The sequence below is a fragment of the Gymnogyps californianus genome, chromosome 3, assembly GCF_018139145.2.
Source record: "Gymnogyps californianus isolate 813 chromosome 3, ASM1813914v2, whole genome shotgun sequence".
NCBI classification, from domain to species: domain Eukaryota; kingdom Metazoa; phylum Chordata; class Aves; order Accipitriformes; family Cathartidae; genus Gymnogyps; species Gymnogyps californianus.
In genome coordinates, this window is record NC_059473.1 from 61,266,090 (window position 1) to 61,410,268 (window position 144,179).

Below are 144,179 nucleotides of genomic sequence, written 5' to 3' on the forward strand. Positions count from 1 at the left end.
TAGAAGCTTACAGTATTGAAAGAAGAAATTAGCATACATGTCCCCCCAAGCCTCCACTGCAATAAAGATGTAGGCAGTTTAATTTTCAACATTTGTTTTATTTTAGAATCTGGGTTCATTTTTCCTTTTCCTATTTTCTATAGCACTTCTGTGTGGGAATTTTTGTGTGACATGTGCTTTCCAAATAAAGTCTTTTTACTGAGCACTGCCCAGAGCACAGCTGGAAAGAAGGATAAATATGAATGTCCACCCTAAATTTTCTATTATTTTATATTTTGCATGTGCACTAACTTTATAATTTACATTGCATCTTCATCAACAATATCTGCTATGGTCATTTTAGTGATGAAAAGGTGTCTTAAAAATTTGTATGAAAGAGATTAGTTACCTATAACTAATTCCCTCTAGTATGCATTACCTACAGATAAGCAGCGTTAGCTAGCGAATTTCTGTTTTCAGCCATCTCCATCCACTCCTTTACAATGGCACATTTGCAGCAGCATCTGCCCCACTTTCATCCATGGTTCTATCTCTTCCCATGTTACCTCGTCACAGTCTACTGAGAGGACCTCCGCACCAAAACTGCCAATTGCTTGTAGACACAGACAAGAAGACAATCTGAATGAACTTCTATGAACAGAAAAAGATGAAGCCAATACAGCATTCACCTAGCCTCAGTTCTTTGAATAGGCTTAAGGATGAGGACAATGGCTTCAAGAGAAACTCTGATACCCATCTTCAGGAAAAACTTATGGTGAATCCTCAAAGTAACCTCAACTCCTCAAAGGTTGTAAAACATCAAGTTTGTACCCTAGAAACCGACTCTTTCCTACTGTCCTGGTTTCGGCTGGGACAGAGTTAACTCTCTTCTTAGTAGCTGGTACAGTGCTGTGTTTTGGATTTAGTGTGAGAATAATGTTGATAACACTCTGATGTTTTAGTTGTTGCTAAGTAGTGCTTATCTTAAGCCAAGGACTTTCCAGTTTCCCATGCTCTGCCAGCAAGCAGGTGTGCAAGAAGCTGGGAGGGAGCATAGCCGGGCCAGCTGCAGGTGCAGATCTTGGTGGTAGTAGCAAATATTCAAACGAGAGCTTTGAATGACTAGCCAAAGGGATATTCCATACCATGGAACATCATGCCCAGTATATAAACAGGGGGGAGTTGGCCGGGAGGTGCGGATCGCAGCTCTGGCATCGGTCAGGGGGTGGTGAGCAACTGCATTGTGCATCACTGTTTTTTTCCCTCCCCCCCCCCCTCCTTTTTTTTGTTATATTCTTTTTCATTACTATTATTATTGTATTTCATTATTATTATTGTTAATATTATATTTTACTTTAGTTATTAAACTGTTCTTATCTGAACCCACGAGTTCCGCCTTCTTTCCTGATTCTCTTCCCCATCCCACCGGGAGCAGGGGGGTATAGGGGGACGGGACGGGGGACGGGGAGTGAGGGAGCTGACTGGGGTTAAACCATGACACCTACTCTCCTGACCAGATGGATAGCTAGTGGAAAAAGCGTTTTTTGACAGGAGAGAGTATAGCCCTTGGTCAAAAAGGCAGGTAAGTAAAAAAAATACAAAGACAAGATTAAGTCACAGTAAGGATCCTGCCTTTCAAAAAAAGAAGCAGCCATCACCAAATGTTTCAAACACAGTTGGCAAGCACATTCAGAAACCTGCAGCTACAATCACCAGTTGCACCTCAGCTTCTGTATTCAATGCTTGAGGCACTTGATCCATTGACTGACTCCCAGGAAAGTGAAGAGGACTGCTCCCTGGTACTACGAAGAGGACTCTAATCTGGAATGGTCCTGATCAGGTCTGATTTCATTGAGTAATCTGAACCACTGAAGATGACATCTGTGATATTCTTCACTTAAACTCAAAAATGTATTCATGTTTTTAAGGTTTAAGACTGGCCAATGATACATTCATTTTTGATGACAAGAAATAATTTAAATTCCCTTTCTCCTAGGCATATTCTGAGCCTGATTCTGTTAGCAAGTCTAACAAGGTAATGGGAGTCTCATGGGAGGAGTTCCAGAAGAGAATCAAAAGAACAAGAGTTCAAATGTAGTGAAGACAAACTGTTTCATAATTTTGAACATGTCTGAGGTTACCAGCTGTCAAACAGTGGAGATAAATGGCATCTAAAATGACATTAGGTCAAAGAGGCCAGTCATAGTACACAGAAGAGGAACAACTTGGATTGCATTCCACAAAAAGATCTCCAAACAATTCCTTTATAACTACAATTTGTAACATCAGAGTTCGTATTGGTACCTCCGTGGAGGTTCCTACATGAAGTCTGCAGGAAGGTGCCTGTGTGGGATTTGGGAGACTGAAGGCAAGAGAGCATAGTGTATACAATAGATTTACTATTTTTTAGAGTGGAGGGAGGTCCCCCAGAGACAAAAAAGTATCAAATAGCTATCCTTATCAAAATTACCACCTCACTGTACAGGTGCTAAACATGGTTTCCTTCAAAGGATTATTTCTCATTGCAGGATAAGTTTTCTTCAGGAATCAAGAGACACACAGCAGACATTAATGCATGTGCTCTGGTAACCTCCTGGGAGGCCCAAGGAGTCACATGACAATAGCTTTGTGCTACTAACACATCCAAATCCCAGAAGAAATTATTTAGCAAGTCTTCAGATGTTATCAAATTGTCAAGTGGTTGACAGTGTTCTACTGTAAACAAAGCTACACAGTTCTTGTTTGTTCACTCTTTTTAAAGGCTGCAGCAGACTTGGTGGCTACTGCGTTTGGTCACGTGAACAAAACAAGCCTCTTCTGCAGTCTTTTGTACTTTTTGTCAAAGTTCCTAGATATTTGAGTATAATGTCAAGTATTTTGAACTTAGCCACCCAGTGAGCGCCAGTCAGCAAGACCTTTGTTTTGGAGTGATGATGGAGGAACCCACCAAGATGTAGACTGATTCAACATACTATCCTTGCAAAGTACTTCTGCCAGTTGCTTGCCAAAATCTCAAGAAACTACTTTAAATCAAAGTCTTAATAGACAAAGAGTTTCAGAAAAATGGCTGACACTCTCAGGTCTTCTCTAGAGTGCCCTACAAAGAGAAAGCCTCTTCAGTCCCTAAAAACATCATGTCTGGAAAACTCAAGGTTCCCACCCTGTCTTTTGCATTTCCCTTTTCTAAAGGCTTGAATGTGAAAGTGCTTTTAAGTTGGGAGGCATAAACAGATGTTTTCTCTTGGGAGCTCTTGAGTCCTTACATTTTGCATAGCTGACGACTAAAAAGACAAGGAAGTTGACTGAAGATCAAGAAATTTCTAGACAGGAGACTAACAGAACAATAGTCATTGAGAGCGAATTCTTGTAGAAAGTCATCTTTATTTTTCATCTAAGACTGGAGCTGTGTGAACCAAGGGAAAAAAAGAAGTGGGCTGTTCTGAGGCTTGTCCTGAAGATCTGCACAGTGTACAGATGTTTGTGGCAGCATCTGTGTCTACAGTGACTGGAAAGACTGATCAAAGCAGTCAAAAGAGGCAACACGATCTCTGAAAAGATGAACTGTGACAGAGGAAGAAGTTGTGGAATTAGGACTTCGATGTCAGTAAACTTGATAGGTATTTCCATTGTCAGAAACCTAAGAAACTGCAGGTGCTAGAAATGCAATAGCAGGGCGTTCAGCATACTCCAATGTGCTTAGGTTCAAAGAGCTTAGTGATTTGACCAGATACACATGGATCTGTAAACCTGACATATAGAGGTAGAAACATTTACAAACAGATTACTTCGCAGAAAGCTGACTGAACAGTACCAACAAATATTACACAGTTAGTATGAAAAGTGGCTGTAGAAAGACACTTGCACATTCTACACTTTGTATCTCACTTGAGCTTCAGCAGGGACAACTGCTGAGTACTCCAAAGAGTCTGTGGGAGAAATATATCGTCTAAAGCTGTGTGGTAATGGGAAGAAAGCTTCAACAGTGTTCACAATGGTCTCTTTGAAAGAGCGCTGAATGTTCTGATTTAGGTAGGTGGTCGAGAGTGAACAAGAATACAAGTTGCCCTCCATGACCACCTGCAGTATAGACGGCAGGGCCTGTACTGTGGGGCTGGTGCACGTTCCTGCAGGTGTTGCTGAGAATAAAAATTTCTTAGCTAATAGGAACTGTGTTTAGATATATCTATACCATAAAATATACTGATAGAGCCTTCAAAGGAGTACTGTCCTTTTCTGCATCTCTAACGCAATTAGGTTCAATAAGAGTTATCATTATTATTTTGTATAAAGTACAAATAAAACCTCAGCATTTCCCAACAGAGAACATAAATGGAAAAAAGTCAAGACTTCTGTCTCAAAATCTGTCAGCATAAAGATTATGATATTAGAACCCCCACACTGGAGAACTAGCAGCATACCAACTTGGATCCATTAAAGCCATTGCCATTGTTCTAGCTATATTTTACTGAACAAGCAAAGCTTTCTACCCAAACACAGCAAACACTTATGTACACGAGTACTCTTATTGCCTCAATAGGACCATTCACATGGGTGAAGTTACTCAGGCAAGTAAGTGTAGGATAAAGGCCAGATGTGTTTAAAGCTTCTATTATCAAAGGGCTGCTGAGCTGAAGTGCAGCGGTCATGAGTACCTGCATGCCTGTTTTACAAATACAGATTTAATACCTACACTGAATAAAGTATTTTTCCCAAGACTGTGCTGATACACTTGATTACCTTCAGCACAAAAGAAATATTTGCTGTTTTTTACAACAGCTTACAGGGATTTCAGTATGGGCTAGCTCCTGCAAAGCTGTATTCACACCAAGAGATACGGCCTCTATTTTGAGCAGTGCCATATCTTGACAATATGCTATACATCTAAATCTTTGATAAGCTTTTCATATTGCAAGTTTAAAAGGTGTCTGCATTCAGAAACATGCAGACTGTGGATATTCTTCCACACAGTCACAAGTAAACATACACTAGGTATTGATTTCATACAACGCATAAAAATCTCTTCATTCTGCCCCACACTCACTATTATTCACAAAATGCTTACGATGCATCATAACAAACATTAGACCTAATAAAGACAAAATGATGTGTCACTGGAAGCCACTGGGAGAAATCAGGTCATCACAATGTCTCAGGTCCTGCAACACCTTTTTTCACAGTAACATTTCGAGGTATTTTGGGAGATGGACCATTACTGAAAGTTGAGCAGAAGCCAGAAAAACACTCCCAAAACCTCACTGACTGACAAACTGAAATTTTAACTCTAGAACCACTTCAATCTTGCAATCCAATCCATAAATTTACCAAGATGTCTTAAAATAAATTAATGCTTTATCCCTAATGCCTTAAGAAAGCCATTCTGTAACTAGACTTAATCTTTTTTCAATAGATATGATTTTCATCTCAGTAGCCCTTCTTCACATCTCTTACTAGTAAATAACTTTCATCAACAATGATCAGAATCAAACCCAGTATTGTAACCAGATAGTGTACTTACTCTCTGTACTGAAACGATCTCATCCAATGCATCCTAAATTTGCATTAGCCTGCCGAACTAGGTGAGGCTGATCAGAATTACTTCAGCTTCCAGTATCCTAATTTTTATTAAAAAATATTCTTGTTAGAACCCAAGTGAGTGACTTTGTATTTTGTCCTTTCAGTTTCACTCCATTCTAGTCCTTCAGCCAAAGTCACAGAATTTTTCCCAGTTCTCTGCAGTACTTGCAATACCTCCCAACTTCATCTCATCCACAAATTACATGACTTAGATGGTGACCTCAACCTAAGTCACTGATATATGAAACAGGGTGTGTCCCTAGGCTGATCTCTCTCCATGTCCATCCTGAAAATAATTTAGAATTTACTGCAATCTCTTTTTCCACCAGCTTTAATCCATCTTTCAACTCTCATGTTAATCTAGTTCCACCTACCTATTTTTAGAGCCTTATGTCAAGCATTACTTCATTTTAAGTAAATTAAATTCATCGCATTCATTTTCTAAAAACTTAGTGTCCCAAACCACCCAGGGCAAGAGGCAGAATGAAAGGGCTAGGAGAAAACATACTATATACTATCATACTCATGTTTGAACTTCAAGTCTTTTGTTCACAATCTGAAGTAAGCTTTTGCTTAACCTTGTGGTTAAACTAACAGGTCTGAAGTTGATCACAACTTTTTTTTTTTTTTTTAATACAATTGCTTTATTTGCTGTTCTTCTGCTGTAAAATACTAACTCTGAACTTACAGAACCATTAAAAGTTCTTATTACTGGATTTATACTTATTTCAGTATTGTAGAATGGAGGTTATGTTGGTCCTCTGATAAATCCAACATTTTAAGATTTGCATTAGATATTACTACTCTATATAAATTGCTGCCCACGACTCAGAACTATACTGTCTCCGTATCTCAGATCTCCTCATTCCTGCTCATTGTCCCTTAAATTACCCTATCAAGTTTTTTTCCATTTCTTCCATTCTCATTATACATCTTCTCATTATGTATTAATGCCTTCTCTGCCTCTCCAAAAACCTCTATTTTGGGAACATGTTACCATAATCAACCCTTGTCTTGCCATTACTTGTCAAGATTACAAAAATCCTGACTATATTAAGAAGTGTTAAACCTAAAGAAACCCATTTTACAGATGGGTTAATTGAGGCAAGGAAAAGTTGACAATTTCACCAACTGCTTAGCTGGAGGTTTCCAAACTCCTAGAGATCAGTTTGTTGGGCTCTGATTGGGAGCATGGCTCTGAGCAGAGTTAATTTCCACATATCCTTCTTTAAACATTTATAGTCATACTGCTGCCAAAGAGCCTGTGAAGCTCAGGAGGGAAGTACAATCGCTACGTTTTTCTCCATAGCACATACTAGGTAAAATCCAGACCTGTTAATCTTCCCAAATTACCCGAGAATGTCTAAACATGTGGGCTATCACTCATACTTGGCATTGTATTCAACCACAACAACCTCCCCTCTAGCTATGGGAACATCACAGAATAAAGAGAGACAGTGAAAAAGGGGAGGCAAATCAAAACAGGAAGGAAAGCACAAAATCAGCAGATAGCATTTTAAGGACAAACATGGATCTCTGTACTTCTCTGCAGATACCATGCAGTTATTTACAGTCTCTCAAGTTTTCCAAAAGGGCCACATCAAATCAATTTTAATTATTTAATAAATATGACATATTTAATGAGCGCAAAGGTTCCAAGGTTGAAAAGATCTGTTCCTCTCCATTTTCAGAATGCTGTCAACTTGTATTTTTCTTCTTCCCTTTTAGAGCTAGACTTAGTCTCGGCTATCATTTCCTCAACTAGGTTAACTTTCTCCTGTGCTGTAACTTACATTTTTCCCAGTCGACAGTAAAAAAAAAAGTGGGTTTTTTTGTCATTCTAGTGCTCCTCCCCACCTCTCCTATCTTCCTGTAATCTTTTGCCTTAAGCTCAAGCTTCTTTCTCATCATTTCAAGGTTCTAAAGAAATCAACCAGCAACTCTAACCTCATTCCAGTCACTGCCCTGCTCCAATCCCATGTGGGATTGTAAGTATTTCTTCTACAATCATTTCTGTGCTCCCTCCCATTCTGTGGAGAGTGTGATTTCTTTTTCTCCCTGGCATATGTCTCTGCTCTCTTTCAAGTTTGTTTTCAATGCTTTTATTTACAAAGTTCCTATTCTGAGATCATTTAGGGCATTATATTCAGAACGATCTCTATGATCAGACTGTTCCAATACTCTTGTAAGCCAAAGAGAGCTCTGCTGGCAACATAATATTCTTTTCTTGCCGATAGTCAAATATCTAATGCAAATTCATGTTTTCTCCAGTTCTCTTGTTACTACAGCTGTGCAATGAAAAGTGGTGACACAATAAGAAAAAAGCATTGCTCCTTTTCCCAACAAACTTGGTTAAAATTCCAACATTTAAAAATAGGTACTCTGAGGTGATTGTGAAGAACAGTTGCTGTCAGTATCAGGATGTGCTGGTGGTTTAGAAACTTAGCATCAAACTCTAGGTTCTCCTAATCCAGATATCCAGGCTCATGCTCTAATTCCATAAACGGCACAACAAAGGACATTTTAGAAGAAAGCCAGAATTATACTTTATAAGTAAGGGCACTTTCCAATCGCAATCAGAACATTACCACAAAGAGTTTACAATAACAGAAACTATCTTTGATCTTTTGTAAATCTAACTTCCTCTAAATTTGTATTCTCATTCTTTTTGTACCACGCTCCTGTTTTACTGTTGACATGAAAAAGGAGAAAATCAAAGAACATTAATTTGGAATACGGCACAGCTTTTGGCACTATACTAGTACATTTACAGTTTAGCATTAAGAACAACATTTGTCAGCAGTATCTATATATTTGTATCTGACAGTTTCCCATACTTGTAAACAAGGTACTAATTACGTTTTTTGGAAGGCACTCTTATAGTCCACCATTGACTTTACATGCATTATATTATAAATGCACAGACACATGTGTCTGCATCTCCCCCCCCAATTCTACTTCAGCCAGTAAGTTTCTCTGTTGTTAATTTCTTGTAGGTAAGTATTATATAGCATCAAATACAACCACATTCTGGAATACGATCATACTTAAGTCTGTGCTTCTGAAACTTCACTTGCAAAGGACATCGTTAAAAATTCCACCTGAAATGACTGCAACAATCTGAAAAGAACACCTCCAGTATTAGTAAATCCAATTAGTGCACCTTCGAAAAAGTCTCCACCATTTCATAAACAATGACCTGCTCCGCAAGACACTTTTGAAAGACTTTTGTAGGAATCCTGAAGTATAATATGGAACTTTCCCTGCAGAAAGGTGAAAGTATAAAGAACTGCAAAAATGTTAAGTAATACCAAAAGCCTTTTAAGTAACAAACATTGAACAGATTTACTAAAATTCTAGCTTACATAAGTAGCAAAACTGAACATGGAATATCTGACAGAAAACACTTCTTTCTCCTTTCTTAAGCAAGATTGAGAAGATTCAGAACTCACAATCCAAAGGAGAAAGACCAGCAAGCATGTAGGTGGCAATCATACTGAAGAAGAAAGCTGTCGACTGTAGCACGCAACAAAAATGGCATTCTCCTTTATTTAATGCTGTACTCGTACGTGTTGGGAATTGGTTTAAGAGGAGCTATGGGTTGATACTTTATCATTCAGAGTAGCTGTAAAATGAATCAGTCAACACTTAAAGCTCACACAATATTTAACAATGGGGCCATAAATTCCAGTGCCTACCACAAATTCCAGTTTGGAATAATTACAGGGTATCTACCCACATTCTCCTGACATTTTCAAATATGTACACTTTTTGAACTGTTCTGCAACATTGGTTTCTACTTTTGGGCTATTTGCCACATTTAAAGCTGTCCCAGAGGCTACCCTTAATGGAATGGAAACATTTTGCTATAATTTACTCTAGGTATCAGTTTGGATGATAAATACTCAGTCTGTTGCATCAAATGTTAGCAGCTTGAAGATGTGGCTTCAAACATGGTTTGATGGGCTGTTACAAAACTTCTCAATTAAAAAATAAATGATCAGAGGAAAATAATTTTATGCAAAATAAAACTAAATATGCTAATTCAGGTATTGTGGTCTGAAGGCTGGTATTGGGATATGTTTAATTTTACAGAATTCATGAGAATTTTATATGATAAATCTTCCAAACACTAATTTATTTTCAAAAAGAATGTCCTGATAGCTTCTCTAAGAAATTCTTAAACTTTTGTATTAGCATTTTCATCTCCATTCCCCTCAGAGACACTTATTTTAATTTCTTTCTAGGCAGAAGAAGGTTACACATTTCTAAATGATCACTCAAAAAAATTGCTTATGGCTTTTTCATTGCTTATTGCTTTTTCACTGATGATTCCCTGGTTTCCTAGAGGAACCTCGAGGTTCAACATAATCACGGCCAACAGACAATCTTTTATACACTTTAGGAAATACTTAAATTTTTGTTTGCAACCTTCTTAGTTATGTACTTCCATTTCATATCATTCAATCACCAAAAAAATAATACCACCAATTTTAATCGAAAAGCCTCAAATTAACACAGTATTCTATCATAGCTTGCTTATTTTTCCATGTAACACAAAAGCCCCGAAGTTCTTTTAATTATTTTATAAACAGGAAAACTGACTTTCCTCCTCCAAGCGCTAGGGACTGAGGCTGGTATTAGTAAGTAGTGGTATGATCCCCAAACGAAAGCAACTTCTGACTTTTTTATAGCAATGCAATATATATATTTCTACATGGACCAAAGTTCTGCCTCCTCCTTTCAACTGAAAAGCAGCTTTTCCAATCACAGTGTAACACCACAATAATATACATGGAATAATTTACAGTAATTCAGTTTGATACTGAAGTGAGGGATCTACCTTGCATGAAGCACTGTACAAAACACAGGCTTATTGCCCAGGTCTGTACAGCATTACTGTCAAAAAAGTTTCAGACTGATTTATTCTAAGTTTCCCAAAACAATTAAAATCTAATCCAAATCACTGTCCAGAGTAGCATGCTATCCCATATCAGAAAGCAACACAAACAATACCAGATATTTTATCTATTAAATCTCAGTCAACTAAAATGCTTAAGCATACATTTACAATTTTCATACTACCCTTTTCAAACCTGCTGTCAAAAACTCTACGCTCTTAAAAGGACACGACCAGCTAAACTTTAATGCATGTTTATGTTTGATTTTCTTTTCCTCATCTTTTTGCTTTGAATATTAGACTTATTTCAGTCACTGCAAAACAGTGCAGCTATACAGAATACGTGGATTTGATCTGGCAGCCTGGAAAAACAGACAGATCAGATAACATGTCATTAAAATTATTACATAAATCAGACATGCTTTATGGTGTACTCAATTATTATGTCACACCAGTTAAAAGACTACTTATTCTTTCTTTTAAACAGCATGGATAGATTTTTAACAATCAAAAGCTCTATAATTGCACGGGCAGATCTCATAAAGACTCAAAATTCAGTTTCCAAGATATTTTAATTAAATCCCAAGTCCAAAAAGTCTCCACAACAAAGCAGACAGGAGAATATTAGCTGGAAATACGAAGCTCTATGACACTAATACCAGAGATGAACCTATACTGCTTTAATGGCTGAAGAACAGGCCTTTTTTTCCCAGCCTCTTAAAAGATGGAACAGCTACGAAGTAAATCTCCCTAAAAGTTCATGTTGTTTAGAATCTCTGCCTCCAGTTTCAGGATCATCTCTGATAAATATTAGTACTTTCTCTTAATTACCCATACATACACAAAATTGTAAGTGTTCACACAAAAGGAGCAAGAACCAATAATCAAGAATACATGTAGCACTCCATACAGTTGTGGGGGATTGGGCTGGAACACCATCAAAATTGCTCTCTCTGAAGTATGAAGAGATGTTTTTCCCAGCATGTTTTAAAATGAAATACAAATGTCCTCAAGTCTCCCTCAACTCTGACTTATGTCTCAGATAATACCCAAATAATTTATGTATAGAAAAAAGTCCTTCCCATTGTGGATGGGAGGGCAGCCTTCTCGCGTGCTATCTCATTTCAGGAGGAAAGCGCTGATCTTAGTTACCATTTTAAAGCTATTATACTTATTAAATAATTGTTTGAAGTAATAAAATCAGAGTAAGAATTTTAACAGAACATTCTTATGCTCAAGTTTTTTTACAGATTCAGCATTCTCCCATTCCAATAATCTAAATATTGCAAGACGAATTCTAACTCTTGAGCAGTGTTCACAGTGCTTTCTTCAGTACTTTGCTTACATCAAGCCACTGCATTCATATGTTTCTAGCTCCGTTGTTTGTTAAAATGAAAACAGAGATTCCTACTGTACCATTAATTGCTAATCTGACACTGAAACAGTGATTTCATTGTCATGGGTGATGGGATTGAGAACTTCTGTATAACTCCACTCCCCTAACAGGTACAGTAATAAGCTGTTAGTTCTTTAGGCAAAAGACATGAATCTGTTGGATAAAGGCTTCATTCTCTGCCCGTAATCAGTAACTTGAGGGCCTTCTGTAGATTCTGCACAGCAGTGCTCACATCTTCATATTGCAAAGCACTGCCAGCATATTTGCAATATTTTTGAGCTCTGGCAAAGTCCTCTGGAGTCAAACGGACTTCCCCTGCAAAAACATAAATATTACAAAGTTACTATAAAAGAAATCTGACTGAGGCTTCCTTTCAGATTATTTCTGTGTTTTACTTATATTTGCAGAAATATTATGAAAACCAGGCTAATATTTGTGGTAATATTACAAAGACCAAGCTACGGTGTTTCTTCTGTTCACTTTTCTTTCCATTCATATAATGCTTAACTTCTTTGCTGCTGGCATTTGAAAAATATAGGAGGACCTTTCTAAACACTGGTATTTGTATGACCCAGTGCCTTTCAAAAGTAAGTCAATACCTTTGAGAAAGATCTGCTCTTCATCTAAGGCAGCAAAGGAGAGCTTTTTAACGACAATAAGTTAGCTGTAATCATATTACAACCTGCAAGAAACAAGGACAGTGTTTTTTGTGTTTACAGTATAATTACTTTGCTCTCTTCTTTAGGAATAATATATAGTTAGAAACTGTTCCTTCTCAACTGGAATAACTTTTCAAAATGTAGAAGTATTTCTCACTGGCATGTTTTTGCACATTTTATATTTCTGTTTTATCCAAGTAACATTTATGCTTCCAATTATATGTAAGATGACTGAAAACAAGATTGATCCCATTAAATGTGCCCATTTTTGTAATACTGGAGAACACAAGCAAAAAATATTCTTATAATATAGTGTAAAAAATTAACTTATTGATTAATCAGAATATTTTCTTGACATAAAACATCGGGAATTCTGTAATGCTCAAACACATGCATTCAGTCTTCTAGAAAGCATAGTAGCCACTTATGCCCTAACTGGCAGAAGATTTAATATGTGAATAGCATCACTGATGTGAGCATAAAATAAAGCACAGTTATATTACTGTCCCTCCTTCCACCCAGAAATTCACTGGGAGTTTTAAGGCTAATCCCATGCCACTCCAATAACCTATGGATAAATTATAGAAAACCTTTACTCGTGTTCTTTCAGAACAACTTAATTTGTAAAAGACTGATTTTTATGGACATGGATAAATACTTATACGCAATACTAAAGAATTATGTATTTATTTAATAGGTTTCCCACACAGTATTTTATAAGCAATGAACAGACTTCACAGATTAAGAAAAAATGCATTTTAAAATGCACCATAGATTTTATATAAAAATCGGTTAAACAAAGATTTAGCTCTCTAAGTAGAGCTTTCTAATTTTAAGCAAGGACATGAATATAATTAAATCCATTTTTTTACGGTACAATTTCAGTTAGCTGGATTCCCTTTCTTTCAAAATAAAACTGTTAGCAATACTGCGAGAATGTTTACTAAAGAATCTCAGTTCTTATCAGAAAATGTCTATTATATTTGCTTTTCCTTTTCCCAATCTTATTATTTAAGAACAGCTTTTGAACAAATAAAACGGAAAACCTGGGAATATTAAAAACTAGACTGGTCTGCTGGTTTTCAAAACAACCCTACCCCAATAAAAAGCAGAAGGGTAAGTGCTCTTAAGATTAATTTTATCAATTTTTAAAATATACTCTAGAAGTCTACTTATTTTCCCTTCAATAAATAAATATAACCACAAAACAACTGTTGAATATTGAGGCACATGACAACTTGGTGGGCTCAGTATCATTGCAATGTATATTAGCTTACTGCTGAATAAGTGAAGCCGCATTAAATCTCTTAAAATACATATACATGTGAGTAAATACGCTTGAGGGAGTGCATAAACACAGGCACACACTTAGGTTATTTTGTAACCTAAATAAAGTCACAGACTAAAATCAGCTGGGGTCAATCTGCGACCACATTACTGAACAACTTTAAGAAATTAAAAAGACCAAGTTCCCCTCAAAGTGGCTTTATGCTATGATGCCAAAAGAAACTACAAAATCGTTCTTTAAAAACTGGCCAAGGCATCAGTCCAGTATTCAACTAATTTATTGGAAGGAAGCCTAAATTCACTAGTCTAATCTTATTTTTACAGTATGAGCTCTATTAATGTTTTGCTGGCATAAAGCCTTATTTATTATGAAAACTACTTCACATGCTATTATGACATAACTTGAGGGGAAAAAAGTTAACAATTTTAAATTTATAAACCAAAGTTTACACAGTAAGTGTTGATCTTTTGATGTGCTCAGTGGCCTCAGCTCCTATTGAAGTCAGCACCTCACAATGGACAAGCAGAATAGAAATAAAATAGCTCTGTGTTCTTAAGTTTTCAAAATAACGTGAAACTTAACTATAATGTCTGTACTTACATCAACGGTATAAACATGAAATTTAGTAACTGTCTGCAATTTACATATTCTAAGGGTTAAGCAGCTTTGGAGAAAAGGAAAGCAACTTTGCAAAAAAGGACCTGGGGGTCCTGGCAGACACCAATTTGTCCATGCACCAACAATGTGCCCTTGTGGCAAAGAGGGCTAATGGCATCCTGGGCTGCATTAGGAGGAGTGTTGCTAGTAGGTGGAGGGAGGCGATCCTTCCCCTTTATTCAGCGCTAGTGAGGCCACACCTGGAGTATTGTGTCCAGTTCCGGGTTCCTCAGTATAAGAGAGAGACTGACATCATGGAGAGAGTCCAGCAAAGAGCCACAAAGATGATTAAGGGACTGAAGCACCTCTCATAGGAGGAGAGGCTGAGAGAGCTGGGACTGTTCAGCCTGGAGAAGAGAAGGCTCAGGGGGATCTCATCAATGTGTACAAATACCTGAAGGGAGGGTGCATAGAGGATGGAGTCAGGCTCTTTTCAGTGGTGCCCAGTGACAGGACCAGAGGTGGTGGGCACAAACTGAAATGCAGGAGGGTCCTGTCTGAACATCAAGAAACGCTTTCCCACTGTGAGGGTGACCAAGCACTGGCACAGGTTGCCCAGAGAGGTTGTGGAGTCTCCATCCTTGGAGAGATTCAAAAGCTGTCTTCTGAATTAACAATGACATTTTTTCTCAAACTTCTTCCTTCAGTGCTGCAAATTAAACCATGGGGAGTGTGCACGGACAGGGGGAGACACAAAGGACATGGTCCTGAGCAATCCATTTTACAGGACCCTTGCTTGAGCAGAGGGCTTGGATCAGATGACCTCCAGAGGTCCCTTCCAACCTCAACCATCCTGTGATTCTGAGCTCTAAAAAAGCCCAACAAGATTGAGATGGGAAAAGTATACTATAGTTACCCTGAAACAAACCTGCTTCTGTGTTAATCTGAAACTATTAGCATAGTAGTTATACTTATTACTGAAACGTGACAGACATATGGAATCCATAACAACAAGCATGATTCTTTTAGTTTAAGAGTAACACAAAGTGAAAACCAAAAGGCGATTTGACTAGAGATGCTGAAAATCAGGTTGGGGAAAAAAGCAGTTTTAGAATTAAAATAATGCGTATTTTACACGAGGTATCTGCTTCTCCCTGGTATCCTTTTCTATGCATCAGATGTTTTTCCTTTTTATGAAGTTGCCCAAATACAAGGCAGCTGATTTAAGAACATTTTAATAATGCAACTTGATGTATAAAAACAGTGATGGCAAAGGTAACTGAAATGATTTTTTGAAACAAGATGCTCTTTTTTCCCACTAAAGCACTTAAGATATTTGAAATATAAATCCTCAAAGATCCTTCTTAAGATCATGAAAACATGTAAAATGTCAAATTATTATTTCTACTTTGTGTGTAGAAAATCAAACATTATTATACACACAACTAGACTGGACAAATAGTTTCTCTATACTATGCCACCCGTGGAAGGGAGCATATGGTAATATAAGAAGATTTTATAAAAACTCTGTGTAGCACAACCATGAATGCATTTAGTGTTAGCAAAATCCAGGGGTAATAAATTTTTTAAGCAAATTACGCCAGAGAAGTGCATGCACACATTATACAAAGTTGCTGTGTAGCTCTACATTCTGTTATCAGAGACATTAATCAATGCTTAATTGCATAAGCTTTGACACTTTCAAAAGTCCATGTTAAACTCTGAAACCTGTTCCCACAGAATAGGACAATTATTGAAGGATTCACGCTGACTAAAATCGAAGGAATACTGTTACTTTAACTTAATTTTCTTTCGATAAAATATTCCACTCGTCTCCACCAAAAGCTTCTCTCCCATCATAGCATTAATCAAATTGCTTCCCTCATGTTATGGGAAAGAAAGAAAATATATAATTTATTTTAAAAGTATACATTTGATCTTACTACCAGAAAGAGTCTTGCAGGAATATGTGGAATATTCTGTTTGGCTATGCCTATACTAGTACATTCAACAGGGCCAGGGAATGCGTCTCAGCACTCAAACTTGACTGACTACACTGTCAAACTGCTGGAACAGACTCCAGTATGGTTTTGGCCCATGCAAACTAGCACTTTCCCAAACAATTCCTGGGCATGACTTGTGGTTAGAGCAGGCTAGAGACCATTCAATATTGGCAGCCTTCACAAACTACCTTGTTTAGAAAGTTTAAAAGCTTAATAGTATGAATGTGACTGGTTCTGTGCCAGCTGTTCTCAGTGTCAAATATTTACAGGCATGTTTAATTTATTAGTATAGACACAGACATCGTGTCTAAATCATGGAGCAAGTGTACTTTGCACTGTGCTAGCTCTGTGGATCTACTGGAGGGCAACATTGATCCCTCCTTCCCGTCCAAAGGAAACTTCAGTTCCATAGGAATGGTGCATACCAAAGTCTAACCTCAATACACAGCCAGGATCTAGCCCAAATATATATATCGCAACTCAGGAACTGGGGAGGGCTCCTGGTTCCCACAGTTTAGTAAGTCTGTTGTGAGATACAGGCATTTCTAAATCTACTTACAGGTCAGGGAACAAGGCTACTGCGGAACAGAGTACTGTTGGCATAAAAAGGACTCCTCAGCAGCATGAGAAGAATGATACCTGCCGTTACTCTTACACGTATAGCTGAAGGGAGGATGCTTTGAGTAATGATCAGGCATGCATGACAGGATGGTGACAGGAAAGGACAAACACTTTCCATTGCTCTCAAGCTTCTTAATTCTATGCATGCAAATGAAACTGTTACTGTATCTCTGCTGACTGACATATCCCTTATGCCCTCTCAAACTCCTGCATAACTGACAGCGTACTTTCTAAGCTTTCAGAACAGAGGATCTGTATGAGCTGTATCACCTTTTTGGGTGAACTTCTGCAAAACTCCCTCCTAAGAATGTAACACTTTCAGCTGTTACAAGACCCAAACTTGTAGTGACACAACAGATGTGCGGAGGAGGAATGCAGGCATGCGAATACTCAGGTCAGATCAACTTAAGAGATTCATCACTGAGCACAGTGATGGTCTTAATTAGCAAGGGTCTTAATTTCTTAATTACACGACAGTAGTTACTATGAATTCTCATAAACACAGGGTATCTTAATTCACTCAATTCCTTTATATTTATGTACTTATTAAATCAGGTTATCACGACTAAGTGGCTAGAGGGAGCAATGCACTGATATTATCCACATATCGAATAATAGAACTTCTAATACGTAATGAAGAATTAAAGTTTAAATCAAGATTATGACATTTTTGATAACTAGAATTAAACATTCAAACCAAGAAACAATGATGACTAAAATTTTCAGAGTAGTTATCCAAAAACCTATCAGAATGACTGTCTAGAGGATTATGATAAGCTGGTTAAATATGAAAGCTTTGCTGCCAAACACCACAAAATTTGCTTTCCAACTAGCAGTTACTACGGTAAAGCTTAAGTAAAGCCTTCAGTTGTTTTGGTTAAGGACCTACCGAAACCCTTGCAACAGCCCCCAAAACTCAAAAACTATCACCAAGTTTAAATGGTTCAGCTACAGGTCTGAGGTATTGTTTTCAATAAAATGAGTTAACTGTCACATGAGACATTACAGTAATATGCCAGACAAACAATAGGATGTGCCTTTTGTTATTCAAGAGAATACTAAAGGTTAATTGTGTCTCTATCAAAGATAAATTTTGTTATTTCTATTTTTTTAAGACATCTTCTAAAGAAATGGCTTCCTAATATATTAAGACAGACATATCCTTAAGCATTCTTATGACAGCAGACTAAAATCAAGCTAAACATTGAATTCCTATTATAGCATTCCATTGAATCAAAAATGCTTCTTCAGTAAAGCTGGTATTTTAACATAAGACACTCTCTTCAACAACATAATAAACTAAAATATCTAACTAAATATTTGTAAGTTACAATATACAAGAACATGACTGCTTAGTTTTGATAGGTATAACAGGCAACATTTGACTGTATCTAGTACTGGAACCTAAAACATCAATTACGGATGCTATCAGCTGTCCCTGGTGAGGATAAACTGTTAGGCAGAATGTGAACACATTTCACATCAGGACTTTTGGACCTCCTCCTCACTCAACATCCACGATATATTGCCAACTACAATCTGATTATTACAAACAGATGTAACTTATCTTTTTATTATCTCTATTCCACGGACAGAAAAATTCCTAGAAAACAGTTAATAATTTGTCCAAATGCACATCAGTGTTCAAATCAGAACCTAGGATGATTCCAGCTTTATTATCAGTCGCTACTCTTTCACAGGCCATGGTTTCCCTAAGGTTAGCATCTGTGTGCACTTCAAAGCATGATATATGCAAGCAGACATAAAATAAACGTAATATAGGTTATCAGTGATTTTAACATCAAAGACAGAAGGCATTTTAAAAGATAAAAGCCTTGATTAAATGGTACATCAAAATGACATCACTAGCAGTACCTTATAATTTATTTAATTTAATACAGGTACTACTTACAATCAACAAGCACACATAACAATTATGCTGCAACAAAAAACACCACTGGAATGTCGTGATTATTTAATGAAGTGAATAAATAACTTACGTACTGATCCTGTAGAAGAAATTTTAAATAAAGGGAATGTCTATTAATTACCAAAAATATAATTTAGCATGGCCATCAGGAATATAGGCTTTGCTAAGTATATCAGAACCTCACCTGAGAAGCAACAACGTAAATGATAAAAAGCCCAACACAATGCTAGCTCATTGGTTCGAGAAAGTCAGATAGACAACACTTATCATACACTGTAGCAAAGCTTTCGGAAACTATTAAACTCTTAGCAACACAATGTTTAGATGATGTCCATTCTTTCTAAAATTTCTGAATTAGCATTCAGATAACAATGACATTATTTCTCAAACTTCTCCTTCAGTGCAGGGGAGACACACAGGACACAGCACGTCCATGTAGACAATACAAATGCCACCACCTTACCTGCAGACTGAGCACTGTAAAGGGAAGGATCGACTAGAGGAATATTCTGAGGAGCAGGCTGAATGGTGTTACTTGTCACTCCTGCAAATCAATGCAAAAAATTGGACTTGGGTTATTTTTATTTATGGACTTTAAAAGTAAGCAGATAAAATAAGAAAACAGAACAGGTAAACCTGATGATTTAATGATTTTTAAGTTAAGTAGCTGAGAGCTTCCCAATTGTGAAAGTTCGTAACGAATAATTTTAAAACCCTCACTTCAGAATAGGAGTGTTTTATAAAATAATACAGAAGAATTTACAGGCTGTCATTCATTTTATCAGTACAATATTTCACAGAAATTTAATTTCAAGCATTAAAAAAAAAAAAAAAAAAAGAAAATACTAGTCCAAAAGACACTAGTTACCCTAGAGTATTGAGGAAAACCTGCTAAAGAAGAGTAGGAGTAAACTTTTATATTTGAAGTTTAAATTCTGCCTTTTAATATCAGAGTCTTCATTACTGTATTTTTAAAGCCCCATGCCTGCCATCTCACACTTGCAAACTATCTCTTTCCTAATTCCTTCAAAAACAATTGGTGAGAATAAAAAAGCTACCTAGATTTAAAAGGGAAATGATGATGCTAGAAGAAGAAACAGCACTTTACGCTGTGAAGCATTCTTGTATCTGCGTTCACATTTTAGACACTCTCATTTGCATTGATCCAAAACTATATTTTTGCAGTATGTCCAGAACACACCACACTAACATAAAGTTATTTCTACAACATCTGCTATGTAGGAAGATGGTATAATCACTTTTCTAAATTATCTGTTATTTCATGGAATGACTGATGTCGTTAAAACTGTGTAATGCAAAGAATTCCTGTATTCCAACAAGGCACATAATTTTCAGATCTGGTAAAAACAAGGAGCTAAACATTTACCTAGGCTGAATGTAAAAAACAACACTCTCCCCCTCCCAGACCCAAAAAACCCCACCTAACTGAAGGATTTCCCTTTGATAAAGCTGAAAAAAAGAGCATCCTGAACTTTTCATAGGGTGAAGCATTTCTAAAATGAGAAAGCAAAAGAAAAGGAGGGGCTGTGTGACAAAAACATCTCATACGTTCTGTAATATAAAAATGTATCTGAACAATCAAATGATCATCAGGATTGAAATCAAGAGCTTTTAATTTTTTAGTCTTATTAAACATCATTATAAAAAGGTTACATGAGGTGAAAAAGTTGTATTCACAAATCATTTAATACAACTTTTTTTTTTTTTTTTTTTTTTTTTTTTTAAATACAGCAACTGGGAAGAACTTTGGATTTTTAAGAACTTGGTTTTGGTCCAAAAATGACACAGAACAAGAAGGATGTAGGAACCAATGTGTTTAGCAGTAGGGACAAAATTTCCATTAATAATATTGTTTGAGGTCAATCACACTGAAGTAGTTGCATGGGAAAAGGAGCATAAACCAAACAGAAGAAAAGTATGAATAGTATATCAGGCATGATTGTTATAGTGTTGTTGTAATAGTTTCAACGCTATGTTGGATAAAGAATATAAAGAACAGCAGTCTATCTGCACAGGGAAAGCTAAATATGAAATGAAGTAATATAATTTCATCTATCAAGCGAAAGATTCAAATAGTGCTTTACAGTGTAGATGTTGCAATGCATGATTCTAGAGAAGAAAAAACCATTCTGTCTGCAGAAACACTCACTCTTTCAGTCCATATATCTCTTCTGGCAAAGTGCTTCAAAATATGAATTACGTATTTTAGAAACCATAAAAGCATAAAAAATATTTCTGATGGCATTTTTAAGATGTTAATTTATGAAGTTGCTTCTGCCATAGAATACCTATATTATTTTACTTTATATGTAATGGAAAGAGGGCTAGAATTCGCCTCTCAATAAAGGCATGAATTTTTTGGGTGTGATTTGGACATACCTGTGTTATGAGGTACTTCAGCTGGAGTGTTGGCTGGTGCATGGGCACCTGGTGGTATATGTATGCCAGTGTAATTACTAGTTGGTATGTTGTTAGCTTCATATGTAGATGATGATGTTGGTTGAGTTGTTCCACTATGGAGAGAAGATGATCCTGCTTCTTCCCTTTCAACATCTGCTAAGATGACACAAAATAGGAATTACTGCAACTCTTCTGAACAAACACTTGACAACTTAGGCTTTCTTTTAAAGCCTCCTTTCAAATTTTTGTTAGTAGAAAAATTGCCACCACAGTGAGACATAAAACATTTATCAACCCAAACCACCGACGATCGATTTGACAAAATAAAAAAGCAACATACCATAGGATAAAGACCTAGAAATTCACATACTTTAAAAGATCTCTTCTGTTTAAATTGAAGGATCATCTCATTACTGATCTGAATATAAGTAATTTGTCTCATTAGTACAATCCCTTAAACCCCCATGTACTGCATCCACAGTAGTTGAACAAGATACTACAAATATGCAGTGATCTATATTTTAATATATACATGAACCAGAATATGGAAAACTGTATTTGCCTTACAAACTCTTCACAAAAAGAAAGATAGTGCCAATCCTTCCACCCCACATCAATTACACCAAACACAAATAAATAACAAAAAAGGGGAACTTTGGGAAAGTAATACCAAACAAGAAAACAAAATGCAGCTTAGCCAAGTCATAACTGTATCTACAACAGTTAGAGTACATAATGCACTCTAAGAATAATGAGGTTCAATATATCCCATGGCACGTACAAAGAACATATATACTATTTTTAAATCTAGTCATGTTCTTAAGGTTCTGGTCTAGTTTATTCAATGTTGCTTTGAAGGCTAATGGTCCAATTTTATTATGCTAATGACCCAGTTAATTTAGAATATGGTTGATCTCTGCTCCTTAATTTGAATTCAGTTCAATTTTAAAAAGCTAATTTTCTTTTACTGTATATGTGTTCATCTGTATCAATAATGTCAGGTGGAACGAGCACAGTTTTGGGAATGGCTTTGTTAACAGCCAGTTCTTGAAAGGGAGCAAAACGAATATGGGAGCACAAAACTGGTATGTGTCCAGAGCTGGCAAAAGAGATGTTCTTTATGAAATCCACACTGATCTTCAACTATACAAGATTATGTGTTACGCAAACACCTCCACTGCTTAATAATTAAACAGTCTACTATTACAAATATTGCTACTACAAATATCAGAATTTTTTCCCATGTAAGGCCCTCTTCCTCCCAGAAGTAGTTCAGGTACTACCTTTTCTAAAAATGACTAAACACCTTCTAATTCACAACACTATTTACTACAATAAAAGGCTACAATGCGGAGTAAAATCAACAGTATTGTCATTAGGACATTTTTACTGGACTTTAATAAATACACAGTTAAAGAATATATTTTTGGTTTATATTGCAAAGTTGTAGTACTTTACTTTCATTCAGAACATCCAAGTACTAATAAACAAATTCACAAATCCCCCAAATCCACAGTCTAATACCAAGAATCTTTATTTAAAAGTATTAAAAAGCAAAGAAACCTAGAAGCAAAGTTCTGTCAAGCATGTCAAGCACTGCTAGCAAAATTTAATATAAAAACACAGAACATGGTAAAATTTTTGTATGTTACTCTTGCAAAAATCACTTTCACTTGCTGCAACCAGTAATTCAGGCTGTGGTTTTATGAAGCTATTTCTGACATAGGCAAACAAACATCTGGCAGATTTCTGGAAGGCAAAGGATATCTTAAGGTGCCAGATTTTTCCTTTGCTGTATTTTTTTACTAGTAACTCATACTGCAATATCATGTGGCCAACATGCATGAAAGTAAAATTAAATGTGTTAAAACTGGCAAAAAAAGGTGATACTCTAAACACCGGATATGCTACCTTTTAAATAATAACATAATGATAGGAATAAGCCATTGGTTGAATGCTGTATTTTTCAGTGTTTTTCGTGTTAACTAAAAAAGCTATTTTAAAACAGTTTCAGAAAATAAAATTTAGTTTAACAAAATCCCAGAGATTTATTATACTTAAGATTAATGAAATAGTTACGCACAACACTCATGCTGTCTGAAGGTAAGGCTGCCCAAGTCCACTTGTAACACTGTTATCAATTATTTAAAGCTTGGTCAAATTGTAGCCATAAAGTTGGATTTTCTATGTTGGGTGTCTGCCTGAAGCTAGTATTTTGGAAAAGCTGTTGTAAAAATCATTAAGCCACTTTTGACAATGAGGGAGCGGGAGAAAACATGCTTTCATTGTACTTAGTATCTCAGCTAAGAGAAATTACCTGTAAGTTCTTGCCCAGACTTAAACCCTTAATGCATTTATTCCTTTATTCTGCCCCCTGCAGCTTCCTGTTGCCCTTATCTGGCTCTTCAGTCCCATTCTGACTTCTCTCTCTCTGCACCAGGACTTCATATCCCATATCTGCAACCCCTTGCCCCATACTTGTGTCTGTCTTGCACTACACCTCCCAGTCTTCTCTCCAAGACATTAAGACATTCCCAGTTTCTGCTTCAAACTTCCTCACTGCATAGTTCACCGTCTCTAGTCACTCCTGTAAAAGTGCAATGCTGTAGGCAACACTGGCCATGGAAGATACGAACTCTAATATCTGGCAATGTTATAAACAAAAGTTAAGGTCTGGCAATGTTATAAACAAAAAAACCAACCAAAAAAAAAGTGTTAGAAGTGCTGACCACCCTTAATAAGAGTGCCTGTAAGAGGCAAATTCACAAAAGGGCGATATACTTTTTAATCAGGTATATGTATCAAAAGATCAAGCTCAACTGTTTGATTCACTCATTATGCAATTGGCAAATGTTAAACTGTATTAAACATAAAAGTAGCTTTGTTTAAATTAACTCTTCTTAGGTGTTTAAAGTGCCCAAATGTCATCAAAGCATTGTAACTACTCTTTCTGCAAAGTAAATATTTAAAATATTCTTTATCAAAGATTAAAGTATTAGAACCATTTTGAGATATGCGCTTGCAGTATTTGTGAAGAGTTTTAACAGTAGTGCTAAATAAAAGGATTTCAGGCTGCTGGAAAAGAACATTTCAGTCAACAAGCTGTTTTTAAATTTTATGGTTAGAACATCCATAACATTATTGAAAAACAAATCTTTTCCAGGGAACGGGAATGAATGCTAGAAAAATTAGAGAATTAATTTCTCATAAAGCAGTAATAACCTAGAATTTAAAGTTCCTTGCAACCTGCTTAAGGATGCTGAAATACCAGGCTGTGAAACAGTGACACAATTGTTTCACATTCAGTTTCAGCTCCAGCTGAGTTTCTTGTCTTGGAACCTCATCAGCCTTTGTGCTTGGATCCCAGCATAATGAATCCATGCGCTCTTTAGATTTTCCTCAGAGCTACAGTATACCAAGACTATCTGTTTGATTGGTTTTTTAAATTATTATTTATTTACTGAAGGCAAGACTTTGTGGAATAAAGCTGATACCCCCGGCCCCATAAACAACTGTCCAAAGATACTTTCATATAAATAGAGGATTCTCAAGGCTTAATGGCATTCCATTGTCTAGTGTAAGGAAGTACCGATTATGACTTAACTTCAGCAGCCCAGAGCACTAAATTTAAAACTAGCAGAATTTTTAAAGAGTCCAGACTCCTCCAATTCTCTGGACTCCTATTTTTAAGGAGTCCAGCGAATTAAAAAGGTAATCTATTAATTTTAATTTAAAAACATTTTCTTTTCTCATTCTGCTGCACTGTTTCTCTTTAGCTTGAGATGTTGCTAAAAGATGCACAACGTAAGATTCTACTGGAACACTGCTTTTTTAGAACATACACATATACATATTTTTTTTCCACAACATTGAGAAATGGACTCAAAAATACACTTTTCTTACTACTAGTTGGGACTATAAAGGTTTCCTGGAATTCTGTTATATAAATGCAGAATACATACTATATATTGCAACGAAAGTGGTGACATTTAATGTATTTTACATACCATGACCATTTAGGAACTTCTTCATATTTGAAATTACATTTTTAATTTTTTTCCACTAGTATAAAATCTTGTTGGATGACTTAGGGCTACTGCTAAGTGACCTTTATGTGTACTCTAGGACTCGTATTCCAACTGCATTAATAAATCAAGCATGTCATTTTAAGGTTTCCATGGTGGCATCCTGACAAAAGCATCCATAAATCCAACAGCAGAACTGCATAAAGCATGCCTATGTTACTGTAAAAACATCTCCAAGAGTTACAGTATGGTTTTCAAGAATCACAAAGAAAATAACACTTTGGAAAAAAATGGTAATTTGTCAAGCTACAGAGACCTAGTTTCACTCTGTTTAAACAGACTTTTTCCACTTGCAAGGGGAGGAAGAAAATGAGCAAGCAGAAAGGAATGGGGAAGGTCCAGTCATACATTCAAACAATGCTGCTTTTCTTCTTATGATGCACAAAGCAAGAATTGACACCATTTTTTACTGATTCTTCTAATAAAAATTAATTTGCATACAATTTTTGTCTTGGTTGTGTAAAGCATTATGGACACCTACACTATGGAGTTAATTTCCAAAAATAAATGTCAAAAAGTATTTTTCATTTCATTGCTTGGAAAATAAAAAAGTGGGAGAAATTCTCTTACTACATTAAATACAATTCCACAAATAAAAAGATATTGCCAAATTATAGATATTGCAGGCTCCCTATCAATAAGGATGTTAAAAATTTTGGCTCACTCAGCATTTGCATCCCTTTTAAGTTGCATGTAGACATAACTTGGTAATGAAAGCAACAGTCTTCACCAATTCACACTACTGCTTGTAATGACGTGCAATGAATAGTAAGGATTTGAGTAAAGTCTGAATTCTACTTCCCCTCCTACAACAGTTTCTTTTGCAGCCTTGAGCAAGTCAGTTACCTTTGCCTCCACATTAATAAAATGAAGAAAGAGCCTATTGCTGCTGAGGAACAATTATCGTTTCTACACAAGCTGCATACACAGATTTTTAGCAAAAGCTCTGTAATCTTTGCTCAGAAATTCTATTTTTGCAATTGTTTAGAATTCATAATTCATTTCACATAATCAGGTGAGCTTTGTAAACATTACCACACTATGAGCCAGACCATTAAAGAGCACTCATTTAAAGCTAGAAATATTTAATTGGGCTATTCATTACGTTCACTACAACAAAAGATTTTTTCCCACATGTTGTCTTCTCCATTAAATTATCAAACTGGTCTAATTTGACTCACAAAGATGTGGCGATGTTTGCAGCTGGAGTCGCATCGTAAGTCTCTCTCGCTACAGCTGCACCAGCAGTTAAGAAAACTGCCTTGAAAAAGATTGTACGTTGAAGAAGAAATTAGTTTGCCAATGTTTCACTTCAAATATAGCTGTGCCTAGATTGGAGCATATTTCAGTGGATAAGACAGCCATTCCAGTGTTTAAGTCTGTAGGGCATCTTTAGGTAAGGAAAGCATAATAACAAGAATAAAACAGTAGCTTGGAAATCAAATTGTATCATAATCATTATTTGTTCACAAATATTTGAATTTACTTATGTTGCAGTGTTTCTAGAGTATTAATACCCAAACAGTATTTTATCCAGGAAACTGCAAAGAAATTATAATTGGCACCCAGGCTTTTAGACACTTTTGTTTACTTTTAACAAAATAAAGGCTAAACAGGGATAGAAGTTTGGTACACATTCTCATTAAAAAAATGGTGACAATGTATTTTATAATTTTTAATTTTTTTTTTTTTAAATGTAATGGTGGCCAGGACATATAAATGAGAAGAGATTACACTGTGGAGAGCCACTTTTCAGACTTTTTTGGCTAAATCTGAACCTCAGAAGCACTCTTATTTGACCTTCTCCCCTTTCAACCCATTGATTCTCTTTTCCATATGCAACTGAACGATTTTCTCAAGAATCATAAAAAGGCTGAAGGATCCCTTGCAGGTTACCTGATCCAATTCCTCACTCATAGCAGTGCTAACACAGATCATGCTGCTCCGGGCACAGAATGGCTGAGGTTGGCAGGGACCTCTTGAGATTATCTAGTCCAACCCCCCATTCAAGTAGGATCAGCTAGAGCCAGTTGCCCAGGACTGTGTCCAGTCCAGTTTTGAATATTTCCAAGGATGGAGATTCCATAACCTCTCCTGGACTCTCTTTTCAATATCTGACCACATTCATGATGGAAATTATTTTCCTAATAATTAATTCACATTTTGCTCATTGCAACCAGTGTCCATTGCCTGTTGTCCTATCACTATGCACGTCCAAGAAGAGTCTGGCTTAGATCTTCTCTACACTCTCCCATTAGGTATAGTTTAAGACAGCAACAAGAACTCTCCTTAGACCCACTTAACTTCACCTTACATGCCATGTTCTCCAGTTCACATTTGGAAGACAATAGAAAACTCTCATACTTCAAGCAATATACTACTTTCTAACAAAGGTGGGCTTGGAAGGAGTAAGACTGCCTATCTTGTACTTCCTTATACTTTGCTCACTGTCTGACAAAGGTGGTAATCTAGACAGTTTTTATTCATGCTACTTTGTAACTTTTTATCTCCTGCTGCACATTTGTCTTCTGCTAAAGAATCAGCTAGTGGCTGCAAGTGGAATGGGATGCTATACCTTACTGGAAGGACCACCAGTTTAATCTTTCTATAAGTAGTAGGTCATGTCCATCCCCCTGTTTCTTCACAAATAAACAGGAAAGAAGCTTCAAAATATGAGAATGCATGGTGAAAAGATTAAGAACCAGAAGAGAAATCAGTTTTCTAATGTTTTGACATGTTTAAAATAAAACCAATGTGCAGAAAATTACAAGCCTATTCATAACGTATTTGAAATTACAGGTTCAGACTTCAAAATCCACTGAAGACCCAGGTATAGACCCCAAACATAAATGAATGGAAACAAACAAACACTTTTGTGTATATATATATGTGTGTGTGTGTGCACGCAAGTGTAAATATATGGATCATATGTATTAATACATATGTTCATAAAACTTTATGTAGCCACCTCTACAAGGTGGCTCTACAAGTTAGATACAAGCCACAATCTACAAGTTACTTTATCTCTTTTGCATTGTAGATTTGTTTATTGATCCTTTTTATTAGAAAAATTTGTATTACTAAATTCAAGCTTAAGTTAAGAGATAAATGAACATCAACTTAAGTGACATTTATTCAAGCCACAAAGTCTCGTATACTAGCTCAGAAGAAAATTTCAAATCATTTAATGTTCTTAGTTGTTTCATTAGGTATGTGAAGAATTATACAGAGGTTATTGTCATTGTGCAGAATTAGTCTGTTTTAATTTGCATAACGAAAATATCCATTCCAAAGGCATGCTATTTCCATAAGAGATTCACATTTAAAATTTGTATTTCAAGCTTCTGCACTGACAAGGGAGGAAAATGAAGAGACCCCTTATTAATGAAACTGATCACTATCAAAAGCAACTGGTGAAATGAAAAAAGAATTAAACATGCATAAAGCATTAAGCATAGAAAAACTGCAAACAATGGAAAAGTAAATGGGTGAAAATATTCTGAAAGTTAATTTAACAATTACATACAGTATCTATTTTGATATATTTCAGAAATGAATAATTTTTGCATATATTCTGCTTTTATCAATAACTGAAAAACATGATCAGTTTATACACAGAACAGTAATACTATTATCTGTTTCAGCAGTTTAACAAAAAAAGTTTTGTACATGATTTCATTTGACTTCGCAAAAACTCACACCTATCTGTGAAGTCTGTGGATCTATACTTTAGAAATAGGGTAACATTTATAAAGTTTAGAAATAATATGGCAGCTCTGGTTTGATTGTTTAATTTTTAGTAAAAATACCCATAACGAAATAAGAGAATGGAGCTGTCTTTCTCAGAATAGGTTAGGATGTGATCTATGTGCTCTTGTAAGAGAGTCTGCTTAGTATGTGTTCTGTTACTTCATGGCGAGGCTAGCTTGTGTTGCTCACAGTGGTGGTGTCTGTTTTAAAAAGCTCTAAATGAGAAAGGTTTGGACGCCCTTAACGTTTCTTACTGAAGAGCCAGGACTTTTAAATTAGCAGCAGGGTTTAGACAGGTCTGAGTACATTAAATAGAAGACAGTAAAAGTTACAATTTGGGAGGTTTAAAACAACCTGTTCTGATAAACATTCATTTTGGTAAGTGAGTGTCCTTGGAAATCACCACCTTTTACCTAACAGTTAAGGAGGTAACTTCAAGGAATCCTGTAGAGGAAAGTCAGGTAGCCAGAAGAATACAGGGAGTAACCAAAAACACGAGGAAAAGGGGGATGAGTGAGAAAGCGGCAGGAAATCCAATCTAAAAAGAGTAGGCCATAAACCTATTTTGAAAGCCACATTATTATACAGGGAGGAAGGGGTTGTCCAACAGCCAGGTGTTTGCTTTGAAGTTGAATTCATTTACGATCAATCCATTTTTGACTCCTATTTAACCTCTGAGAGAGGACAAACTGGCAAACAGATCAGAACTTTACAGAAAAGATCTAAAAGAAGGACTGTGGGTAGCGTTAAAGAAATGCATGGTTCTGGCCCAAAGGTGACAATGCCTTCTTAGAGAGTAGCTGTATTCAAAATAATAATCTCCACTACAGAGGAAAGAAAAAAAAATATTTTATTTAATAAGTCAAGCAAATAGAAAGGTCCAATTAAAACAACAGTAGGAGAAGTAGGGGGAAAAAAAAAAAAAGGCAGAAGGTGTGCCATCGTGAATGGAACATTACTCAGGGAAGCTGTGCTCCCTGAAGAACTGTGCATACTACCATTTCGGTCTTGGCCCAGCCCTCTGCTCTTTTAAAAAGAAAAGGGAAACACATACCGAAGCTCTCTCCTTCCATTCCAATAGGCCCAGGCTGAGGAGTCTCTCCATTCTTCAAGCAGTTATGAATGTATGCTGCCTTCCACCTGGCGTACTTCCTGTGCTGGGCATTCTGGGGAAAGGAAAAAGCCAGCCATTTTACCCACTCACTTCTGCGAATTAATGCATTCACAACAGAAATATAAGCAGGTTTTCAACCCTGAGATTATAAAACTAAAGTGGTTTCTCTGCTATCATTTGACACCCCTTTAAAGATAAACAACACATGTGAACTTAATTGCTGAAGTAAAAAAATTATAAAAAGAACACCTCTAACAGGATCTCAGCATGAAAGGAAAATGTGGAGATCTTCAATTAGTGCAGCTTGTCAGGAAAAGAAAATAAATTATACCAGGACCATCTAGTGTGAAAGACAGAACACTGTGTAGTAATTACTGATGTGAAATAATAAAGAAAATTTCCTGTCTCCATAAACTTAGATGATTATTTAGTTTAGATTTAAATATCTGAAACTTAAAATGCTAATCCTGCTGATCAATAATATAAAATCTTTTCTAATTACATTATTTTAAATTTTAAAAATGTATAAAAGCATGAATACAGAGAGGGTGCTGTAGTTGCAGATTAATATAGTGTGTGAGATATTCTACGACATACAATATTTTGATTTAATATCTTCACAACATAGCTAAAAATCAGAAGGACTTTAGCAATACATAAACTACCTGCAGAGCAAGGGGTTATGATAATAACAACTTTAAATAAACTGCTAATGACAAGTTTAATAGTTCATTTATTAGAAAAAATACTAATACTTCTCAAAAAAATTAATTACTATATTGACAGTCAATATAATTTTTTGCCAATTCTCATCTTCTGAAATGGTGTCAGTATGAAGCAATAGCCGTGAGAAGCGAATCTGCTGCTTGCCTTTCTGATTCCATTTCCACGGTAACAGTTTGAAATTGAAAAAATGTGGTAGTAACTTACAGTATTTAAAGAAAATCAATATGACTTTTCACTATTTTCAGTTTCTGGGAAAAAGGAATTGAGGAAAAGCATTTCACCTGAGTTTTCGTAAATTATTCTTTTCACAAAACATGAATGTCTGAAATAAATGTCAGAATCTCAACTACTTTGAGATTTTCCACTTAATTTTTTAAAATATACTTTACTGTTCTTAGGTATAACTTTAATATGTCAAAACATGAAATGAAGATTGGCCATTTTATATCTCCTGGGACTGTTACAATAGTGGTTTTTTTAATCCAGAAAGAGTCCTCAACTGATAAACTGATTATGCAAATCAACTACATTGTCAAAAGTTGTAAGAGAAATAACCAGTTCTGACAGTTATGAGGTAATATACTTCAAGGAACAAGGCTGAATATAAACAGAGATGAGAAATGTGGAAGGATGTGGTGGATTGACCCTGGCTGGATGCCAGGTGCCCACCAAAGCCACTCTATCACTCCCTTCCTAAGCTGGACAGGGGAGAGAAAATATAACAAAAGGCTCATGGGTCGAGAAAAGGACAGGAGAGATCACTCACCAATTACCATCACAGGCAAAACAGACTTGACTTGGGGAAATTAGTTTAATTTATTACCAGTCAAATCAGAGTAGGATAATGAGAAATAAAACCAAATCTTAAAAACACCTTCCCCCCAGCCCTCCCTTCTTCCCGGGCTTAACTTTACTCCCAGGTTCTCTACCTCCTTCCCACAAGCAGCACAGGGGAAAGGGGAATGGGGGTTTGGGTCAGGTCACCACATGTTATTTCTGCTGCTCCTTCCTCCTCACGGGGAGGAGGACTCACACTCTTCCCCTGCTCCAGCTTGGGGTCCCTCCCACGGGAGACAATCCTTCATGAACTTCTCCAACATGAGTCCTTCCCACGGGCTGCAGTTCTTCATGAACTGCTCCAGCATGGGTCCCATCCACGAGGTGCAGTCCTTCAGGAGCAGACTGCTCCAGCGTGGGTCCCCCACAGAGTCACAAGTCCTGCCAGCAAACCTGCTTCAGCATGGGCTCCTCTCTCCACGGGGCCATGGGTCCACAGGTCCTGCCAGGAGCCTGCTCCAGCGCGGGCTTCCCACGGGGTCACAGCCTCCTTCGGGCATCCGCCTGCTCCGGCGTGGGGTCATCCATGGGCTGCAGGTGGATATCTGCTCCACCGTGGACCTCCATGGGCTGCAGGGGGACAGCCTGCCTCACCATGGTCTTCACCACGGGCTGCAGGGGAATCTCTGCTCTGGCGCCCGGAGCACCTCCTCCCCCTCCTCCTTCACTGACCTTGGTGTCTGCGGAGTTGTTTCTCTTACATGTTCTCACTCCTCTCTTCTCTGGCTACAGTTGCCGTTGTGCAGCAACTTTTCCCCCTTCTTAAATACATTATCACAGAGGCGCTACCACCATCGCTGATTGGCTCGGCCTTGGCCAGCAGCAAGTCCATCTTGGAGCCAGCTGGCATTGACTCTATTGGACACAGGGGAAGCTTCTAGCAGCTTCTCACAGAAGCCACCCCTGTAGCCCCCCCGCTACCAAAACCTTGCCACACAAACCGAATACAAAGGATGAGTGGAATAATTTGGCCAAGTGAACAATGCAGGTTGATAGCGTGTTTCACATCAACATCACCTGCAAGGTACTGGTGAACTCAAATTTCCACAGTAACAATTACAGGTAAAGTGGTTTGGAAACTCAGGTAGACAGAATAATCTCTCTTTAAAAGTCCTGACTGAAATTACATCCAAAGTTTTTGAGAATTAATAAAATGAAATTCAAAATTGTACTTCACAAAGTCTATTGCACTGTCATCTACAACAGAGTAGAGAGTGACACTGTAATTGATAGCTCCAGCAAACTCCCTTGCTCCTATTTGATACATTGCTATCCACCAGGATGCTCATGCAGCCCAGGAGAAAGATACGGTCTTCATTTTCACAAATAAAATGTTCTCCAGAAAAAAGCCTATCCTGATGACAGATTTATTAAAATGCATTCACTATACCTCAGAAAGGAGAAGTACAACTGGAAAACATGGCTTTCTGTTAAACACTTTCTTTTAATAATCATTCCTGGCCAAGTAGTGTTACAGATGAAATTCTTTTATCATTCACAAATACACTAGAAGCCACAAAATGCAGAAATACACATCCAGAGTATGGTACTTTTAGAAAAGAACATTACGCAAGATTTAACAGCCTGTACATCTCCCCTCTGTTCTAATACTGCAATTATTTCTTAATAAAGTGTGAAGATGCTGTTGTATTGGCTGCCCGTGCCCAGGTGGTGGCAACAGGGGGCAGCAGGGGTGGTGTCTGTGAGGAGAGGCCAGGTCTGCCCAGTGCCAGACACGGCCAGCTCCAGAACACCCATGACAGGACACAGCTGAGCCCCTCAGCCAGGCTGGTGGTGCCTCCGGGAAAGCATATGTAAGAATGGGCTAAAAAAACCCCCACCAAAACGCTGGACGGAGAGAGGAGAAGGGAAAAAAGTGTTTGATGTGTGTCATTATGCATCCCAGCTGCAAAGCTTATCATTCCAGAACTGAGAACCTAAATTTTGTTGCTTTTAGTTTGTTTTTAACATACACTGCTGTCCCTTTTTGGAAGGCTGCCCTACTGTACGAACGTTACTACTGAGGTAAATGAAAACAACACTACTATCACACAGCTTCTTACTGATCTGACGTAAGCTGTGTCTTGTAAAACATGTCTTCCAGCAAATCCTTTTACCTACTTCTAATATTGAGTTACAGAACATCCGCTGTTTCCTGTGACACAATCCATTCATACTACCCAATAATCAACCACTTGCCAATTAAAAATATACATATTATTTACAATACCCATTTTCTGATTTTAGGTGTCAAGTATCTGCTTTCTATGCCTTCTGCTGTTGATTTAAAAGCCTTTTAATAGTTGATATTCCATACATATGAAGGCAATTACATACTGAAAGACACAGAGGTGGTCTGAATACAGATGTCATACTACATAACCAGGTGTCAGGCTGAGCTTACTTCAGGCTAACAAAAGCTTCTGCAAAAGTCTAAGACAGTCACATGTCATACTTGCCCCATCATTCCTTCATGTGACACTGGATAAGGAAACTGTTGAAATGTAATGATGCTAGCCAGAAGTGCAAACTTTTTACTGTATTTCTTGTACACTCTCTTTTAACATCATCTTCACTGATTAAAAATGAGATAATTCTGCTTCTTTCCAATTACAAAGTGCTTCTGTCCTTTCAGCATCAACAACAACAACAAAAATCCCACATTCAGTAGTAAACATACCACTGCTAGCATTCCACATTTGTAACAATTTTTTCCATCTACAAGGATTGCTTCAGGACCTCTTAGGAGTCACCAAATCAGTGCACTGTCCTGTGCACTGGATTCCTACAGTCTAAGACGATTGTCTTCAATGTGCATTCACACTCTGGCTCTAGTAACTGTTATTATTTGATATCGTAAAGGATGTCAGGGCCCATAGCAGCCAGTTTTAAGACAACACACGAAAGAGCAATCTTACTTGTGCCTCTTGAGAGATGAAAATTGTATATTGGTATAGTCTCCGGCTATGGAAGATGTAGAATCTTGCAACAACACTTGGCCAAGTGCTCTTCTTGGGCAAGACCTATCTTTAATATCTACACTTACATTCCCATACGTCATAGTATACAAGAAGTGCACCACTATCAAAACCATTCTTTTACCTTCCTTCCAATATTTACAAATGAAAGCAGCCATGGCAACTGCATTTTAAACTGGGCAAGTATGTCTGCATGTTAGGCATACTTACCGGATCAGAGATCTACATACAGGATGTCAAGTCTGTGAATTCCAAGCAGGGCATAGAATAGTTTGGGACCAACACAACCACAGGCTTGTTATGGGCCTGCAAAGCAGCAGAACTTTTCGTTTCTAAGGCACTTTTACTAGTGTAAGCGTGGAAGCCTATAACACTCAAGCATGTGAGAAAAAAAAATTTGTAGATTACCTGTGTGGATTTAGGTGTCCTGAGACATAATCAGCACTTACGTGATCAGCACGTGCTGATTTTGTCTCAAATTGTTTAGCGTCATTGGTGTTTCTTATTTATTTTTCCAGGTATTTCAACCTTCCTTTAACAAGATTTGAAACTTGTCTTCATGAATCAGTAGCAGCTTTCTCTATTTTTTTTCTTCTTTGCCAGAAGTTATCAACTATACTATTACATTTTCAAACTGAGCTTCTCATTCAGTTAATTTAGCAAGGAAACCTCACTTTTGATTTTCAGAACAAGGAATACCTTATTAAGAGTACCTGCTCCTCTGTATTGGAGATTAATTCTTTTGTGGGGCATGAATAACAGAGTAGCTGACCATGCACCTAACAGAAAAGTTTGTTTTAAAATAGACCAAGACATTATTCTGGTGTGCCTTAATAAATGTAATCATGATCTTGTTCAGCCAATTCTGGAATACTTGTTTGATTAGAAGATTACATGCCATAAAGAGCACTCTGTTAGTTACTCTAGTAGATAATTTTTTGAATTAAAACATTCATGTCCTAATGGCCAGATAGCAAGCCATTTTTTTATGAAGTAAATTCACATTCTTCCAAGTTAACATACCACCTTTTAAAAGTGGGGTTTGTTGCAAAACCAAAAATATCTACTCTAACTAAAACTAGACAATTCCACTGCAATTACTAGCACTAAAGTTCTTCCTTGCAGGGTGAAAACAGTGAAGGCGGAAAAAGCCAGGAACCTTGCATCATTTTTCCCTATAATCATTCCTACTTGCTCAATGTAATGCAATGTAATGCTCAATGTCCTACAGTAATAATCAGACTTCGAATTTCTAACTGATACTTACGTCATGAAGCTTCTTCTAACAGATAACAGTTGCCTAATATTTCACATATAATTTATTTGAAATACTTTGCACAACTCCTTATGAGTTACTAACATGTATTTGACTACACAATTAGAACCTATGTTCTTTGAAGTTTATATTCACAAAGTATAAAAACAACTTTACAGAACTAAAACAGTAATTTGCACCTGTGCTAGAAAAAGCGATCAGATAATATACTGATATCCCTAACACTTACCTCTTCAGAGAGCTCCCCAAATACCGTTAGAACATCTATCAGGAGACTTGCAGTATAAAAGGACTTTATCATGTTTCTGTAAAAAATAAAACATTTCACTAACTTGGTAATGTCAGTCTCTCAGGATCACATTTTAGAAGTTGGCATTTTAGATCATACTGGCTTATTTCAGGCCAATCATCACTTTTTTTTTTCTTTTAATCTGATGTTACAGAACGTACTTCACAATGTTTAAATTTAGCAATATATTGACCAGTCTCCTGACTACTATGCAGAAAGTTTTCAGTATTTTTTAAAGCTGGTCATGTGTTCTGCACTTAGTTTCTAGTTTGGAATGTTCAATATAGGACATAGGACATCCTATATTATCTTAGAAAAAGCCATCAACATGCTGTAGTAATTGCTGTAAATCAAACCACATAATGTATCACCACAACTATTTTAATACCACTGGACAGTAGAAACTATAACACGCTTGATGTCAAGCTCAGTATTAGCCTGGGGTTTTAGAAGGCTTGCCAGTAGGTGAGCAACCTCTTAAAGAACGCAAGAAGGAGGATACCAGTTAATGTGTGAAGTTAGAGACATACAAGTAGTAACAAATCAAGTTTTCTGAAAGAGAAATTAATGCATTAAAGCCCAATTCCTGTTTCCAGGCAAATTAAAGAGTTTGGATATTCAAATTTCCTGACCAGTATCTTAATTCAGATAACAAAACCAAAGATTTTCACCTACTTATGAAATTGCCCAGCTCTGTCTTCATTGTCTGCATACAAAAACATTTTCAAAGCATAATTCTCCACATGAGCAGAACCAACAATTTCCTGAGTAATTGCTTCATTATCACCAAATTGCTTTTTCATCTGAAAAAAGTTGAAAAAAATACATTACCTTATTAGACCCTAGCAATTCTGCAATCTAGTTCAAACACAAGAAGCTGCTGATTTAGACAAAGCCAAGTACAATTTAAAAAAGAAACAACATATACTTTAATTATTTTACAAATCTTCAGCTTCTAACATAACAAATGCTAAAAGCAGCATGCTAAAAAGAGAAAGCACATTCTTTTGGAGGGAGAAATATTATGAATAAGTAGCTCTGAATACCATCTTCAATCACAAAATAGTTTAAAAAAACCCAAACCAAACAAAAAAACCATTACAAATAAACACAACTACAACATTGTGAAGGAAGATATTTTTCCCCTTACTATCCGAAAGACCAAGCACTCTGAAGCCTGTGTCAGGATTCAACACAGTTCAACTAATAAAGTAATGCATGCCTTATAAAGGTACTGTAGGTCAGACTGATCATGTATCTTCTCTCTTGTAAGGTTATTTCACTGCAGTTCATTACATCTTTCAAAGCGTCTGAGCCCTACCTTGACCGGTCTAGTGACCTATGGATTTACTGGAATTTTCAGTGTAAGCAGTGTACTGCAATTCAAAGACCTCTTTTCAAAGACGTTGGAGTACAAGAATCCTCAGGTTTCCTAATAAAAATCAGTAAAGCAAATAACCCTCTAACAGTTACAACAGGTGGATTTACAGCTTCTGAATAGGCTTACTGTTCGCACAGAAGGAAATCTCAGGTTATCCTTACAGAACAAAAACAGGAACACTGCATGATACTAACCTGCAGCCTTTATTTTGCCAAAAGATTTAAAAACAATCTCTGAATGGCAGTTATTTTTCACTGTGCGTGTAAAGAAAATTTATTCATGCAGGATGCATTTACATATTTTTTAGATTGCTGCCAACTTTTTAATGCATAGAATGTTGCCAGAAACTTTACTTGATTTCAGTAGTGAAATATAAACTTTCCAAATAGAACTTTAAATTTGAAGACTTCTGTCAAACTTATACTCTACATAGTTTTCAAAAAGTATTTGTTTTACAAAGTGTAATAGTTTTTCTTGTGAGTGTACCACGATTTGTAAGTTGCAAGATATGTAACTGAAATGAAACACTGAAGCTAATTGAGGAAAAAAATTATTTGTTTATATATTTCACCAGCCTATATATACACCTTACACTCAGAAAATAACTTATTACTATACTTGATCTGATGTTCAATGGAGATGATTTCAAATGCACAAATGACACTCAGTTACATATGCTTCTAAAAATACTAAAAGTTAACCAAGTAGTTTACTTTTGAAATTACCCTTCACACAATCTGTGTTTCAGTACAGCAGTACTGATGTTTTAAATGATGATTCATAATTTGAACCTGAAATCAAGCATATTTGGTTTAATTTTACCAAAGACATTTACATGAAACAGTTACCTATTGGAAAAGCAAAACAACACAATCATATGTAAAAATATTACTGACAGAAACATGCATTTTGGATACAAAATCACTGTATTTAATTAATTCACATATTTGGAATATTATGAAGTTTCTTGCAAAGAACACATCAGGTAATTTCCAGATATATCTACACTGTTTTATTCTTTGCTACTATAAAGTTCAAGATTGTTTGTAGGCTTCTGTCCTAACCTCTAAAATAATCAATTGTGGTAACACACAGAAAGCTGTGAGAAACATTTAGCACAGACCTGCAGCACCCCTTTGTGCCCCCTGCTGGTTAAGGGCAGACTGAAAACGGCTGCTATTAAATTACTGCAGAGGTCCAACTTCTCAATATACCCAAGCTTCCTAGCCCCAAAAATGCTGTATTAGATCTGCCTAGAAGTGTTCTCTCCATCCTTTCACCACTTGGCTACGTAGAAAGAACTTCAATACCTGAGCATCAGTTGTCACCCAATCTTACCAGCAACTGAAAGATGAAACTGTGGTTTTTTGCTCCTTTTCTAGGCTTTCCAAATTTGAAACAAAAGGGGTAACTGAACACTGCAGACAGATTAGTTACTGCAGTAGCACAAGGGATCAAACGAATTCTAACAATCCTTAGGAAACAAAGAGCAAAATCTTTCGGACTTTTAATCTCATCTCTCCTGCCACCTCTCTCCCCTTTTGAACATGAAACCCAGACCCATTAAAGATGTCAAAATTTGATGAAATAACACACCAAGAAGTCACTCTACACTGGATTTTCCATTGCTAAAAGTCAGAGATAAAACATAGCAAGAAGCACAAGGTATGAAAAAAAGACAACTGGTTCATGTTTCTTTTTTTTTCTGAAGAATTGAACGTTGTTGCACTAGTTTCACACAAACTCTTCAGGCATTGCTATGGCTAGATTTTGGATGGAATCATTAATACTGAACACAAAAAGAACTGCTGCTTCATTTTTCAACGTTACTTTCTGCTTCCAAATGAGCACTTAAACCTTAAAATACACACACTACTTCCTTCGAAACTATTGAAAACTACAGTATATGAACATAAACAGCTCCTGGAACTTAAACTGACCATCTGTACAATGACTTTACATTTCTTTGTTCAACTCTGTTCTATTTAAGGTTGTTTGCTTTTTAATACTATCAGGTCAACTCAAAAGAGTGTGGCGTAGCTATCTCTTACCCACACAGATAAGACTGTACTTACAAAAATTCATAGTATAAGATCCCCAATCTCTAACAGAGGATACGATCAAAAGTATCTTTATCTTTTAGAGAATGTTTTAAAAACTCCTGGGGTACAACAGTTTAGGGCAAAAATTTCAAAAGCACCCAAGGACTAGGCTAGGCAGTCCTACAGCAGTGAAAAGAACTCTCATAGACTTCAAGGAATCAAAGACAAATCAATAAAAAAATGCATTCTAGAACTCCTGTATTTATTTCGTAATGAATTATGATTTCTCACGAGAATATGTATGAGTAAAGTATCGTAATTCATGTTGTCGAAACAAAATCTTATGCCAAATGTCTGCTGTATAAAATTTCAGTTATGTTTGTGCATGCATACATATAAACATACATATACACATATAGCTTTATCTCCTTTCAATCCTTCTGCCAATTTATTACATACAATTTAAATTCATACAGTATGCCTGCATACCGAATAGTTGCATCAGTGACTGATGACAGAGAAAAGACAGTATTTGCAGAAGCTTAAATAAAAATTAAAGTAACGTCATGAATCATTTTAGAGGAGAGCAATAAATTCTACTTACAGCTTCCAATTGATCCATAAGTTTGGATAAAAATTTACGGCATTCTGGGGTTTTACTATCAATCTTCATCCCCGTTTGCATTGCATACAAACGACCTTTAAAGGAGACAAAACACACCAAAAAACCAGAAGTGATTGTCTAAAGCAAAACTCATAAGCAAACAAAGCAATGCCCCCCCCAACACATCTGAAAGACAAACTCATCTTGTGTTTTAACAATGTACTACTGCAGTACTAGCAAGCAATGACAGTGAAATCTAGCTATGTTCAGTCTTGCAGAGATACTAGGAGATATTTTTCTACGATTTATGCTTTATTTTTCTCAATGAGTATTCCTGCTGATTTCAGATTGATGCTTGTATCACTATTATGCAATACTAAGTGCTTTCGTAAATAATCACAACCCTTGTTTGCAACTCTCTCAAATAGGAACTTCAAGTCAATTTTTATCCCTAATTATACATGAATAATTTTCATATGCCTTACATATATGTAAAGTGTATGCATATATTTCAAAAATGGAACTTCATGTAGCAGGAACCAGTTAGCTTTAAAGTCCACTTTAACAAATGGAATTAAGCATGTATTATCTCCATGTATATGCCTACATAGCATCACAAGACACAAACCTGATCTTTAAATCAGACAAGACAGACTTCCCCGCAAGTAAAGTTACCAGCTTTTCATATGATCTTGAAAATGAATAATTAATGTCTTCTGATTAAAAATTATCTTTTTACTACCAAAAATCTATGAATTTTAGATATGCACATGGCAGAACTTTATATGCTTCAGGAAATTGTGGGTAAAATCAAACAACTATTATTTATTAGGATTAACACACACAGAGAAGGGAAAATGGACAGAAACATTCAGTAACCAAATGCAGAACATTTTTCACAAAAAAGCCCCATTCCACTAACTCTCACTCCTGACCCTCAAAGGAGTCCTACAAAACACTTTCAAAGGCAGAGCTTAAGAACTAGAAGCTGTAACTCTACCAAATACTATCACGAGCTAGTTATTATGGCATACCCCAATGTCCTTCTTCCTGCAGGACACAGCATTCTGCAAGTGATCCTTACTTGCTTCACAGCTTTACCATCTCTCTCCTTCCAAGCATCTCCTCATACACTAGAGATAGCCTTTTCCCTTCAAATTATCTCAGTAAACACGAATATAACAGTTGTTTTCAAACTGCACTTATCCTGATGTTTGCTGCAGAAGAAAGCTCAAAAGCTTGTCTGCCTTTTCCATCTATTATCAGTTAGTCTGGAAAATTGGATCTCTCTCTACAAAACTTACCTAGGTTCTGCTGGTAAGCATCATAATTTAACTCATTTTTCTGGATTTTAAAAGTAGCATTTCACGTTTCATACACAATTGATTATCAAACCAGACAAAGTGTACATTCCTTATTTGGGACTGCAAAGCTGACAAATTTTTGAATGTTAAAGCTGTTGGGTTGCCCAACCATTTAAAGACCCCCCCAAAATAATAAATAAAATACTTGTGCCCTCCAATGCCTCTCTACTTCTGCATTTACAATTCATAAAACAACCTAGCACCTTCATATTCAAGTTTTTAGTAAAGAACAATCAAGTAGAAGTCTACTCTGAGCAAAACTTCAGGAATGAATAAAGGCTATGAACAACTACAACAATTGACCATGACAAACAAATTTTAACAATTCATTTTTAACAATAATTGCTATGTAGGTTCTATGCTATGTAGGTTTCATCAAGTGACAACGCTAATATTAAGAGTACATACCAGTAATTAGCTTAAGCTGACCTTATTTATCTTCAGGATGCTGACATGTTAATATTAAAAATTATGAAACCAGCACATGTAAAATTGAAATTACATTTCAAAGAAATCCAAACACAGAAAGATACAGAGCCTTGTATCTAAGGCACTCAAATTAATTTAAGTTTACTGCCGATTAAAATACCATAATCACATGATGAGGAGTTAATGCTTACAGTCTTCAATTAAACTGATTTTTAAGTACATACTTGATTGTAAGCTTCCCTGAACACATTTCATGGTATGATTTAATAATTTAAAACTTAGGAATTAACATAATGGATGCTAGACCTATGGGCCATCTAGATCAGTTATTTCTTTTTGACAGATGCAAATATCACATATTTTCAAAGGAAAGTAAAATTAATTTTAGACTGATATGAGTTAGGACGACATAAATTCAGAATACCCTTGGTCATTACTAGATATAGATTTACCTTACTTGCTGAAGTATGCATCTTTATATCTCTTCCATAATTCATTTACATAAAAAGAACTCTGTTCCATATAAATGGAAATCTTGCAAATGTCTTTAATCTTGAGGATCAGTTTAATCATTAAAACATCTGCTTATTTATAACTGTTACTCTTCTGTTACCTATATGTGGCTTTTTTTCATATTCATTGCAAATACATCCATTTAAATAGTAAAAGCAAGATAATTTTTTTCCTCAATAATATCCCAAGGGGTGTATTTACAGGACTGTGACATCTGTATGTTTTGCAGGCAGCCCTAAAAAGCCAACCCTTTCCCCTCTCAGGATTTCAGAGACTGAGAAAACTCAAAGACTCCTTCAGGCACTCCAATGAACAAATGCAGAAGAGTGAGTCTTGAACACACAGAGAACACAGGTCAAAGAACAATAGTTACAGATAAAAAACATGTTTTTCTTGTCTATATATAGATTTACACTGTGGGTGACATCAAGCAATGTTCCATACCAACACCAATTTCCTGCTAACAAAAGACTCTGGGACCAAGGTGCCCAAGAGTCCTCAGGTCATTCAAGATCTAAGGACTATTATCCAAAGTGTACATAGGCTGTCAAGAAAACATGAAGGTGCTCTACCAGCAGCAGCTCTACAGATATTAAGAACAGAGACATCCTACAGACAATTAATGTCACCTGAGCTAAGATTAAATGTGTTCCACCTGTCACAGTAATTACATCTCTGTACCACACAATTGACTATATGAGACAGTTACCACATCTAGCCATCAAACCCTGATTTGTATCAACGTCTATATAAATTGGAAAGGAGATCTCCTGCAAGATCTTATTAACTAGCAAAAGGTCAAAGCACACTTAAGCTACCCTAACAAGAGAGTCTACTGCAATCTTTAAGAACTTTCAAAGTTCAGAATTTTTGCATACTCACTTCTTCACCTACAGTAATATGTTCGAAAGGAGTACTGCATAACAAAACCAGCCCAGAGATAGGCCTCTGATGAGGCAATCATTGAGGTAAGGGCAAAAGCTATTCCTTCTTTCTCAAGTAAGTGGTGATCAAGAAAGAGTATGACGTTTGTGAAAACTACTATTGACAGAGCATCACTGCTAGTAGCATTCAGTACTGAAACGGAGTCTTGATGCAAATACCACTGATAAAACCACCTGATTGTAACGAAGTACGAGGCAACCTGCAGGTGAGAAAATGCAAACTGTACCCTACCAGTCAAAATCTCCTGGAACATCAGTTTCGACTGATGAACTGAAGATACAGAAGGAAAGTATACTCTCCACAGTTTGAAACTCACCAGTGACAAACAAAATGTTAAGTATGTTTAGGCACACTTACTGCTTTACTCAGTGCTGCTCTAGTCAAAAGTGGGGCTTGGGGGTTGAAAATCTCTATCAACAATCATTAAACTTATCAAGCAGACAGCAAGTCAAATAGTTGAAAAACTGAAAGAACTAGGGATTTCTCTGACACAAACAGAATAGGAAGAACAGGAAATAATTTTTTCAGACACTACTGAAATAAAAATAATATTCTTTTAATGTTTTGAAATTTTGCTTTTGAAGTTATCTGTATGAAGAACAACGTGAGTGAATCTGAAAGCAGTAATCCCTTACCTTATTACAGACAACAGAAAAAAGTGTCTACTAGTTCTACTCTTTGCATTTTTGTGTATTATTATTACATCTTATTCCTAAGGCAAAGAATCTTCATTTATTTCCAAACACAAGTTTTTCCATGTCTGCATCTTTTGTCATCCTTCTCTCTGCTCTACTTTTGAAATGTCCCAAGTATTCTACATGAAGGCTATCTGTAAGACCATGTTTGTTTGTGTTGTTTTTGATACTACTACCTTTGCCAATTAAGGTGTCAGAAGTCTCTTACATATCTTTTACTTTTGTGTGTAGTTTATCACACAAATATTACTTATGGTAAGGATATGTGATAGTAACTGAAAGATATGCTTTGATCTAGTAAAGGAAATCTATTATGTCCTTTTCCTGTCTAACTTGCAGCAAATGGGCAAACTCACTTCATTACTGAATTTTCAGGAGCAATGAGAAAAACATAATTTTCCTGTATTAATATCATCAGTGAAATTTTAAACTGGCAATTAATGGTCAAAGAACTGTCCTCCATGTTTATGTTGACAGGTAACCTCAGTAGCAAAGAACTCATAAGCAAGAGGCCAAAAGTTTACCGCCTCCAACATCTCTGCCAAGAAAGCCAAATGTAACATGAGTTCAGTTCCCCCCCCGTATCTGAAAGAAAACAGAGTAATTATTTACATTCCTTTAAATACAGCTGTTCTAGTTTCTATAATATTGCACAAGCAGCAGAATGTATTATTACTATGCTTGCTAAGTCACAAAAATTTTGCTTTAATGCAAGTGGTTCAACTTCTAATAACTAGAAGTTAATCTCCTGAATGGTACGGACACCACAGAAAGAAATCCTCTTAGTGTTCTGTATTACAATTGCACTATTTCACCTTTTAAAAATACCGCACTTGGGATGCCATTTTAGATCAAAATTATTTCAGAGTTTTCTCTTCAGAACTTTTCTATACGTTGAAAAATGTTTAAAGTGCGTGTCCCACAGTAATATACTGTAAAACTGAACAACTAGACTTACAGGAGCCATTTGCTTGGTAACTTTTGATAAAAAATTTCCTCTGTGAAAAGCCAAGCTGCTGAAAATTCTGATATAAAAAGACAACTAAAACCATACATTGTAGCTGCAAAAGCTTTCAAGTCTTTAAAGCCTAAATGAAGTATCTGAAGAATGTAGACAATCTTGGAAATAAGTGACCTGTAATTCTCATCTCTCTTCACTGTGATGAAGATCTGGAATACCTGGAAACAAATAAATGAACGCAATTATTGGTTCTTTTCAAGCCTGTTTTATGCACTTGGCTTCATAACAAATACAACCTATATTTTTTTGCCCCCTTTATCCAAATCAAGTAGCAAAAAAGATTTTTGTGTGGCCAACAACAGTAGTATATGCATAAAGTAAAGCACTAAAGAGGTAAAGGAGGCTACATAAAGCTAATGTCTAAATATTAATTAATATTATAAGTAGAGCTAAAGTCACTTGTAATCTTTTATGCACAAAGACAGAACTGTTTTGCCAATTATTAACTACAAGAGGGTTTGCTCTCAGTTTGCAGACAGGACATTTATCTTCAAATTCATAAAGACTTGGCAAGTAATCATTCTCAGAAAAATGTTTTGCCAAGACAACTACAAAATTTATGTCTTGATTTGCTGCCCTTAATCTTTGTTCAGCAAATACTAAGTGTGGGTGTGCTGGATGGAATTATACAGTGAGCTTTACAGAACCTTCTCTGCTTTTATTTATGTCATGTAATACCACGTTATTTTTCCTTTGCTAATACACAGCACAATTTCAGAGCGAGTATTTTGTCTTTAGTACGTGCCAAGCATTCATTCCTAATACACAGTAAATTATTCCAGATTTATGTTTGGATAACAACTGAAACTCCCCTCACTCCCATTTTAAACTAACTCTGTGCCAAGTAAAAATACTGGAGAACAAAAGTTCCAGCCAGCAAGCATGCACAATAGGTTGATTCTATCTTCTAAATTCTGTCCTACTATCCATCTTTCTTTTTCCTGGTCTAACAGGATCAAAAGATTACAGTTCTTTTTCCCCACACATATTTAATTTTCTAGTATAGAAAAAAATTATTAAGAACTGGAATATTTTTGACATTTGATAGTAACAAATGGACATGAAATAGTAACAAAAAACATTGCCATAAACTTTAGCCGTATTTTGATTCTGATTAAGAGATGACAGCTTTTTCAGGCTGTAAGTTATTACTCATTCATATTCTACACCTTCCTCTTCCCTTTGTCAAATCACTGACAGAAAAATATTTGTTAACCGCTTGGTAGAAGAAGACAACAGCTAGAATACTATGTGGGAAGCAAGGGACACAAAAACATTAAATTGGATTGTACTCAAACTACTGCAAACATATTTTCATAACGAATGCATTTGCAAAGAAAAACAAAAATGAATTATTCTTGCTTTCATGAACATTAACGTATCATACTTCATTGACGTAATTTCTGCATGCAGATCATAAACATATGGTATATCTGCATGGTGAAGTCCAAGTTGTCTGAATTCAAAGACTTTTAAAAATAGATTTAATAGCATTGACAAACTTCGAAGGGCCTTATAACTCCTCTTCATTATATGATGCTGAAGGAAAATGGCAAAAGACAAGGTAACTATTAGGCTGGCAGCATCAATTCAAAATCTGAAGCACTCCAAAGAAAACAAATTACTTTTAAATATTTAAGTAAAATTAGTTTAAGGAGAAGTGCAAGAAAAAAAAAATTCTGAGGCAAAAGTGGGGGGAAGGAAGACTACACACAAATTTAATTAAGAAACTCAAAACAAAATGGATAGTATCATGACCCCCTCTTCCCCTCATATTCTTTTATAGTATTCTAAATCCTACAGAGGAAAATGGATTGATAACAGTATATTTCAAGGTTATGGTACATGCTAGACAAACTCTGTCAAGTCAAAACTATCTCAAGTAAAATGTCTCTTACTTAAAATCACTGAAAGTTATAGTAAATTGCATTAGAATTCACTGTTATTTGAAGACTAGCAACTTGTAAACAAACTAAATAGGTGAATCAAAATTTGCAATTATGAACAAGAGCAGTAATTATTAAGGTTAGATGACAAAACAAGCAATCTAGTATCGCCATCATTGGAGATATTCAAAACCTGCCTGGACACAGTTCTGACCAGCCTGCACTACTGATCATGCTTTGAGCAGGGGATTGGACTAGGTGATGTACAAAGTTCCCTTCAACCTCAATGATTCTGTGATTCTGCAAATTAGAATGCTGATATCGATGCATCCCTTCTTCAGAAGCAGCAGCAAACCTCAGGCAGGAAAAGACAGTTCTTAATTCTACTTCCAGAGGTTCAAGTTGAATAAAGATCCACCAAAAAACTGAATTATATGGTGGAAAAATGCACGTTAGTATATTTACACCGTACAACTGAACTTCAGGAGTTTTATACAAATATGCATACCTCAGAAATAAAGTTTCAATCTCTGAAGTACATTTGTTCTATTTTATGTTCTCATTCCTATCTCTGTCAGAGCAATTATTTTTAAATATTACCTACATAATCAAAGCAAGTGCCAAAAATACTACACAATAGTTAACATCATCTTTAATTTTTGTTTCCACCCACAGTTTGCCTTGAGTACTGTGGGGTTTATGTATTTATCTTTTTTATTCCAATCACTTCTCACTGTTTTTCTGTCTCCACAGACAAACCAGAGTTTTAAGAGCACAGCAAATAAAAGTTACTTTTATTTCCATTAATACTTCTGAATTACATGCATCTTCTAAATTAGTCATTCGAAATGCATCAAGATACAACAAAAAGTTGAGTAAATTAAAAGCTCTATTAAAATATTTGTCTGTTATTAGTCCTCTGCTTGAGGAAGGATCAGTAAAAAATTAACAGTATTTCAGTTGTAAAATTACACAGTAATTATATTTCCCAAGTTCTGAGTCGGGCCATGAATTTTATTTTTTGTCTCTTTTTTTAATTAAAAAAAAGTCTTATCATCGGTATGCAGTGAGAAGCTTGTTTCATGGGTGTCTGACTAAACTTGAAAGTAAAAAGCCAGTCACATTTAACAGATGGGTATTTCTGTTAAAAGCTGAATGACTTGATTCAAGAGGTTGTCAACTAGTTGTGGAAAAAAATTGTCTCTTGGTTTTCTCTCCTGCTTGATCCCACAAAAACAGAAATGTCAACACAATAGTAAGATCGTTCGAAAGGATTTCTCTGGTGCTTTTCTATCTCAAGAATTTGAGAATTGTAGATTTTCTTCACACCTTTTTTAAGCAGATCAAGCCTACTGATCTCACATGAATGTTTTCTGATGTTTAGCAGACTGTAAAGCACAAACCATCACAGCCCTGCTTTTTGGAAGGTATAAGAATCATAAATTTTCATGTTGCATTCACTGGATATCCAAACACTGTTGTGTGTTAGGATGTTATATATCACGAAACATCAATGCTTTTCTGGCTACTCACTGGCATTCTCTCAATACTTTTGAATTAGAACATCAATGGCCAGTAAGTACAGAAGCATAAAATAAACTACCAATCATCTTTGGAAAGAGCTTAACAACACTACTGAAAGGCTGAAAAAACAGTTATTGAGGAAAATCTTGCTTTAAACACTAAAACAGAAGTTTTCAGAAGACAGAACTACCTCTCAAACCTTGCAATTTGTCAAAAAATAACTTCTGAGTCAAACTGCCTATGGTACAGGGATATAATTTCTTTAGTTATTACACAGGCCAGAGATTTTTTTATCAAAGTGTTTGCCTCCTTGTGTTTGCAGAGTAACATCTCAAAGTAGTCAAACAGTCAGACTCATGTAAGTTTTTAATATAAGAAAGTTATTTTATTGCCCACCAATCACTTATTTTCCTTTTGCTAGGCAATCAATGTAGCATCCTTTACTGGTATTCCCTTATACCTATTCAATCAGCTGATCTTTACTGAACCTGAAATAGCTACATACTTAATGACAATGATTAACAAAATAATATGAAATGTGAGAAAAAGTATCATATGAGGAGGTAAGCATTTTAAAAGAAGGTGGTAGATTACCACAGGGCTGAACACTTATATTAGCCATAAAGTCTCTAATCTCTTCAAAAGGAGAATTATTTTGTGAGATCATGTCCTGTACAATTTAAAAAAATAAACTTGGTTTCTTTATTTCTGTACAGTCTATGTTCTAAGTAGAACAAATTTTGCAACCAAGTAAACCGACAGCGCATACTGTCAGGAAGCAAATATATTTTTATTGCTTCAATCACTTATGTCCATCTACTAACAGTGGCTAGGGCTAAAAAAAGTAACTGTTTACAGTCAACATATAAAGCTACTGATCATATGCTGCTTTGAATCTGAATACCTAAAAATGGAGTTAGGCATGAAGGCTTTGTAAGGAAAACAGAGGACTACCAGAAATAAAATATTTTTTAAATTTTTGCAGTGTTCCTAGCAAGTACCACAACAAAAAGCATCTGTGATGTGTCATGGTGCACAAGAGCATCAATGTTGTTCTTCAACGTTTTATTTTTCATGTGGAAAATTATGTGGCAGTTGAAAAATACAAATCATCCCTGCTGTAGCTATCCATACTGTGTAAAACAGAGATTAATGTTCATCAAATTACAGTTTCTTTAAATCAACATATGCCAGCAATATCAAAAAAGCAAGAGTCCTGTCTTCACCCCAAGCCACTGTGTCTTGTTCCTTGTCTTTGTCTGTGTGGGAGCACAGCTGTTTAAGCAGTAGTGAATTGGCCTGGCTGAAAAATAGCTTACTGTTGGTCTTCATCATACAATTACATCAATGTTTTCTTCTGAAGCATGTTAGGGTTGGGAACGAGAGGCCAGAGAAGGACTACAGTATCTTCTTTAGGTGGCAGTGCTGGTTTATGCTAGTTTAATGCTTCAAATGAACTACACCCAAAAAACATAAGAGAAAAAAAATTTAAAATGGTGTATGCAAATAAAATGTGTAACTGCCATTCAAATTCCTAGCTTTGAGAGCACACCTATAGCACCAGTGGATGCTGATGAGACACAAAAATATTAACATGAGCAGTAAGCAGTTCCTCCTGACAATTTTATTGCTAAGCTATAGAAAGTAATATTTTAGGTTGCAAACACGTCTTACCAGAGTTCGCTTGCTTCCGATATTCAAATTAGTTTGTGTCGCAGCTCTTATTATCACAAATATACAAGTGGAATTGAACTAAAACGCACATAAATCAAAACCTAGCAAACATATGTCCATACTGAAAACTGCTGTGCCGTGGAAACATTAATATTAGGACCAAAGCTTTTTTCTAGGGATGAACCACTTCCAGCAACATTCCAAAGCTATAAACACCTGATTCTTTCCTTCGAACTGACAGTTACAGCCATCATATGACCAAAATTCAGATGTTCCCCCTCACACAGTGGCTGTGCAAGCAGCCTTGCGATGGAACACGTAGCACTGTCCCATCACAAGACCTTTCACCGCAGGGTCCCCTCGGCTGGCTGCTGTGCCACACCACCCTCCTGGTCCCATGACATGCGCGGTGCCAGGCACACATCTGCAGATGAGGCTGGCGGAGGAGCACCAGCACAGAGAACACCACAAGTTCCAGCACACACCAAGCTTTCTTCACACTATTCCTTCCACACAATACGTTATAGCAAATGTATAGAGCTCCTCTGAAACACATTTCAAAGACTCAATAGAGAGATGTTCACTTTTTTCAGTGAAGCATCTAATGAGAAATGTTGCTTTAACTCCACATAAAATCTGTGTTGCTTTCAAAACATTATCTGAAAAGTATCCTGAAAATTTTTTGTATCCTCAGACTTACACTTTAAAAAAACCTACCTTTTAAGGAAAGCTTTTATTATTCATAGCATGCTAGTAGTATATAAAGTACATTTTTTTGACAGTAGCAACATTAATAATTAATACTTTGGGATTCCACATAATTGTTCCAAACCCACAATGTTCAAAATTAATGGTTCATAAACCTTATTTTTGCTTCAAAGTCAGAATTAAAATAAATTTTAAAAAATCCTATGAAACAGGAATTCTGCATTTTAGGCAATCCAGAGAAACTCATCCACCACGGGGGAAATAAGTGTCATCAGTGGAACACTGGTGAAAATTAATTCTTCTCCTTTGTGTATTTAAAAGAACAAAGGATCCAAGCAAGACCTGTCTTGAGAAAGAGGGGTCACTGCTTTTTACTTTATGTAATAATGTAATGAGAAAGATATCTCTAGAACATAGTCTTCACTATAGTCAGTAATGAATCAGATGTGCTAAAGTACTCAAATGAAAAAATAAGATATGCAAATTTTCAGGCTACTTAGGACAGAGAATGCAAAAGACTTTACAGAAAATGTTAATTATTCAACACAGTTTGGTTTTTTTTTTTCCTGTACACTAAGACTTACATTAAGTTTCAGAATGGAAAAGACATTAAGAAAAATAGAGATCAGCCACCAAAACACTTCTGGTTTAAAATAAAAATAGACTTGCATTTTGTTACCTACACTAAACGCTAGTATTTTTATTGTATAGCCAGACAGGGTGTTACATCTGATAAAAAACCCCTAAGAAATAAAGAAAAAAACAAAAAAACCCAATGCAACTTGACCTAGCTGGTGCTTCCTGCCACACAAATTGATTTGTCCTGTGTTTTTCCAGTAAAAAAGAGCAACTACTATTGAGAACATTCAGTGTTCTAATATGTGGCCATCTCACTTCTCTGGTGGCACTTTTCCATATTAGCACAGTATTCCTGCGTAACACATAAAAATTAAAATTACTCATGTGACACTGAGCTGACAGTTTTTTCAGAGCTTTCTGAAGCCTGAATTTCATGAGTTCATCCTTCTAAACTTAAGATTGCCTTACAAATTAAACTACCAGTTCTACCTCTATTTTTTATTTAACTCTTTTTAAAGACAAGCTATTGCCAAGTAAACCCCCCAAATGACCTCCTCACATCTCAATAAAAAGAAAAAAACCAAACAACATAAACATACGTTCCTGGCGATCTGCTAGTCCTAGAATTTTTCCAAGTGTGGTGATTAACTGTGACAGAAATTTAAGACTACTAACAACAGGCTTGCATTTCTTAATTAACTGTGTAAAGCCTTTTAGAAGGGCTCACAGACCACCCTGACAACCATTAGCTTAGAAGCCATAAGTTAACTTGAAAAATTTATATATTAATTTAGAAGATTTACAGTAAGATTTTGCTGTGAAACAAACAAAAAAAGAGCCACCTGCTCTCCCCCTTAGAGAACCCTGAAGAAGTGACAAAGCCTCACAGAAAATAAAATGAACACCGTTAAAAGAATTAAAGACTCTCGAACCCAAATTGCTTACTCAGATACAGGACAGAAAGGAGGTCTTTTCAGCAGAAAAAATCTGAAAAGGCTCACGAACGTTAGTTTTCTGCGATACTTATTAGGACTATCCCAACACAGACAGAAGACTTGACTTCATACACGTGCGTACAAGCATGTATTTAGGCTGCTGGCATATCCACTACGACTGCAAAAAGGCTTAACTCTGCAAAAACAGAGCACAAAGACGGGTTGGGGCTTGCAGCCGAAGCGGCAGGCAAGACCGTGAACACCCCGTACTGCCCCAAGAGGTGGGGCTTCCCCCCCCGCCCCCACTTCTCCGTACATCCGACGGGCACTCCGCGCAACCCAAAAACCCAAGCGGACAGAGGGACGGCCGCGCTCCGCCCGGTGCAGCAACTGGTGGCCGGGGGGTGGTGGCGGCCCCAGCCGCGGGGAGCGGCGGCAGGGCGGGGCGGGACGCGACGGGCCGGGCCGGGCCGGGCCCGGCTCGGGGGCCGGCGGGGCGGGGTGGCGCTGCGGCCGCCTCACTCACAGTAGTACGCCACCACCGGCTCCCGCTTGTCCAGCTCCTGCGCGGTTCGCAGATGGTGCTGGATGCTCTTGAACTGCGGCGGCAGCGGGGGAAGCGCCGTGGCCGCCATCACGCGGGCGGCGACACGCAGCGGCAACAACGGACGGCCGACAACTGCTCTCGCTCCCGAGCCTGGCGCCGGCCGCTTCCGCTTCCGGCACGGGACGCCGGGGCGCGTGCGCGGTGGGCGGGCTGCCTCCGGTGGCGGTGCGGCCGGGAAGAGCGCCCCCTGCTGATCGGGAGGGGGCGGGCGTGCGGGGCGGCCTTCCCCGGACCTTGGCCCGCCGCAGCCGGGCAGCGTCAGGCAGACTGGCGCGGCCGCTCGCCGGCCCGACCGCTCGCCCGCCCGTCCGCGGGGACGTACAGCCTCACCCGTCTCCTGCATGGCTCGTTAGTGTTTGAAACTCGTCCCACAGCCGCCGTGCGGAGGGGCCTGGAGACCTCGGGGCGGCCGGGGCTTCCCCTGGCGCGGCCCGGGGAACGGTGGCCTGGCCCCGGACAGCCGGGGCCAAGCGGCAATGCCCTCCCCAGCCCTTCTGTCTCCCTTCCTTTGGCACGTCAGCCCAAAGAGCCGTGCAGACCTTCCCCGTGCAGATAGATCTGCAAGTAAAATTCCTTTTCAGGTTGAAAAACCTTCCTCTGGGGCTGCCCCGAGGCTCACCAGATGTCCGGGAGGCCCTCGGGCCCCGAACCGCACCTCGAACTCCCGCGCTTCTGCCCTGTGTCCTGCTGCCGCTCACTGCAGAAGCCTTGTGCTACCATGGCCTGGCTAATAGTGCTTCGCTGCACCGGGCTGCTTCCCGGCAGCAAGTCTGCCGGCCCTGGAAAGTACATCTCGCAGGATCACCACTTCCCAGATGAATTTTGGCAGCAGGGCCAAAGAGTTTTCCTGCTCTGAAAATGGCTGTCTGCAAGGCAAGAGAATGTCAGTGCTCCAGGGCATAAAGAAAAATGCGTGTTGGAGGGAGGCACGGGGTAGGAGAGGTGGCTGCATTGTCTCCTTGCTGTCATGAGAGAGTACTGAAAAGAGAACGGAAGGGAAATGATGGCTGAACAGAAGAAAGGAAGCCAAGAAAGGAACAGAACAAGGAGTGGTTATAGGTCTGGGATGTTGTGGTGGTGTACTAGAAGTTGGCTGGCCCAGAGCAACTATACCTTTGATGTAAAGGCAATCACATCACTTAGTGAGTGTATTTAGCTTGTTTCATTGCAGATGATGGAGGGAACAATTACAGCTCTTTGTTAAGTGAGAATTGAAATGGGCATGATGTCTGGCTAGAGACAAAACTGACTGCAAACACATGAGCTGGGGATTGCTTCAAGTGCTGTCTGTGAAATTGAAATTGAGGCGGTTAGTATGGTGGAAAACAATGAAAAAGTCAAAGAAGCACTTACTTATAGTGTGACCCTGATACAAGCAACAAAAATAGTTCCTACTGTGTTCTGGGAGACAGGACTTCATGTTTGCTGTGTAAAGAAATAGAATTGAATCAAAGAATCCTCAGGTGTATTATATAATTCCTTTCTTAAAGGCAAAAAAAGCCTTCAGGATCATCTCAAATATTTGCTAAGCATTTGAGCTAAAATCAGTGCACAGCTGAGAAACACAGGCATGTTATAAATCTCAGAGGGAGTAAGGGTGGAAGGAAGCTGATAGAAAGCAATGTAAATGAGGATAAAAGTGGTGGGAGTTTGGAAGACTGGGAGAAAGAAAAGTTTAGAGACACTTGAGAATACAATGAGTGCCGGGAAAACAAATGGCAAATATAGGAAAGAGAAGTGTTGACAACCGTGGGGAAATGGTTTCTTTATGTGGACATAATATCTCCATCAACGTGTTCCAGAAACTAATGACGGAATCAGTCACAGAAAAACATTTGCAGTAAAAGGCAATAATGCACGTTTTTTTTTTTAAATGAAAAACTGAAACTGAGGAATTTGACAATTTTAATTTCACAGGCAATGCAGAAAAAAATCTACATTGTATCTCATTTGGAAGAACATGTTTTAATGTTCTTATTAACACTCATGTTTGGTGTTTCCAGATTTTGACCACCAAGGGAAAGGGCATGGTGGTGGGTAATCCAGCTCCTAGAGCCCCCCCAGGGGTCCTCAGGCAGTCCCGTGCCAGTCCTGGCTCTGCAAGGCTCTTGATGGTAACAGGGAAGTCCCCTGAGGGGGCTGGGGGTTTTGGCAGTCCTCTGACCTTTCTGAAGTGTTTTGAAATCTACAGAAGAAGAACAACAAGCAATGGAAATATTAAGCACCAGGGAAAATACTGACAAGGTTGTGATGAAGTTATTTTATTATTATACAAACATCTGATTAAGTGTGATTTGAGTACTGTTGGTCACAACTGTACCTAGCACATGGAAGTAAATTCTTCTTTTTAGTAGTAATGTATAGACTGTATTTTATTTATAAATAAAAAGATTTTTTTACCTGAGATTACAAGTTTAAATTGCGAAGAATAATTCCAGATGGATACTGGTGTATATAACAAAAAATTAAATATGTATCGACTAAAGCACATGGCATTTTATGCAAACAAGGAGTTAGCACAGTGATTCTTATTGCACTTGTAATGCTTGCAAATATCAAATAACTGGTTTAATATTGCACAAATCTGATAGTGTTGACTGGACATATATTTAAGACAACATATAACTTATTTCCATAGGGAAAAAATAACACAACATTAATACTTTAATACAGTGAATGTGTTGAAATTTATCATCTTGTTCTTGATCAGCATATTAAAAAACCCACATATCTAGTTGTGACCCACTTTGATTTAAACGGCCCAGAATCAAGCAAATCCAAGAGACCTGAATCATGCAATTGCATTTATGTAACGAGGACTACTTTTGTGAGTGAGGATTACAAGGGTCTTACAACCCAACCTTGTTTGGGACTGCTTAAATAACAGTTGGTGCTAAAAGATTTTGTAGTAATTTTTCCAGAATTTTCCTAATATTCCTGAAAGGACATAAGCGCTGTCACTGGGATCTCAACTTTTTATGCTTTTATGCTGAATGTTTTTTCACATAAGTTAAACTTAATTCAAGAAGCAAAGATGTTCTTCCCTTCAGTGTTACAGGCCTCAAACTGTGTCCAAAGATGCTGATGGATTCCTTTTGACTTTGCTGGTTCCTGGATCACTGTTAAGTAGTGATGAGTCTGAGTCTCTTGTTTCACTGAGATTCAGAACAGAAATTGTTCAATTTAGTAGCCATAGAAAATGATGAAAGAGGAAGAGGAAAAAACCTTCAATTTTTTTTCCTAGAAATTTAGGGTGTTTGAAAAACAAATGGAAAACAGCTAATGGTTATGATTGCTATTTGTACATATTTTATACAGGCAACCACCTCTTCCTTTCTTTCCAGTTCTGAAATCTGTTTTATTTCCATTACCTCACTTCAGCACAAGGAATGAAATCACTTCTAAGTTTAAGATGTCAATTAGTCCTTAAGAAGAAACAGTCACACACACAAACATCTGATAGCTATATAAAGTTCAAGACCTAACCTATCCAAATACACTTATTGCATGGAATAATTTTACTATGCAGACTTCTTTTAACTGTTACTCTAGCAGCTTTAGTCAGAGCAATAATAAGTTAGATGTGACACACACAGCAAAGAATTCTGTGGGCCCAATTCTGCAGTCACACACAAGCAAAACTCTCACTGAAGTCAAGGCATGATTGGACCCAGAAAAGGCTTTTCTCCCAGATTTTCTTTTGACACTTTTAAGCCTCTTATGCAAAACTAAGTCATAAAGCCCTTTTACTCCTTCAAAATGTGATCATACAAAATTGGTAAAAATCTTCTACATCGTAAGCCAAAATATAATGAGGGTAAGGCATTCCAGTCAGCACAAAGAATACCATGCTAGTCTTTCACTTTTAAAAGGAGATTCACAGCTAGCAGATGACACTAGCTGGACTGCTGCAAAGTAAGCTGATATTGATGGATATGCTGTCACCACGACCTAACCAGGAGTCTCTGCCCCTGGGGTCTGAGATGCAAGTTGCAACAGTGGTGCTGCTTGGGAAAATGTTTGAATGCTTTCTGGTACTCAGAGATTATCCACCATTACTGCTTAATTCTCAGGCCATAAGAACATGTAAGAAATTTTGAATAGTTTTCCCTGGAAGGTCAATAACCTTACTAGTTCCAATTGCATGTGTTCAGAAAAGCTGTGAATAAAAACACGTTTGTGAATAACCTCCTCCTCACACACAGAGACAAAACTATTGTATGTAGCAGGTCATGAGAACATGTTCCTCTTGTAAATCTTACCGCCTTTGGTCTTGACATGGAAACAAAGATTATTCACGTAATGCAGTAGTTTTTAGATGAGGAATAAGTGTCAGATGACTACTCTGCAGCAGTAATCATGAGTGTGGTTCTCTTCTGCAACACTGCATAGAGGACAGGAGATGTTTTTTGTTATAGCTTGAAATCACTGTTATAAAACTGCAGGTGGACAGGGTGGTAAATGACTAGGAGTGATTGACATCACTGAGTTTTTAAGAAACCTAGCCTTCTACATGAGATCTCAAAAATTTCGGCAACACACAAGACCACTGTAATCACAGTAAACGTGTACATTGCAATAAGAAAAATTGTCTTTTCAAAGTGCTCTGGCACCATGCATCGGGTAATGTTAAACTTTTTTTCAAGTGCTCCCACATCACACATGTAGATTGCATTCACTTTGAAACCAAAGAGCTGAATCTGATGCCAAAGAGCCACAGCTTCAAGGATAATCCTTAAGAAAGCAGAGAAGATATAAAAACCAGCGTAGAACAACTTTTGGAGGTTATCTTCCTGTTTGATGCTCTTACACGCAGCATAAAGGTGAAAAAAGGCTCCAGGTACCAGTAAAATCACCAGCTGTAACACTCAGAATACCTAAAATGTAGCAGAAATGTGGTTGTCAGATCATTTACAACTGCATCAGGACAGCTAAAATGCACACATATTGGAACATTTTGCAAGTCTGTTTTTAATATATATCAAATGTATAAACACTTAGATGACAATAAAGGTAAAAATCACTGTTATGCTTTAGTTTGAAAAGTTCAGTTGGTTTCTGAAACGTGAGGATTGTTGTTATGAAGGACAGAAAGCACAACTACGTATTTAGTCACAGATGAAAGGTTATTAAAAGAAAAATATTCATGAAAAAGCTAAGTGATAATTAGCCCAATCAGATACTACTTCTTATATGGAACAACTATGTTTAATTTTTGCAGTTTATTTTCTTAACATTGGATTTCTACAGTAAGAGAAGAGAATTACCTGAGGAGTTACAGGCCTGAACTGGTTGTAACAGAAAAGATTAACCTCTCTCTTGTCTGGGTCACAGCTGAAATGCAAGACCTCCTTTCCATGAACAGCAAAGCCCAAAACACCAAGGAAAAACATACGAACTGAGCCAAAGAAAAGAGTGTGGAATTGGCCAAATGCCGTTGGTGGCCTGAGCTGCAAATCACAGGGTTATTCAATATGAAAACAAAAATGAACGGCATTATTGTTGGAGGCCTACTTGCTCTTTCTCATTATCCAAAATATTTATTTTATTCTCCTTGTTTTAAAAGGAGAGAGTTTGCCTATGAAGGCTGCATAGTTTTCTAACAAAATAATGGCTTAGAACACTTCATTGTTGCTACTGATTTTATATAAACTTTCATTTGTCTAGCACTTACCAGTTAATTTGTTTCACTGCCTGTATCTGTATTCTGCTGTTGCAGAATGCACCAGACGGAGCTGAACGCTTCGACTGAAAGTCCATTTGTTTTGCTGTTGTATTGATTTACGTGATGTCAGGTGATGGCAAAATAAGGACTGCCGTGCCATCATCAAACCTAATGATACTTATTCTTGCAAATTAAATTTCAGCTTCCCCAAAGGGGCATTTCTAGCACCCAGGCAGGCCTCTGGGTCGGGACGCCCTGCCGCTGAGCGGGCCGGGGAAGGAAGACGTCCGGCACCGCTGCTCAGTACTCGGGGCATGAGGGACGCGGCGCGGCTCCCTCGTGGTTTGGGGCCGGACCCCTCGCTCCCGGCTCCCGGCTCCGGCCCCGGGTCCGCCCCGGCGTACTCGCACATCCCTCCGAGAAGCTCCGCATGTAGTTGGCGGACATGCCTGTGGAAGGCGCCCTGCGCGGGCGGCGGCGGCCGGAGCCGGCCCCGGCCCCGGCTCCCTCCGCCCTTCGCCCCCGGGCGGGCAGGGAGCGGGCGCAACAACAGCGGGGCCGGCCGGCGCCCGACAGTAATCCCCGGCCAGCACCGTCAGCCGCTGCCGGGCGCTCCCCTGCCCCTGCCCCGCTGCCTTACGCCGGCCTTTCACCCCCGCCTCGGGGTACCCGCTGTACCCACCATCACCCCAGCCCGGCCTCGGCAGCGGGGCTCCCCCGCGCTGCCTCTCTCCCGCCCCGGTCCCGGTCCCGGTCCCGGTCCCGGTCCCGGTCCCGGTCCCGGCCGGGGGCTACGCAGCAGCCGCAGCCCCGGCGCGGCGCTCTCGGGGGTGCCGCCGGCGGGAGGAGCCGGGACCCCGCGAGCCGGGGCGCAGCGGCAGCCTCCTGGGCTGCTGACAGGTTCAATTTACACCACCTAGAGTTTAGTAACTTATTTTTAACTAAAAGTCCAATAAAAAGTAAGGATGCAACCGAGCTTGGAAGCTGTGGGTCCAAGATTCTGAATTCAAAGAAATAACAGCAATCGAATTAAAACAAATAATATTAACCACTCCAATATCGCTACAAATAACTTAATGGCAGTGATTGCTGTTAATAACTTGCCAGCGCACTCCATATGCGCAGCTGAAGGAACTCCAGCTATGCGTGCGAGCTCACGCGTGCGCCGGGCACTCCTGCTGGGAAAGGGCCGCAGGGACCGCACCTCAACACCCGAGCGCGAACCCAGCGAGAGTTTCATGAGGAGGCGGAGAGAGGAAGGATGGAGGCGGGAAACCAGAGGAGGGGAAGAGGTAGCTCGTCATTCAGTCGCCGGTGCGACTGAAACATAGGTAGGAGGAGGGAAGGTATGGGAATCGGGGTTCATTTTAAGTGTGAGTTTGTCTGCTGCGGCCCTAAAAGACACCACAGTGACTCTATTAATGGCATGATTAGAATAACTGTTGTGAGACATGGGAACACCCTTGTAAGGGGAACCTGCCCTGCGTCTGCTGAAGTAGCTAGATTACAAAGAAGGTGAAAAGCGCTTCGATAAGTGTGTGTTATTTACTACAGCTCCTTTGTCAGGCAGTTAATTAAATGTCTGTTTATCTCCTGGAGGACTGCAAAAGGTGTGTATTAGTAACACTGAGACTAGGTTTCCAAACTTCTTTTCAATGCAATCTGCTGCTCCACTGCGTAGAGAGAATGCTGAGGTTTGATTACATTGAATGAACTAAAAGCAGTAATATCTCACACTGGTATGTGATCTGCGATAACATACTGTGGTTCTCAGGATGTATGATTAACCTTCACAAAAATGCAATAATTGTGATTACAGTGAATTGTTTTTCTTCTGCTCATAATACATATGGAGCTTAATTATCATCCAAAAGCAATTTTTAATGTTCCCACAATACTATAAAGTTACTGAATTAGCTCAGCATGCTGGATAGATGTTTAATATCAGTAATATTTTAATCATTTGATTCTTTTAAAATGTGAACTGCTATTGAAAACCTACTGTTGAATGTACTTCAAAGAATACTTGTATTGATATTTCTTACGATCTCTTTAAGCAGAAATGTTTAAAAAACCAATAATGGGAAAACTGAAAAGGTCCTAGCTTCTAACCTGAGGTAGATCTTTCCATGCTTTTTATTATGCTTGGTGTAGTAGCGATTATTTTCACATTGATTGATGAACACGAACCCACAATAATCATTAAGTTTGGTCAGGAAGCATTTGATTTTGCTACAGATAGAAACAATGTTTAAGAATGCATTTTAGGTAAAAAGCTGCACTATACAAATGCTTCTTTTTATCTCTCTATTTTTAAGTGGGGATAACATCATTACTTACCTGACTGGATTATCTGATCTAAGGCAATCAAATCATCCTCTGTATGACCTTAGCAACATTATGGAAACTTGAATTTCTGTCCCGTGATAAAGATGCTAGAAGAAGAATTATCTGGCAATGCTCCGCTTTAGTTCTGGGAACATATAAGGAATACAGCTGCATTGAAATAAAAAATGAATTCTGGAGAGGTTGTCAAATAAACCCAATACAAACCCCATGGGTGTCTGTGTTCAAACCCCACTCAATGTGATGACTGGGCCCACCATGAAACTGTCAGTTTCCTTGATGTGGCTCAAATATGTGTCATGTGAGCTGAAGCACAGGAAGCCCATTATCTTCGCACTAGGAGGAACTAATAGCAATGTTTTTCTTCTGTCATGTGTTCAATAATGTGCTTCGTAACACCACATTAAGAGGATAACTTGAGATGGGAGTAGAGTAAGCTGGCATTGCACAGTCCTTTTGAATGCAGTCTGCTAAGGCAACTCAAGCCATTCCTTGGGACTTTCTTGACAGAAAATCATTTGTTTTGAATCTGCAGGAGCGGCTATCTGTTGGTTGTCTTATCATGCACAAACGGGATGGAAGATGTTGATATCTCATTTGTTTCTAAGTGAGTCCTAAGCCTGGCTTTCAGCTCAAGGTTGCAACTCAGCAGTGTGCTCTTTAGCCTTCTAATGAGTTGAAGTCCTACTGAATAATCACAGTTAAAGATATGGAAACTAGATACATGCATAAAGCTGCACTTGTGCTTAGAGGGATGAACTGCGTGTTTAACATTAAGCACCCAGTTCATTGCTTTATTAGTGTGGTTAAATGTAATGGCACCTATTATCCTTGTGCCATGAAAAAATGGCACCATGAAAATGGCACAAAATGAAATGGCACAAAAAATGAACTGGTATCAGTAAGACAAGTTTTTGTCTGCCAAAAGAGAGCTTGCATGCCTAAATCTTAGAGAACAGCCTCTTCTGACAGCTTTCCAGCTTTGCCTAGTGCTGGAAGCACCTGAATTTCCATTTTGGTTTGCAGAGTTCCCCACGTTGAAGCTTAGGCCCAGTGGAGGCCTCTACTAGCTGCAGACTGATGCCTCCACTGCAATTCGGACCTGAGATGGAGGTTGCCTCACCTTCAGCTAGGGCAGGAGGCTTAGGAGGCAGGTGACTTCCTCAGGTCCTCCTGCCTGCCTGCTGGTTTATGTTTAGCACAAAGAGTAGCAGGAAGGATGCAAAGTCTGGGAGTTGAGAAGGATAGACTAAAGAGAGTCAGGGATTATTGCAGAGGTATGGGCTCAGCCATGGCGCTCAGTCTGGGAAGATGTGTGTAATACATAAAGCTTCTTCCTCACTTTTTGTTTGTTTTTAATTAATGCAAAGTCTGTTTAATCTAAAAAGCATATTTTGAAAAATTAAGAAATAGGCATGATGAGTCACTCTAGCATTCTTTTCTACAGTCACCGTGTCCAGTCATGCAGACTTAACAAACAGGAATTTCCATATTGGTGTTTGTTGCAGCTTTGCCAGGCCTGGGAGGCCACAAACTACAGCTTGCAGCCCAGTGCTCCAAGGACATAGTACTGTTGGCAGACACAGCTCGGCTCTGACCACAGAGTGTAGCTGCTTCTTCTGTTCTCCTGAAGGGGAAAGGGCTGCACGGCACAGATCTGACATCTGTTCTGTTAGTTAGCTGCTTCTGAGAGCTTATCCCTGAGCAGCCATAGTGGAACTCAGCATTTCTCTTTTGAACGTATCTAGTTCGCTAGCTTATGCAATTTGTGACATTCTCTACAGAAATCCACAACAATTATTCTTTTTAGAGTAATTCTTCTCATATCCATTTCTCCCAGGGAATGCACTGGCATTGCCTATGAGATGGTTAACTTTCAGTGCTATTTTGCTAGTAAAAGAATCATAGAGGTTTGATGTTGAGATGTCTAACCTTAGAGTTTGAGGTCTGGCCTTAGAGATGTGGCCTTAGAAGCTGAACGTTTGTCCTTCTTGGAGGTTCCGCAACACAGAGTGTTTCATACCCAGGTAGAGAGCCCTTGTCTCCCTCCCCTCCTTTCTCCAGCTCTGCCTACTCTTCCCAGCTGCTTCTGGGACCCACTTCCAGCTACCCACATAGTAGCAGTAGCAAACCCTGTTATCTATTCTGAAACCTGGGGATAGGGGAAGTGATCTGTTTCTGTATCCTCATGTCCTTTAAATAGAGCCCCTGACTCAAGAAGCTGAAAGGTAATGGAAGTCTCTGCCAAAAAAACCCTCCACCAAATTAAGAAAGCTTGTATTCCAGTAACAAGAAAGAAGACGTGACTTACTTAAGGTTATTGTACATCTGACTGTCTGGGAGAAGTCACTCTCTGCTGCAATACATGTCCACTTTTTCCAGCTGTATCTGCTGGTCTAATGTGTGATACTACAAAAATGTCTCTAATGTTTGGTTCCTAATGCTCAGTGTTTAAAATCAAATAGTATTTGTTCCTTGTTTGTTGCCTTGTTTCTTTTTAATGCATGACTGATGATCAGGCCTTCAAACATGATCACTTCCAGGGTTGCATTTGAACAGAGTTCTCATTTAGTTTGCAAGCATGCATACTTAATTAAAGGCTACTTACTACAGGTAGTTTTGGTGGCAGATATGCTTGGCTCTTCATGGGACTACACAAAGTTTGTTGTGATGTGCAAATCTGGAATTAGCCCTGGACTTATCAAGCACCTTGAGCTGCACAAACACATGAAAGGAACCTTTTTCCCTGTCAGAAGCAGTTCTCGGTAAAGGGTGTTTGTGAGATGTGTGGAGTTCCTCATTCCTACACGGACTGATTTTGCATCCCTACATTTGGGGATACTGATGAAGCAGACTTGCCTCCCACGGTTCCAAGTTGTTGCAGTCCCTGCCCTGTGGTGTTGCACTCCCAGATATGCTCCATCTGTGCTAGCTGATTTCAGCTCGTGCACCATTTCTTTCCCACTAAGGAGACTTACCTGTGGCACTCTCTCCTTTGCTCTTGTGCTAAAGTACTGTGTCACAGCTGCATGATGAGATTTTCTCTAGACTGTAATCTGAAATAACATCCAAAGAGATGGGTGGATTCTTTTGTTTGAAAAGAGAATGATGAACAGTTTGTATGTGGGGATCTGAATTCCGGCTGGTTTATGTCAGGGTCTGTGGATCTTTTCCCTCTCCTTTTCACCTCTGCAGGAAATTATATTCATGCTGTTTGAGTATATTCCCTTGTCTTTACACAGACATCCGTTGAATGACATTAGAAGCATAATCTAACTTTCTGTTTCCTTTGAGCTGGAGACACTCACAGTCTCCAAAGCTTATTTCCTTGCTGTTCGGAGTTCTGAAAATATAGAGTAGATAAAATCAAGTACTGGTACAAAGTAGGAACATAAATGCCCACTGAATATGTTCCTAATTCCTCAACCTTAGGAATTCCATCCTGTGGACTAAAGGACAAGTAAAACTTACTAGGATAGAAAAAATTCTCCTGGAGGGCAGCAGTAGGGGTGGTGGTGTTATGCAACAAAAAGCAAGGGTCTTACCTCTCTCCATGCAAACTGCAAGAAGTTTATGACAATAGAAGCTTTTAAAGTGTTTTGTTGATATTCATGCAAAAAGACTCAGCTTCCTATTGTCCCAGAGAAATCAGTATTAAAGACATGTTGGCTTCAAACTGTTCTCCCATTGGGAATCATATTGCTTGTTTACACATAAACCCATTTTCAAATAAATTAGTGAAAGGACCATACTCTGGGGTCACAGTGTTAAAGACACATATTGGATCTGACCAATGGGAACCAAAAAGACTGATTTGGACTGTTTGCAGAAACCTGAATATTGGTGGTCTTAGAAGAATTCATGTATGCTCAGCAAAGTAGAGCGTCCCAGCAATTGTGATAAACATCCAAGCCGACAGCAAGGCTGCTTCAGAGGGAGTGTAGTTGAATTTAACACCGTGTGGAGGAAACTTGATCAGTAGTAAGAATCACTTCCAGAGGAGCTCTGTGACAATTCCGATCAGCCGCCTAGTGGTAAAGGTGAAGTCTGCTGATCGTTTCTGAGGACTGCCACTGGCTGGGTTTTCTAATAAACTAATCAGCATTATATGAATCAGTAATTTACAAAACTTTAACACATTTGTATATTCAGGGAAGTGAGAAGGGTCACAAAGATCAATCGATAGATACAGAGAGGTGTAACTTTTAAGAAGCAATAATACTTTTTGTTTGAGAATCTTAGCAAAAGGTTAAAGATAAATCACTGATGTGTTTTAAATTTAATTCCTACAGTGGACAGCATGCCATGGACAGGTTATGTGTTACTGCACACGTGCCATGCTTTGCTTCTGGTATTTCAGTGGTCAAAGTCTTTCTCCCTCTTCAGCAAGTCCTCCATGCATTCATTTGCTTCTCCATACATCTGTCGTAAACCCATAGGGCTTCAAGAGAACTGTTTTAATGATATGAACAAGCAAGTTCACTGCAAGCTCATATATCCTCCCTTTTGAGAAGAGGAAGGGAAAGAATCAGTCTGCAGAGCATGTTACTGGCAAATGCTGTTATTCCTCTGCCTTAGCTCCTTATGTTGAAAACTTCAGTCCAGTAGGTCTGCCTCTCTTTCAGCATGTTTGCACTGCTACCTACATTCATGGGTTCTGCTGGAAACAGATGGAGCTGTTTGGAAAGCCTATACATGTGCACACACTAGGAAGTAAAAGATATTACCTCACTGAAAAGCAAGAAACACTAGGGACAAATGCTACACTTCGAAGAGGCAAACAACGTTTATTCTGCACTGTGTTATACCATTTGCATAGTAAGTCATGGGTAAAACACACCACCTGTCCCCATTTCCATAGTCGAGACTAATGTGAATTGCAACTTTGCGAATCAAACCCTAAAACTTTAAAGGCAGCTGATGTCTTTGAGTCGGATCTATTCAGAACGCACAGCTGGATGACAGGAATAAGATCTCTTCATCTCCAAGTCCCTCGCTCCCCGTCACCCTGCATTTCAAAGCGCCGTGGTTTCACCTGGGTAAGACGCTGGAAGACGGGTTTCCCGGAGGCGATCCTGCCTTCCGCCCGACGTGGCGGACAGCTCTCCGGTTTGCCGGGCAGCGCCTCTCGGGGGGCTGCTTGCGGAGGGCAGCGGCGGAGGGGAGAGGCCGCCCCCCCCTTCCCCCCCCCCCCGCCCCGAGCCGTCCCCGTCGCGCTAAGGGTTTGGGACCCCGCGGAACGGCGGCGGCTCCGGGATCCGCGTCTCTCCTCCGCGCAAGATCCACCTCGGCGTCCCGGGGCTGGGGCGAGGGCACAAGCGCTTGCAGGAGGAGAGGCGGGGCGGCTCCTCCCAGCACCAGGTATAAATCGGGGCTGCGGAGTAAGGAGCGGGCTCTCTCTGCGCCTCGCCCCGGCTCCGGCTCCGCCGCCCGCCGCCGCGGGGCGAGCAGCACCGGCGCCGCTGGACAGCGCCGGCGGCTCCGCGGCAGCGCGGCCCCGGCCCCCGGCCCCCGCGGGGCGGCCGCTGCGGCCCCGGCGGGCGCGGGGAGGCGGCGGGGCCGCGCCTCTGCGGCGGCGGCGCCCCGAGGGCGCTCCCGGGGGCGAGGGCAGGCTGCTGTCCTGGTGGCGGTCGCTGCCCCCGAGGCTCAGGATCTCGCCCTCCTGCCCAGCCGGAGAGGGCTGGTCCAGAGAGCTGAAAGGGAGCGGCGCGGGATTTTTTATTTCCCCCCCCGCCGCCTGCGCCGGCGGACAGTGCTTCCTCTGCATTTCTGAAGGGAGAAAACTCGGCGGAGAAAAAGGGGGAGGAAGAAAGGCAGGAGGAAAGGGGCAGAAAGTTGGCTGACTTGCAGAGAGGTGAAGTTTTCCAGTGGCTCCCACTGCACTTTGCACTGGAGACCTTCAGTCTGCCCGAGGCTGGAGGATGGAGACAGAGCCGCCGCCCGAGCTCACAGCAATGCCCCTCGGGGGGAATGGGAGCGCCCAGCTGGTGCCAGACGCAGCCCTGCTGCCCCCGGGGCGGGGCACGGCCATGTTCACCGTCCGCTGCGTGATCCCTTCGCTTTACCTGCTTATCATCACTGTGGGCTTGCTGGGCAACATCACCCTCATGAAGATCTTCATCTCCAACAGCGCCATGAGGAGTGTGCCCAACATCTTCATCTCCAGCCTCGCTGCTGGTGATCTGCTGCTGCTAGTGACCTGTGTACCCGTGGATGCCTCCCGGTATTTCTCCGAGGAGTGGCTCTTTGGGGAGGTGGGGTGCAAGCTCATCCCTGCCATCCAGCTCACCTCCGTTGGTGTCTCTGTCTTCACCCTCACCGCCCTCAGTGCCGACAGGTAGGAAAGATGGGCTGCCCCTTCTCAGCTCTCTGCAGCTTGGGCTAAGGCTAGCTGGAGCTGGCATGAAAGGTAAAGCACCCCGCTGATAAGGTATCCCTGGTTTGCAGTCCCCTCATTCCAACTTGTGAGGTGCCCATGCTTCTCCTTCCCTCACTGACTGATGGCAAGTCTGGTACTAACTTAAGTTAAAGGGTTTCTGGAAATGGGTGCGTGTGGTCCTCCAGCTTCCAGGGTGCCAGCTGCAAGAACTGGGTTTAGTCCTGTCTTTGGCGCCTCTGGGATGGTCCTGGAACAGCCCATGTATTGAAATCTTATTCATTAGAGGAAGGTTTTAGACGCTAAATACGACCCATGCCAAGCCGCAGTGATATGTCAACAGCCAGTGAGCAGCTTAAACCAAGTCAAGCACAGAGGTATTTTTAATCAATTTGTTTCTTTCTGCCGAGAAAGTGTGTGTGTGTGCGTGTATGTGTGTTTGTGCCCTAGTAGCAGAAGGCACCTAGGTTACCAGAGGTGATTGCCAGAACTAGTTCAGCCTCTGGGAATTTGGAGGCAACAAACTGTTCTGTTGTAATTGTCAGTCTTAAACTTTTGTTCAAACTATTCATTTTGCCTTCTTCTGAACTTATAGAAAAGGAAAAAAAAAAAAGAAAATAAAGAACCCCCCCCCAAACAAACTAGAAAGTAACACTTCCATCTCCAGTACTTGTCAAATTAGGAAGAAACAAAGAGCTGGACTCCAAGTTTTTCCTCCCAATTACTAATTAATAAATGGGTACTTAAAGGATTTATAGCAACTGGGTGGCTGTTGGACTGTGCTTCAGGCTCTGAAAGACAAAATCTTGCAGTGTAATTGGCAACCTTAAATTAAATGAAATTATCGTTCTTCCCTTATCTAAGCAATTTTTTTTTAGCCAGAAATGAAAATGTTTAATTCCTTCTCCATAGGAATTACCCTATTTTCTTTTGTTGGATTTTAAGCCGAACCAATGCATTACATTGGCGCATGATGTAAAGGCTTGAGTTTAGTAATGTATCTTCACACTTACATTTCTTTAAAACTTTTAATCCTTTTTTTATAGAGTATAACTATAATTTATTTCTTTTTTTTAGCCAATTCAGTAATTTGTTTGATTCCACCTGAGGGTAGTCTTCAGTGGTCATCAATTTCAGTGGTGTTTCAATCAGGACCTAAAATGCTTGTGTATAAAGACTTTGTAACTTATGAAAACAGATTATATTTTTCAAGAAGAGCTTGCAAAACATACCTTAAAGTGAACAACTGTAACTCTCTGATCACCTCAGTTAAAGAGTATGTCAAAAACTGTCCTTGGAGAGGCAAGCAAACCTTGTGGTTTTCTCTCTGCTCTATTTCCACTGTTTAAAAGTATGATTGTGGTATCTTATTTGAAAAGGGAAGAAGTTATTTGCAGAGGAGATCATCTCTCTAGTAAAATATAATGTGAGGGAATGCTGGTGCTTTAATGTTTAAGGATTCATTCATTTACTTTTTATATAGCTTTGGATCATTCATTGTTTGCTCTTCCCATGTAATTTTATATCGTTCTTTTAATATCAGTAAAGATTCAAGTAGTAATAATGTCGAATCTGTTTACACTGAATGCATTTAGAATTACACATCCTAGAAAACAGCTACAGATGGTGTGCTGTGACCATATAAGCTTATAATAAATATGTTCCTCCAGCATTTTGGAGTATATACAAATATCAGAATGGTTATACTAAGAATTTAACAACTCTGTTTCTTTAACCTCTGCAGTTACATTTTTAGTTACTTAGAACAAAACCCGTTTCTTTTTCAGTCAGAAGAGCAGCCACTGACTTCAGAGATCAGTGTCTTGTCTCCTAGGGGCCCAAGTCATCTCTGAGTGAAGCGGGCTGGACTCTCAATGGAGTTTGGGTTGGACTCAGGTCTACTTTTTTGTACGACACTTGTGTTGAACTAAAGGGGAGGCACTGGTGTGGAGGGGTTTTTGTCACACTAATTTGTAGCCAGATCCTAAAGTGTGTCATCTTGACTAGATCGGTTATGGGTAATTATGTTGGCAGATCAGGAGTGGTGGCAGCATCCTGCACCACCAAGAGGAGCTGAGGAGGCAAGGTCTGGCTAGGGGCAGTGTTTTCTCCAGATAAGCAAATCTAACATAGGATGTTAGCAGTTTGGAAGCAGCGATATTGCTAAAAAGGCTCCATTATAATCCAGTACATATTTGGTCTGGTATACAATGTGTTCTCAGTGACCCCTTCTTTCACAGATAATACTCAAAGTACATTTTAATATATGATCTTTAAAGCCTTTCCTGCTTTTTACTCCCTGTTACCACAGGACTGTATAGAACTCCAGACATTGGTTTGCTAAGGAACAGATTTAGAAATATTTAGAGTTCTTTACAGTGTGTCTGTCTGAATTAGGATAAGGGAGGTTGTCTTAGTTTCCACAGTGTAATTAGCACTTATTGTTTATGTGGAAATTCTGCATGGCAAATTACATCTATGTGATACATTTAACAACAATGGCTACAGAAGCAATAAACTCTTAACCATCATTACCTACAAACTGAAGCTATAAGGAAGAAAAAGTAGTATTCATTGCATATGTATCTTTTTAAAAATTGCTTTATTTAATATGGCTTTTTGTCACAGAAGTCCCTCTGAGCATCACTAGTGCTTTCAGTGTGACAAACGTGCACCTTCTATCTGGAAGCTTCATTATCTAGTACTGAGATTATTTGGGTTTTGGTTTGGGGTTTTTTTGTGTACAAATGTGATATGTAATTTCTAACAGTGCTTCCTAGACTTCCCTAGAGCGCACTTGCAGATTGAATTTGGCAGCATACAGCAGATCTGCCCAAGGTTTCCCATCCCCATCCCAGGAACAGCAGCTGGTCCCATCAAAGAACCCTTCCCACCCTCGAGCTCCTGTGGGTCTGGCTGCCAGGTGTGGGCGGTGGTGCCCAGCTGCAGCCTCACACATTTTGGAGCAGAGGAGGGTGGGAGGTCATCGGCAGTGGTGGGGATGGTGGCAGCAGAGACGATGGTGGCACTGGTAGTGCAGTGTGTTGGCATCAGAGGAGGGTGCGATCTCCCTCTCCTCTGGGGTGCAGAAGGCAGCACAGGAGCAGTGCTGCTGAGCCAGCCGTCCCTTCTCACTGCCACGCAGGAGAAGTGCAGGGGCAGCACCCCTGTCCCTCATGGCCACTACTCCTATTGATTTTTGTCTATTGCAGAGAAATCAGACCACCTCTAGAAACCTTAATATTTCTCTGGTTTAAAAAAACAAGGGAAAAACAGAGGGTGGATTACAGAAAGAGAAAACATAATAATTACAGTGGATGACAAGTGAAAAAAGGAAGGAGGCTGAGGGACAAAAAAGTACAAAACAAAAAAAAATAGAGAACTAAGGGGGCCATAGGGCAGAACACCCCCAACAGCACTCAGCACACCCTGAAAGTGCCCACAGAGCTGGTGCATGATGGCCGGGGGTGTACTTCCTAGAGGTGTGGTAGGACAAGGAACTAAAAATGGGTCCCCTGTCAAGCTTGCTTCTCCAGGGGCCATGGACTTCAGTTTTGGCCAGGGCTAATGGATGTTGATGAGAAAGTCCCAGGACTTGGTGTGGTCTTGGATAAGGAGGGTAAAAATAAAGAGGTGGGAGGAGAAGTGTTGCCCGAGGGACTGCAGCATGGCACACATGAAGAAAAGGTGTGCCAGTGTCTCCTCACTGCAAAAAGACAGAAGCCGGGGATGAACCTGACTTGAACTATGCTTGACTTGAACCATCCCATGAACTTGTTCACTGCTCCAGGGAGTGTTTTCCCAATTTATGTCCATGGTGGGCCATGTAGTTAGCTCAGAATGCAAACTGGGCCCATGGGGATCCTCATCCTCTTCTCAGCGTGAAAGATCTTGTCGTTTTGTGCCTGGGAATGAATCTAGGGTAAGGAAGTGGAGCACAAGTACAGAAAGGTGTTTCCAAGATGCTTTTCAGAGCTAGAGGTCTGGATGATGCATAAACCTTGGTCTGAAGAGGTGGCTGGAAAAGCTCAGGGGGCAGAGGACTGAGAATTAGTGCTACAGTATGCACCTCTGGCCATCACTGCATTATTGTATATGCTGATGAAAAGCAATTGTACCCACAAAATGCCAAGAGACCTGAGGTGAATAGACTTTGAAGGAATAAATGACAGCCCCTTAAAACAACTTTAGATTTGTCCCACAGTCTTTCCTTTTCTCTTTGGCTGTCATTTATGTATCACTTTTTATGTGATCTGTAAAAATAGGATTAAATTTAATTTTGCTACTTTTTGTACACTGAATTTTCTTTCTAATGAAGGGTTTAAATACGTTAGCTCAAATACAGTCCTGCTGCACTCTAATGGAGACAGTGAAGCTGAACAGTGGAGCAACTCGCCCTACTGCATATGAAATAGCATCTTCTTTTATTCTTCCTAAAAAGTGTGACAGAAAGACACCTTTGATGAGACAAATACTTGATTAACCAGGTAACAGAGTTATTTTTCGTTAGTGACATGACTCCTTTCCTGTGTCTTAATAACAAAGGAGTTTGAAATTTTAAATTCGTATTTAAATAACTAAATACAGTGCCTGAGATGCTTAAAATGTATTCTATAGATTTGCATAGCTAAACTATTTGATCCTTTGTTTGTTTGTTTGTTTTATTTCTTTATTTATTTGCTTTATATTTGGAAGATTGCAATCTGTATTTTTAAAAGTGTAAAAAGGCTCAAAAATGTTTTGTGCAAGTTTAATATCTATGTGCTGTCTTCTGACTACAACAGATAACAAAAACTATTGTGGCTCAGTTTGCATGTCTACTGTCTCCTACTTTTTGGGGGACTCAGGAAATGTTTTGAAGACATTCAGAAGTGTGAAAAGGTGCCCTAGTAACTACTTTAGGATTTTTCATTAGTAAAATCACTCTTAAAAATTTCTTTCTACTCTTCTTCAGAATTTATTTAAAGTTTCTTCTTTTGTTATGTTAGGTGCTAATTCAGGCTGAAATATAGTGATAGGAGACTTCTAAAATCCTCATTTCTTATTACATGTAGCGGAACAGGTGAAGCAGGAAAGTGGATATGATTTCCTTTTGAGCTCTAATAGCTGATATTCAGGGACTAAAGAGCCTTTACAAGGAAAGTAGTATTAAATGGCATCTTGAAAATTTCTTATAATTAACCAAAAAACAAAGAAAAAATAATCAAAGGTAAAATGAAAGATTATCTGTATAAGAGAAAAACAATGCCTTGACTGTATATAGTAGATGGAAAAACAAAATTATACGGAACGAGTAGAATCTATAAGTATGTATCTTAGAAACCCTAACACTTGAGGTAAATGTATGGAATGAATGACTTACTGAAGTACATTAAAAGAAATGATGGTCCAGATGTTCCTCTCACTGTAGGCTGTAGCAGTGTGGTTATAATTATGCAATAGCAGGCAAAGCAAAAGAAATTTAAGAGAGGTTGGGCAAGCTTTGCCTCTCACATTTTTTTCAGCTCACCCTTTAGTTTATATGTGCAAACTTGACTCACAAAATAAAGCTTGCCAGAACACCTTTGATGAAACTCTGACATATTTTGTCAAGTTAAACAGTGAAGCCTGTCTTTGCCTGTCCCCACTCCAAAATGTTCTAGTTCATTTGTATCCATTCCATACAGCTAAAAGGAATATGATGGAAAATATTCCAGAAAGAAAAAAGGGATGGCAACCCCCCCCAACAACGCAGAAGGAATTTTATGTCTGGAGTAGGTTAAGGAGTTACCTATTCTAAGTTTGTCCAAGTCGGGCAATTCAAATCAGCTGTTGGAGAAGTTTCTCTTGTGACCATCTTTGCATAGCTGAAAATGATTTCTCAGGAAATAACATTTTCCTCCCAAGTTAGGCAAATTTTTCTCAAACTTCATAGACACACGCATCTGTTAAACTCCTGCCTTTGTGCATGTGTCCTGTGTGTGCTCTTCAACTCATATGGAAACAGTTTAGTCCTGAGGATGGCAAAGTGAGAAATGGCTGTGGTGTTTATCCTAGTCAGTGATCAATGCAATACCTGTGTTGTGCATTGCACAATCAAAGTCAACTTTGCTTTGATTAATGCAAATGCCAGTGTCCCATAGCCTTTTGTAGGCTGCAACCTAAAACCTGAGAAACTGTTACAAAACCATTCCTCCTGTTTCCTGTTTCTTTGATCAGTAAAAGCCTGTGCCTGTGACAGACAAAATAGCTGCTAAACAGCAGATCCAGCTGAATTCTTACCGAGCAGGCCTGAACATAAATCTCCATACATTTATTTTATTTGTTTGCCTCTCCCCATAACATGGCACACAATTCCCTTATATATTACATTGCAATGGGTTTATTCAAATTGGACTGCTGGAATTCTCAAGTCTGCATTTAGCAGGTCCTCAGAAATTATGTCAAAGATCAAATATGCTCTACCAATGCTTTCTCTAGGGAAAAGATTTCACAAGTTTTCTGTAATGATAAATTTGTTAGACAACAAATAATAAATATCATATATATGTGAGTGGTGGAACTCTCAAATACCATATCATCATATAGCATCATACAACAGTTTGGGTTGGAACAGACCTTAAAGATCATCTAGTTCCAGCCCCCCTGCCATGGGCAGGGACACATTCCACTAGACCAGGTTGCTCAAAGCCCCACCCAACCCATCCTTCCCAAAAGGGATAATTTAATTGAATCTTCATTTTAAATAGTTTAATTATAGAAGAACTAGTGTATTTCTCATATGGATTTTGCTGCAGAACCATTCTTCCAGGCTATATATTCCTGATGCTAAATTATTTTTGTGTGTTTTTATATGTACTAATGAAACAAGGTATATGCAGTCACAATCCCTAGGTCTAAACATGTACCTCCACTAGTAACTTCTAAATCCATGCTGAGATTCAGCCCAATTTGACAGTGTGACTACAAATAACAAGTAAGTTCTTACAAGTTCATGAAATTTGTGGAAAGTAAGAGGAAACCTACTTCGGTGTCCATTGAAAAGAAGTGTGTTTTGGAATTAACTTGACACAGCTTGTCAAATGTCAGAGAAAATAACCAAGAGACAAATAATCCATACAAACCTTGGCATAATTACATCTGCTGCATGTAGATTTAATTGTGTATTTCCAGCTTTGTAAGAGCGTACGTACAAATAAAATCATGGTGTATGTATGAACATGAGAGAAATGGATTATTCTGATATGTTGTCATTCTATCTTGTATGATTCTGTTTTGTCCTTCACATGACTATCCCGAATACTGTTTCATTTTTTTCCAACTACTTTTCACAGTATTTTTTTAAACATAGAGTCATGTTTGTGCTTTGGCTCCAAGTTTGATTGTTTGTATTTTAAGGATTGCTATATGAACTTTTTCCTCTTTGATTTTTTAATGTTCCTTTTTTTACCGTGGTGTGTACTTGTTTTTTCCATCTACGCTGATTTCAACGCAAACTAAGAACAGAAGTTGCAAATGAAATCGAACTGGAAACAAGTTTAAAAGTGACAGAGTGGAGCCTTCTAGATGATAGTATTGGAGCAAATAAATGAAGTTGCAGCTTTTTTAATTTAGAAATTAGAGATTTGGGGTCTAGATTCTCAAATGGTAAAATCTAAGTCTGTTCCAGATACATTAATAGAGGTTTGGCTATTTAATTCTTCCTGGCTTGCAGCATTTCTAAAACATCTGACCATGTAATGTTCTCCTTAATAGTTATGTTATCTGCCATGGCATGGACTATTACTGAATTCGTCAAGGAAATGGGAGGAATTGTTTTGTAACAACAACAATTTTATAAAGGTAAACTGGCACTGAGCATATTTTACACTCAGGATTTCTGCTTCCAGGCACTTTAGTTTCTGTAACTGATATTTTTATTGACCTTCTGCTCCAGCAGTGATGATTTTATGAGATCTTCTTCATTTAAGAATTTATGGATATCATTGCTGGGAGACATGCAGCAAGCATATGGCGGATATGCAGATAAGCCTGCATCTCTGTCTCATCAATCTAAAGACAGGGGTATCAATGGGATTTGGATCAAGCCCATTTGGGGAAATATTTATCTTTCCTCAAACTGCTCTGACCCTTCAGGATTCAGAATATAAACTCTGAAAGAATAAGACTAGGTTAGGTGTGGTTTTCTAAGATTTTTTTCTTACAATAAGATTATAGTGAGGAAGAAGTAATATGACTAAATGGAGAGCAGAGCGCTAGGGAACAAAGCCAAAGAATACGTAAGCTTGTCTAGGCTACACGTTGCAATGCCTAACCTCTAACCTAGGTGTTGACTTTCCCCTCCTCCTATCCACCCCTCCTGAGCAGAATCCAAAATCCAGAATTCCAAATTAGTGTTGGAATGAGGTAAATACTCCACAAAAGGCAATAAAAGCCAAGAGAATACACATGCTAAGCTGCCTTGTACTTCCCAGTGGGAAATGCTATATCCAGGGGTCTGTACAACATAGCCTGCTAAGAATAAGGTTCTCTCCTCATTGATGAAGTGTTAATTTTGAGCCACTGTCTAGCAGGGCTGGGCAATGACTCCCAGACACCCCGGCTGAATGAATGCACCATTTTGTTCTTGGAGAGGCAGGTACCAGAGCTGCCTTTGCCACAGCTGTTTGGTGAAGGCTAATGACTTCGGCGCGCTCCAGCCATTATTTAAACACAGCTTTGAGATCAGGCCCCTCAGCTTTGCTGTGCTTAGTTTCAGGATCCTAATAAAGCTTAGATGCAAACTGAGTAGGTCTGATCAGGGGAGATCCCGGCATGCACAGCAGGGGAAATAACAGCTACTTGCTTAATTTAAAAGTCAAAAAAGGAGGGGCACAGCGGGATGGGGTAGGCCAACTATTGCACAAGACTTCTGGGTGGTGTTCTTGGGACCAGGCACCTGAAAGTGTATGGGTTTTTGCTATGCATATATGTTCATATGCACAGATATATGTGTGTATATATTTTTATATATATATGCACAAAAACATATTCAACAGTGCCAAAACATGGGCCTGAGCACTGGAAGTCAACCACTTGTCAAACTGTTATTAGAGCAGTCCATGGTGTGGTTTTGACCTGGGTCAATCAATATTCTCCTAAACGATTTCTAGGCATGATTCAAGATTAAACACAAGCCCAGGGGCCATTACCAACAGAAGTGTAAACTGCCTATTTTGTTTGGATGTGATGGTCTCGTATTGGGAGATTAAAGAGTTTAATGGAGCGGTCGTGGGTGTCCAGCCAATGCCACTTTGCCTCCAGGATGAAGAATAGGCTCTGGCGCTGTTTAGTTTGCTAATATAGATGTAGCATAAATTTTTGTTAGATTTGGCTCCTGGTTGCCTTCCCCTTCCCCTCTTCTCTTCTCTTCTCTTCTCTTCTCTTCTCTTCTCTTCTCTTCTCTTCTCTTCTCTTCTCTTCTCTTCTCTTCTCTTCTCTTCATTTTCACAGTAGAAACTTATAGAAACTGCAACTCTACTGAAGACATATTTGTCTGTCTTCAGATATGTAAAAATATGTTCATCAGTGACTTGGAATTATCAAACTTAAATATAAATCTACTGGGAATACTGACATATATGAACTTTTCTGAATAATAGCCAGTGAAACAACTTACTATTACTGCTTTCGGGAGGAGAATTGAACAAATTACTAATGGTACTTTAACTAGTGCAGTTACAAGTAAACGGGCTTAGAGAAGTAGAACTAAAAAGCCAGATTGCAGGCAGTGAGCTAGCATTGCAAGATTTGTATGAGCTTGTAAGAAATATAGTTAGCTAATATGAGGTGAATGGTGAGAGAAAGAAGTAGCAAGAGAAGAAAAAAGGAAAAGGAAAGAGGAAATTTCTCCTCTGAAACACTGGGCCGACAGGACACGTAATATATTTCATGCGGAAAAACACCCCATCCTGGGAAACGTATATTTTGATTCTTTTCGGGGTGGAGAAATCACCATCCAAAAGACTTGTGATGGGTTGACCTTGGCTGGATGCCAGGTGCCCACAAAAGCCGCTCTATCACTCCACCTCCTCAACTGGACAGGGGAAAGAAAATAAAATGAAAGGCTCGTGGGTCGAGGTAAGGACAGGGAGATCACTCACTAATTACCGTCACAGGCGAAACAGACTCGACTTGGGGAAATTAGTTTAATTTCTTACTAGTCAAATCAGAGCAGGATAATGAGAAATAAGACCAAATCTTAAAACACCTTCCCCCCACCCCTCCCTTCTTCCCAGGCTTAACTTTACTCCCGATTTTCTCTACCTCCTCCCCCCCGAGCGGCGCAGGGGAATGGGGAATGGGGGTTTGGGTCAGTTCATCACACGTTGTTTCTGCCGCTCCTTCCTCCTCAGGGGGAGGACTCCTCACACTCTTCCCCTGGTCCAGCTTGGGGTCCCTCCCACGGGAGACAGTCCTTCATGAACTTCTCCAACATGAGTCCTTCCCACGGGCTGCAGTTCTTCACGAACTGCTCCAGCATGGGTCCCATCCATGGGGTGCAGTCCTTCAGGAACAGACTGCTCCAGCGTGGGTCCCCCACAGAGTCACAAGTCCTGCCAGCAAACCTGCTTCAGCATGGGCTCCTCTCTCCACGGGGCCATGGGTCCACAGGTCCTGCCAGAAGCCTGCTCCAGCATGGGCTTCCCACGGGGTCACAGCGTCCTTCAGGCATCCACCTGCTCCGGCGTGGGGTCCTCCATGGGCTGCAGGTGGATATCTGCTCCACCGTGGACCTCCATGGGCTGCAGGGGGACAGCCTGCCTCACCATGGTCTTCACCACGGGCTGCAGGGGAATCTCTGCTCCGGCGCCCGGAGCACCTCCTCCCCCTCCTTCTTCCCTGACCTTGGTGTCTGCGGAGTTGTTTCTCTCACATCTTCTCACTCTGCTCTCTCTGGCTGCAACTACTACTCCCCCTGTAACTTCTTTTCCCTTTCTTAAATATGTTATCACAGAAGCACTACCACTGTTGCTGATGGGCTCGGCCTTGGCCAGCGGCGGGTCTGTCCTGGAACCGGCTGGCATTGACTTTATTGGACATAGGGGAAGCTTCTGGCATCTTCTCACAGAGGCCACCCCTGTAGCCCCCCCGCTACCAAAACCTTGCCACACAAACCCAATACAAGACTAAATCAGACTTTTTTGTTGAAGCATTATTGATAGTTTTTGGCTCAACAGACCGTATTCTATAGAGTGGAAAACTTTTTCCACTTAGGAAAATCTTAGGATTTTCCCCCTGAGAAGCACAGAACACATGCCATTGACATTCATTTTAATTGTGTTTACACATGGTCTGCTGGTCTTAATTTCAAATAGTGTTCATTATATTTAGCTATCAGACCTCTGAGATGCTCAGTCCTAGCGAATGCAACTCTTTGCACTTAAGAGATAAGCACAGAACAAAAATGTTGGGACTAACTATAAAAAAATTAAGAAATCTACTTTAAATTGCAAGAATTTATAAGAATAAAATAGAATAAATGCAAATCTCAGACTGTTTGTGTGTTGTGAAAGAAGTTCCCACAACAGTGGACATCAAATGATTCCACGTTGTTCTCAGCTAGATAAATTGTTCTCCTCTTAATGATTCAACTGGAATTAAGTCAACAGAACTGCCCATACAAGGAAAAGGGATTTGACCCCATCCAAAACTTCGTTTTACTGTAGTGGAGTGGACTACAACTGGACGCAATATTAGTATTTTTAACTAATATTGACCATACAACCATGTTTCCTATTGAGATATGTTTATATCCTTTTATATTGTTAGGCTAAATGCTGTCTTTTTATGTTTGAAATCTTCATGCAATGACACAATAAAATGCTAACATATAAATGATTTTGATAAATGACTCTAGTTTGCAGGAAATGCAGTACATCATTTGACACAGCAATATCACTTAAAACAGAAGCTTTATAATAAGGCCAATGATACCAACACCTCCAGCTCCAGGATTAAAATGGAAATTGAATCAAAGTAGTATGGATCTGCCCTGCCTGAATTAGGTCTCTGCGTGGTTTATGATGCTTCATTATTATATTTATGTATTTGCATTGTGATGGCATGTAGGAAACTAGATGATAAATTAGGGTCTTATTTGTGGTAGGTGCTATACGAACAGGAACAAGAAGAAAGTCCTTGATCTGAAGTGTTTTTGAGTAGACACAACAGAAGATACAGAAACAAAAGGGCAAGGAGATATTGAGGCAATTTGGTTAGAATGGTAGGCTGTAATCACAGTCCAGTGGCTGCCTAAGTATTGTCTAGTTGTTTTGGTTTTTCTTTTTAATTTGTTTTTGAAGGTCATCACAACAAAGTACTTTAGAAAAAGAGGTAGCACTGCAATGGAGGAACAGCTTAGGACTAATCATGGAGCAGCTTCTTTTGAAGTCATGTGCGTGGGAGGGGAATAGTGTTGTGGATGTGGCAGACAGGAGTAGAGCTTTCCATTCTGAGAAATACCTTTACGAAGGCCTTTGAAAACAAAGATGGGGAGAAGTAGATAAGCTATACTGGAGTTCAGAAGGTAGCAACATGTGATAACTCTGGAGGAAGAGGATATTCTTTTTTTCATCAGTTTTTTGGGTTGTGTAGAAGGGAGGAGATTGCTTTATAATGAAAGTATGCTGTACAATCCAAAGCAATCTGTAGAATGGGCAAGTTTGTGCTTGTGTCTGTTGGCAGAAACCACAGCTTCAAAGAAAGGAAACTTATAAAAGTATTTCCTGAGTTGGGGTGCCTTTGTCAGCAGTGATAATGATAGAGGATGTAGGAAGACAGAATTTACATGAAGGCTTTTAATTAAAACCAAATGCATATTTATAATTATTTCCTGAACTTCATGGCAACCTATAATTTTCTTTTTTCATTAGTGAAGTAAAGGAAAAGATGGATTTTGCTTACTAATTTGACTAAATAATTTGCACCCTTACTCTGATTTACCAGTGTTTTTTTATTGATAGAAAATACGCACTTTGTAATTTGAACAGTTGGTGGTATGTTTTAGCCTTACACTGGTTTTATACAAAGGAAGAGGCTGGGTGTTCATTTTGGGAACACGTCTAATTTCACTCAATTTACATTTTATTTTATCTGTAACCTGTCTCTTTCTACTCTGTATCTTTTCAGAGATATAAACAAGATGATAGATTTTGTAAAGCACTTAGTGCCTTTTCCTTCCCGTTGACACTGAGTACTGTGCAGGGCTGAGTCCTCGGAATAAGAGTGCCATCTTGTAGTCAGCTGAAGTAGCAAGCAGAATTTTGATAGGATTAAAGACAAAGCTTTTTGGGCTGAACCCAGCTGTTTTTGTGAAAAAGGGCACTCTGCTCCAATGCCTTCCAACTTGGAGTTAGTGGTAGCTCAGGGGAAAGCATGCTGTTTGCTGAAACAGCGATATATGCCAAGGCACAGATATATGCCATATCTTCTGCTAATGTAAAGGCTTCTGAAAAGGTCTCCGATTTAGATATTAACCAGACCGAATGCTGCTAAAACAATTAATTGTGACATGATTATTGTCTTGGGTCATAGGGCTGTGGTCAAAACAGTTTGAAGCACTGCAATGGGAAAAGAAAGGAAAAAAAAATCTGTAGTACAAAACATGATTTTTATCCAATGTCCTCCCTCCCCAAAGTCCCCAAACCAGCTCTTCCCCAGCAATGTAAAGTTTTAAAGAAATGAACAGATGTAAGGACTTGACGTCACCTCAGTTGAATGAAATGAAATAGAAGGTCTGTATTTATGTAATGAAATCAAAGCAGACAGCAATAGGAAGTAAATTACTGAATAATAAGGTCACAGTTTGTGCTGCAGAGCATTCATGCTTTGTGCAGAAGCTTCTATTCTTCCCATGGCAGTATAAAGGATTTCTTTACACCTTGGTGTCCAGGGAGTTTCTCATTGTGTGTTAGAAGAAATGGTAAACATAAATTAACAGAGATTGTTTACTGAGTTTTATTTTCTACTCCATGATATGGGTGAAGACACAGTAAAAATCCTCTCTCTGAATTCAGAGAGGGTATGAACGTAGCCATTATTTTTAATTATTTAGTGATAAGACAACTTATCACAGTCCTGAGAAAGAGGACTCCAAGGCACTTTTTGACTCAGATATTCTCTGAAGAAAAAGTTTGCTAGGGTTCCAAGACAGTGCTCTGCTCCAGACATTTTCATGGCGTAGCCAATTGCACTGTTGGTTGCCAGCAAACTCACAAGTTGCTGCATGGGGGTACAGCTTTTATCTGCAGTTCCTCAAACATCTGCTCAAGGTGTGGAGGGGCTATGAAGTACCTGTCAGGACCTGCAAATCAGCCATAAAGGGGTTTTGGGATCACAACTCCATTTCTCAGCATTCCCTTCAGCAACTATGTTATATTTAGCCATAACCTAACCCTTGGTATGTATTTAGACACCTGTTCATATCCATACATCTTTATATTTGTATATGCATGTATATGTATCTACATTCATGGATAAGGAGTTTTATCACCAAGTAGAGACATCTAAGTTACAGTTCTTCTCACTCTAAGCTCATTGTATAGCTAACAGAAAAACAAGCACCTCAGAGGATGATTTAATACACCTAAAATCTGAATCACCCTTTGAAAGTACATCTCCACTGACTGGAAAGACCTTAAGATGAATAAAGTTATGTACCTGGAGTATGAATCTCTCCTGACTCCCTTCTTCTTGTTAAACATTTCTTTAGATATTTAAGAAAAATAATTGTTCTATTTCTCAAAACTTGTGCAATTTCAGAAAAAAAACCACCCATCCCCAATCAAATCAAAACTAGAAACAAAAAATTGAAGAAGCAAAAAAAACCCCAACCTTCCAAATTACCACAGCTTAGACAAACTGAAATGTTTTGTTTAATGTTCAGTTTTTAATGAAAACAATAAAACATAATTTACTTACATTTTGACAAAAAAAATTTTCAAAATATATTAAAAATCTAAGCAAAACATTAAGGTATGCTTGAAATATTTTTCGTTTACTCCAAAGGCCAAATATTTGGCCTTTTAAAACTGACCTTTTCTCGTGTAAATTTTCACTTTGTATCACCTCCTGCAACAATTTTTTTTTAATAAAAGAATTCCTGACCAGAGTCTACTTCTATTAATTCATTTTACTTTGCTGTAGTGTGATATTTCCATTCTCTGCAATTCTTCCTGTTTTCATTGTAATGGTTATGAAATTATCAGTTCTGCAAAGGTTTATATGTAATCATATATTATGAGACGGTTTCCCAAAATGCAGTATAGAGCAGTAGCTTCCAACTATTGATGTGGAAATGTTTACTTTATTTAAGAGTTTAATACTTCTGCACAGACCGTTGGGAGTCATTCCTGCCTGACTTCATGAAGATGTGTATATTCCAGGCATTACAGTCAGAACAGTATATCTGTGTGTAGAAAGGTGCTGGAGTGGAAAGGCAAGAGCCATCTCAGCAGCGATTGTTGCTGCTCTGGCAAGAGGTGATTAATGATGATTATTGCCCTGTGCTCCCAGGGGGGCTGGTGGAGCCTGAGAGTGGGAAAGCCGTGGTGGCGGGCAGGAGGGAGTCCTGGGCTATGGGAGCTGAGGAAGGAAGCAAACTCTAGTGTGCATGTGCTGGTACGAGAGTGAGGTAGAAGTATGGAGGTAGGATGCGCATTTGGGTATTTGCTGGGGGGATTTGGAGAAAGAAAGAGTCATGGCTGCTTCTGCGCTTTCACCAGGCTGGCACAGAACGGGCACTCACAGCCACAGATTGTATCCAGGGCTCCTTTTGCCATCTCTGATGGTTAGGTATACAGATGAAGCCAGAGATTTAGAGAATGCAAATTTAAGAAAGATTACAAACCCTTGACATTTCAAATAAGAACAAAATATGACATTATTTTAATCAAAGGTATGAAGTGGCCTTATGCATCACATGCTGAATTTGAAAAGATACCTTTTAATTTGAATCTGCATTTTGATCAATTTCAGGTACAAAGCAATTGTAAATCCCATGGACATCCAGACCTCCAGTGTAGTGCTATGGACCTGTCTTAAAGCCATTGCCATCTGGGTAATCTCCATGCTCCTAGCAGTTCCTGAAGCAGTGTTCTCTGAACTGGCCCACATCAATGACATGGATAATGCCACTTTCACAGCATGCATACCATACCCCATGACGGACGACATGCACCCAAAGATCCATTCTGTGCTGATTTTCCTTGTGTATTTCCTTATCCCTCTTGCCATTATTAGTATCTACTACTGTCATATTGCAAAGAGTTTAATAAAAAGTGCTCACAACATCCCTGGAGAATACAGTGAGCATTGCAAAAGACAGGTAAGCAATTTGCTTTTTACATCCCTATGAAAGATTTGTGTGCTGTGTACACTTATAAATGAAAGTACAGGAACTATAATATGCAAATTGTTGGACTTCACAGACAATTAGTTCAGTTTCCACATGCATGAACTAAGCTGAGGATTATCTGAAAAATTTCTTTGTTTTCACAATTACTCAGTATTAAGCCCAGTATGTAAATGAATATGAGCAAGGAAGAATATAAATTCAATGCAATCAATGCATGTTCCTAACAAGAAATGGGATGGGTATACGTGTTTGTATGTGTTGTTACTGTAACCATTACTTGTGTTCTTACTGAGGAACAATGTTTTTGTAGTTAATGGTAGTAGTTTCACCTATCTCTATAGGCAGCCATTTTGGGAAGAAATCTTACATGAACTTTTTGAAAATTCTCTCTGTTTTATTTATGCTTGGAAATGAAAAAACTGACATGGGCAAGGAAAATTTTTCTTAGGGGATCTAAGGTTCTTCTCAGACCAAGGAGTGCTGAAAATATGAACATAGAGCATGAACTGATTCTTCTTTGGCTTTCTCAGTAGATCTTTCTTGGATACAATCCTGAACTCGCACTTTTCTAATACTCTTTCTATTATAGATGCTATAAAACTTTCACTATAAACATTTTAACAAAGCATTTTAAAATGCTGGACAAAGCCAACTTCCCTGTAAGGCACAGGAAGTAATAAGATAGCAACAGGCTGTTCATTAGCAGGAACATTTATATATACAAACAACAGCTTTTGCAGTGAAAGTGCCTCAACCACTTTACAAAAGCATTAGTATTGATAGAGAAAAATACTTATGCCCATTGAAACAATTTGGAAGGGTTTTCTCTGCCAATATTTTAGAAAATACTTTTATACTCACTGAAATCTCCTTGCGTATATAACATGTACATATTCTTTTAAAAAGAAAGACCACATTCCCTCATGTCCTCTTTGCTCAGCATTTCATTACTACTCTAGCCTGTTTCTTGTCAAAAATGCATCTATATTAGCACTTCATGTATTATTTTATTCTCCTGTCAAATATAGAGCGCCTTTTGGCTGAACCCTCAGGATGGAAACAATATTTAATTTATATCGCATTTCTGAACCCACATGTATTTTCAAAGTAAGAACATATTTTTTCATTCTACTTAGTTTTTTTCTTTTTGTTAATCTATGAGGCTCAGAAGAATGGAAAATTCCAGTGTACTTACATATCTCCCAGCAAGAGGGAGTGAATTCAGACTATTGCTATCCACTCACATTTCTTTAGGCCATAGCACCTCTGCACCTTTTAGTTTGCCTTTGCAATCTGAGTGCAAATCCTACCAAATTGGAATGTTAGAGTTTTCTCATCGTTTGTGAATTCCCCAATGGTTTTGGTTTAGATAGAGCCAAGAAAACTACTTACAGATTTTTTTCACATATTTTTAAACCCTGTTAGAACAAATTCACTTGATTTTTTTCAGAAAATTGAACAAAGCCAGAAAACTTTCCTGCCTTTGCAAAACTTTGGTACCTGACATACATAATAAATCTTTTGGGGGGAATATGTAGAAAGTTTCTACCTCCCTTTGGTGCCGTCTACCTGGCCAGTTTCTCTCCCTCTCTCAGTTTGGAACCACTGTGTAAGCTCATTTCCTGTCAACTTTTCAGCCACTCTCAATATCTACACTGTAATCCATTATACTTTAGCACTGCAATTAAGGTACATTTCTTTTGTGCCATTATTGAAGATTGACTGAACCTTTCACCTTACCCTGGAATTAAGATGCTTCAGATACTGTGCAATGCAGTTTTGGTGGTTTGTCTAGGAGAGAGGTGCAAGCTGAAGCATTTCAGGCAAGATAATGGGATGCAAGTACCGTTGTATAGCTAACACCCTAGCAATGTCTCTACATTTCACTCACAATGTCTCTAGATTTCAAAGCCAATGGTTTCTAAATAGCTTTCTAACTAAAGCTAAGTTTCAAGCGAAGCACTCAGATCTCATCAGAAAAGGTTATGTTTCATGACATCCTTTGGTGCATGCTTTCAGGCTAAAAGCCAATGTTTACTTGGGTCATGAATCATTCTTGCTGTGTATATCATATAGAAAGAGCAACCTTCTGTAACTGCAAACAGCTAGGATCTTTCACTGAAAGTAAACTGAAAGTGAGAAAGGAAAGTAAATGGGATCGAAAAAGTAATTCAGCCCCTGAAGGAAGCATTTTTACTGGCCTTACTTATGATAGTCGTTAAAGCTAACATAAAGCAAAATGCTACATGTTTTAATTCTGTTATGTGGAGTAGTTCTATTCGTTGTTGTTCATTTGGCTTCTTTTCATCTTTTTAGATGGAGACTCGGAAACGTCTAGCAAAAATTGTTCTAGTTTTTGTTGGCTGCTTTGCTATCTGCTGGTTTCCTAACCATGTGCTATACATGTACCGCTCTTTTAATTACAATGAGATTGATCCATCAACAGGACATATGGTTGTTACCTTAGTGGCCCGAGTGCTAAGCTTCTGCAACTCTTGTGTCAACCCATTTGCACTGTATTTTCTCAGTGAGAGTTTTAGAAGACATTTCAACAACCAGCTTCGCTGCAGGAGGAAAGCTCAGCATGAGAGATCTGCCAGCTACTTGCGCAACTCTTCTGCTATTCAAATGACTTCCCTGAAAAGCAATACCAGGAACACAGTGACTAGCATGACACAACTGAACGGGCACAACTTGAAACAAGAAATGTCATTATGATTTAATAGGTGTGATTTTTGACTGTGGAACAAATTTGAACTTTTTCTTTGCAGTTTGTAATTCACTTTTGGCTCTCATATGCTTAGACCGTCTGAATCCTCAGAACAGAGGATCTGTTAAAGTTTGGCCAATCTGAGGTTATTTCACACCTGGTATTACTTTTAGATAGAAGTGAAGAGTACGTTTTATTGAGAAAACAGAACTGACTGGCTTCATATTGTACTTTAAAAGAGATGCTAATATATGTTGTAACATATAAGAAAGCAAAATAATGGTGTGAATATTAGTGTAGCTGATCTAACATTGCTTTAAAAAGTATAGATTTTCTGATCTGAAAAATATGTATTTTTAACTGAATATTGATCCAGGCTTATGTCTTACTCTGATAGATTTTGCATGATTTTAGCTGTGCTGTGTGTACAAGCATCGTTCGTTAAGACTGGTAGGCATTTTTTGACCCAATTAAGGAGCCATTGCAATGCATAGATTCTAGTTTCAGATAAAAAAATTTTCAAGTATTGAGTGCCAAATCTTTACCTCATTTAAATCCACCTTGTTTTTTCACTTTGGCAGACATGCATGATGAGAATTTACTTTCTGGGAGTTCTGTTGCTGTTGAGGTCAGAATTTTATCTGCTAAAATTACATTCTTTTCATGATTAACATCTCAAAAGAAAAATATTGTGTGCAATGTGCAGGTTTTCTAGAACTCAGTGTCTGAAAGCTCATTTCTCTGATATGTTAAGTCTGTGACATCATTGGTTTAGAGTGTCTACATGCTTTACATTTGCTAGTACTAACTGATCTTGCTGATATCAGTACACAGCTAAGAAGGACGCTAAGTGTAATGGGATGGCTGAACATTCAAAGAGGTAAAGTTCTGAGTGGCTTTTTCAGAGAGGGTCTGTGGCAAGACTTCATATAGCTCAGAGCAGTCTCAGAGTGCAGAACCCAGATTACTACCAGACAAAACCAAACTGAATGATGCCCTGCAGGAACACACCTAACATGCTCTGATCACTAATGATCATCCAGCCCATGGGACCAGACAAGTTCTAGTCTGAAATAACCCCAAGTGATGAAACATGGGTAGCTGGCATTGGTTGCTCAGTACCAGCTGTTTGCTGTCTAGATCTACTCCTCTCACACACACTGTTTACCAGTCTAAACAAAGCCTAAGTACTGTTGAAAATCTCAGCTTTAAAAGACACTTTTTCTTTTCTTGAAGGCCCTTGTGCATAAATAGTCAATGCACTTCCAAAAATCCTAGCAGGGCTGCCTGAAAGAAGGATTTTCAAATGTTTTTTGTGAGTCATCCCAGTGCCATGGACAGTGCACAGGTCTTTGTCAGTATTCCCAGGAGGACATTTTCAAGGTACATCGTCAGTGCAGAGCTTGGATTAAAACAGCAGGGACTGGTGGGTGAGGCTGTAGTTACTAATTACTATCCTGTCCAGAATAAATTTGCTAGGAGGGTTTACTGCTCTCTCTTTTCCTTCACACTCCTCTGCTGGGTATACCTTATGCAAGGCTTGCAAAGCTGCCCTTCAGACCACAAGAAAGCAAGCAGTTCAGCTTTAAAATGCCTCATTTTATTTTTTTTTTACTCTTTTTTTCCTTTTTTCTTTTTTTTCTTTTTTAAAATCAGTTCATGTATCAACACAGATAGTCAAATAGACACAATGACTGAAGTTTGTTGCTGCAAAAACTCATGTAAGGCTACCCATATAAAAGTTTCTAATCTGTCTCAGGACTGCACCAGCTCTTGCTGAAAGAGCTGATGGGGTCGGAGCTGATTCCTCCCTTATACAGCTGCATGCTGTCAGACTAATAACCATTCCCCAAGCCAGGTGAGAGTTTAGCTCGGGCAGGGTCTGTTTCGGGTCTTAGCTCCAGAGAGGAGATGCTCACAATGTCCTTCTTAGGACAAGGGGTAATAAAGGCAGGCAATGGCACCTTGGGGAAGTAGTTTTTTATGGCCAGTTCATGAGCCAAATGTGATTTTAAATAGCTTTTTCTTTCAAATTGGGTGGAACTGCTCCAGCACAGATCTGTCTGTGTCATAACACTGTAGCCTGTACCTCTGCAGTGACTTCTCTAAGGTGAATAGTAGAAAGTACACTAGAAATTTAGATTGGATTTCAGAATTAGCTGCTAGTCTTATAATTTCAAAAGCTGAAGTGCTAATGCAATGTAGCAGCTTACAGTTCCTTTTGTCCTCACTTGCTGTTATTTAGTTCTATTTGTAACTCTGTGAACCAGCTGAAGTTCAAATTTCTTTCCCAATTCCCCTACCTTCAAGGCTAGTTATAGACCTACCCCAATTTTTAAAGCAACAAGAAGGTATATTGATGTAATCTGTAAATGATTTTAGCTAATTACCTGAAAAAGATCCTCAATTGTTAACACTCAGCAGGTAAAGTAACAGATTGAAGGTCTGAATGTCAACCAGTGTGGTCCAGCTAGTGAGACCTATAGTATGTAATGTAGTTAAAGTTGTGTGCAGCATTGAAATGAGAAAACTTACAAAGTTCAGCGTAGACCAGCTCCATACTGCCTGCCCTAGCTGACTGCAGTGGCCCTATGGCTACAGTGGCTCCTTGGAAGACTTTACACAAAGGAGCAGATTGACATGAACTTGTAAATCTATCTGTAATAGTTTAGGAAATTGTCATCTATAACTGCCTAACATTGCCTCATCCTCCTTTTTCTCCATTTCGCCTCTTCTCTCTCTCCATGCCTTAATTCCGTGTGAGCCCACATGTTCTCAAAATTCCTTTTTAATTTTATGCCACTAATTCTTCCTGGATGCCAGCCAGAGTTTTGGATTCCTCTCTTCTGATCAGTCCTGAATCATTTTTGCTCACGGATATTTTACACCCACAAAACACAAAAGCTTAAAGTCTTCCTTTCTCAGTTCTCGATGGCAATCATTGACTGTGATCAAGTTTCCCTTTTATTTCTGCTTTTTTTTCCTGGTTCCTTGCTTCTCATTTTGTTTGGCAATCTCTCTACACAGCTTAACATTTCATAGGACTTCTAAATCCATTATGTTTTTTATTTCCTGAAGGCATTTGTCTGATGTGGACATTGCCAGATGATACAGGTACCCTACAGGGAAAAATAATAATCTAATTTATAGTAGATTTGATGCTTGTGTTTGATTCATACTCTTCACTCAGTGTCTTAAACTGCTATGTGTGGTATGGACAGCATGAGTCTGCCTTCTGGCAGAACTGCAAGCTACAGCCTGTTCTTTTTTGTTGTGCGGGGAAGGTATTCCCAGGTAGACTATAGCTCCTTCTTGTCAGGAAATCAGCACAATTTTGGTTCATTATTTCCCAGGCCTAATACTCAAAGCCTGTTTTGAGTAAGCAACCTAAATTGTATATGCCTTCGCTCAGATTCTTGTAGCATGGTGTGGGGGAATTAATTAATCTGTCTGGAGCTTTACTAGGCGTACTGCTAACCCAATATGCACATTTTGGAAGTGTCTGTTACTGTGCTTTTGTACACATTGTATACAAGTACAGCTGCATGTGTGATGCTATTTCCAGACAACACTGCTTGCTAACAATTAAAAGAATGATTGTAGAATGCATTATATGAAGTATTTTCTTCTAACTGTAGTCAAAGAAACAAAGGAACTCTGTAAATGAGATCATGTCAGCTTTTCAGGTACTACATTGAGATCTATACCAAAACAGTTGTTAAAATACCATCTGATTCTTTCTTTCTGTTATGAAAACTTCCTCATTTCAGAAACATCGGTTCTTTTCTATCTTCCTCTCCTGACTTTTGAGTTTGTTTCTTTCAAAAATATTTTTGCAATGATTGAGAAAACTACCATCCCTTCTTACAGTCTTTGAAAAATGAGAGAATAGAGGTAATTACTGTTTCCTCTATGTAAGACATTTTTTTCTAGACTAGAGCTGGTACAAACCAAATCTGATGATAGCATCTTGTCACCCCACCCTGCCTGTAATAGAAACATTACAATGCTGAATCCTGAAATGTCTGTATGGTTGAATTCTCAACAGACCTGAGGTACCTCATTTAGTATTACACTGTGAAGTTACAATTCTCTTCAACAAAGCCACTTTGGTTACAATACAGAACAATGTCTTTACTTTTTGCAACACATCTGCCCCACAGATATTTTTCTTAACTCAGTCAAAACAGATTCACAGAAATATAAGCACAGGAAGAGTGAATTTGGGAGTAGGAGAGAAAAATGCTTTCTCATAATTTAAACAGATTCATATAAATTGAAGATTTGCAGTGTTGGTTTCCAGTACCATTTCTTTCTTCACTTATTTCTAAAATAAAAGTCTGTTGCACAATAGTCAGCCTTTCAATGACATCACAACTCAACCTCACAAAATCACTGGATGCCTTTGAAAATCCACCTGCATATTTGTAGTACTTGCAACAATCACAGGGCTCTACATGGATGCTTGGTGTTACCTGCTACTGGCTTCTTCTCTCTTTCTGGTACCGTGATGAGTCTTCTCGTTCTCCTGCCTGCGAAAGGCTAGAGGGGCCCCATCCACTGTGCCAGAAGTGGGTATGGGAGGAGGAAGAATGAGAACAAGGATAGACCAAAAAGATATGTCTTCCAATGGTCTTTGCTGGCTCAAAGATTGCCAGCATGACTGCATTTTGGCAAACACAGTCTGAAAACATAAAACTTTTAATAGGTTAGGGGTCCCTTGGGATCTGGATGAGAGAGAAAGACATCTGAAAATGTGCATGCTATAGCCCAAGAGCTGTAGCTCCCCAAAGAGATAGGAAGTTTTATATTTCAAGCTATGGAATATACAACAAGGGTAGAACCAAGTACAATTCACAAGTACATTCAGACGCTTCTGGGATTGGTCCTGGTCCAGTAGAGTGAAGGCGGAATTCTGACTGAAGAAATTGACTCCACGCTTTACATTACAGCACGTTTTGCAGCTGCTAAACTGGCAGGTCGGCACCAGAAGTATATTACTTAGCTACATCTGCTTTTGATTTCTGATTTGATTTAGACAATTGTCTAATTCAGTTTTGACAAGTTGCCTTCATTTATAATTGTTTCTGACTTATTTCTGACTCCCCATTCTACTGCTATCTTGGTGACTAGCGAGAATGCAAAAGAATTCTGTTTGCTTTCAAAGAACATCCGTTAAATGACTTTTATGGCCGAAGTCAATAGGAAAGTGGCAATATACTAGAGCCAAAAATGTTGGGTTATTTTTTCTTTTCTTTTTCTTTTAGGGGGTATAGTTGAGGATGTTCAGTGTATGAGGTAAATTAAATAAGTTTGGATTTTGTATTACAACATGATACACTTAGTAAATTTCTATACTATTGATTTTGAACAGAAAAGGTACAATAGGTGGCCACGCTTAACTGATCTGGTGAACTGTTTTTAATCTGTCAGGAGGGGGATTTTGTTACTTCATTCTTTAAATAAGGGGAGTCATTTGTGAGTCAGAAGCACTGTGTCATTACTGGCTCAATGCACTAAAGATTCACCTAGTAGTGCATGTTTGATTCAGAAAAGACACTTCCATCAAGTGAACACAAGAAGATATTAATGCTGTCTCTCTCCCAAGGGGGATGGTACTGTAGCTTAGCTGTTTTTAACCCTTCATGGTTCTGAGCTGCTCCATGAACCAGTCTGTATTACTGCTGCCAAGTGCCTATAGACTGCATTTCCCACGCATCTCCAACAGTCTACCTCCAGCAGTCCCACTGTGTGGAGATGGGCTGCAACTTTCTACCTTAGCTCCCATAAAGCTGGAGGGTCCCATCTACATGGCATCTGAGACAAGATATCCTTGCTGACATTAGAAATTTTGCAAGACCTTGCTCTGTAGCAGACAGCCCCTCCAGCATTTGTACCATGTAGTACTTACCTGCCTGTCACATAAGGTCCTTCTCAATTCAATCCTCTCAGCACCTGCTCATCTCATGGCCAAGGCATGTAGCAGCCAGCTTCTCACAGTAGCTGGGAATTGAAAAGGCAGAACAGGAAAAGGATGAAAGGGAGATGTTTCAGCTGTATCCTATACCTGCTTGTCCCCTCCCTATATGCATAATGGGAAATCAGCTCCACCACAGGTGAACACCTTTGGAAAGCTAGCTGTGCTTGATGTAGCTGACTGTGATCCATCTGAACTACTAACAAAAATGTCATATATATTTAGTCCCTGAGAGCCCCTTTTGTCTTCTGTCCATGCATTGCGACTGTCACTCCTCTCACTACAAACCCCAGACTTACATGAAACCTATAAGCACATCCCAAGATTTGTCTCCTGTTGCTGAAACTCTTTGCAGCACCTGGCTTGGACAACTAGCTGTTGCCTGAGTGCCATGACTGTTGTGTCGGAGCACCCCTATTCCCAGCGGCACGTACTATCTCTTGGCCTTTTTGCGGTGCTCTGCACAGCTGTGCACAGCCCTTTGCCCAGGCTGAGCTGGGGAGTGCATTCCAGCCTTAAGTTATGCATAGCCTTGGCTGTATATATTTTAAGAGATGTGAGAGTCTGGAGTTATACTTAGAGCTAAGGGTAGATGATCTCAAGACAATGAAATAAAATCAATACGATCTAAAAGCACTACCAGTTCTAAAATGACAAAGTACCCTTTTCTTCGAGCATCCCAATGTCTGAAACTAGATGCTGCCAAGCCCCCATGCTGGTCTGAAAGCAGAGTTACCTAATCTCTATAACAGTGCACACATTTCAGAAAAGCACAGTGTATCTTTGGGTGGGCTTGTGAGTCCACAGCAGCTTCTCCAATCTGATCCTGTAGATGTGGAGAATGGAGCTGTCAGCAGCAGGGGAAGTATCCGTAGGAGAGAATGCCATCAACGGCAAATATTATAGCTTTTACTGTGCACCAGCCTCAGTTAAATGCTTCTCCCATGTCTAGACACTGTTTGCTTTCATTTCCTCTCTAGGCAAAGACAGATGTGTTCACCATGTTTCATCATTACCACTTTCCTACAGATTCAACGAAGAAAACCCAGGGACTGTAGCAGTGCTCCACTCAGTGAAGGAATGACACTGTTCTAAATCACCTTTGTACTCCCAGGAGCTGTAGGGACTCCTGTGCCTCAGTTTAAAATTATATCCGTGGTTGCTCTAATAGCCTGGCTCAGCTGCTGGACCTGCGTGCTGACAAAGAAGGAAAAGCTAAAATCACTGGTGCCTCTCACTTGTCTTTTGAGTGAGACATCATTGAGGTTGTCGTTACTTCTAGGACCACAAACTCTTCCACTCCCAGACGACTTCTCTTTATTCATTGCACAGGGCATGAGCTAAAGATAGCAAGGGTCACTGTAAATCCAGCATTTCCTAATTTTGGAGATCTTTGCTTTGGTACTTAAATAATCACCTTTTACTATGATTTTCTTGAATGTTCTGTGTGATGTTTACAGAGCAAGAGTGTTTTGTGGTTTAGCCTTTATTGAAACAAAGCGGCTGGGTCACCCTGACAGCTTCTATCACAAGAAATCAGGCTGCATTTTCCAGCACACTGGCCAATACTAACAACAGGCTCAAGAACACATTTCAATTAAACATCAAAGCTTCAAATCAGCTTATACCTGGACAGGATCTAGCAGCGCCTGACCAGAAAAGCAACTAATAAAGATGTATTTCTGAATAATATTATTACAACCTAAGCAGATGCAAATTCACGGTTTGGCTCTTTTGCCCACAAATGCAATAGAGAACAGAGACTACGTGCAGAGGAGAGGAAATGGTCCTTTTACACAGTATGTACGAGAGGGCCAGTGTGCTGATGATCACACTCTGCGAGATTCCCAAATGGGCAAGTACGTGCTCGGAAGTCAACCTACTTCTCAACTCCTTTTCAAAGATGTAAAGTTGTTTTATGATGATTTTGTAATGACAGTAGCAGCCTGAATTGGGTTAAAAAAAAGAGCACATTGGTATAGAGTTTTCTACCTTTCAACAGTGTGTAATCAAGCACTGAATGCTGCAGATCAATGATCGTTTGCGTGGGAGGTTGTAGAGTCCTGCCTCCTCTTTAGGAACACCCATTAGCTTTCTGTGGCAGTGCTTGGATTGTGGACGCAAGTGTGATCTGAGAAGTTACGTGGCAATGTACAGTATCAGCATTCAGTGACATTTAGCTGCCAACAAGCAGAACTGTTGGCAATTCCTATGATGTTGTTGGATCTGCAATCAGACTGTTGAACTGGAGAAAATAGATACAACAGAAGTATTTTTAAGGCTCTCGTACGTAAGAAAATGAGAGGAAGTAAGAGGAGCTTTCTGTTACAAAAAAGAAAAGTTTTTTTAGGTCTTAACAAAACACTTATTTAGTACACTAACTTGGATTCTTACTGCCATTTGGCTAGCCTGCAAAACCTGATCGTCATGCTGATCATACAGAAAATTGTTTTTTAAAATGTAGGTTGCTGTCTTACAGAAACCATTTTGAAAATACAAAATGATCTCTGGAGAAAATAGCTTGACCTTAACAAGCTAGCCTAAGTCCACATCAAAATTATTGTGTAGGAAATGCTAATCGTGTAAATAACTAATTACCATCTAATCATTAACATTTCCTGTTAGACATTAAAAGATAAACACTTGCAGCTATTTCTGACCTGAAATTTGACCAAAAATTATTTAGAGCATGAGTCAAGAAGGGCCATCTCTGCAGACTAACTGTTTATTCAGTTTTTTTACCGTGCTGATTCTCCATTGTCTTGTACCTTATGTTGTCCCTTAGGTAGAGAGAGCATGAAGATGCTTTCTGCTCTAAGTTCTGGTCATGTAATTAACTAGTAATCTCAGATACAGGCCCCTTAAAAGTGTCAGGAATTCCCTGAGAGAAAAGTGATGGAAGGTAAGAAAATAGCCTGTCAAAATATCTCTGGGTGTTTTTTTTGTTTGTTTTTTTTTTGTTTTTTTGTTTTTTTTTTTTTAAATTTTTATGTTAAGGATCGACATACAGCTTAGAGATGTTTGTTAGACTGGATTTTAAGTCTGGAATAACCAGAAATTATGAGTTCAGAAACATTATTTTGGGCTCACATTGGTGTAAGAGGGTACAAAATAGGAAACCTTACTCTGTATTTTCTAGGAAGGGTTTTCTGTACTGAAGAATTAAGGTGATGATACTGTTGTTTCTAAAAGATTCACTTACTTTCCTCTTTACCTTTCTAACAGAAACTTTAAGGTCCTGAAATTTAACACGAATTTGTGCATGTTTATTCTTGGCAGTGTAAAGCCGTAATAAATATATAGTAAAGTAGAGATTCTTATATGACTTCTTTATTTTAAAATTTTCTCAAACATATGCAAAGCAGCGATACAATTCTTATTGATATTAGCAGGAAATGCATATGAATATAGACAGGCCAATAAGATAGTTCTTCAAAGTGCTTGTGGATTATAAATGAGACCATATGGGACCAAGTATTCATTGCACTACCTCAGCAATTACTTCAATTTCAGTATAATTAGGTTCTAATTAAATTTTACTTTTACTTTTGGAGAAAGGCTGCTAAAAATTAAATCTTAAGAGCTTTATTTTTCAAGCTGAGAACATGTTGGCAAGTGTTCATTGTAATAAGCCTGTTAAAAATCCATTTATTCATCTCATTTAACCTCTCTAATTCCCACAGAAGCACAAAACCAACAAAGAACAACTGAAAACCGAACTCAGGTGTCCTGAGTGATGGTTTTTACTAGGATTGCCTGCAAAATGGAAATTCTTCCCAAGAAAAGAAATTATACAAAAAATCTCAACAATTTTTTTCTTGAAAATGTCACATTTTATGTGAAAAAAAGTAATTTTAAATCTATTAAGAAAAATGACAGTTCTGTTTGAATCTAAGCAAAAAGCAGAGAAAAATCAGATTTTATACTTAATGCCAGAGATTTTCTGGTTTTGAGGAGCAGAAGAATCCAAATTGCCCAATTCAGACTCTCTGGCATTAGTTTTAAATCTAGGAAACTCTCTGACAGTCCCCATGCAGAAGTGATATGTGCAAAAGGTCAAGTTTTAAAGGATCTGTCCTGTGTACAGAGAATTTTTACTAGAGAATCCCCTTTATATTTAACTAAATTACATATGACCTTTCTTTCATGTGAATGATATTGATATGAACAAGCACAACATAGTAATTTGACTGAAAGGCAGAAAGTAAAAATGGTTATTCCATCAGTCTGTCAGGTGAAAATAAAGATATTTTCTGACAAAGTCTTATATCAGACACTGCACAAGTGAAGCCATGGCACATCAGAACCCTTCAGCATGTTCCCAGAGCTTGCACAACAGCAGAACCAAGAGAAAATTTTAATGCAAAAGCAGTTTCTCTTCTTACTGAAGCAAAAATGTACACAGCAGATATAGCCCTTGGGTACACCCTTGATTCATGTCAAATAGATTAAAATCTTTCCTTTTTTGTAAATTATCTTTCATGAAATCTTGTTGGATCAATGACTATGCACGATGATCATAAAGAATAAAAGAAAATGTCAAGTCTATGACTTCTTAATTCTTCTGTGTTTTCAAAAATACAGCAAATAAAGTGTGACAAGTGAGCAGAAAATACTATGGGTGGTGTAAACAATGGGAGAATGCTGATTTTGCAGTGCATCTGTTTTGCACTTCCTTTGCTGAGAGGCAAATAGGTTTAGAAAGATACAAAACCCTCACAAGCCATAAATATATAGCAGAGAACCAGAATAATTCACATAGCTGATACTGCTGAGTAGACACTCCCATAGGCCTGCTAAGGGCTTCTGTACCCTTCAGAGAGTGTGTTGCCTTATGGCATTGGTCAGAAGTGGCAACAGCTAACTCATCAGGAAAACGGACTTGACAAACCCCACAAAACTAGACCAGTATCAGTCTTTAGATAAATCAATGAAGATATTAAATATTAATTTAATGTTAATAAAGTTAATGTAAATATTAACAGTGCACTTCATCTGGATGTAAATATTAATCCAAATGTAGGCTAGACACATCTTCCAGAATTGGCGCTCACTTTAATTGCAATCCACTGCTCCTCCTAGCATAGATGTGTAATTCACCCTCTACAGAATGTGTTGCACTGTAGATATCTATGCCCTCATCCAGAGTAATGCACAGCCTGAATGCCTGCATGTTTATACAGACCTGCAACTAAAAAGAAGGTGTTTGCTGTGCAGTCACAAATGAGCACACTCTGGTTTCTGTACACAGTCCTCCTTTCTCATCATAATCATCATAACAGTTGCAAAAAAAAAAAAAAGGTGGAAATCCTTCCTGACTCGGTAATAGAAGAACCCCATAATCTGCAAATAACGGTGTTCTGCCAGGATAGAAATGCATAACCTCTGTAAAACCAATGCTGAAAGCAGAAGTGGTTGGGTATCTCAGAGAAGACTGTACCACGACCATAGTGCTTGCTTCACTGACTGCCCTAAACAATAGCTCCTTTCCATGGCTGGAAAAGACAGATTAATCAGTCCTGCAGACTTTCCTGCACAATTCAATAGCTACTCAGCACGCACAACAACTTTGGCATTACACATGTTCTTACCTGGGTGCTACAGTGGCATGATCACCCAGAAGGAGGAGTTCCTCTGACATGGGATGGGGAAATAACAGGGAAGAAGACAATAGGAAGGTACCAGAGAAGAAGCTCCTAAGGTTTCCCAAAACAGGAGACATTACTCTGGAAACCTGACTTGGTTTCATCCTGGGACTTACAGTCCAGGGGAAGTGGACATGTACTTCAAGGACCTCATTGTATTTTCTCAGGGTATAGGGGACTAGAACAGGTCAATGCCATATATGTATTCGTACATCTTCCGGGTAGGGGAGCCCGTTCTATAGGAAGATGTCTGGGTACTGTGTGGCATGAACAAAGAGGAGGAATCTGGCAATACATCCCTCATCAGGGATTTTGGACAGAGGTGGAGCTTCTCTTGCTCCCTTTCAGTGGGCACTTCTAATTGTGTATTACAATATGTCATGCACACACAAGGATTTTCCATTCTATCAGATATTCTGATAGTTTGCACCATAAGAAACATCTGGACAATTTCGTATGCTGCAGTTTGTGCTATAGCAGTTAAGAGAGATATTTTTTCTCTTCCTATTTAAATTCAGTGAGTTTTTCAGCTCCACAAGAGAAAGAAAAAAACCCAAAAGCCAGAAATTAATCTTTCATATAGTAATATCATGATAGAAATGCCTTAAAAGAAAAAAGGAGGAATATGATATTCTCAGTCTGTTTTTACGCCCCCAGGCTATGGTGATAAATAGCATTTTGCTTTTCTTCTCCTTCCCCATTCCTGTGGCAGTGTTAGTGTTGTTCCTTCTGGAAAAACTCCATGGTGCAAATAACAAGATAAACCCACTTTCTCCATGGTGGGAGGTGAAGATGGAACATTAACTTGAAAAATCAATGGCCCTCATAAGATTATAGTTTTATGGAGTGGGGAAAGGAGACATCTGAGACCAGCCTTTAAGTCTTAAGAGGTAATATATGAGACTTCACAGACTATGCAGTACTAACTTTACATACAGAAAGTTTATGGTGCTTAGGAAGGCAAATTACTTAAGCTGTCAACAGACTACTGTCTGTGATATGCTGGGGGATGTAGCATGTGCCAGGGTCTTGTGCTGATATGAAGCTGGGATATAGGCAGGGCATTCACCCAGACCTGAAAGTTGGAAAGTGTCTGATAATACAGGCATACCATTACAGCACCGGTATGCCTTTCAGGAAGAAAGAGTACAGCATCATTAAGTCTGGTCTCTAAAACAATGACCACATATATGGAGTTTTAGTAAAAAGGAAACCTCTTTTTTGTGTTTATCTTAAAAAAGAATGGTAGGTTTTTGTGGTAGGACCCTTACTGTGATTTGGATGAGGACTTTATTAGAAGTATGGTAGGGAGAGAGGAAAGTAGCTGAGAAGGTAGGTAAAAGCACCGTAAAATACTATTGTTTACTTTTAAAAGTCAATCCCAGCATCTTGTATTGACAGAAGAGATCTTATATTTGTTTTAAAAGCCTTACTGAAATAGGACACTGCTACCTCACCCCGAGCACATAAAGGAAATTTCAAGGGCAGATCATGTCTGGAATAATTCTCAAACTATAGTGGAGAGCAGAAGCTATCTCAATATCTTCTTTCCAGTCTTTACATTCAAAAACTGCCCGGTACTGAGGCTCCACAAAAGACTGAGAAGCATCAGGCTCCTGGTGCATGAATGCGCCTTTTGTGCTGACCCAGCCAGCCTGACCTTGCTCCAAAATAAAAAGCCTTGGGAGCATCGGTAATTGCAGTATGTGCCCCATCGTGGCCACCAGCTGAGCACTCCGGTGTGAGGGGCAGCTTGTGCTCAGGGCACTCCGGCACAAAAGATATGAAGGCAGCAATGTGCTGGTTCTCTGGGCCCTCCTGGGGCTGTGTGGGCAGGCTAAGTAGACCTTACACTCCATACAAACATCTTCTGTATCTTGTCTTATGCACAGACTGGAAACTGCTGATGGATATGTTACATCTCCCTTAACTCCCTTATATATGTATACCTGACAGTCACGGGCTTCCTTTCCTATCTCTGAGTACAGTGCAGGAAAACAGAATCATGGCCTGTGACAAGAGTCCAAACACGCCCTTAACACACACACATGCACACATACAAGTACTGATAAGAATGAATACTAAATGGACTGTCCTGGTGAAAATGATGATCAGCAGTAAATCTAATAAGAGATGTTAATTTAAAATATTTATGCGATGTCTCTATGTGCTTGTATAACTGCACTCTCCTCACCATGTATCTAGTCTTGGGCAGGTTTAGGTGTGTTATAGTGCAGTTCGTGGCTAAGATGTTCCACTGGTCCAGCATGCTGAACACAGACATGACAATTACACTGGTGCAGTCTTTTCCTGGCCATGATGTGTTTTAAGGTAAGTGGTCCTCCGTTTCATTTCCTCTTCTTTCACTGGCTTTCTATTTATCCTGTAAATATGTGTCTATGCAGTACCTTTGAAGGCACCCACTCTTTATTGGTATTTTAAACATTACTATAATGAAACCAATGCTAATAAAAATAATGTTGTGTTATCTATTTCTGAAGTCTGTGTGTAATGTTAGACAAATGTTTTCATTACATTCTACTCAAAATATCTACTTCATAACTCTTATTCTTCTCTGTAAATGCTGATGTATAAAACGCTTGCTTTTTGTATGCTCTGTGACCCTCAGTGGTTTACCATTCAGGACAATAACATGGTGAGGTTTGAGAGTCTGAAGGTTACCGGTCTTACAGTTTATTTCTAAAAGAACATTTTATAAACTCAGACTTACTGTCTCCTGTACTGAGCAGACAAGTAGATGTATCATTAAATTATACAGACATTAGTTTACTTTTCTTTTCTGGTATGAAATGTTTTCCTTTTTTTTCTTTTCCCTATCTTGGCATGGTAAATACAATCTCACGAACAAAAAATGTTGGTCTGAACTATGCATCTTAGCTCTCATTTGAAAGTATTTTTGATAAAACTGACAAAAAGTGTGTTGCTTGATTCCTCATTCCCTCTCTCTAGAACTGTTTCATCCAGCTGTTAAAAAGGGTAAGAACAATATGCACAAAGGTGGTTATTATGTGAAAAAGAAAGGGAAAAATCAGAAGCCTAATCACTAGTTTGCATATATTAGCCTTAGTCCAATCCTATGTCTGTCCCCTAATGACGATATTCAATATCTAGAACATATAATAAATAATTTGTCTCAGGTGGACCTTGTATTTCCAAAAACTGTCAACAGTTGCCTGGTTCCCAGACTTCATGTTCATTCAGCTGTCGGTGTATCTGTAATGACTGCCAAGAAGAGGGTTGATTAATGCATACTGTGGTAGCTTTGCTAATTAAGGCTTTTCTCTCCAACGTTGTGAATTTCACATTTTAGTAGTAAGCCACAATGGATTAGACTCTTTGTTGACACAGCTGAATGGAATTCAAGGTTACTTAATCCCCTAACGACTGGCCCCTCAAACTTTTGCCAGTTCACTTCCCCAGAATAGTATTTCATAGTATGCAACCTCAAACCTCATTTTTCAGAAGTTTTCAAGATAGTACTGTTAAGCACAGTTGTTACTTTGTACTAGTTCTTGGCAGATATTCTGGCTCTGCAGAAAATATAATCTGTTTTGATGCAGGATTTCCAAAGGATTCGTGTACTTGGAATTGACCAAATAGGTATTCAAAGATATATATTTCTCTCAAGTAATTCATCCTCTAGCTGTTTGCTTAAAGCCAACTTTTTTGTTATGCTGATGATGTTTCATCAATATAAACACAGAGAAAACTTAAGCTTCTTGGGAGGAAAAAATGAAGCTGAAGAGTCAACCCTCCAAAAAGAGAAAAATTCCCTTCCTTGGGGAAAGGGGTGCTCTTTTGGTGTGTCTACAGCAATGTGACTGACTGTAAGCAGCAATGGCTCAGTCCACCACTCATGAAGCGAAGTGGCTGCAACTCTGCAAGCCACGCACAAAAGAATGGTCTTACTTGAGAGGAAGTATTCCCCGAGTACCATATTTGGGGTTTTAAAAGTCAGGAAAACATCAGAATGGGTGCTGATGAGGTAAGCAGACAAGGAGTTGAAACCTATGAGGTGAGTTTCAACATCTAAATCTTATTCACTAGTATACCCTACCAACCTACCACTTTCTCTGGGGATTCACAATGAGTTTAAGTCTGGTAATTCTCCAGTTAGATTTCTGATTAACATGCATAGGATATGCTCCCATCCTACCTTCCATCTGAGTCCCATTTGGTTTACCTTTTCTAAGGCATGTATTCCACTAAGCCTGCCAGGGAAGCCAGTAATCCTAGCAGAGTATGGACCACCAGCAGTTTCCACACACTGTACTGAATGGTGGATCCTAAATCTGAAACAAGACTTATCCGCTGGAACAAAGGTGACTATCAGCTCGTGACCATCTTGGCCTTTGAGTACATGACCAGAGCGAATGGGAGGGGAAGGAGAGGGAGAAAGGAATCAGTTTGCTTGCCAGTGTTACTTAGAGTGGAGCAGGTGTTAGAAGATAGACTGGCTGTGGAGAGTAGGGAGATGCCAAGATGCTGTCATATGGTAACAGGGATGTGCGAGGACACACAGGATAGGCTGGGGTAGGCAGACAAGACCAAGCAGCGACTCGGGATCGGTTAGCTTGGAGATAAGGCACCGCAGGGGGAAGAGGCAGCAGGGAACTGGGAGGCAGGGAGCTGGGTTAGGGGAAGCTGAAGCTACTCAGTATGTGTGTCAGTAGGCTGCTGTCACACATGCCTTTTGGCCATGCAGAAGCTCTCATAGCTTCGAGGAAGACAGCTGCACTAAGAGATGATGTCTCAGTGATAAAACTGTGCAGCACCTGTGGGACTTCTTCTGGCAGCTGCTGTAACAGCTTGATTTGTTTTCAATTTACTGTATATTGTTTTCTGTGACAAAGGTCTAGCTGGGAAGCAAGGAAGAAGGTTGCTTATTTCTAGGTGATGCTGCCTGGCTCCTGCGGCACTCTCTGGAGGCTTCCTCTCCTGAAAGCAACTGGGTAACACTGGGAAATAAAATCTTCTGCATGCCTGGATGAGTCAGACAAGCAGCCTGCAGTTAGGAAGTAACTCCTGGAAAGACTGAGGGGAGCTTTTGTGGTAGAAAGCAGATACATAAGTGTCAAAGAGAAAGAAATTCAAAGGACCAGAGGGAAACAATGGAAGTTGCTGGAGAAAAGATCTTGTCCTTTAAGGAAACAGTGGGAAGGGAGGAAACCTGCAGATTGTGCCCAAATCACATGATAACTTAATTACCTTAAGGTAATTAAGAATGTTACCATTAAGGTAATTAAGAATGTTGATTCTAGCATGGGGGATATTGGCTTCTCTCAGGACATGGCCGATGAAAACTAGCCAGCCCAAATCCTCCAGGATCCATGCTTCAGGGAACATCCAGGTATTTTCTGCAGCAGCTTCCATGGCACAGACAGAGGAAAGTATGCCTGAGAATACCTCTTTGAGAGGCAAGTTCAAATAATGAATTAGACAGAAGCCTTGTGTGCCTTTGCTGAAAGCTCCAGATCCTGGCACACTGGCAGCTGCTCACTGTCACTGCAAGTTGCAAAGTCACTAGTTATTTAGATAGAACAAATTGGTTGGCCTTGTACATGTGTCTGCCTAACAAACACCTGGCAGGCAGCTAGCTAATTGCTGGCTAATAATCTTTGGACAGTGTGTTGCAGGGTTTCTTTTCCATTTCAGCTCATTTTTTGAGGCGGTAAAAATTAGCAGAAAGGCACTTCAAATGAAAAACTAGTTTAAAGCTGCTCTATGTAGCGTCCCTGTCACTGCCACTTGCAGTGAAGGAAGAGTCCGGCACAGGAAGGCAGTGTGGTTGTGTCCTCCCAGTTCTTACCTCGTATAGCCTGAGATCAGGCTGACTGAGATCACAGCAGCAGGAAGCCATAAATGATATCTTATAGTTTCTAGTCATTCTTCCCTGAATAAACACCTTTGTGTGCAAAAGGAAAAATTTGTGCTAAACGTGCTAGGAAAAGATTATTACTAAAATATGTAGCATATACTAGCAACAACCCAGCAACAGTTGTTTCCTGTTGCTTGAGCTAAAAATATGATAGATAGAACTATTTTTAAGGTTCAGCAAAATTCAGTTGGCTAATTAAATATCAGGTTATATAAATGATGATATAAATACTGTGATAATGAAATTTTCTAGCTACCAAGATTCTAAGTGTTGATAGAAGATTGTTTTCTGTGTATCCACTGTGTTGAAATCATTCGCTCCAAAGCTGATGGTGTCATCTGTGACCATGACAATCTCATGAAAATAATACGTAGGTACCAAATGATCTAACAAGTTACTTTAATTGCCAATGCATTGATGCTGGTATCTCAGACTTCATGATTTCAGTTTTGAAATTTTAACACTTCAGACAAAGGTTCAAATGAAAAAAAGAATCATGGTATCAAACTTTAGAGAACCAATCTGAAGAGAAGATAGGCAGCTGGTTGACAGAATTAAGGCCACTTATTTACTTATCCCAGAGGTGTATTAATGATTTTGCAAGGAAGTCTTTCTGCCTTCATGGGAGATGGACTTTATCTTCTAGTAACAGAGAAAATATGTTTTCTTGCTCTATTTCACTTTAGCTATTTTATTTATTTATTTATTTACTATGGTAGACACTTAGTTGTGACCTAAGGCAAAACCTCCAGTTGTTAATGGTGGCCATTGAAAAGCATGGGATAACATAGATGTAATGTGAGTAGTTCTTATCAGGAATTTATCAGCTTAGGGTATATGCTTGGTTTCCTATCATTTTTTACTGCAGTCTGCTGACTCATATGACAGCTACAAGACCACTTTTCCTTCACCAGGATTAGTTGCTGTTTTTCAGCTGCCACACTGTGAAAATGCCTTTTTCGAGGCCCAAGGAACCAGGAACTCAAACAAGAGAATTTAGGTGTTCTTTCCTCACTGAATTGCTTGCAAATGATGACAGAAAGATGGGCAAACTCATTTTCAGTAATGTGATAAGAAAGAGCTAAATTAATGGATATGCAATTAGAGAAAAGAAGGAATGATTATAAATGAAATATCTTTCCTTTAGATCTGAATATGTAGATCCGCTTTGATGAGTTAACAAAATATATTGCCTTTTCAGCACAATATTGGTTCTTAATAATATTAAAGGCATTTGATTTCTTCGACTGGGAAGAAAGCCAATCCTAATCACAGGCACTGCAAATACTGGTCTAATCCCTTTCTCTGTTTTGTTTTCCACATATTAGTGCAACAACATTTCTGCATGTCTAGTCATTTATATGCATTGCTAACACAGTACAGTCTTCTAGAAGGTTTGTTATTTTATTCTACAAATGCTCAAAAACGGTTGCTGCAATCACTTTCTTAACCACCTTATTCATCACATGGACACCATATGGTTTTTGAAAGAACATTAGTTACTATTACTACAATTATTGTAGCCACGAGTGAACAGAAACAGAAGAAAGAAAGGGGAAGAATAGCAGGAAAAGGATAGAGAATAAAATAGAGAATCATCATAGTGAAAGGAAAAATCGGTTTTAAAAATCTCTTTTAGCTGTTTTGTCTATTCATCATAGCTCCTTCATAGGTAGTGGACTTCATTTTATGGGAATTCAGGCATAAGGTTAAATCACAAGGAAGAATGATTTGCTTAAATACATTTAATGAACTTTGCTAACTTCCAGAATGATTTGTATTGTCAGGAAATCTCAAATGTAGACTTTTCCCAGGCTGAAATACTACAGTTTATCTCTCAGGGTGAAAGGAGAGATGTACAGGAGAAGCCTGAAATAACAAGAATTGAAAAAACTTTAAAGGCCTGCCTAGTCAGTTCTCTATGACAGCAAGTTTAACCACTGATATTTTGTCTCTGATAAAGAGGTATGAAGTCTAGCTTGAAATAAAAGGATTATGCCAGTCATTGTGATTCCTTTATCTGCCTTTCCAATGAGTACCATTGACCTGATGTTTGATACACTGGCATTATTGAGCTTTCCTTCTGGTATTTAACCTGACTATTTCTTCTGTATGTTAAAAGGACAGTAACTTATTTTCTCCTCTGAAGTAACTAGAATAGCTGGTTCCAGTCCTAAAGGTTGTGTTTACACAACCTTTGTCAGAATTGTCTCCTATGCCTTTTTTCTCTAATAAAGCATTAAGTCAGAGAAGTGTCACTAAAAAACCTCTCTGATCCCTTTGTCACTCCTTAGGAAATTCTTGTTAGCCTTCTGAATTATATTCATTAAAATGTTGGCTTAAACTTTTCTTCTATCTTGTTGAATTTAACTGAAAAAAAGAAGGCAGTTCAGGGGAAATTAAAAAAATAATCTTATCATGATATAGTTTGATTTTCATACTGGAAGATCCCAAAGTGGTTTTAATTTTGATTTCCTGGAAGTCACTCTTATGAGTAGCTGAAGTGCCGCTAGAAGCACAGTCTAAGCCATTAAACTTTTTCACATGCCATGGAAAGTGTGTCACCCCATGCCACCGCCTCATGCAGGTCTCCCAGAGCAGAGGAGATACACCTTTGCAAAGAAAAAAAGCTTTAAACTGGAAACACCTTACTGTGCTGACAAAGGAGTGTCCTGTTAAATGTCTTTCCATTCCCCAGGGCTTCTTTCACTGTAGTTGCAGATACATCCTGTAAAACCTTATATCCCCTCGTACAAATCTGCTGCTGGCTATTTGCACAATGAATACAAGATCATGAAATGGAATTCTAAGGAGCTACATGTTCAGGAGAAAAGAATATTAAGGCACAGGAAGTTATCTGAATTAATCATTATTTTCTGTCTCTCAGACAGTAAAAGGGAAGTCATCATGGACTTAACATACATTTGTCATCTTACATTAAACCTAAACAACATCTGTGAGGATCCAAACAGTAACTGCTCAGGGAAACACTGCACCCCGTGGTGTTTATGACCCAGGCCAGCCAGTTTCCAGTTGGTTCCATGATGGCACACGTCTAATGCCCCTAAATAAGGTGGGAAATAAGGGTCTTTGTATTCATACTTAAATTATATTAAAATAAATTATAAATATTCCTGCCCGTTTACCATAGGAAAGATGGAAAATGATTTGCCATGTTTTTTAAGGGATCTGGCTTATCTTCTCTTGTTCTCAAGTTTTGTTATCTTAAAAAGCAGGCTTTGGTCATATGACCATGTTAAATATGAAGACAGAACAAATCATTTGGGTGCTTTTTCTGCTCTGCTCTTAAAGCCTATGACTTTCTGAGACACTTATGCTAGAATATGGCAGGGACACCAAATAAAATAGAATGACCCATAACTTTCCTTACTCCTATAGATTCAGCATTTGTGTTTGTCTCTATAATGAAAAAACTACGTTTTCTATCTCACTAGGAGTCAGTACCTCCAGCAGCAAAATACCTTCTAATATTTTTTAGAGAATATGTTTGTGTGGAGTTTGAGGAATTGAGCAAGTGGAGCGTCTTATAAAATAAAACTGTAAATAATACCTAATGCCAACTCAGACTGCAAGTCTGAATGCTGGATTACACTTAATTACACTAATCAATGCAGTTCTATTACTGTCTCCAGTAACGACAAAATCTTGACTTATCTGCTTGAATAATTGTTGGTTGTGATCAGGCACCTGAAGAAGAATGCCTTTTACATGAAGCTAAAGTGGATGTTTGCTCTTATTGATGCTTGTGTAAAGTTCAGCTCATGAACTTTCATGTGCTCTCTGATTTGCTTTCTGAGAAGAGAATTGGTCTTAGGCACAAACACTCTAGCAATGCTTTCTAATACTGTAGGGCTTGCAGGTGTTATGAGTCTAAGTCTAGCATTGGAAATTAATTTCAGTGCCTCACATGGCCAGTTTAGTTATCAGCTTTTCTCTTTTTGAGTCTGAAGATAGCACCATCTTCTGACAGTTAGGCCTGGAATAATAAGCAGCTTCACAAGCTACTAGGCAGATACTATAAAGAATTATTTTAAACATTTCGAACATTTTGGAATGCACTATTATCTCCCAAAATGTGTTTAGATTTGGTTCATTTCTCCCTATTGATTAAAAAGTACCATTTAGTAATACAGCACTTCCTTTTCTGGAGATCCTCACGGTATCCTGTCTACTTTCTTCTGCATGATGGCCTGTAACAAATAACTTTTCTCTCCCCTTCTAACAAAAGTTGCAGCTCCACATGCTAGCATTATGACCTGTTAATACCAGGTACAGTGCTAACATTTTGCCTTGTGACTACCTGGTCCTTGCTTCACTAGCCCCAGGGGAGGAAGGAGGAGGGAAGAGAGTGCAGTGGAAGTGGGCTCCTGTCACTCCAAAGTCCATGTTTCATTAAGGCAGGGAATTTAAACTCTTCCTTTCTGCTTTGAAAAGCAAAAGGAGATAGTTACCTCATATTTTCTTCCTCCTACTGTTGCCTCCACCACTTTCAGATGCAACTGCAGTATGTGTTAACGCATTTGAGGGATTAAAATGTGAATGGAAAAAGTGTGGCTTGAAATCTGTAGTTGTAAAAATGTGCCTCATTTATGGGGCCAGTATTCTGGGCTAATACAGTAGTGGAGCTGTATATGTATGAAACATACTAACAAAATTTTCCCTACAGTATTTTTTTTGACAAATATAATTCCTTCTCTGAAAGTAACTTATTACAAAGTAAACCTAGTATTTGCTAGAGTGCAGATGTATTAATTTGCACAGTCAAAATATGATTAAACATTAAAAAGTGAATGCAACTCCTTAGAGTGTATCAGTCAATTCTTCTACTTCCATGTCTGAATATCTATACATCTATAGCTGCCTCCCGTCTTAGGTGGCATAAAAAGGAGAAGCTGTCCTTTTATTCAACATGTACAGATAGCCACAGTTATTTCCTATTTATGAGTAAGTTCCCATATGCTGTAAAAGAACAATAATAAAATGAATAATACAAGCCTCTGAAGTGAAAAAAGAACCACACAATCATTACTGCAAGTAAATAACGGTACATCCGTTGATCAACTGGAATGAAGCAATAACAATGTGAAGCTCAACCTTGGTCCAGCTCAAAGACAGAGTGTTTAGTCCCATTTGCATCTCTACCATTACTGGAATTATTAACATGTCAAGCTGACATTTGCCATAGCTTTGTGTCTGTAAATTGCCTTAAGTTACTCTAGCAACAGCACTCCTATATGTGTGGCTGTATGAACAGAAACCCCAGAGTGTCCTATGGGCTCCAGTTCCAAATTTGGTCATCTCTCTGCCTGCTGAGAGGAGGAACAAGTGATATATCCTCAACATATATAGATGACTCTGCATCCTCACCTGGATCCTGGCAGTGAGCATCATTTAGACTCCTGGGGTGCAGCCTTTTCATTCTAGGCTGATGCAGTGCTTTGTAGCAAAATCGTACAGCTGTATTTTCAGTAGCACCACAAAGCACCACCTCTTTTTGCAATTACAGTATCTGTTCTGTTTTTTTCTATAAATGCAATCAGTTCAGGAGATGTAGACATTCTGCAAGTGTTATTCCCTAATCTATGAATTAAGCACTTCAGTTATATCAGATTATATCAGTATTAAGTACATCAGACAGTAACACAAAATGTTGGCTTACAAAATTTGTATAGAAACAATAGCCTGTTTTTGCTTTTTGCTCAATTTTGGGGTGAAAACCTAAAATACTTGAAGGTTGTCTTTGATATCTGACTGATTTTTTTTTCTAATAGTGAAATATGAAAATAAAAGCAATTAAAAAGTTTCTGTATTTCATTGCACCTATTCCAATACCTTAGTTCTTTTCTTCTGGTTTCTATTTGTAAAGAAAAAAAAGGAGAAAACTAAGTTTGAGGTGTTCTTTTTAAAGCACCTTCACAATAAACTATTGTTAAGTACAGTGTCCTGAGTTCTGTTTGATTCTTCTTGTTTTTGTTAACTTAATGATATAATCTTTGTTACATTTCAACGCAGCATTTTGATAAAGAATAGTATTTGTTTTAGAACAACCATATGTATTTTTTGTTATCATCACCTCATATAAAGCCATAATTCTCTGTGATTTTAAGACAATGTTCTCAGCAAGAGACTGAAATATCACAAAGAATAATCTCCTGGTGAGAAGAAGCAAAAGACATTTCTCTCAGCAAAATGCAAATTCTTCTCATGTGGTTTTGCTCAGCATAACAAAGGGAACCATAGCAACATAAGCATATACATTCAAAAGCTGTAATTGACTGATAGGGCTGAGACAAAATTAAAGAGCAAAATCACTAGTGTTCAAAGTTTGCAAGCAAAGATGCGATGATACTTCAAGTTTTGTGTTTGGATTCAGAGTTCATACGAATTCAGGAATAAAGGTCACAGATAAGTAAATTTGCAATCTCTCAGTTGCATTTCTACTGATATAACAAATTTTAGTAACTAGAAGGGTGCCTTGTGAAATGCAAGGCTTTGTGCAGTGTGTAGGATGTTTGGTGGTAACTTTCCCAGTTCCTGGAGGTTCAATGAATTAGAAAGATAATCTACCATGCTGGCTATTATTGCTTATATTAAGCTGATCAACAATCCTGATCTTTTTCTGTAGACAGCCTGTCATGACACTAGCATCAAATGCTGTTTTACTCCTCCTGCAGACCAGACAGTATTTTGCTTGGAGAGTCACAGTCTATTTGGGAATAATAACAGAAGAAATCAGACTGGATTCAATCCATAAAGAATTGGTAGGAGAGAATATTATTAAAGGCAGCCACTGTAGCTTCCGTGGGGGGAAAAAACAACAATAGCAAAAAACCCCAGAAGCTGAAAAAACCCGAGTATATCTGTTTTACAATATATAACATCATTTTGATTTGAGATAATGAGTTTGGCTGATAAAGGCTCTGTAAAACACAAAGCCTTTGGTAAGCATTTTGGTTTGTACTTTATGACCTTCAGATTGAAAACTGTGCATTTATGCACAAGATAATTAGATGAGAACTGATCTGGAGCTCTCAAACCTTGTCATTAATAAGAAAAAAACATGTGAATGGAGTTTCTAGTGTTGGAGTTTCCACTGAGGATTTTCAAGGAGCAGTTTCCAGTGTAGCATGACTCAATATATTCATCAGTAATCAAGAACCAGATTAAAAAAAAAAAAATTAATACCAATGTACATATTACACAAAGATGACACTGACTAGCAAATAATGAAGGCCAGATAGCCACACTTACAAGTTTTGTTAAATCATTTCCAAAGAAGAAGATATATAAACATTACCAGACCCAAATATAGAAGTTGCTGCTACACTTCGGTAATGGCAAAATGCATTTTCCAGAGAGGTAAGTAACTGAGAATAAAATCACAATGTTACATTGAAACAAAAAGTCTAGTGTTACCCTTATTTATAGAGGGAGGGAATTAGCAAATAGAAACATGGTTTTACCTCTGTAAATAGCTTTTTTTCCTACAGAAGGAACGTACTGAATCCCTTAGCTATCCAAATTTTTAGAAAGATGATGAAAAATTGCACATCAGGAGGTGCAAAAACTAGAAGTGATGACAGGTCTGTAACACATGGCTTTCTTTTAAAGAATAGAAGGGTTCACTTTGTTTAGTATATTGAAAGGAAAAGGGAGAAGTGATGTGATTCACTTGTAAAAGTATATTCAGGAGGAGAAAAGACTAGGTTTCTTAAAAATTTTTTCAGCTCACTAAAAAATAAAATGTGATGAAAGTCAATGATCTGGAATTAAAGCTGAGTAATTTAGATGAGAAATTAAGTACATTTTTACAAAAGCCATAATTACACAATTATACAAACTACCAAGATAAGCAGTAAATATTAACAAGAACAGTATTTTTATTATCCTAGTTATTATTGATTAAGGTCTTCAAATGAAGTTTGAACTCTTTCTGGGAGAACATGTTGGACAAATTCAAATTTCTGAGGTTAATATGAGAATAACTGAGAGAAATTCAAGATGAACTAGAAGTCAAAGAAATTGCTAGCTCTTCCCAGCTTTCAGCTTTTGCACCAGCATTTCCAGGTCTATCTTTTAAACCAATATACTATGTATATAGTAGCAATACATGGAACAGACATAAGGGATGTGTATGTGGAAAGGAGTAGCGGTGGAAAGGGGAAATCTATTTCTTTACATCTCCTGCAATACTTTTCTCTCTCCTTTCCTCTCTTTTGCCAAAACTCTCAGGGTGGTTTCCTGACAGTAAGGTTGCACAGAGAAGGATTTATTTCAGAATGATAAGAAAGCTGTATGGAGATACTACTTAGCAAAATGCTTTTATGTCTGAACTACCAATAGCACTTGCCAGTTCAACTGATAAATTCATAAAGCATATTGGAGGAGACAGGGCGAGGCTGTTTCACATATCCATTCAAAAACAGCTGCGGTATCTAATATGATCTGGAGAGTGGTAATAAACCCCGCTGTTCCTAATTTCTGCTCCAAAATGCAGTAAAATGTAATTTTTAGAACCAAAACCTGAGCAGATGGACAGTCAGAACAACACTGTAGCTGACATCAGGACCTTGCTTGTAGCACTGGAATTCTGTGACCGTGGCTTGCTAAGCAAAATATTTGCAATGCAGAGTTAACCTTTATTCCCTCAGATAATGCTTTTAGATCAGCCTTGTCAATGCTTTTTTTTTTTTTTTTTTTTTTTTTAAGCAAAATTGCGGCATGCTAAGGTGCTGATTTTCAAAACAACAGCCTAGGGTTAGAAAACGATCCTATTCAAGCAAATATTACTTCATGCAGAAGGTTACCTAATTCCTTTAGTTACTGAAAATTTTGTACAAGGAGAAGGGCAGTCATTTTGCAATGGGCAAGTCTCAGTAGACTGTGAGCAGCCAGGGATACCTGGCATGTTTGTGTGGTTGTGATGAAACCTCCTGATTAATTTAACATCTTCAGAAGCAGCAGATATAATGGAATATTAATCCTCAGGATGCCTGAGAGCATGCTCGCCATACAAATGGAGACCAAGGCAAAGAGTCCCTAATGTAACATTGGGCACAAGTTCACACGGTGCAGCAGGAATGCCTTGCAGGTGTAGCAGGTCAGATCCATGGTCAGGAGGTGCTGTCTCTAAGCAGGGCATGTTGGCTTAGAGGCAGTCTTAGGTGAACACAGCTTCCAGAATTAGCTTTGGTGGATCGAGTAATGGTAGCAATAGTCTGAGGGGTCTGTTGGCATGAAAGTCTTCTGGAAAATTTTACCTCAGCAGTGTACTGTATTGAAGCATTAGCTTCAGTAATACACCACCTACAATCTTAATAATTATGCTGAAATTTCCCTCTTAAATATCCATGCAGTAAAATGGATTTTTATGATGCAGCTTTTGCATGAGAATGCCTTGCCTTTATCACATGCTGTGTAATATATATGTTTTTTTTTGATCAGTACCAACACTATTTTTGTTAGCTAATTTTCCTTGCTCGCCTTATTTTTCCTCCCTGTTTATCCATAACAGAGCCAATCCCAAGCTGTTTGAAGTCAGCAGAAAGATTACTACAGACTTCAAAGGAACCTGAATGCATTTTCAAGAACATTTCAGAATGAGCCTTCTCCTGTGCTGAAGGATCATTTAACCAAGGGGATGTGAAGTGCAAGCAGAGACAGCACCAGGCTCTGTCATACCCCGTAGAAAAGGATAGCTCTTCCAAGCAGAGCAGCTCATTTGTGCAGATTACCTGTTATGTTTGGGGAGGTATGTTTAGGATGGTATTGAGTAGTCTAAGAAGACAGAAACCTTTTTCATTTGTGACTGGTGACAAGGCAAGAACAGTTTATAAAATTAAAAATCTGCTGGTGGAAATGGCTATACATCTTGTTCCTAACTCACCTTCGCGCTGAAAATGTATCCTGAATTAAATCTGATTTGATCTATTTTCAGTGAATCTGCTAGTGTTAATTTGCCTATTCCAGAGTCCCACACTTCCCCCCATACAGCCTGATTGATTTTAAAGCAGACATAACACGTTTCTCTTTACCACTGACCCATTTGTAAGCCAACTCAACTTAGTCATGATGTCTTAAACAATGTGAAATTTTTACTAAGCAAAGGTTCTGATTGCCACATCTGGCATGGAAGGAATCATTGCCAAACCGTTTTTTTGTTTTTTTTTTTTTTTTTTAAATTTACTATACCAAGAATGATGGCTGCTTATGTCTATTTGCTTTATGTTTTGCTAGAGTATCCAGATATATCAGCTTTTTTTTTCTTGTGCAAGGGAAAACGTTCTATCAGTCTGCTCTACAAAATGCATCTAGATTAATCCTCCCTGCAAAGCTAAAATTCATGAACTTAGTGGCTTTGGTTGATTGTCAACAAAACCAACTAAATGTATCCACATTTTTCTGTGCTTATTGTCCTATCAGTTATGACTGATATAATTAGCTTTGCACTTTTTGCACTGCAACTGCCTTGTCACTTGCCATTTATCCTGTCTTATGCAGTAGAATACATTTGCTGCTTAGATTTACAAACGGTTTATGAAGCAAGATCCCACTAAATCTGTGTGCATACTGGTTTCCTCTTTCATTCTTATCATGTCTCCATCTCATCATAAAAGGGCATAGACACTGCTGATGGGATGACTGTTGCAATTACAGATACCTGAAGATAAATAAAAACTTTTTCTTTATCCACATGGGAGAAAGTTCCCTCTTTTAAGCACGCATAGGAACTTCTCCTGAAAGGATAGTTTAGGCCAAGTTAGTGATTATTTGTGTTGTGAACAAAATTAGGATCTAAATGATACATACAGAAGCACAACAATTTGCTTGAGCAATTAGCCTGAGGCTAATGTGCTTCCCTGACTGGCGATGTGACTCCGTGAGCTCTGTGTTTTAAATAATATTATCCATATAATTAATATAGATTGAGGAGATGTTCAGAATTATAATGAATATGGTAACTCTTGAGCTAAACACATAATTATATCAGGAGGAAAGAATTAGCCAAATTGTGTTGGGTTTTGGCAGACACTGACATTGGATAACTATATTCAGCTTCATTTGTCCCCAGTTGATACAGGCAATCTAGTCTCCAGAGATGAACAGATGTACACAGTTCACTCTGTCACCTGGTTCACCATCTTCTCATGTGTTGTATTCTCTCTATGGCAACAAGATGCTACTGGTAGAAATTTGGCACACAGACTTGGGACTGAAGCATATATGCATCTATGTGAACACACAGAAAGCTTTTGAATTATTGCAATATTTTTAAAAGTTCCTTTTTTCCCTTGCTTTATGTGCATTTTAATAAATCAAAGGTCTCTGAAGCCAAAGCATTAAGGCTCAGCGGAAGCTCATTATTCTGGATTCAGCTACTATAATTTTAGCCTCTTGGAAACAGTTAAAATTACTGTAAGTGCTCTTAATTTGGAAACCTTTTGATGCCAATAGTCTGCCTGGTGTCTTTCACTTTGGTCTGGGCAGTTTCAAAGTGCACACCAGTTTAGTCCTTGCTTGTGTGCCAAGTAACTAAAGATTATCACCAGTGATAAGTTATTCTTTAAAACTATGCCAAAAATATTCCTCATTTGGCAAAGAGAATGTGCATACATGTTATGAAAATATGAAGGTCTCTCCCAATATTATAAAATCCCCAGAAATAAGGATTCTATACAGAGGCAAGTCTTTTCCAAAGAAAAGTCTTTGATCAAAATGTCATAGATGCTCAAACCAAAATGAATGCCAAGATGTCATATGTTACAAATGCAGGACATATATATATGAGTCTCTCTCTCTGTTCCCCACCCCCCCCATATATTACATTATAGCATATTATTTATTTGTGGTTTGTTAAATTTCATGTAACATAATCAAATTATATATGTGTATGTGTGTATAAACATGTGCACGTTTGTGTATGTTATGTGTAGACTTTACGTATAAAAATATAATATATACATATATAAATATACCTATATATAATATTATGAACAAAGCACTAAGCCCTGAATATTTTTAAGATTTCCTAAGTTTATTGACTGCTTCCTTCTTACTTCTATTTTTTCCTAACTTTATTCAGAACCACCTATGAAGCTGCTTTTTCTACCAAACCTAATGAAAATCTATTTTATTCTCACTACTGCCACTACATGATCTCTTCAGGTACTTGTGTGTTTCAAAAAAGATGTTAATTGCGGGGTGCAAATATAGGCTTGGAAAAAATATTTGTTTTCTATTTACCTTAGTCTTCTGCTGTTTCTGCTTTCACACCTTGTTTGGTAAATTAAAGGACAACTTTCATGGTGCTAATTTTCCTGGAAGCACTTTTATATTTTCCCTTGTAATGACTCCCATCTTTGTTCGTAGCGTGAGATGAAGTGTCCTGCCACTTCCTCACTCCAGGGAATTGCTTTTTTTGTGGATTCATAGCACTCATTCCAGTAGTGCCTAACCAAAAAGTATAGGGATACTATGACTGAAAATAAAAACAAAATGAAAAGAATTTTGCATTTGGTGTGTGCAAAGAGTCATTCATCCTTGGCAGTTGTTAATAGCAACTGCATAATATAGACCTTAAACGTAAGCCCCCCTTGTGGCATCCTCTGTTTTTATGAGGTTTCTGTCATCGGAGTGGCATATATTTACTTTCTGTAGGAGAAACAATGTGAACTCTACTTTTTCTTGAAGAGTCTTCATCTTATTAAAGTTATGCAAAGAGAAAAAAGAGGCAGTTTTCAGTTTTTTCATACTCAAGGAATAATAAGAGTTATCATTCAGAACAATAAATACAGTTTTATTAAACTCTTTTTCCCAACTAAAATTACTTCATCAAGTTATCACACCCCTCTGTATTTAATACTGTTCTGACATCTCTCACTTTTATTTTCTGACTGTAGCATTTCAGGTAGTTGTGATTTAAACCACCATGTAGACCAAAGAGTACTCTTTCAGGAAAGTACCACAGGGCTCTTATTGAGTGTTAATGCTACTGAACAAATTGTGTCTTAGAGATTTAAATTCTGTGCTTTCAGACAATCTATGTGATCCAAGTAACAAGAGGTTCAATTTTGCTTTTAAAATGTAAAGCACCTGTGTATAAATTAATGCTCACAAGTTATAATTCAGTAGTTAGGAATTTTCTGCAAGATGAATGTAGATAATACTGTGAAGACATAGACTGGTCATTTAATTTTTATTTTCCATTGTATTACATGGGCAAGATATTATACAACATTAACCACATAAAACAGATTTATAAGAATAATTTTTCAAATTTCTAGAACAAAATACTTTTATCTATTCCTTACTGGTCGTAAGAACAATCTTTTTTACATCACAACCTTAAAGTGAAATCTTGTAAATTATACTTACCTTTCTCATATAAATAGCTTTTCTATTGGTGTAAAATGGTATCACTTTTCTGTTTACAGTAACCATATAGTCAATATAAAGATGTAGATGTCAATTCCAGACTGAACGTACATTTATGAAAATTTGTAAAGCGATTGTTTATATCTTCAAATTTAACCTGCTTAGATAATGTAAGAGGTCCGGTTTTCTTTATACAGAACAGTATTTAATAACTAACAGTTATAATTTTTTATGAACTGTCATCAGGCATAGCATGTTCAAGTGCACATCTGAAGTTTCATATCTGATATTCAGCTAAAAATTTACAGCATAGAAATGATTAAAAAAAATTCTTGGATTGACCACAATTCTTCAGCAATTCCAGGCATCATGAGCACAGCTTAACTACACAGCTAAAGTGAGTTTGCATTGTCAATAGATCATAATGGAGCATGAGTAGATAGAATTTAATCTTTAGTGAGTCTCTGGCTATTAAAAAAGACATGAACCTTAATCAAAATGTAGGAGTACTGAGTTCAGACACACTCGCCAAGGTATTGTTTTTTGCAGTCTTTACAAACATACTTAGCATCTGAGTAGGGAGAAAAGGAAGGTTTCTGAAAAAATCATTTGTGCAATAGAGATCGTGTCTGCACAGGACTGAAAACTAGTTTGACTGTTTCCAAAACATACTTTTTCAAATTTAAGAGTGGAAGATCTAAAAGTTATGCATTTAAAACTAAAGGCAGGAATGGGGTTGAACATTATGATTCAAGTTCTCAATCCTAGGAAAATATTTGATTGAATCCATCAGAGAGATCGGAAGATTTGTAAAACTCATATTTCTATTAATGTGTTTTATGTCCCTAAATCTGAACACATTTGGATCAAAGGCTAGCTCTAGTCTCGTTCAGCAGCTCATGGCATGGTAGGGTCCACGACACTAACTCCCCTTTGACTTCCCTCCTGGATGGCACTGACTCTCCCACCAAACAGGGAAGTTGGGGAATTCAAACAATAGCATCTATTTGGTGGTTTGGTATCCAAATCCATTTAACCTTCATACTGTCACTTGATCTTAAACCATGACACCCATGAAAACTTTCTACTGATTTTAATGACCTTTGAATCAAACCCCCAGCGTTCTACTGGCTTTGAATTTTATTAATGACCACTGTTTCAGAGCATTTTCAGCAAACAAAACCAAACCTCCAAACACACAGGAAAATTCCAGTAAGGTTCTCCATTAGGAGATGAAATATATATATAGTCTACCAGTTTAACTACTCCATGACTCATGGAATGACATGCATGATGAGTTTATAAAATTAAACTTGTAGCAAAGAGGCCAAATGGGAGGTTTAATTAGTAAGCCAAATAATTGTAATCCCTACGCATTGTTCCATTTGTGCAAAGTATTTGTGTCATCTTTCCATTACATAATTATGCTAAATAGAATTATTAGCTTAATGAACCCCGAAGTATCTCATTGACTTTCAATGGCTTTCACCACTGATGATGTTCAAACACCCTCAGAGCGGGTAGTTAAATAAATAATGCAAAAACCTAGAAACTTTTTGCAGTTTCATCAGTAAAAACCTTTAGTGGCTAAGGTATTCTACAGAAAAACACTAATGCTTGAACTCCTTATCTTGTTATCTTTATGAAGTAAACTCAGGTAGCTGCTGGGACTGAGTGCTGGTCTAGCTTAAAATCCACAATATTCTTTGGGACAGATTGTTTGGTCCAATTATGAACTTCTTGTAGTATTACATGCATGTTAAGACTGAAGTACTCCAGACAGGGTGAGTTTAGGGCCAACACATCCTTTGAAGATGAGGGCTCAGTGTAATTACAATGTAATCAGTATAAGGGATAGATGATATCCCTTACATCCCAAGCAAACAGAAAATTGTCATCTATATGTTCTTTATTTCTCTGTTCTTTATTCCTTTTAAATAGGAATTATTTTCGATTTCTTTTTGAAAAGAAAATCTACAATAGACAAAAATTCAGTATTATGTCAGTCTATGGTTTGTAATTAAGTAGAAAAATTTCAGGTCCTCCCCTTCTTTTCTTACATACACATTGCAATCACATCACATCCTTCCCTCATTTTCATGTCGAAATAGTAGAGGAAATGAAGCAGAAGAAACTCATCATGTATTGCTTGTCAAGCATGACTAGTAGGAGGTTCTATAGTCTATATGAATTATCCACCATTTTTGCTCTGGCCAGGAAATTAATTTGCAACTGTTTTTAAAATTTTTAGTGTTCATCAAAATAAGTTAACATTCAGAAGCACTGAAGTACAATGAAATAGAAAAAACAACCCTACACTTCCTATCCTCTTCTGCACTAGTTGCAGTCTTATCTCTTGATACAGTCCGAGCAAGAAGGAGAAATACTGATTTTAGCTGATACTGACTGAGTGCTCAGTTCTTGAATATCAAGCTTGGACCATCTTTTGTCAGTTTTCCAGTGGTGCTAAAGAATCAAAATCTGAAACCTGAACAAATTGTCTGCCTTGAGTCTCTGTCCCACTGACCTGAGTCTCTGTCCATTACACTGTGCTGGCCATTTACTGTGACCCTAAAATCAAAGCCAAGAACTGTAAGACATATGTTTTTCAGGGATTCTGCAGAGCATGCCTGGAGGTCCCTTTGGGCATCAAGGCAGTCACTGATACCGGACTCATTAGCCTGTGCTTGGCTCAGCTGCTCCCAAAGCTGAAAATTTGTACTGCTTGGCAATCTTTAGACACCAAAAATCTCATTGCTGATTGTGTGACTTTGCCCTGGAGTGGGAGCTGCTCTGGAGGTCCTCGCAAGCTGCAGGAGATAAAGGGGCCACAGATCAGCTATCTTGCACCATATCACTCAGTTGCCCTAAATCATATCTACATCTGCTTTACTTGGTGAATGTTCATGGGAAGAGGGAGTGTTTCACTCCAAATCCTCACTTGATGTAAATCAGTGTCACCAATGGTGAGCAGAGCTGTAGCAGTATATGCTGACCCATGCTGTGTTCTGCTCCTCAGAGTGTATTTTTCTCTACATTAAATTTTAGGGACTCTCACCCCCTAAAAGTGTTGTTATATTCTACATTACCAAAAAGGCATGTTTTATTCATGTGTTAATAATGCCCTAGATAATTTAATATAATGTATCCTTAACTTGCTATTTAATGCAAATAACATAACTATCATAAAGAAGCACACATAATTTTACACAAAGAGCATTCTAGCTGTCTATTCTTGGTATCCACATGAAAAGCTGTTACTATGATATATCTTCTAGGCTAAATGTTGTTATACATTTCAGAGCCATTTAATTGTATAAAAAAAGAGCAAGGAAATATATTTGCTAAATTTAGCCCAATCACAAAGCTTTTTCTCAAAATGGTTTCTTTCAGAACATACAGAGAATTAGTGCTGTTTGGTATTTCAAGGAGAAAGAATGGTCTCTAGAAACTTTTTCTCCCTCTGTTGTTTTCATTTGTAAACCTATTGTGTATCTTGAAAACATTGTTCTGGTTGTACAGGAAATTATTAATTTCCTCTGTCTGTTTCCATTTTTCATATGCTTGCTCTGTGATTTTCAGGCTCTGTTGCTTCCTTTTAGTTGCTCTACCATTTGCAGGGGAAAGGGGAAAAAAGCTGCCTCTCTTTATCATATTCTTCCATTATCTCTGCCCTGTTACATTTGTGCAACTCCTGTCTCACCTGTTTCATGCTATTTTCTCTCAGAATTTCATTGATATGAATTTTAGGAGAGTCTTTTAAATTTTTTTTTTCTTAAAACAGATTTATTGCATTGTAATAATTTTACTAGTGAAGTAGAAGATTTAACAAACAGGATCTAATCTTCAAACATATTTTCTAATGAAAGGATTAGACTGAGGGCAACATCCTCTGGGGAAAGCCATAACGTTGACTCGCACTTGCATCTCACTACCAATACTGTTGCAAAAGAATGGGAAGGGGAGTGATAGTTTAATGTATTTCCAGTTACCCATTCCCAGTTTCTGCTACAGAGGTGCTCTGGAGCTGATCTTCAGAATAATGATGGGAATGGGGGATAAATTAAGTCAGGAATCCTGACTGAAGGTACCAGTGTGCAGAGCACTGGGTGACCTGGAGCAGACATGGAAAGGTCTTTTACCAGGCCTCCAGTTGCATTTTAAATGCCCACACATGGGAAAATGTGTCAAGCCATCAAGGATGAGTTCAGAGTATCTGGTTTCAGTTCAACCATGTCAACAACGTTTGATAATGCCAACAATCCTATGTAACTGTGAGTAGTTTGTGTATTGCTCTATATTGCAGTTATGTGAACTACAACTCTTTGTTTATGTAGAAACCTTTTCAAGAAGGAGAAGGAAATTACCTTTACTGAATTTGACTGATAAGGCAAATGTTTCACTTCTCATCTGTTAGCAGAGAAGAAATTCTGGGTACACATGGGAAGTTTTGCTTTGCTGTGTATTGCAAGGCAAGAGGCATATTAGGTATACTGACTCAACGGAGCTGTCTCTGAGAGATCCACATCCCAAGGAAAACTGAGAATCAGTTGTAGTTTCAGAGAAATTCAAAAGGACATTTAAATATAGATAATTAGAGAAAGTGTGTTAACACTGACCTCATATAGGAGGGGAGCGGGAGCAGGGGGAACGGGGAGTGAGGGAGCAGCTGTGTGGTGCTTGGCTGCTGATTGGCGTTAAACCATGACAAGGAAGAATAAATAAGGAATAAATAAGTAACATTTGCAAATGTTACACTCTAAAATTTTCAGGAAATAAAAAACCCTCAAAACCTGTTCCAACTCTACTTTCAAAGGTCAGAAATCATAAATGAAAAGTAATTCCTATAAGTTTTCTTAACGTGTTGAGTGATATTTCACTCTGGGGCGTGGTTAACATCAGAGGCATGGCTCTTAATTTGGGTATATTGAGGTCCACGCCCACAAAGAGCTTTATACCCCTTGGTCACATCTTTCTGAATGTTTCCCTCCTGGCCCTGCCAGCCCTCAGCCAGCCCACTATATATTTAAAGATGGTCCAGTACTGAGATTGTTTCTTGTCATGCCTGGACTGTCTGGCCCATGACATTTATATTCATGAAAGACATCACAAAATTTAGTGGGAATGATGAAAAATTGGTAGCTACAGGAAATAGTCAGTAATGTATCATAAACTATCAGAAGATAGCACAAAGGGTCCAAGCTACCCAAAAATTAATCCTTCAGGAAAAGCTGGTATTTAGTTCATGTAATGTCTCTTACAAAACATTTCTTAGCTGGGGTGTGTGTGTGTGTTTGTTTGTTTTTAATATTTCCTCTGCTTTACTATCCTTTGTTTGTAATGGACCTGAGGGAATGTCTGCATGCTACAGGTTTGCCTTTTTTTTTCTGCAGGACATATTATTGAGGTATGGTGAGATACAAATGTCCTCATCTGTAGTGATAACAGCTTATCTTGTAAGGATGTAGGTTCAGGATCAAGGCTGGTTTGTAATAAAAGATAGCTTAAATTATTGCAGTTACCCAAACCATCACAGCTGTGTCTCTTTCCCTTAAAAAAATCTCTTGGGAAAACCTGGGGGCTTGGGCAGAAGTTAGATGGCGAAGTGAAAAAAAAGTCAGGAAGCTTCAGTTTACAACTAATTAAAAAACAACTTTAATGCTCAGTCTTAAGAAGGACAGAGCTATTTCTGAATGCTCTGGTTACTGTATTTGCTAGAGCCAGCAGCAAGCAGTGGTACTCCACATCAGCGTCACACTCTTACCACAGCACTTTGCCACAGCAGCAGTCAGTACTCCAACAGGTGCAAATATTGAGTCATCTTGATATTTCCTAACACATTTCCAGAACTGTCATCAGACTGGTCAAACCTATGTGTATGATTGCTTTCTTCCAGTGGGTTCCCCAGCAGCTCTTGTCACGCCTGTGCTTGCATGGCACAGATACCTGAATCTTCTTGTGCCAAGGATGAAAATTTCTTACCCTGTCCTGTATATGTGGAGCTGGAAGATGCAGTAACATTACAGATCTCCTTGTCTTCTCATCAAAATACACTTTTTTGTTGTACAACTTGTACTAAGATTAATAAGTGTTTGACTATTAGGAGCAGTCAAGATTTGTAATATGTATAAGCAGTCATTAAACCCACTATGCTTTCTAAATCAGTTTGTAACTCACACATTTATCTTGGCTTCCTTGTAATTGCTATGAAATAGAGTTTCAGATTATTATTTACCTGCTGTGTTACAATTAGCATGTTCCTAATAGCTTCAAAATGGAAAACTAAAGCTGAACATCTGAGCCTAATTAACAGTTCATGTCGCACATTACAGGAACTGATACTTGTTGCTTTTGGCAGAGTTAAGAACCAATAGAATAGCATGCATAATGGTCATATTAGGGTGCCACGCTTAAAAATGTAATTAGTAAAAAATGAGTGTAATTTGATTTCTGGTGACACTGCTATCTGAGGAAGAGGGGGATGTTACATTATGTTTGGGAGACTGATGCAAAGGAGAGAAAATAAGCTTGTATTCTTCACAGTGCAAATTCAAAACCAGTAGAAACCTGATTCATTTTCGTTAGCACTCTTAAGTATAAAGATCACACAGAAGGTATATCAAGGGAGCATGAAAAATCTATCATTTGGATTTCTGCAGCTATAATCTCTCATAGTCTTTCAGCATTCATATAGGGAATGATGGTACGGATGTCACCTGCATAAAGTACTTCGGCAATGGCAAGTGGCTTCCAGTTAGCATTGTCAGTCAGGCATGAAAATCCTGATTCTTACTTCTCTCAGGACTTCCTTGAAGGGTTAATTAAACAATATCACTGAAGATCATCTGAATCTCTGGGAATGGTCAGCCTTGTTCTAATTAAATAGGGACCTTGGAAGAATATTTGTCTTGAAATTTATTACAAAGAGTGAATTCTTCATCCCTTTTCAGAGACAGGTGTTCTTGCCCCTGGCAGAAATACTTCCTTCTTGGACTTCCTCAGGTAAAAGGCCTATGGTTCTTCACATAAATCTGCCTGTTCCTGACGTTTGTATTAACCTTCAGTCCTGCTCTTTCCTTTCTTCTTCCTGTATGCATTTTTAAAAATGTTTTCTTTTATTTCATACTTTCCGTATGGTATCCTTGGATTCTGGTCTCTGCCTGTTTCACTGACTTTTCTTTTGGGGGGGAGGGGCAGAGGGCTAACTAGCATTTTCTTTTTTACCTTACTACCACATTTTTTTCCTGTCATTCTTACGAGAGATGTTGTTTCAAGGTTCCTATTTAATTAGATAGAGGCTGACTATTTTCAGACAGAGATTTAAGTGGACTTCAGTGATATTCTCTTGCTCCTAAAGACAGACAATGAAAGTGCTAAAGAATGATCAGATGGTTTAAGTATCAGGAGTATGAAGGAGGTTTTGGTGTTTGTAACTGGAGTGTGTTCACAGTAGGAACTACCCTAGGCAGATGAACACTGTGTGAGTGCTGGAACAAGACCATTTTAGATCTGACATGATGATAGGGGAGTTCTACTAAAGCAGGAAGTTGGGAACTTATGTTGATACCTGAGAAGAGGAAAATCAGCTATACAAGCAACAGTAATGCATGAAAGAGTAACAAACAGCAGGAAAACAAACTGGGAAAAGTGCAAATCTTCATGAGAGTAATAGAAAACTGGATAATACAGTTAGTTACATGACTTTTTCCATGGGGATTAAAAAAGGGATAATGATCAATAAAATACAGGTGCAATGCTTCTAAACTTATTTTATAAAACAAGACACTAAATTAGAGTAATCTGAAATATTGCTGCAAAATACTGTAACTGGATATTGTGGGACTTGCAAAACCACCGATCTACATGTCACTGAAGACAACAGGTGATTAGCCAATGAGCTGATGTTGCAAAACAGCAGAAGGTTTCTAATTGCCAAAGAAGTCGACCTTCATTTTGGTATAGAGAGCAAAATCTTCAAATGTTTTAAGATGGAACTCAGTCCATTCACTGAAAGGGTTATTACCATAGTTACTTGCAACAAGAACTGTCTGGGACTTGTTATATTTTTGTTGTTGTTTTTCCCCACAAATGCACACCAAGTCCACAGTCATTAAAATTAACAATTGGAAACCCACCAGATTTTTCAGTTATGTGCCCAGGAAACTCCAGGTTTATCACTTAGCACATATTTGATCTTGGTCTCAAGTCTAGACTCTCCAGTCATTCACACATTTACACATAAGCAATGGCCTGGCACAAACTTCAGTAGAGATTTTTGTCTGTGGATATAAGTGAGCTTGGCTTGCCACAGACCAGCTATCTGGCACTTACCTCTTCATGAGCACAGTGTGAACATTTTAATCCTGACCTACAGACATGTCATCATCATGAAAAACAGGACACTTGAGGAAGGAGGTCCACTCTTGACCTAGCAGCTCTAGACAGTGTCTTTCCCTCCAGAGTTATTTTGACCTTCAGCTGCTGTTCCAGACTCTCTGTCTCCATCTCATACACTTGCCCCTCTGTTCACTCTATCTATCCTTCCACTTCTGCAGCTTGGCAAATCCATAAACCCACATGGCTTATCTCTGACATACCATGCAGATTACTGCACTGACCTGCCCATTCATCATGCTTACTATTTTAAGGAGCCCTAGCTGCTCCATCTCCTGAGCCAAAAGCACAATTCTGATGTGTTCATTGGGTTGAGTCTCTAATCCTCATTGATCCAAGCGATTTTTGGATCACAGTCATTAGCAGCTTTCAGTATAGTACTATTTGTAGAAAAGTTTCCTTTCTCCCACTTTTTTCCCAAGAAACCAGCTAGTTAGGATTTCTACCAAAACCAAACCAAAACAAAAAACCCTGAAAACAGTTTAAACATCCATTGTTACTTAATTTGTAAACCTACTCAGATTGGCAAAAGGGATTAAAAGAGCACGTTTTAGTTCAAATAGCTCCTAGAGAAAATTGGAGCTATTCCAAGCCTCCTGGCTTTCCTGGCACCCATGGCACTTCTGCCTGACAGCTTCCACTAACTTGTTTTTAATTCTCCCACAACAGTTATGACAAACTGTAAAGACTGAATTGCTTCTTCCAGGTTACACTTGCAAAACTTTTTAGCAGAACTGCTTTATCAAAAAATAGAGATTTAATATCAGCAGCAATTTCTCTCTATAATCAACAAGCTTTACCCTCTACCAAAACAACCATGGCAACCTTTTGCAAAATGGCTACTAACCAGTAACAGCAACTAAAGGAAAGATGATATGTCGGTAGCTTTAATGTGGATGCCATTAAACAGGTCTGTTTTGGTACTGGACATGAAATACATAGAGGCAATGGAGAGAGTGGATGGAATGCCTTGTAGTTCAGTTATAAACGGCACAGAGATGGGATTTGATCCGGTCATTGCAGAGATGTACCAAGTAGCTGACTGCTGGAGGGCTGCACCTCCAGCCATCTCCGGTGGGAAAGCCACAATGAGACTGCAGAGACACTGCTCTGGCTTTCTCTCCCTGCATAGACTCAGACTGGCACATTAAGGTGGCTGCTACATACCTCCCTCATCTGTAAATGAGTGTGCCATTTACTGCCTATGCACTTAGCATGGTCTGTTTGCAAGGCTTATGTGATTTCTCCCCTTACGTTAATTCACTTCTCAGCAGTATTTTCCAGCTTGGCAACCAATCTTGTGATCCCTTCAAGTCTGCTCCTTTTTTGTAATGTTATGTTGCACAAGAAGTATGCAGCAGTATTCTGAAGCACGAGAAGTAAAATCTGTTGTTTCTGTATTCTTTTTCAGGATTAAAGGGCTCCTGTTTTCAGTGTGGTTTTCCTAACTGTCCCAAACTGGTTTTAAAACATCCATGACGACACATTTCCACTGTTTCTGAATCACACTGTTATAACACACAGTTGTTCATAGCAAAACCAAGTTATTCTCTGGGTGAAAGAAAGATAGCATTGTAACACTGTCAGAGAAGAGCCTGGGGTAGAGCCAGAGCATCCCAGTGCTGTGCCAAGGTAAGGGAGGCTTCTCTTCACACCTTTCCAGAGTTAAAGGCACACTTCCACTGTTAGTGAGAGGGAAGGATAGGAGAGACAACCTGTTTTTATGAAACAATAAAAGAAGACCTCTTTCTTCCTTATTTTTCCCCAATTTCTTTATCATTACATTGCTGAATCTCCCCTCTGAGTTCTTTCTCTGTGTGAACCTTTTCAGTTCCAGAGGCCTCTTATGGGCCCTGCTGTGCCTGCTACCCAGACATAGGAATATACTGCTTACTCCTTCTCACCTCAGGATTTAAAAGCAACTGAGAGATCACTGCAAAAACTCGTTATTCTTTGCCTTTCAGTATATAGATTAAATTACCATTGTACCTTTTTCCACAATGGAATCCACTGAAGAGATCTCTTTTACAAGACGACTAGTTATGGCAGCAAAACTGTCCGTATCCTGTCACTTTTCTAGTGACAGGAAGTATCACTTTTCTGATCACCTTTTAAAGTTTTTTGGCAATTCAGTATGCCTGAGTTAGTTCTATAACTTGCAACAACACACATCATTGTGACTTCACAGGTAGAACTGTCTTGTAGAAAAATGAATCCTTGTACAATGAACAGCAGACCTGTGAACTTTGCTAAGATCCACCTTACATGTGTGTGAGCTGAGTAAGATATTTCCGCTTGGTCTGGCCTTGCCTCTGGAAGGAAACCAAATTGTATGTTGTCATTCCTAATTCTGAATGACAGTAATGTACTGTATAATATAGGTCCCTGCTCTGACTGAATGAATACAATTTTCAGAATAATTATTGTGGATGGCAAAGATCATACCCAATGTATTTTCTGATGTTATAACTCCTTTTCAGATCTTATAATGCTACTAAAGTCTTTAGCTGGAGTATTGAATGAGTCAAGAGTCTCAAGGAAAAAAAATGAAGTGAGATGGTATAATTAAAGACTGTGCCCTAATACACACAAGGGATAAATTAAGATTGCATAGATCATCTTAAAGTTTTGTAAGATATTGTTAGGTAAGATTAAATTTCTGTGCTAATTCTAGCAAAAGATAGTTTGAAAACTGTCCTTGGAATGTGACTTCAGAGAGAGCTAAAGTTGTCTAACATCTTTAGAAATCCAGCCATTCAGTCTCTGAATACATATGATTGGATTAGAAAATTTGGACCCATGTATCTGTCTAAGAATCAAGATTCTTGATTCCTGGTTCACTGCCGAGTCTAGCTTCAATTTAAATAGCTGTATACCTCCTGCCTCTCTCTTGCTTCCTGTACAGTGTGTTTTTAGGACAGAAGTACATGGTGCACCCCTAGGTCATAAAGCAGTCCCACACCTCATGCTGGAGCAAGCAATGAGATGCATAATGCACAGGGCTGCACAGACCACTTCAAATATCTGGAAAAGCAAAGAGGTCTTTCTGGAAAAGAGAACAGTCATTATGAACATGCCTGTGGCATGAAATGCATCATGGTGAAGATATACTTGTATTGGGTAAAAATCATCTAAGACAGTAAATTTGTCTCTCTGTCCTTCTTGTGTAGCATGGTACAGCACTACGCAGACTTATGTGCTTCAGGCTAGAGGCTATGTACTTGCAAATTCATGATAACAGGATAGCAGGTACTACACAAATATATTTATACTGTGTCCAGACCACAGATAGTTTAGGTGTTACCAAAGTGGATATCTGCACAGCAGCATCCCCATTTATTGGGTGTATGGAAAGAGTCAAACTGGCTGTCTATGTCTGTGTGCTTCTAAGCAGAGTCAAGTTTTTTGTTGTTTTTCTCAATCAGTTATTTAAATCTCTGAAAGAATCACTGTATTTTATAATCCATGAACACTACAAACCTCTTCATTTTCATTTTGATTGTCTTCCACAAAAAGGACGTGGCTAGATTTTGAGCAGTTAGAATTATTTCATTGCACATGTGTCATCATGATTACACAAAGTTTCTCTAATCTTTTAATTAACACAGATACAATTGCTGATAGTGCATTTATTTTCATTTTATTGCCAGTGATGGACATGATTTCCTGAGTGACCCAGACAATTTAATGAAACAGCTAACTTTTGTAGTTTTAAACTAATTGGATTGTTCTGCAGCTAGCTAGCTGGATTTATTTTAAATAGATTTTAAGCAAATTTTACTTTCATATAACAATTTACTTCAAATAATAACTGCAAATAAATACATGGTCCAACATCTCATTCCCAACAGATTCTCTGTTTGGCCAATATCTGATTAAGAAGTTCCAGTTCTGCTTAAAAATTGTTAACTACCTCTGAGAACTGTCTGCCTCATATACTGGGACTATAATCCTTGGCCCTAGTACAGAAAACATCTGCTTAGGTTTTGACTCCCACAAGCACAGCCAGAATGTTTGTTGATGTCAAGGAGGGGACTTTAAAACTTTAAAAGGCACAATAATGCCAATCTTGCAGCAGTTTTCCATGTTAGCTTGCAATTCTCTGAGCTTCACAGGGATCTATGCACATTTATCTAAACTATGGGCAGAAAATGGAAGTGAAGCTGATCTTTCATTGCACTAAGTCAATCTTTGAAGAAGTTTTTGTAGACTGCAATGGTTGCATAAAGTATTGCTCCAATAACCCTAGGACACAGCATGATATTATAAAGAATAATTATAAATAATGAAGTTGTTAATTTTTAAAAGTAATGATAACATTGTGTTTCTTACTCCATCAATTTAGCTATATATATCGTCCTAAGCTGAGAATGGTAAAGTAATAAAGTCACATGTGGAAAACAATACCAGTATGGATCAGTGCCACAGATCTTTTAGTCATTAAGCTACTGAACTCAACCAAAATAGATAATAAAACATTTCAGTGAGCCAGTATATCCTTATTGTATGTATTGCCGCAGCCAAATCATTCAGGTCTTATGGTGTACTGGTGCACCTTCGCAGTATACCAACATCCTGTTGTGCTAAGAAAGAGAGAAGTGGCAATGTAGAAACAGTCACTGTTCTACTAGAGCTTCCAGTGTGAACTGCAGTTAAATCTAGATGTGCTGAATAGAAGGAGAAAGGTAACAATAACAATCAAATGCAAGCACCTCTCAGTATTATTTAAAAAAGCGTAAGGCTGTAGTTTTATTCCCTTCAAAACACGAAAAAAGCACCACAAGCTGTATAACTTTCCACATGGAAATTCAGGGAAAGGTTACCAACATTGTCCAGGCTTCCATAGCATCCCCGACACATCAGAATGCCAAAATGTGAATTCAGCTGTGAAGTCAGTTTCCGACATGGATCAGCTAGTACATTCTGTCTATCTTTGCTCATTTAAAATATAATTCAATGAAATTATTTCAATATCATAGAATCATAGAATCATAGAATGGTTTGGGTTGGAAGGGACCTTAAAGATCATCTAGTTCCAGCCCCCAAGGCAGGGACACCTTCCACTAGACCAGCTTGCTCAAAGCCCCATCCTACCTGGCCTTGAACACTTCCAGGGAGGGGGCATCCACAACTACTCTCTGGGCAATCTGTTCCAGTGCCTCACCACCCTCACAGTAAAGAATTTCTTCCTGATATCTAATCTAAATCTACCCTCTTTCAGTTTTAAGCCATTACCCCTTGTGCTATCACTACATGCCCTAGTAAAAAGTCCCTCTCCAGCTTTCTTGTAGGCCCCCTTTAGGTACTGGAAGGCTGCTATAAGGTCTCCCCGGAGCCTTCTCTTCTCCAGGCTGAACAATCCCAACTCTCTCAGCCTGTCTTCATAGGAGAGATGCTGCAGCCCTCTGATCATCAGAGATATCAAAGAAAAGAAATTAAAACCAAACTGAAATAAAAATATCTATTATACCTTCATAAAAGAATCAGATGATTTTGAAAGAAGTGGTTCATATATGTATGAAGAGCAAAAAACCTCTGAGGTAAAAGCACCCATGTATATAATTTTAGTAGAAAAAAAGAGGGTTTGTATGATAACCAGTAGGGTTAAATAAATAGCCATTGTCATTGGAGCATGTTAATAAAATTTTAAAAGGCCATTTTGTGTGATACTAATTTTTTGTCCTTTGAGTATCCAAAAAGCCCCCCATATTTCCATATTTTCTATTTCACATTTCCCCCTTCATCTTGGTTCGCAGGATAAGCAAGAAACATAAACATAAATAAAGATATTTGGCAATTAAAAAAAATTATGCCTTTTTGAATATACATACAATACAACAACAAGATTTCTCTGCTGTAGTTTTATACTATAACCATTTAATGGCAGTTTTGCAGTGAGGTGGTGAAATCAAATATGGTTCACAAAATTCCAGTGGAAACATGCAATCCACACATGCAGTTTTACAAAATGTGCACACTGAAATATTAATAGTGCATACTTATCATTGAATTGCTAGAATTACTGAAGGCAATATTACTCTCCTGCTCAATACAGTGAGATGCAGAGATCCCCAGACACCAGCTTCACTACCCCATCAACCCCAAAACTGTAAGTCATTCAGCCATGGCACTGTGCTGAAACTAGTGAGCTCCTCCTCTTCAGTATAGCAAGTTTTTAAGGCACAGTGCAACAGCAACACAGCTCTACAGTTTTCTAGATTCATGCTTGTCTGTGACAAGACTTAAGTACTTTCTCCAATCCATCATTAATTTTTCTATGCTGTTCTCAGCATTGTCTCATTTCTACCACTCTTCTAAACTTATGGAAACCAAAAGTAGATGTGTTACCCTACTGTCATCTCATTAAAGTTCTGATTTTGCAGAAGTAATGCTACATACTAACATTATGCTGCTTTCTAGGACACAGAATACTGTTCCTGTCATAGATGTATTACTTTGCATTTGCTATACTGAAATGTTGTGCTTAAGCAAGTTTCATTTGCCAAGCAGTTCAGAGCAGTCTTTCTGATTGCTCTCTCCTTATCAGTATTTACCACTTTGTCAGCTCTGTGTCGTCTGCAAATATTATTGGATTGCCTTTGTGTGCTTCTCATCACTGAGGTACTGAGAGCTTTCAGTCTATTATCAGGCTCTGTAAATGCTAGAAATACATCTATTTTATGATGATTCCCCCTTGAGAATGGCATTTTGTCATTGGTTAATTGTATAAATTTTAATCCATTAAATTTATGCTTCATGGATGCTGTATCTACTTCTCATTTTTTAATCAGACTGTTGCACAGCACTCAGATAAATGTCTTGGTTCAGCCTACATTGTGCCTCTATTATGTCTTTATCCACTGTAAGTGAAACCCCTCCAAGGATATCACATTTGTTTGACAAGATCTTGTTTCCATAAGACTGTGCTGACTGATATTCTTTATATGCTTTGTCTTTAATTCTTTATGAGATAATTTTAATTCTTTATACTTTTACAGGCTTAATGGCTGGACCAACAGGCCTACAGACTGACTGCCCGCTGCATGAATAGCCCTAACACACATTGACTGTTCCAGCTTCAGCTGCTGCAAGAGCTGGATCTGGGCTTTCTCAGTGGAGAGTCCCATAGCAGCAGTTGTCACCTCCCAGACCAAGCCCCCTTTGGACGGCAGCAGCACATCGTGTCGCTGTCGCAGTTTGGCACGTAGTTGTCTGGGGAGTGCTGGCTGCTTGGGAGCTGGTTGGATGCTCAGGAGCCTGATGGGTGCTTGGGAGCCTGAGATCTCTTTCCTTTCCTGAGAAAAAGCACTGGCCCAGACGGAAGCAATTCATGGGTCAGCCTGGATCACAACTGCTGAATAAGCTGCTAGTTCTGGCCAGGAACTTGCCCAGCATTCCAGACTTTACTAAAAATAAGCATCAGCAAACTAGCTGTCTCCTCAGCCAACACTTTTGCTACTCTGGGTAAACCGTCTGGCCTTCCTTAGCTTACATTATTTCTCCACCATCCATATAGGCAATTAAAGCATTCCTTTATTATTAATATAATGAAAAGCACTTCAACATTCATATGTAATATAATATCTCCTTGCTTCTTTCCAAGTACAAATTAGAAATATTTATTAAACACTTCACACCTTTATATTTAACGATATTTTGGCTATCCATTCCCTATTCAGGGACTCTGGCTTTTTTTCTCCTTTCAAGCAGTAAATCTGCAGTGTACTACAGATGTCTAAAAATTAAGTGCTTGCCTATGTATTCATGGTATTAGTCTGAAACAGCTTTTTTTTTTTTTGGTGCTTTACACAAAAGGAATCTTCTACTTTGAAGGGTTTGCCTATTGTTATATTTGTCTCATTTTAATTGCTACTTTATTTTCCAAATCTGTAATAAAAATATAACTGATAATAACGATCTTTTTAATTCTCTCTGGATGTGGAGTGAACACCTTCATCCTGAAACATTAAGAATATTCATTTTTAGAGAGTTCCTTCCTCAAAACACAACAAGCCTGATTTTCATTTTGGCTTACATTGCAAGAAAAGGAAGAATCAGATATGTTATCCCTGCTCTATGTCTTTCCTTCACAGCATGTATTCAGACATCGTAAACCGCATTCCCTGGAAGTTTTACACCTTTCTCTTTTGGGTGAGAGGGTAAAAGATGCATTCATGAATACTTTTTGGATCTTATTAATAAGCTGGATCTGAAAACATGCACAGAGACCAGTGCCAGTGCCAGACTGGTGTCTCTTTTGTGCAAATCTTCTTGTGGCAAGTACTCTGGCATGTCATCCTATGTCTGCTGTTGGGTCTAGAATGGACCCAGAGCACACTGTGCAAGAGCAGTGTTTATTTGTGCAGCTGTATCTCAGTAGCTAGAAAGATGCTGTTTCTGCACTATGTGTTACTCTTGACTCAGAGTAAAAGACATGATTTTATCTCTTTTTGCATTCCTTTACATACAAATGTCTGTAATAAATGAGTAAAGTGTCCTTGGCAGGGAGGAGAGCATGAAGCTTAGTGCGTCTCAGGTTGGATCAATTAGATCAAAGGAGTTTGACCACACAGAATTTAATTTTGAAAGTTTTTGCAGCACTGAGGCCACTGGTACTGCAGAATGATATTACATTTTGTTTCTTCATTTTAGATGTATTACTGTTGAAGTTGACCAAAAGTTTTAAAAGTAAGGAAATGATGAGGTTTTTCCGTAGAAAGCAGGATCTTCCAGCATATCCTTCCATGTTCTAATCTCTTCAGGAAACTTGTTCCACAGCCGTAGCTGCTTTATTTCCAGCACTTTCCATTTCCTGGGCTTTGTAAGCTGCATTGCCAAAAGCATTAAAATCTAATCTGAAATAAAATGCAATGAGTGAATGTAAAGAACAAAAAATGGGAAAAGGAACTTAACACAAATGGCTTTCTTGAGCTTTGATTAAACTGAAGTATTTCAGTCAGTCTCCTTGAAAGCCTGTTTTTCATCATATTTAGAACTATGCAGAGGACAACTGTAATAACTTAAAAGTACTTAATGTTTTATGCAGAATTTTTTGTATCTGGAGAGGAAAGGAAAAATATATTACCTAAAAATAGCCTAAATGGCTGTTTATATTGCATTGCTTATATTACACTGGTAATATACTTCTGTTAGTCTACAGTTGGAGCATTTCTATATCATTTCAAAATGAACAGAGATGCTGAGATGAAATAGCTGGAGATAAACATTCTTCAAAGTTTTTGATGTTAATGAACATACCAACACAGGAGTTCTGAAGAAGTTCAGTGTAAAGCAAATCCTTTTTTCTTATTTGTAAGAGTCTGAATATCTTAAAGTGAGCCAGGGTATTCCCAATGCTTATTTTGAGGAAGTTTGTGAGGGGACATTGCCTATTGTATTCTACTTCTCAATAACCTTCTGAAGCATTAGGGGGCTATAGATTTTGATAACAGTATCAATAAAAATATTTTAGTCTGTCCCTTGGATGACTTTTTTGGGGGAGGGTTGAATGTATTTCTCAGTTTTACTCATAGAACATAATAAATGGACATTGGATTATCGGTGCTTCAGAACACAGAGAAATTGCTATGTGATTTCAAGTATGTTGAAATGCATGTACTTTAGCTTAACTGAGACTGATGGTAATTTGTTTCTCCTGAAGTAAATTTCATAGCACTATGCAATCAGCAATAATACCCTTCTGATGTTTTATCCTGTGTAAAGATACCATAGATCCAAGTTACCGCCAGCTAATGTTAATCCTTCAGCAAGGATATTTTTCACCTAGGAACTGCTAGTGTTCAAGTTGTAACACTGCAAGTGTTATGACCTAAAAATAAAGAGCTGCCTTGTTTCCACGTTGCATGTAGTAGTAGAATACCGATTATTAACTGAAGCCTGGCAAATCTCACAAAGACTTGCCTACATTTATGAGTACCCTGAAAAAAACCACTCCTTAATACTAGACCAGAAACAAATGAAAGGAGAGTGCAAATACTAAAAACTATCATCACTTTAAAGCTGTGGAAACAAGGAAAAGAAGTTAAAGAATTTGGCACCCAGATCCCATTGAATTTCAGTGGGAATTGAACTTCTCAGACTCAGCTAGAAATCTTAAATGTGGGGTCAGATTTTGAAAATATTTTAGTTATTGAATGCAGACGTGTATATAGTCATGTGCTCAGAAGCATGCTGGCTGCCTAGCACAGTGACATCCCCATGTCAGTGAATACTTTGATATCAAAATATTAGATAGCTGAAGCCAAGTAATACTAAAAGTAGCTAAAATGTTTGAAACTCGCTGCTACATTTTTCTTATATATTGTTGACTGTCAATGACTCTTAATTTTCTGGCCATTTGAGAGTACTTTATAGTTATATTTATTCATAGTCAGGAGATAAAATACCTGATAGTATGTTGTGGTCCTGAGACTACTACAGTAATCATGAACAATCTTACTTATCCCAATTCTTCTGAAGCACATTTCACAGGAATTAAAGTGAAAATCTTCCTTCACAACGGTTGCAGAGATTTAATTATATCTTTCTTTATCAATGGTAATGATAAAAATATATTTCCAATCCTTTACTGATTAAGTAAAAGACTGTCTTTTAAAACTTTTAAGCTGCTTATTTTTTAAATCTTCACACAAGTAATTTCAGAGAATATTGATAACAGAAATGTTTTTCAATTAAAACAATTCCTATAGAGGCCAAAATAAATGACTCCATGATTTTTATAATCCAGTAATGTTAGCTACATTTGAAAGTAATCTTTTTCTAAGTAGGGCTTGAAACAAAACAGTAGGCACAGTTGTAAGTTGTGTGTATAGGAAACAGTATACAACAGTATAGGTTGTATCAAGACCTTAACAGAAAAATAAACTACAACCCTGCCACAAGAACTTTGTGTAGTAAAAAGAAGATTAATTTACCAACTTCTTCTATTCCCAGCTGAGAGGAGAGCAGAGAGATAGCGAATTAAAAATCCTATCAGTTACTAGTCCAAAGGCAGAGTTACATACCTGACATCCCCATGGTTAGTTTTTCCCTTGGTATGGTTCTAGGTTCTTAACATCTCTTCAAATATAAGGATTAACTTTAGGCTAAAAGAGTTGCATTAATAATACATGAAGTTCTGTCATAGTCCATAAGAAAATTATTTCCTATACACTTGTTGTTTCTCTCATAAATTCAGCTGACCACCTCATTTCACCTACGGGGAGATGCCACCCTTTTATGGAGAGACCTTGCAAAGCCCAACACTATGCAAAGCAGCCAGCCGGCTCCCCACATAAAAGTGATGCAGGGACACTATTACTCTGTGTCATTGCAGTCAGAAAAGGAGCTCAAACTAGGGAAGGAAAACAACTTTCTAAGCTTGGAAACACCTTACCCTTGCCATACTGAGCAGAGACCCTTCCAATGTGCTGGCAAGGACAGGAAGGTGCTCTTGCTGACTGCTGGGCAGAGGCTACAGCAGAAATCAGGTGGCGGGCACAGAGGGACACAAAGAGTGAAAATGGGGACCAGGGACTACTTGGGATAGCAGGCTCGGAGCTGGCCCCTCTCAGGCCCAAGCTGCCCTCAGTACCAACCAACTCGATGTCAGGACTCTACCTAAAAGGGAGGAAAGAACTTGAGAAAAATGGAAGTGTTTTCTGCTGCTTGCAACAGAAGGGAGAAAGAGAGACATAAAAACTCAAAACACTATAGTAGTCCCAGTATGAAGACTCCCAGTTAAAGCAGTTCCCATAATCTACTTTCCAGACCCAACACTTTTCTAGCTATAATTTTATAATCTCTGGTGATCATGGTAAAAAAAATTACTTAATAACACTTGTGCCTCTTCCCAGAGACTGTCAAATGGCTCCTTACCACATGATCCCACTGTGGTAGTAGCTGCCTAATTAAAATTCTGTGCAGCTCTTTGAAAGTGGAGCATGTTTATCTTAAGATGATATGTGCTCTATTTTAATGCGTTGTCTCACTCTGCCATTTACTAAATGTTGCATCTGTTTGATACCTGCAGTGCTACATATAATTGCTAACAGTCTCACGATGCCTAATGAGCATAATCAATTACTCCTGATCTATACATTTTTCTTAGAAACTACTAGGAGTATATTTCATTGTTGTAGCTACATCTAGCAACTGTGCTCTGGTATATAACTTCTCATTTAGAGAAAATTGTGTGGAGGCTGTCTTGTCAGATGTAGTTTTGCACAAAGTATCCTGAGCAATTGCTCAGACATGAGGGAAAATGTTATGATTCTATCGCAGGAACTTCTTGCTGCAAAGAAAATGAGACAAGCGTGGCAAAGAGATCCATGCTCCCCTGTGCTAGTATTAATGGAAAACATCTGAAAAACATACATTGTGATTTTCCCATAAGTATGAGCAGGGATCTGTGGGGAATTGTGCCTCTATTTAACATATAATACCTTTCAATGACAGAACTATTGATTGCTATCTCTGCCGTCTGTGCTCAATCTGTCCTGTCATGAATGAAGCATCTGGGAGTGGAACTTCAACAATTTATTGTTTTGAGTCTTATTGCCACAGAATAAGACCACTAGCGTCTTTCATATGTCATTCAAGAAGTCTAAGACAGGGCTCTTCAATCATCAGTTCCCCATAAACTGCAGCATCTCCGAAACGTCAATGCTCCATGGAGCTTTTTCTTACAAAAAATATATTTATATATAACCATGACCGCATGCTTCATTGTTTCTTTACATATCATGTAGCATATGGTTAAATTGCCTTTAGGATATCCATTTCGTTGTACAGATAGGTCTTATCTATTTTTTTTACTGTTCTTTTTCCTCACCCATTGTGACATTAATTATGACCGTAAAGTAGTCAATTAGTTGAGATTAAAAGATTTGGTTACAGTCCAGACCCCTGGCAGTATGCTTTTACTCAGCTTTAACTTTATCTCTCTGCAATCTTTTTTAAAGCTAAAACCGTTGCTGTATTTGAAGTAATAACATCATTGTAACTAAATCCAGAAGCATTTCAGAGAAGAGGTAAAAATAGAAGTCCCAAATCTGGTAGCTTGAAGACAGGGTAAATGCTTTACAGATATTGTCTACTAGATTAAAAAAAAAAAAAAATCAGGAAAATGTTAATTGAAAAAAAGAAAACATAACATCTGTTTGGGAAAGATCTAAATCAACAGCAGCTAATCTCTTCCAGTAGACAACCAGCAGCTAGTTTCTTTCAGTATTGTGGCTTGCCAGGAATAATCACATAATATTGAACAATTCAGAGGTCGGTTTAGACTGTAGTCTGCTTGACACACAGACTGTTTGTTCTGTGCTTGTGCAGTGCTTGATTTACTCTATTGCTCTCTTTTACTCTATTACTCTGTATTACAGAGTAATAAACACTCTCTCCTCCCCAGTTATGGGACACACTTAGCTCTGTAAACTTCTTGGTTCCTGTACCAGAAATCAGGAATAAAGAAAAAGCCCTACAACATTATCTTTCTTCCAGATGTCCACTGCTAGGATACAATTAAAATGTAATCATTAATTGAATAAGAACTTTGCCTAAACATATAAATGTTATATAATTATATACAAATATATAAATTTATATATGATTTATATAAATGTATTACAAATATAACTTTGCCTTAATATATATAAACCTGATTTAGAAAGTCAATAATTTGATTTTACAGTGTGACTCACTGTCATTTTTAATGTAGTTTTTATATGAATAGGTGGGTCAATACAGAGAGTATTGTGTGGGAGTGAATGACTGGCTAATGGAGATTGAAAGTCTGAGATACTGTTCATGAGTGTTAATGACAGTTCAGTGCTATTTCTCATGCAATTAACTGGCCAGGGTTATTACTGTTTGAAATTAAAAACCAATCAACTGAAGTGCTTTTTTTTAGTTTTTTTTTTTTTTTTTTTTTTTGTGCCTGGCAGTAAAGCTGGATTTGGTTTGTACTGAAATGCTGCTCACAGTTTTAGTAATTTTAAAATGCAATCCCTGTTACATTTAACAGGCTCATTATGAGGAGCCTTGATAGTTTGACATTTAGCTCTTTTAATGTTCAAGGAGGAATGAAATACAACCAGTCTTTTCACATGTATGTGATCAACAATTACAAACAAGGCACATAAGGCAATTTTTAGAATAAAGTATTCAGTTGTAACTGAGTAACATACATTTGGACCATACTACTGTGATGTAGTTTGGATGCAGGAAGGGAAGTCAGCAAACTACTTATCTTCTCTGCAGGTACCAGGTTTAGATGTTGCTCAGATGTTGTTAATAGTCCCCAACAGTCAAAATGATGACCACAGGACCTAAGCACGTGATACTGAGTTAAGGATACTGTTGCATTTTTGGTTCAACATTTTTTATTGCCAGCAGAAAACCTCACTCATATGAGCTCTTGTTCTTTCAATCGCTTAGTGAGAAAAACAGGAGAAAAAGACAGCACGAAAGGGTGTTACAGATCACAGTATAAGTATAATTTCATCTCTCTGGGGCTGAAAACTTATGTGAAATTATAAAGCGGTTTCCAGAGGATACAAAAATACTCACTGGAATTCTGGCAATATCTTAAAATCTGTCAGTTCATTGTGAAGATATGATGAGCAACAGCATAACCTCGGTGGATATTTCCAGTGAGTGTTTTATCTTAAACTTTCTATTTTTGGCAACAACCTTTTATTAACTTTCAGACAAGAAATCACTTGAAAAGAGCAACATTAGCAACATCTCTTCATAATAAAAAGATGACATACATACAATTTACAGTGTCATTTTCCATCAGGACTACACATGAATTATGGTCAGAAAGTGGTTGTCTTCAGAAGACAGATTTAATATAATTCAGACATTAAAAACCTGCATAAAAAGAGAGTGACAGTATTCTACACAAGCTAGTCTCTGAGGCTTTGCTGTGAGATGATGTCTACCTGTGACGTGATGAATGATCTTTACAGCAAATTTTGTCATGTTGAATTTGGTCATTCCTGAGCCTTTTATTGACATCACTGGCTATTGTTCAGCCTCAGATCATTCTTATTATATTCTGGAAGAGCTAAACTTGGAATAACTAGCAGTCAGTTTGCATGACTACATCTGTATCTAATCTGACTAGATGATGTGAACCAGAGGCAAAACACAAAGTATGTCTGGGCATTCCCTTTTAGATACTCATCCCTAAGGTAAATTCTTTGTGTGAGTAGCAGGGTTCACAACATTAGTGGTGCGTAAGTCTGGCTTCACAGGCTAACTCTATTTTGCTTAATTGATAGTTTGGACATAATGCTAATGGCCTTCAGAACAGCTCCATATCAGGAACATTACAATACAACTCAGGTGAATATAGACAAGGTTGTGTTTCCAAGAAACACTTTCAGCTCCTGATCAGAGAATATGGCACTTTCATTGATTCACAAGGTGGTGTGAAGGGTTGGAGGGGACCAGCAGAGGCCATCTAGTCCATCCTCCTGCTCAACATAGGTCCAATTAGAGCAGGCTGTGCGGTGCCTTCTGTGAAAGATAGCCACAGTTTCTCCTATAAACATTCCTTTCAATTCATGCAGATAATAAGTGACATAAAAACAAACAAACAAACAAACAAGCAAGCAAGCAAACATTTTTTTCCATGAAGACCTTCTCCTCAAGTGAAATTCAGCACTGTGGTCTGAACCAGCCCAGTCTGAACAGCAGGCACAAACCTCGATCTCTCGGTTCTATACCGGGCTCTGAATGTTGAAATATTACTTTATCTTTCAATGGTGTTTTTGTTCTTTCCTTTCTTTAGGCTTTCTCTTAACCCCGTGAGACATTTGATGAAAGGATTGTACTCTGCTATGCAAGCAGAATGAGCCTAGCATATCAGGATCCTCCTCACCTTGGCCTCCTGGATCCTAGTTTAGTATAAGAAGACTGCAAAGGATTCACAGAGGCACAGTGAAAGGCTGACTCTAATGAGGCATCAGACCACTGCATGGAACAAAGCACAGGATTATTTTTAAATACTGTGTCCCTGTTCACATCAATTAAAGTGACAGGCAAATATATTTTTTAATGTAAATACTTTTACACTAATTAGATGCATGTCAAAAGCTAAACAACATGAAATAAATGACAGAAAAACGCACAATTTCTTTTAAGAGTGGAACTATAATAATGTACACAAATATTCTTCTGTAACATACATTTTGAGATAACTAAGCTGTTAGGGACAGGGTGTGACTTTTAGTCTTTGATATGGGTGACAGGTTTTTATCTTACATTTGCAACTTTCTTATAAGAAGGGAGAACTGGAGAAGGAGAAATGGAGATGGGGGGGGGTAGGGAATAAGATGGGTGATCTTAGACTTTCCTTAGAAAGAGAAGGAAGAACAAGTAGGCAGGAAGAGTGATCTAACTGAAAAAGAAAGAGGGAATATGTATCAAAATATTGTTTTCTTAATCAAAAGGGTAAGTACCGAAATATTCAAGAACTTCTCTGCTAGCATAAATGAGAAGACCTGCTTTATTCCTTTCTATTTATATTGCATTGGCAGTGAAGAATCACCTCTGCCTTTTCTGAGCCCAGGTCTAGCAAGACTTCTGTAAGCCAATGGAGCTTCTGCTTTGGATAAAATAAATCATGTGTGTAAATCTTTGCACTACTGCACATCTTAAGTAAGCTGTGGGACGGGAAAACTCTGCAAACCGCTGCAGGTAAGTGTTCACAGAGAGCAATGTAAGGACTTTGTCCAGAGAAGATTCAGTTTCAGGGACTGCTGATCCTGAACCTTTTCCCATCCAGAATTCTGTATTAGCAATTGCATATAAATAGTGTGAACTATGTATATCTGAACATAATACAATTATTTGTATAATACATCCATTCCCAATCCTCCCTCCTAGGGCAAAGTGTCCCAGTTTGTGGTTGGTTACTGCTTCGGGTGTTTTTTGTCGTCTGAATAAAGTTTTGAAAGTTATTCTTACTTGGTTCCCCTCTAGATACAATCCATGTTTCAAGGAACTTTATTGTAGTATTCCCTCCCTTCCCAGGAAGGAGGGGAGAAAGTGGCACTCAAATATTTAGTACATTCAGAATGATTTCCACCCTCATATTCAGGGCTGATAAGCATCTTTCTTGGATGCTTTATTTTGGTCACTTCAACCTACAATCTCTTCCATTAGTTCATTGTCCTGTACAAAGCCGTGATTGAAAGACTGGTATCAACAGAGAGTGAATAGGAAGGTCATAGAATGGTTTGGGTTGGAAGGGACCTTAAAGATCATCTAGTTCCAACCCCCCTGCCATGGGCAGGGACACCTTCCACTAGACCAGCTTGCTCAAAGCCCCATCCTACCTGGCCTTGAACACTTCCAGGGATGGGGCATCCACAACTTCTCTGGGCAACCTGTTCCAGTGTCTCACCACCCTCACAGTTAAGAACTTCTTCCTTATATCTAGTCTAAATCTTCCCTCTTTCAGTTTAAAGCCATTATCCCTTGTCCTATCACTACATGCCCTAGTAAAAAGTCCCTCTCCAGCTTTCTTGTAGGCCCCCTTTACGTACTGGAAGGCTGCTATAAGGTCTCCCCGGAGCCTTCTCTTCTCCAGGCTGAACAACCCCAACTCTCTCAGCCTGTCTTCATAGGAGAGGTGCTGCAGCCCTCTGATCATTCTTCGTGGCCCTCCTCTGGACCCGCTCGAGCAGGTCCATGTTTTTCTTAATGTTGGGAGCCCCAGAGCTGAACACAGTACTCCAGGTGAGGTCTCACGGGAGCGGAGTAGAGGGGGAGAATCACCTCCCTTGACCTGCTGGTCACTGTTCTTTTGATGCAGCCCAGGACATGGTTGGCTTCCTGGGTTGCAAGCGCACATTGCTGGGTCATGTTGAATTTCTCGTCAACCAACACCCCCAAGTCCTTCTCCTCAGGGCTGCTCTCAATCCACTCATTGCCCAGCCTGTATTTGTGCTTGGGATTGGCCTGACTCATATGCAGGACCTTGCACTTGGCCTTGTTGAACTTCATGAGGCTCGCACAGGCCCACCTCTCCAGCCTGTGAAGGTCCCTCTGGATG

The 144,179-nt window shown here is 38.5% G+C and overlaps 3 protein-coding genes across 6 annotated transcripts; 1 reads left to right on the top strand and 2 right to left on the bottom strand.

Moving 5' to 3' along the window:
- Positions 1–8,872: 8,872 nt before the first annotated feature.
- On the bottom strand, positions 8,873–53,358 carry VTA1 (vesicle trafficking 1). Of its 4 annotated transcripts, none has more exons than XM_050893656.1 (8): positions 53,250–53,358; positions 40,451–40,545; positions 37,099–37,226; positions 36,364–36,439; positions 30,258–30,369; positions 21,348–21,521; positions 19,411–19,491; positions 8,873–12,164 (listed from the first exon to the last, which is right to left on the bottom strand). In XM_050893656.1, exons 1-8 carry the CDS (start codon positions 53,356–53,358, stop codon positions 12,019–12,021), a joined length of 921 nt encoding a protein of 306 aa, XP_050749613.1. In that variant the 3' UTR covers positions 8,873–12,018. The 4 variants fall into 4 exon arrangements, with proteins under 4 accessions (XP_050749613.1, XP_050749616.1, XP_050749614.1 ...); XM_050893659.1 differs by lacking the exon at positions 53,250–53,358 and adding an exon at positions 45,532–45,543 and having other exon boundaries at positions 21,348–21,524; XM_050893657.1 differs by lacking the exon at positions 53,250–53,358 and adding an exon at positions 45,355–45,493 and having other exon boundaries at positions 21,348–21,524.
- A 4,453-nt stretch (positions 53,359–57,811) lies between these two features.
- Positions 57,812–59,442, bottom strand: GJE1 (gap junction protein epsilon 1). Its single transcript, XM_050893948.1, is given in 3 exon segments — positions 57,812–58,207; positions 58,598–58,780; positions 59,404–59,442. Coding segments are annotated over 3 exon segments (618 nt in total).
- A 7,820-nt stretch (positions 59,443–67,262) lies between these two features.
- NMBR (neuromedin B receptor) lies at positions 67,263–86,810 on the top strand. Its single transcript, XM_050894780.1, has 3 exons — positions 67,263–67,678; positions 83,714–84,062; positions 86,409–86,810. Exons 1-3 carry the CDS (start codon positions 67,263–67,265, stop codon positions 86,808–86,810), a joined length of 1,167 nt encoding a protein of 388 aa, XP_050750737.1.
- Positions 86,811–144,179: the final 57,369 nt, after the last annotated feature.

Excerpts from the sequence above, each read along its gene's own strand:
- VTA1 (XM_050893656.1), bottom strand. The coding sequence starts at position 53,358 with ATGGCGGCCACGGCGCTTCCCCCGCTGCCGCCGCAGTTCAAGAGCATC. Across the intron at positions 37,227-40,450 it reads TTATGGATCAATTGGAAGCT|ATGAAAAAGCAATTTGGTGA; the intron begins GTAAGTAGAATT and ends AACTTTTTTCAG. Across the intron at positions 36,440-37,098 it reads AGAGCTGGGCAATTTCATAA|AAACATGATAAAGTCCTTTT; the intron begins GTAGGTGAAAAT and ends TATTTTTTACAG.
- NMBR (XM_050894780.1), top strand. The coding sequence starts at position 67,263 with ATGGAGACAGAGCCGCCGCCCGAGCTCACAGCAATGCCCCTCGGGGGG. Across the intron at positions 67,679-83,713 it reads ACCGCCCTCAGTGCCGACAG|GTACAAAGCAATTGTAAATC; the intron begins GTAGGAAAGATG and ends GATCAATTTCAG. Across the intron at positions 84,063-86,408 it reads GTGAGCATTGCAAAAGACAG|ATGGAGACTCGGAAACGTCT; the intron begins GTAAGCAATTTG and ends TCATCTTTTTAG.